Source organism: Bubalus bubalis, chromosome 8 (genome assembly GCF_019923935.1).
Source record: "Bubalus bubalis isolate 160015118507 breed Murrah chromosome 8, NDDB_SH_1, whole genome shotgun sequence".
NCBI classification, from domain to species: Eukaryota; Metazoa; Chordata; class Mammalia; order Artiodactyla; family Bovidae; genus Bubalus; species Bubalus bubalis.
The window spans coordinates 11,644,806-11,781,607 of record NC_059164.1 but is presented as its reverse complement, the minus strand read 5'-3'; the positions used below and the strand labels follow the sequence as shown (position 1 = coordinate 11,781,607).

At 38.5% G+C, this 136,802-nt stretch overlaps 2 protein-coding genes and 2 non-coding genes across 10 annotated transcripts; 1 reads left to right on the top strand and 3 right to left on the bottom strand.

Moving 5' to 3' along the window:
* Positions 1-33,274: 33,274 nt before the first annotated feature.
* LOC112586737 lies at positions 33,275-33,378 on the bottom strand. Its single transcript, XR_003111223.1, has one exon. It is a non-coding gene; the product is annotated as a U6 spliceosomal RNA (small nuclear RNA).
* A 2,769-nt stretch (positions 33,379-36,147) lies between these two features.
* Positions 36,148-36,219, bottom strand: TRNAP-GGG. The gene has a single exon. It is a non-coding gene; the product is annotated as a tRNA-Pro (tRNA).
* Positions 36,220-50,072: 13,853 nt separating this feature from the next.
* Positions 50,073-62,788, bottom strand: PEG10 (paternally expressed 10). Of its 4 annotated transcripts, none has more exon segments than NM_001291319.3 (3): positions 50,073-54,030; positions 54,056-56,350; positions 62,520-62,788. In NM_001291319.3, coding segments are annotated over 2 exon segments (1,218 nt in total). In that variant the 5' UTR covers positions 62,525-62,788; the 3' UTR covers positions 50,073-54,030; positions 54,056-55,137.
* A 146-nt stretch (positions 62,789-62,934) lies between these two features.
* On the top strand, positions 62,935-135,615 carry SGCE (sarcoglycan epsilon). Of its 4 annotated transcripts, none has more exons than XM_025290862.2 (12): positions 62,935-63,144; positions 79,848-79,955; positions 89,404-89,526; positions 91,146-91,303; positions 100,550-100,622; positions 105,685-105,883; positions 116,906-117,068; positions 119,440-119,651; positions 120,581-120,607; positions 121,339-121,527; positions 132,539-132,582; positions 133,449-133,531. In XM_025290862.2, the coding sequence occupies exons 1-12, from the start codon at positions 63,036-63,038 to the stop codon at positions 133,514-133,516; spliced, it is 1,473 nt and encodes a 490-aa protein (XP_025146647.1). In that variant the 5' UTR covers positions 62,935-63,035; the 3' UTR covers positions 133,517-133,531. The 4 variants fall into 4 exon arrangements, with proteins under 4 accessions (XP_025146647.1, XP_045022284.1, XP_044802376.1 ...); XM_044946441.1 differs by lacking the exon at positions 133,449-133,531 and adding an exon at positions 135,416-135,615 and having other exon boundaries at positions 62,938-63,144; XM_025290863.2 differs by lacking the exon at positions 79,848-79,955 and having other exon boundaries at positions 62,940-63,144.
* The last annotated feature ends 1,187 nt before the right edge of the window (positions 135,616-136,802 follow it).

Here is a 136,802-nt window from a genome sequence, read left to right as displayed (position 1 = left end):
AGTGTATTTTGTTTATCTCACAAGGCACATTTCCCTTTTCAGAACAAAAGTAATTTATATGAGACCTATATTTTAAATGCGAGATTTATTTGAACCTACAACAGGACAAGCTAATGTCCTTTACTCAATAAAGTTGAAAACCCAACTCCACAATGTATTGTTTCTGCAAAGAATTTTTATTAAAAAATATTGCAATAAAAGATTACAGAATAGCATATTGAAGAGCATATGGAGAAGTTTTTGCCTGAGGGAGTAAAAACATTAAATGACTTTGAATCATTTTATCAAAAAAAGTTGCAAACCAAGTGAGTGAAAAGCGAAGTCACTTAGTATGTCCGACTCTTTGCACCCCCATGGACTGTAGCCTACCAGGCTCCTCCATCCATGGGATTTTCCAGGCAAGAGTACTGGAGTGGGTTGCCATTTCCTTCTCCAAAGAATGAATAATAAATAACAACTCAGTATAATTGACCTTGTTGTTGTTGTTCAGTCGCTCAGTTGTGTCCGGTTCTTTGCAACTCTGTGGACTGTGGCACGCCAGGCTTCCCTGTCCTTCACCATCTCCTGGAACTTGCTCAAACTCACTAGAAAGTCTAAATTGACCTTTTTAGACTGCTAAGAGTTTATACGTACAGTCCAAACCAAGTGGACTTTTCATACTTCAGCGTATACCTTAAAAATATAACTTTATTTTTTAAGATCAGCTTTAGATTTACAAAAAAGACGATAGTGCTTTACAGAATGCTTTACCGTCGCACCCAGTTCTCCTTATTGACCTTGTATCAGTGTGATACCAGGTGGCGCTAGAGGTAAAGAATCCACCTGCTAAAGCAGGAGACGCACGAGGCACGGGTTTGATCCCTGGAACAGAAAGATCCCCTGGAGCAAGGCACAGCAACCCACTCCAGCATTCTTGCCTGTAAAATTCCAAGGACAGAGGAGCCTGGCAGGCTCTAGTTCATGGGGCTGCAAAGAGTCAGACATGACTGAGTGACTGAACACACACTTTAATGCTAACCTCAGTCAGCTGCCTTAGGAATTGTTTGCCAGGTTCCTACACTGTAAAGATGCTTTCCCCTCTCCTTTCCATACTGCATACTTTGGAAGCAGGTTGCTATGTACAGTCCTCATTACAAGAGTGGACTCTTTATTGCCTCCATATCTTGACAGCAGAGTATTTGCAAAAATTATTTGGAACTCTCTGCACAAGACATTTGTCTCTTCTGTCCTTTATTTGTTTACTCATTTAGTTCTATAAGAATGGACTTAGAGATATTTATTTTATACTTTGTGTTACAGCCCAGTACTGTTTGTTGTTGTTGTTTTGTTTTTTAGTTGCCCAGATTGTTGCAGCTTTGACCACCGGTCAATCTTTCATTTTGCTCGTGCATCCCTTTGACGTATCCCATCATGTGGGGTTTTGATTTTGCTTTTGCCACTTTCATATTTCTAGCATTATGATATGCTCCAGGATTATCTTATTTCCTGCCTCTGCACTAGAACCAGCCATTTCTCCCAGGAGCCCCGGTTCCCCATTGCCACTGGATTGTCACTGCTTCAAGCCCTCTTAGCTGACAGAACAAGAGATACATATGTGTCTATCAACCAATATACTCATTTCTCTCTATATAATCATCTTGTATTTATTTTAAACTAAACATGAGTTTACAATCAAATCTCAATCCTGATCCATTACCACAACAAATACTTTTTGTGTAGAAGAGAAATTTTGTTTTTCTTATAATGGAGTTACTCAATTCAAACCCTCTTTAAGTTGTAATTTTGAATTTGATTTCAACATTATCCTCTGTTTTGCTTTTTATAAAAAGTTATTAAAATAGATTCATTTAAATATATCAGCCTAGCATTTGGTTGATTAAAGTTGAATACCTATTAATCTTCTAGGTACACAATATTATTACTTAGTAATATCTACATATAAGGGCTTCCCTGGTAGCTCAGATGGTAAAGAATCTGCCTGCAATGCAGGAGACCGAGACTCAATCCTTGGGCTGGGAAGATCTCCTGGAGAAGGGAATGGCTACCCACACTAGTAGTCTTGCCTAGAGAATTCCATGGTCAGAGGAGCCTGGAGGGCTACAATCTACAGGGTCTCAAAGAGTCAGACACGACTGAGTGACCAACACTTTCACTTTTTTTTCATCTAAATATAATCATCAACTTTTTTTTCCCCAGTTTCAATGGATCTTTTTATTTATTTAAATCATCAACTTATGTCTTTTAGTTTGATTATTAAAAGAAAAAAGTTCTAAAGAGGTAGCTTGGCCTGATGATAAGTTCATTCTCTCATTAAGTCTTTATTTTTTTTTTAAATTTGCTTAGTGAAAAATAAATATGGAAAAAATCACAACAAACAAACAAACAAACAAAACCAGATAGTAATGAGTTAAGGGAAATATTAGAAAAATGCAAAATTAGAATGCATTGTACCTATGGTTCCTTCACTGTATTTTTGCTAGTTTTGAAAATCACTAATAAGTGATTAGTTTCTAGGGATTTAAGTATCAGATAGAAAGTGACACTAGACTTAAGTAACAGTTTAACTTAGAGATTCAGTAATTTTGTGATTGTAGGTACTTGATATGGCAATTCTAATCCAAACATGTATTATGCAAAAAGATCTATATCTTTGTTGTTGTTGTTGTTGAGCTGCCAAGGTCCTGCCCTTTGGGACCCCATGGACTGAAAGTACCACAGGGCTCCCTGTCCTTCATCATCCCTCGGAGTTTTCCCAAGTTCATCTACATTGAGTCAGTGATGCCATCCAACCATCTCATCCTCTGTCGTCCCCTTCTCCTCTTGCCTTCAATCTTTCCCAGCATCATGGTCTTTTCCAATGAGTTGGCTCTTCGCATCAGGTGGCCAAAGTATTGGAACTTCATCTTCAGAATCAGTCCTTCCAATGCATATTCAGAGTTGATTTCCTTTAGGATTGATTGATTTGATCTCCTTGCAGTCCAAAGGACTCTCTGAAATCAAGAAGTGTGATGCCTCCAGCTTTATTCTTTTCACTCAAGATCGCTTTGCTATTCAAGTCTTTTGTGGTTTCATACAAATTATAGGATTTTTTTTCTACTTCTGTTAAACATTATCATTGGAATTTTGATGGTCATTGCACTGAAATATGTGGATCAGAGTTCAGTCTTTGGATAGTATAGACATTTAAACTACATTGATTTTCCAATCCTTGAGAATGGAATATTTTTGCATTTGTTTGTATCTTCTTCACTTTATTTCATTAATATTACAGTTTTCAGTGTACTGCTCTTTTGCCTTCTTGTTTAAACTTATTCCTAAGTATTTTATTCTTTCTGAATAAGTGGGAGTTTTTTCTTGATTCCTCTCCGATAGTTTGTTGTTAGTGTACAGAAACACAAATAATTTTTGTATAGTGATTTTCAATCATGCAACTTTATTGGATTCATTTATTAACTCTAAAGATTTTTTGGCAATGTCTTTGGGTTTGTATATGTAGTACATGTCATCTGCAAATATATAGAGCTTTCCTTCTTTCGTTTCTGTTTTGATGACTTTTATTTCTTTTTGGGGGGCTTTTCAGGTGGCACTAGTGGTAAAGAACCTGCCTGCCAATGCAGGAGACATCAGAGATGCAGGTTCGATTCCTGGGTTGGGAAGATTCCCCTGGAGGAAGTCATGGCAACCCATTGCAGTATTCCTGCCTGGAGAATCCCATAAAGAGAGGAGCCTGGCGGGCTACAGTCCACAGGGTAACAAAGAGTTGGACACAACTGAAGTGACTTAGCATGTGTATACACATTTCTTTTTTTGCCTAATTGCCTTGGCTAGAATATCAGACACTATGATGAATAAAAGCGACTAGAGGGGATTTTCTTGTCTTGTTCTCAGTCTTAGAGGAAAACCTTTTAGCTTGTTATCACTGAATATGATGTTAGCTGTGGGTTTCTCATATGTGACCTTTATTGTGTTGAGGTACACCCACTTTGTTGAGAGTTTTTATTCATGAATCTATGTTGAAATTTGTCAGATGCTTTTTCTGCATCTATTGAGATGATCCTATGATTTTTATCCATCATTTCCTTAATGTGGTGTATCACATTGACTGGTATATGTTGAACCATTGTTGCATCTCTGCAACAAATATTACTTGATCATGGTGTATGAGGCTTTTCATTTTACTGTTGAATTCAGTTTGCTAATATTTTGTTGAGCATTTATGCAACTACATCCATTAGGAATATTGGCCTATAATTTTCTTTTTCTTCTAGCATCCTTGTCTGGCTTTGGTATCAGGGTAATGCTAGCTTCATAAAAATGAGTTTGGAAGTATTCACTCCTCTTCTGTTTTTCAGAAGAGTTTGTGGATTGATGTTAATTCTTCTTCTTTAAATGTTTGTTAGAATTTACCAGTGAAGCTGTCTGGTTCTGGACTTCCATTGCTGGGAGGTTTTTGTTACTTTTCAATCTCCTTACAAGTACCTGGTCTGTTCAGATTTTCTATTTCTTTATGTTTCAGCCTTGGTAGGTTGTATAATTCTAGAAATTTATCCATTTCTTCTAGATCGCCCAATTTGTTGCTGTATATTGTTCACAGTAGTCTTTTATGTATCCTCTCTATAATTTTATTCATCTGAATTTTCTCACTTTTTTGGGAGTAAGTCTAGCTGAAGGTTTCTATATTTTATTTATTTTTTCCAAAAACCAGCTTTTAATTTCATTGATTTTTTTTCTATTGTCTTTTAGTCTCTATTTCATTTATTTCCACTCTGATCTCAGTTATTTATTCCCCTCTTGCAATTTTGGCTTGTGTTTGGTCTAATGCTTTTAATTCTCTGAGGTATAAAAAAAAGGCTATTTTAGATCTTTCTTATTTCTTAATAAAGGAGTTTATCATTATAAACTAACTTTTAGAATTACTTTGCTGCTCCAGTAAATTTTGGTAAGTTGTGTTTCCATTTTTATTCATCTCAAGATAAGTTTTATTTTTCTTTTGATTTTAGACTTGACCCATCGATTGTCCAGTAGCATGTTGTTTGATCTCCATTTGTGAATTTTATAATTTTATTTTATAATTTATTTATTTTTAGTTTTATATATTTATTTCTAGTTTCATTATCATTCTGAAACAATAATGTCCTACTCTATGGTACAGGGAACTATATTCACTAATTTGTGATACACTATAAAAGAAAAGAATAAAAATTTTCAAAAGAATGTAAAGAAATAGTAAAGAGTATATAGAGAGTAAAGATCTACAAGTTCATACAAAGAAAGAGAGTAAAATGGTACTGAAAATCAGATGTTTGTGGTGGATAATATAGATTTATGTTTCAGAAACTAATGTAGTATTATTAGAACATTTACAAATCCAATGCGGTCCCACTCCCATAAGAAGATAGTTATCTGAAAGATAAAAGCAACAGTTGCTTTGCTGCAAGCTGCTGCATTAAAGCTAAAATGGGGGAAAACAAACAATAGAAGATCAGTGTGTTTGACATCTGATAGCATGTTCTGTCTTACCTGCAAATTACTTACTTACCAAGTCAAGATTATTCTCACCGAAGACCTTTGAGTAAAAGGTTGAAATTTCATGAGGCATTTCCTATATACACAATTAATTATATAAGCATGAATATACATGGAAATAAATGTAAAAACAGGAAACGGTTAATAGAGCTACAAAAAAAGCAGTATCATTTCAGTTCAGTTCAGTCGCTCAGTTGTGTCCAGCTCTTTGCAACCACATGGACTGCAGCACACCAGGATTCCCTGTCCATCACCAACTCCTGGAGCTTACTCAAACTCATGTCCATTGAGTCGGTGATGCCATCCAACCATATTATCCTCTGTCGTGCCCTTCTCCTCCCGCCTGCTATCTTTCCCAGCATCAGGGTCTTTTCAAATGAGTCAGTTCTTCGCATCAGGTGGCCAAAGTACTGGAGTTTCAGCTTCAGCATCGGTCCTTCCAGGACTGATCGATCTCCTTTAGGATGGACTGGTTGTATCTCCTTGCTGCCCAAGGGACTCACAAGAGTCTTCTCCATCACCATGGTTCAAAAGCATCATTTCTTCAGTGCTCAGCTTTCTTTGTGGTCCAACTCTCAAATCTATGCATGACTACTGTAAAAACCAAAGCTTTGACTAGATGGATCTTTGTTGGCAAAATAATGTCTCAGCTTTTTAATATGCTGTCTAGATTGGTCATAACTTTTCTTCCAAGGAGCAAGCATCTATTTCATGGCTGCTGTGACGGTGGTCTGCAGTGATTTTGGAGACCAAGAATAGAAAGGCTGTCACTGTTTCAATTGTTTCCCCCTCTATTTGCCATGAAGTGATGGGACTGGATGCCATGATCTTAGTTTTCTGAATGTTGAGTTTTAAGCCAACTTTTTCACTCTTCACTTTCACTTTCATCAAGAGGCTCTTTAGTTCTTTGCTTTCTGCCATAAGGGTGGAGTCATCTGCATATCTGAGGTTATTGATATTTCTCCTGGCAATCTTGATTCCAGCTTGTGTGCTTCATCCAGTCCAGCATTTCTCATGATGTACTCTTTATATAAGTTAAATAAGCAGGGTGACAATATGCAGCCTTGACGTACTCCTTTCCTAATTTGGAACCAGTCCTGTTGTTCCATGTCCAATTCTAACTGTTGCTTCTTGACCTGCATATGGATTTCTCAGGAGGCAGGTCAGGTGGTCTGGTATTCCCATCTCTTGAAGAATTTTCCACAATTTGTTGTGATCCTCACAGTCAAAGGCTTTGGTGTAGTCAATAAAGCAGAAGTAGATGTTTTTCTGGAACTCTCTTGCTTTTTCCAAATCCAGCGGATATTGGCAGTTTGATCTCTGATCCCTCTGCCTTTTCTAAGTCCGGCTTGAACATACTGTTGAAGCCTGGCTTGGAGAATTTTGAGCATTACTTTGCTGGCATGTGAGACGAGTGCAATAGTGCAGTAGTTTGAGCATTCTTTGGCATTGCCTTTCTTTGGGATTGGAATGAAAACTGACTCTTTCTAGTCCTGTGGCCACAGTTGGGTTTTCCAAATTTGCTGGCATATTGAGTACAGCACTTTCACAGCATCATCTTGCAGGATTTGAAATAGCTCAACTGGAATTCCATCACCTCCACTAGCTTTGTTCGTAGTGATGCTTCCTAAGGCCCACTTGACTTCACATTTCAGGATTTCTGGATCTAGGTGAGTGATCACACCATTGTGATTATCTGGGTCATGAAGATCTTTTTTTGTATAGTTCTGTGTATTCTTGCCACCTCTTAATATCTTCAGCTTCTGTTAGGTCCATACCATTTTTGTCCTTTATTTGCAGTTGCGTCTGTTATCATTTGTATCTGAAGCCGCAGTGACTGTGAAGATGGTGTCTACCAGGCGTTTGGATGCTCTTCCAAGAGGCACATGTCCAAGACATCCAGATGCGATCCTAGTGGAGGACTATAGAGCTGCTGCTATGATCTGTCCTGAATGTGGCCTGGTTGTAGGCCACCCAAGATGGATGGGTCATGGTGGAGGGTTCTGACAAAACATGGTCCACTGGAGAAGGGAATGGCAAACCACTTCAGTATTCTTGCCTTAAGAACCCCATGAACAGTATGAAAAGGCAAAATGATAGGATACTGAAAGAGGAACTCCCCAGGTCAGTAGGTGCCCAATATGCTACTGGAAATCAGTGGAGAATTAACTCCAAAAAGAATGAAGAGACTGAGCCAAAGCAAAAACAACACCCAGTTGTGGATGTGACTGGTGATGGAAGTAAAGTCCCATGCCGCAAAGAGCAATATTGCATAGGAACCTGGAATGTCAGGTCCATGAATCAAGGCAAATTGGAAGTGGTCAAAAGGGAGATGGCAAGAGTGAAATCGACATTTTAGGAATCAGTGAACTAAAATGGACTGGAATGGGTGAATTTAACTCAGATGACCATTATATCTACTACTGTGGGCAAGAATCCCTTAGAAGAAGTGGAATAGCCATCACAGTCAACAAAAGAGTCTGAAATGCAGTACTTGGATACAGTCTCAAAAACAACATAATGATCTCTGTTCATTTCCAAGGCAAACCATTCAATATCACGGTATTCCAAGCCTATGCTCCAACCAGTAATGCTGAAGAAACTGAACTTGAATGGTTCTGTGAAGACCTATAAGACCTTTTAGAACTAACACCCCAAAAAGATGTCCTTTTCATTATAGCAGACTGGAATGCAAAAGTAGGAAGTCAAGAAACACCTGGAGTAACAGGCAAACTTGGCCTTGGAGTACAAGTAGGGCAAAGACTAATAGAATTTTGCTAAGAGTATGCACTGGTCATAGTGTGTTCCAAACACCCTCTTCCAACAACACAATAGAAGACTACATATGGGCATCACCAGATGGTCAACACCAGAATCAGATTGATTATATTCTTTGCAGCCAAAGATGGAGAAGCTCTATACAGTCAGCAAAAGAAGACCAGGAGCTGACTGTGTCTCAGATCACGAACTCCTTATTGCTAAATTCAGACTTAAATTGAAGACAGTAGGGAAAACTACTAGACCATTCAGGTATGACCTAAACCAAATCCCTTATGATTATACAGTGGGAAGTGACAAATAGACTCAAGGGATTAGATCTGATAGACAGAGTACCTGAAGAACTATGGATGGAAATTTGTGACATTGTAGAGGAGGCATGGATCAAGACCATCCCCAAGAAAAAGAAATGCAAAAAGTCAAAATGGTTGTCTGAGAAGGCCTTACAAATAGCTGTGAAAAGAAGAGAAGCAAAAGGCAGAGGAAAAGGGAAAGATATACTCATTTGAATGCAGAGTTCCAAAGAATAGCAGGGAGAGATAATAAAGCCTTCCTCAGTGATCAGTGCAAAGAAATAGAGGAAAACAATAGAATGGGAAAGGCTAGAGATATCTTCAAGAAAAAAGAAGTATAATATGAAGGTTTATTTTAAAGGAAAGGATAAGAAAGACAGCTTTAAAGGATTCACATTTGGTAACTTTGGGATAGGTTGTATACCAAAATATATGGAGTAATTAGTTATAACCAATTTAATAACATAAGGATTTATGAGATAAAATATACCCACAGATGTAAAAAATAAAAGGGAAAGAATAAATAGCTTTCATCTAGTAAAATGGTGATAAATATAGAAGGAGCGGTTAAGTTAAAAATCAGCCAATCAGAGATGCTAAAATTTGTGGGCAGGAAAGATCAGGACTTTATCATAATCTGAAACTCTCTCTCCACAAATTACTTATGAATGACAAAGGAATAAACAATTACTCTAAAGTGAAGAAACCTGCAGATACCACCTTAACCAAGAGACCAAAACTAACATCATTTCTCCTTATATCATGCATGGAAAGTGCCACAACATCACTTGTGATATTTCCACCAAAATGCACTGCCTAAATCTTCTCATGAAGAAAAATCAGACAGTTATATTAAGGGACTTTCTCTAAAATAACAGCCCTCTTCATGGAAATAAAAGCAAAAATGAACAAATGGGACCTAATTAAGCTTAAAAGCTTTTGCACAACAAAGACAACTATAAGCAAAGTGAAGAGACAGCCTTCAGAATGGGAGAAAACAATAGCAAACAAAGCAACTGACAAAGAATTAATTTCAAAAATATACAAGCAGCTCATACAGCTCAATTCCAGAAAAATAAATGACCCAATCAAAAAATGGGCCAAAGAACTAAACAGACATTTCTCCAAAGAAGACATACAGATGGCTAACAAACACATGAAAAGATGCTCAACCTCGCTCATTATCAGAGAAATGCAAATCAAAACCACAATGAGATACCATCTCACGCCAGTCAGAATGGTTGCTATCAAAAAGTCTACAAACAGTAAATGCTGGAGAGGGTGTGGAGAAAAGGGAACCTTCTTACACTGTTGGTGGGAATGCAAACTAGTACAGCCACTATGGTGAACAGTGTGGAGATTCCTTAAAAAACTGGAAATAGAACTCCCAAACTACCCAGCAACCCCACTGCTGAGCATACACACCAAGGAAACCAGAACTGAAAGAGACACGTGTTCATCACACATTTTCATCACCCCAATGTTCATCACAGCACTGTTTACAATAGCCAGGACATGGAAGCAACCTAGATGTCCATCGGCAGACGAATGGATAAGAAAGCTGTGGTACATATACACAATGGAATATTATTCAGCCATTAAAAAGAATACATTTGAATCAGTTCTAATGAGGTGGATGAAACTGGAGCCTATTATACAGAGTGAAGTAAATCAGAAAGAAAAATGGCAATACAGTATATTAATGCATATATATGGAATTTAGAAAGATGGTAGTGATGACCCTCTATACGAGACCACAAAAAAGACAGAGATATAAAGAACAGACTTTTGGACTCTGTGGGAGAAGGCGAGGGTGGGATGATTTGAGAGAATAGCATTGAAACATGTATATTACCTTATGTGAAATAGATCGCCTGTCCAGGTTCAACGCATGAATCAGAGCACTCAGGGCTGGTGCACTGGGATGACCCTGAGGGGTGGGGAGGGAGGTGGAAGTGGGGTTCAGGATGGGGGACACATGTACACCCATGGATGATTCATGTCAACGTATGGCAAAAACCACCACAATATTGTAAAGTAATTAGCCTCCAATTAAAATAAATAAATTAATTTTTTAAAAAGAGTAAATAACAACAACAAAAATAACAGCCCTCTTCAAAACATTAGGTTCAAGAAAGAATTCTTCCAGACTAAAAATCCTAAAAAGATGTGATAACTAAAGTAATGCTATAAAGGACATTACTGAGGCATAAGTAAGTTTGAATATGAACTGTGGTTTCAACAATAATGTGTGTTCATGTGCTAAGTCACTTCACTTGTGTCTGACTCTTTGCGACCCTATGGACTGTAGCCCATCAGGCTCTGCTATCCATAGTACCGATTCTCTAGGCAAGAACACTGGAGTGGGTTGCTGTGCCAACAATAGTGTATCAGTGTCTAATTTCCTAATTTTGACAACTATACTATGGTTAAGTAAGAGAATATCCTTGTTCTCAGTAAATACACATGGAAGTATTTAAGGAAAAGTAGACATACCTTCAGCTTATTCCCAAATGGCTCAGAAAAAACGTAATGTGGTGTAGAATAGTTATAGCAGTACATATTATATTATATATATAATATACTCATATAAAATAATATAGCAAGCAGGCAAAATGCAAACAATTGGTGAATTTGGGCATATAGGTATGTCCTCCTACTCATTCGACTTTTATATAAGTTTGAAATTATATTAAAATAAAATTTTACCAAAGTTTTAAAAAGTGTTGATTTTAAAATAACCTCTACATACACTAATAAAAGTAATAGAAAGTAAATGCAAATAAACAAATTTAAGAATGAGAAAGCAGATATCTGCATAGTCCAGGGGATACTAAAAGGTAAAAGGAAAATACTAGCACAACTCTACCAATAAATTTGAAAATAATTCTCTGGAAATTATAGATTAAATGCTAAGTAGCAATAAGAATTATGCTGTTGAAGAATACTAAATAGAATGAAAAAACTTCATGTATATAAAATTTTAAAATATGGAACAGTTTGCAAATAGACTCTAGTATTACAAAAACAGATATAAAATCAGAATTAGAATAATATATATATAAACAGTCTGATAAAAGAAATGATCTTTTTATAAATGGGTTATGGATATTTTCTTTCTGGGGACTTTTCTGCATTTTCTAAACATTAGGCAACATGTGTTACTTTTTAAATATCTATTAAAGAAACCCCCACATTTTTATGAAATATCTATGAAAACACATTAGAAAAACATGTGCAATGGCTCTGGAAACTAAGGATTAGAATTCATCATATATCAGAAACTTGGAAGGGTTCATACTAATTACAAGCAGATGTTAAGGTTTAAACAAGTCTAATCATAGCCAATGCATGCTTGACCTTTTGCCCTGGAATAATGCAACAGGGATTGGATGCAGCCCATTGACAGGAAGAGGGTCAACAACCGGAAATTGGCTGGACATCACCTTCTCACTGTAGATACATTCTGAGGGAGGAAATTCTTGCCCCCAGTCTCCCCTCCTCATTAGCTTTATCTACATTCCGTTAGAATATCGAAGAGAGCCTGAGAATATTCGAGTGGATATTGTGCCTCCACAGTGCTCAGGCAGAGACCAGCAATCCCCAGCATCAGAAAAAAACAGAGAATGATAGAAGAGAGAGTTGGGACACAGCATTACAAAAATTGTTTCATTTTGGCATGCCATTAGAGAGAATTAGAAGTTTAAATATGGTCGATTCAAATAAACTGTAGAGTTATAGAATAAATTACCAAGGGAAACATAATTTTTAAACAGTCAATGCAAGAAGCCCCTAGGAAGTGAAACAAGGTTATAACAAAACATACAAAGGACAGTGTTTCAGGTTTAAAAAAAAAAACAAACAAACTTAAAAAAAAAAATAGGTTAGATAAAACAAAATAAACCTGAACAACTGATTTGGTTAAATTCCCTCATAAAAAGACAAACTTTAGATTGGTTTGACAAAATCTAGCCATAAACTGCTGCAAGAAACAAAGAATGAAAACAAAGGGATGGAGAAAGATACACTGCTGCTGCTAAGTCGCTTCAGTCGGGTCCGACTCTGTGCGACCCCATAGACGGAAGCCCACCAGCCTCCCCCATCCCTGGGATTCTCCAGGCAAGAACACTGGAGTGGGTTGCCATTTCCTTCTCCAATGCATAAAAGTGAAAAGTGAGAGATACATTAGGCAAACACAAATCAAAAATCAGAGGATGATATTACTAAGAACAGATGTAGTAGAATTTAAAAGTATTCTACAAAAGAGGGATGTTTATATGATAAAAATACAGAAAAATTGATATGATAATCACTGATATTTATCAAATAACTAAGAATACTCCTCATTTGAACAAAACATACATATATATGTATATGATATTTTGTATCTCTATCACTATATGTATTTATTATTTTATTTCACTCAAAACAACTGTAAAGAATTTCTTATAATTGGGCAGGAAGCTTGGAAGCTTCCAATAAGAAGCTTGGAAAAAATTTGAATAAAGAACACTAATAATACTCTTTCACTAAGATATAAAAAAATAAAATGAATAACAAGAAAAGACATAAACTTTTTCATAATTGAAAGCACACTTCAATATAATTCCAAGAAGAAATGTGATTTTAAAATGAAATGTAAAAGTCACCCAGAGAGGAAAAGAAAAGATAGCATTTTGGATAAAAACCTAAAAGAATGCAGCTACACCTCTGCTGGAACATGTGCTTCAAGTAGAAATCTTGATCCATACTCAATTTGGTAAACTGAGAGAAGACAACTAAAGGAATCACCAGAAGTCAACAGACCCCATCCACAGACTTGCTGCCTGTGCTGTGGTTTTATTGGAACATGCTGCTAAGTCACTTCAGTTGTGTCCGACTCTGTGCGACCCCATAGACGGCAGCCCACCAGGCTTCCCCGTCCCTGGGATTCTCCAGGCAAGAACACTGGAGTGGGTTGCCATTTCCTTCTCCAATGCGTGAAAGTGAAAAGTGAAAGGGAAGTCGCTCAGTTGTGTCCGACTCTACTATTCACCCACTATTATTCATTTTTTCCTAAAGAGTGTAGGTAATACAAAATGTATAAGACATAATTATTGAAAGAAGAAATTATTATTATTTATAGTTATTATGGATCTATACCAAGAAAATCAAAGTGGCTCAACTTTGTAAACTATGACAGCTAGTTTGAGAATTTAATAAACAGCTAACAAAAACATAAAAATTAATAGTTTTTATGATATAAATCAAAATGGAAAAATTTCCTGCATCCATAATAAATTATATGATATGCAGGAAAAAATTATGTGATTAAATTAATGAATTTGACAAAAAGAATGAGGTTTTGTAAAAAGAACTTTGAAAATTATCAAGTACTATAAACCAAATCTTGTTAAATAGAAAGACATCATTTTCCAGGATGAGAAGTCTTCATATCCATCCTCCTCAGAATTATATATAAATCGATTACAATTCCAATCAGAATTCCAAACATATTTAATCTTGATACAATAAAATAATTCTCAAGTTTATGTAAAGGAATAAATAAATGAAACTTGCCAAGAAGTTTGTGAAAAAAAAAAATATTGAAGTAGTTGTGCTATTAGATATGAAAATTTTCTTGAATCTGCATAGATGCTGGTATAGAAAGAGACAGATCAAAGGGTCTATACATTTTCCCATGTACATGTTAAATCTTAAAGGGTAGGGATAGAGATAGGTAGTATTAGAAGTTAGTTGAGGGGAGAAAGTTAGTGGGTAAAAGAATATATTATTCAATTATGATGTCAGGGCAACTGGTTGAACATTTAGAAAAGGTTTTATTTCCCCAGTCTCTCACATGGGAAGTGTTCATTGCAGATGGAATCAAGTTTTAAATGTTAAAAATTAAACCATAGAAATATTAGAAGCAAATGTAACAGAATAATTGTATAATATTGAAGAGGATGAAGTAACTAATAAGCAATACAGGAACCCCCAGAATATAAATAAACAAAAAGAACTGCTGATATAAAAATGAAATCATCTATCAATGAAACACTGTAAACAGAGCCATAGAATGGATGAAATGTATATATAAAATATTTAAAAATGAGAAAATGAGCAAAAATAAACAGGCAGGGTTGAGCGTATTGAATGTATAGATTCATGTCTTTTTAAATTGAGAAATTTGGGGCCACCATTGCTTGAAACATTGCGTATCCTTCAACTATGCCAATTCTCTCTCCCCTCTTCTTCCGGGCTTTCCATTCTGCATTTGTTCACATGCTTGACAGCGTGCCACAGTTCTCTTAAGCTCTGTTTATTTTCCTTCCTCCTTTTATTGTCTTTCTGCTCAGACTGCATAATTTCATTTGACTTATTGTTTAATTATCTGATGCTTTCTTTTGCCTCCTCAAATCTGCTAGTGAACCCCTCCAGAATTTTTCATTTCGGTTTTTGTATTTTTCACCTCCAGCTATACTATTTGGTCTTATATTTTTTATCTCCTTGCTGTTACTATCTTATTGAAATATCATTTTCCTGGTTTCCTTTCTTTGTAGTGCCAAATTCTTTTTTTTTTTTTTTTGCCACTTATTTATTTTTCAACTGAAGGATAACTGCTTTGTAGAATTTTGTTTTCTGTCAAACATCAATAAGAATCAGTCATAGGTACAACCATGTCCCCTCCCTCCCAAACCTTCCTCCCATCTGCCTCCCCATTCCACCCATCTAGATTGTCACAGAGCCCCTGTTTGAGTTCCCTGAGTCATACGGCAAATTCTCATCGGCTATCTATTTCACATATGGTATTATAAGTTTCCATGTTACTCTCTCCATGCATCTCGCCTTCTTTCTCCTTCCCTCCCCCTGTGTCTGTAGGTCTGCTCTCTGTGTCTGTTTCTCCATTGCTGCCCTGCAAATAAATTCAGCAGTATCATCTTTCTATATTCCATATATATGTGTCAGTATATGATATTTATATTTCTCTTTCAGACTTAACTCTGTAAAACACGTTCTAGGCTCATCCACATCATTAGAACTGACTCAAAGGCATTCCTTTTAATGGCTGAGTAATATTCCATTGTATGTATGTATGTGGTGCCAAATTCTAATCGCATATTTTGTAGTTTAGAATTTGGTACCACAATATCATGTACACTACATCCCAGGAATGCACGGTTGAGTCAATATTAGGACAGCTATTATTATATATTTTCATATTACAATATTTAAGAAGAAAAAAATGTGACATCCTTCCTTTAAGAGCTTACATTTTAAATGGTTAAAGTATAATTTTCATAAAATAAAATCATGCCTCAGGAAACTATCAAATGAACATGGGTTAAAGATTTTATTCAACTTATCAATCAATGAAGGAGCCAGTAAGATGGTAAAACTAGTCCAGAGGGCTTTTGAGGAGCCAGGAATGTAAATTTTAATCTAATAAAAGAATATTACTAGTAGATTTCTGAGGTAGATACTAAGCTGTTTCATATCTTACAGGACAATAAGTGATACAGGATAGAAGTTATTTATGTCTCTACTGAACAAAAAATCTGCATGTTAACCTCTGTCCCTACAGAGTCACATAATAGTACAGGCAATAGATGTTAAAGCAGCAAGCCCAGCACTGAGCTTAGAAATACCCAACACCCACTTTTACCTACTTCCAGTTTTTGGATTATTTTTCTATCACGTTGATGGAGATAATATGTTATCTTTATTGCAGGTGTGGCTGGTATTTCACTGAGTGTGACTTTGGTGAAAGTGAAAGTAAGACAAAGTGGCATGTTCGCTCAAAGGTTTTGACTCTGCAGTTCAGGATCAGTGGTTGTGTGCTCAGTCGTGTCCAACTCTTTTCAACTCCATGGACTGCACAGGCTCCTCTGTCCATAAGATTCTCCAGGCAAGAATACTGGAGTGGGTAACTTTGCCCTCCTCCAGGGGATCTTCCTGACCAAGGGATTGAACCCAGGTCTGCTCTCTGTGCATCTGTGCTAAGTCGCTTCAGTCATGTCTGACTCTTTGCGACCCTACAGACTGTAGCCTGCCAGGCTCCTCTGTCCATGGGATTCTCCAGGCAGGATTACTGGAGTGGGTTGCCATGCCCTCCTCCAGGGGATCTTCCCAACCCAGGGATCAAACCCGCATCTCCCGCAGCTCCTGCATTGGGTGGATTCTTTAACCACTGAGCCACCTGGGAAGCCCTTGGGATCAAGTTGCATCCTTTTTATCTTGGCTCTAGGTGTGATGGATGGTGCTTAGAAACTTTTATAACTAGAAACCAAAATTTCTCAAATAGGAACATTCTGAATGTAAGACTTGAAAGTAAATAAAGACAACCCAAGTGAGAATAAACAGAGGTTATTTATTCAGAGTTTGCAGTCTGAGTAAGGCAGTCTCCATCACTTGGCAGAGACTCAGAGGCCGACAGGGGCATGCAAAAGCATTATAGAGGAACCAAAGGGCTAACTAGAAATGGGGCATCCTGTGTAATTAGTTTGGTATAGATTACTTAGCTTTCCCTGGTTCCTTCCAAGTTGGAAGTTAGGGCAAAAATTAGGAAAGCTGGTAGTCGTCGGCCAAATTTTGATTCTCTGGGCCAACTGCAGCAGAAGTTGCGGGTCAGAATTGGATTGCACATGGGATCTGGCCGGCGTCCATCTGTGTGCCTCTCAGTCCACCTCCCCTCACTCTTCTCTCACTCCATCACTTGTGAGAGGCTGACCAGTTCAGGGGAGGCTAGAGACCCACATCTTCACCAGTTGGAGATTGTTCAGCTGTCTCCATAGTCAGGAACTGCAAACTCTTCAATTCATAAAGAAGTGTTCGAAACTCAAAAAAATGAGGCACCCAAGTGTCTGCAACATCCGGTTAAGTTAGGAATTCTCTCAACTGTCATTTTATAAGGACTGTAGGCTAAATTTGGATATTGTTAGTTTATTCGGAGAGTGTTTTTTCTCTTCTTAATTAGGTCATGCCCTAAATAATGAGTAATATTTTGGGAAAACTGTAATGTCTTTAGAAACTTGCCGTCTTTTTTCTGCTGTGACTGTAAATGGCATCGTTTTTCCACAGGCTTCCTTGTTCTCTGAACAAAGGATAACATCATCTATATGTTGTGTCAGAACTGAATCACAGGGGAAGTTTAGATCTTTTAAATCTTGACTGAGAACCTGTTCCTAAAATTTCATCTTTCTTTTCTGTTTGTATAAGTCAATTAGGGCCCAAACAATTTTTCCTGGAAATGTTTCAGGTAAGGCTTTTAGAATACTGTGGTCTCCTTTTTGAGCTTCTTTCTGACCCTCAGGTTGACTGTCAGAAGAGAGATCTTGGGGACTTCCCTAGACATCCAGGGGCTAGGACTTCATGCTCCCAATGCAGGGGGCCTAGGGTTCAATCCCTGATCAGGGAACTAGATGCCACATGCTCCGACTAAAACCTGGTACAGTCAAATACATTACTTTTTTTTGAAAAGCAGAAAGACATCTTGTAGGTTCCTTTCTGAGTTGGTTCAATCAACTTTTCCCATCTAGGATTTAGGTTTGAAGTTCTGACTACCATATGTACAAGCTGATAGAGGCCAGATAACCCTGGGTCATATGCATCTGAAATAAGTCTATATTCATCTATGAATAGTTGTTGGTCTTGTCTGTGTTGGGGAAATCCATAATTACAGCTTTATATCATCTTGGTTCAAAGGTTTAAATTCTATAGTTGTCTGCATGCCAGGCTCATGGGAGGAATGGATCTTTAGAAACAAGTGCTATTTTAGAGTCTTTGGGGGGTCGTCATTAGAAGAAAGAAGATCTGGACCAGGGGAAGAAGAAGGAGAGAGATCAGAGTTTAAGGGAAGGGATACAAAGAGGCAACTGAAGACCCTACCAGGGAAATAAGACTAGTTTGCTTTTGCTAAGTTCATTACATTGTTCATTGTTTTTGGTCAAAGACTCTTTTAAGTGAAGCAAATTTTGATTTAGGATTTCATTTAGAGGCTTCTTCATACCAATCAAAAAAAAACTGTTGCCCATCAGACCCCCACAAAATCTTATTTTCTTTCTTTTCCAAGGCACCTCTTGAGTGAACAATTTCATTCAAGTCAAATATTCTCCAGAGTGCCCCTGAAGGCCCAGATCATCCTTGGTGAAGTTATGTCATTTAGTAAGAGAGGCTCAGGAAAAGGATGGTAATGGGAGTATACAGGGGAAGATTCTTTCCGAGGACAGGGTTTAGGCTTAGATGACACCATGAGAGCTACTAATGTGATGTTTGTGGTCCTCACATATTGGGCTCTTAATTAGAAGGCTGCCTTCAAATGTAGACCCAATAATCTTCACACCTCCCCTCAAACTCTTCACCCCATAGGCAGGATTCCAGAGTGAACAGTCAGCCTAGATCAAAGCCAAGCTCTCAAGATAAAAAGTCAGGATGGGAGAAAACACTCATCAGGTTTCTGGTGACCCTTAGCAGAATTTGTTCAAATGGACGCCTGTTGGGTAAGAACAAATGCATGGGTCTGTGAAGTAGCCAAGCAGCCTTATGGAGCCTGGCAGTGGGAGTGTTAGTTACTCAGTAGTGCTCGACTCTTTGTGACCCCATGGACTGTAGCCCACCAGGCTCCTCTGTCCATGCATGGAATTCCGCAGGCAAGAATACTGGAGTGGGTTGCCATTCCCTTCTCCATGGGATCTCCCCAACCCAGGGATTGAACCCGGGTCTCCTGCATTGCAGGCAGATTCTTTTCCATTTGAGCTACAGGGAAGCCCAAAAGAGGGTATGTTTGAGTGGGACCCTGATGGACACCTAGCCTGTGTTTTCAACTGGGACTCTCTTTCTTATAACAAACAACACTTTCAGACAGCACAACACAAAACAGAAAGTGCACAACACTGGAAAAAAGGGTGAAGAAGAATGACCTGATTCCACCAAGGACACCAAACAAATGAGAACCGGTAACAAAGCCTGCCTAATAATCTGAGGATAAATAGCAGAGGAGCTCTGCAAAGAGTGCAATGTTCAGACCCAGTGCTGACTCACCGCCCATTGTTGACCCACTATTCTGGCGTGCCCTCCGTAGGCCATAAGCAGCAAGACACCTGGGGCGCCCTCGGGGGCGGTGAGGGGGGGGGTCTTGCCGGGGTCCAGCCCCGGCTGATCCAGGGTATTCGAAGCGGGGACGGCGTCGGCGACCTATTTAATTATTTATTCATCAAAGATATAAAGAGTAATAGAATGAGGATAGCTCAGTAGGAAAATTCAGTGGAGAAAAGAGGCTGAGTAGCTTGGTTTACGCGGGGGACCAATAAAACTTCAAGACAAGAAGCTTGCACCACTTACGTAGGCCACAGGCGTCCTTCCGTTCTCCCGAAGGAGAGGAGACACTGAGGCCTCCCCGGTCGGATCTTAGAAGCCCAGGCATAATTAGTAAGCATGGTGGGTTCCGCACTCCAGATGGAGACTCAGCCAGAGTGAGAGAGAGACATGGGGAGGCCAGTCTTTCGAGGAACTGATCCCAATTCTTTATTTTCCATGGTCTACTTTTATACACTGAGATATTATGCAAAAGTCACTTGGGGTCAGCAGTCCTGACTTTTATCAAAGTCAGGTGCTTCATACAAATGTATACAGAGGTCTTAGGGGTGTTACATCATCTTCTGGCCAGGGGGCCTGCTGACAATTTATGACCCTCTCCTTGTGACAGCGGTCAGTCAACCAGGACACTTATTTCTCCAGGGGTGATTATTCTTAAACAGATGTCACCCAAATAAAGTTACATTCCTATAGGGTGAGGGTATAGTGGGTTTTAGTTAAGGAAAGAATTTACTTAGCCTAAGGTCTAACGTGATTTATATCAAAGGTTAATACTTATTTCTTCTATATATTCATTAATGTGTGTAAGGGCAGGGGATATGGAGACTTAGCAACAAACATTGGCTCAACAAATGAAAAAAACCCTTCACCAATACAATTTCTAATCAGCCCATTATACTTATACTAATAGCTTTCTAACTTTTCTAAGGAACCTGTTTTTAGAAGGTTTAAAGCATCTCGTGCCTCTCACGGTTGGGAGGCTGTGAGCAATCACATGTGGCCGGACAAGCCTGTCAGGCAGGCTAGAGAACCTTCAGAGGAGTTTGTAGGTTGAAACACTCCTATCACGCCCAGGAATTATTATTAACTGGAGCTCTAAGTTAACTCCTTCTCCGAAAGAGGTGGTGGGGGACAGCCCCCCGTAAAGCCAGAGGTGTAGGTGAGAGCACAAAGTAGTAAAGTAGGCAGACTCTGGTTATGGGGGTAGATGCTCGAGGATTTCCAGGGGGACTCCAGAGGCTCGATCCCGCCTTTGCGTATGTCAAGCCTCCTTCCTCATGACCTTTGCCATGGGCGGAGTGCCTCACGCCGGCCCCCAACAGGGTCTCTTGTGTCTGGTTGAAGTCTGGGGTCTGTGACTGCATACAGAGTGCACAGTGTCTGCGTGGGACTTCCACCAGAACTGTGGAAATAAATGAGTACCACCCGAATTAGAATTTTAGGAGGTGATGTATTCAGAGCTTGCTACCAGTTGGGGCACTCAAATCCAATCACTTGCTTTTAGCAGTGACTCCAAGACAGGAAAGGAGGCTTGATGAGGGGAGAGTGGGAGGATAGGCCTCTGGGGGGAAGCCAGAAGCGGGCTCAGGAGAGGTGGGTCCTCCTCCATGACTGATTTGGGAATATAAATATATATAAATATATAAAAATATATTAGAAATATATACTGGGCCTCTGGTAGCTCAGATGGTAAAGAATCTGCCTGCAATGCAGGAGACTCTGGTTCAATCCCTGGGTTAAGAAGATCCCCTGGAGTAGGAAATGACAACCCATTCTAGTATTCTTGCCTGGGAGATCCCATGGACAGAGGAGCCTGGTGGGCTACAGTCCATGGGCTGGCAAAGAGTGAGGCACGACTGAGTGACTAAGTACACATACTTTGCTTTCTCTGGTTGGTCCTGAGCAACAAGGTGGGTCCCCCAATGAGAGGGAGCTGGCAGTCGCTGACCAAGTTGTGGTTCTTCCGGCTGATTGCTGTAGAGGCCTGGGGCGAAGCTGTACATGATACATCTTCTGGTCTTATCTACCAGTATTTTCAGGCTCTCCTTGAGGGCAGTGACTTTTCATTTTTTTAATCTGCAAAGTCTTCATCAAACTGATAGTTGGACCAAGTTCTGTGTTTAGTAAGAGGTATAATTTTGGATGGATTCCTCCAGCCCCTGTGTGACATCTTCCATGTGATGGTTGGTCTGAGGATTCCTTTGAAGGCAACTTCATTTTTACAGCCTACTTGGAGCCCTCATTTCCTTTCCTCTTTTCCTGCTGTGTGACTCAAGGCCTTGAAGTGACATATGGCTGCAGCATGTCACCCTGGGCTTACCTGTCTGTAAGTGTTCTGTGTTCCAAAAGGGCTGTTAGAAACTCTTTGAAATCCCAGGCTTTTTCTTTTGTTATTCATTTAAATTGTCAGTAACACTAACACTATCATCTACACACAGAGGGTGATCAATACATGATTCTGACTCATTTAAAACTGTGCCTCTGATTCACCAAAGCCCAGAGCTCTTTTAGAGAGAAACTGGCTCATTAAAATGGTATCACACCAGGTCATCCTTAATACCTTCCCCCCAAATTATTCAATGTACACGTTACTGAGTGAGGTGCTTTGCAGATTGCTTAAAAAGAAAGGAAAATCTATTCTTTGATTGTGAGAAAAATCTTTGAGAACCGGAGACAGAGTTTCAAACTGCTTTTGCACCTGAGCAGAATTATAAGTTTCTTTGTTCCTGCGAGGAAGAGAGAATTAAGCCTTGCTCATTATCAAGGCTCCTGGTAGTCTTAGCCCCACAGGTTCAGGCCGACCCTAGAACTCACAAATTGCCGGCTGGTGAGGCAATTAATGAATAAAGAACTGAGGAAAGGCTCTGAGGTGAAAAATTATCAAGAAGAGTTTGACATAATTTAAATAGTAAAACAGTCTGCACGTCCATTTTTCGCTGTGGTTCTCTGCAGTCATTGAGTTTGCCTCTATGTCTGCTCTCCCAGATACCTGACTTGCTCACACGTCAGTGGCGGTTTACAACTACTTGTTAGCTGCTACAACCCAGCTCTCATTCCCTTCTTTCCATTTCTTATTATTGTCTGCGTGAAAGTGAGGTTTTGTGTATGTGTGTGTGTTTAATTGCCCTCAAGGACAGCTTTTATGTGTAGAAAAGGCCATTTAGAGGTTTACTTAGGTTACTTTTTAAATGAATATTTTATTTACTTGGTTCTTTCTTAAGCTTTTAATGTACCTTTATAGTCTCTGAATTCTTTCTAAAAGTCTAGAACATTTTTACAGTTGTTTTTAAGCTGGATTTTAGAACCTTATTAAATTCCCTTAAACATCTCAGTTTATTACATTGCCTTTTATGTTTAGCATTTTACATTAAAATGTTCAGTTTTCTTTTTGGCAAAACAATTGTCTAGCTTAAGTACAGCCTTCCTGGCTACTTAACTCTTCTTAATCTCATTCAGTTATCTTAAATTTTTAAAGAATGTACATAAACTTAGTAAGAACTGAATTTAATACCACAAACCTAAATCAATTACACAAGTACATTTTAGCAAATGGAATTACAAGGGTATTAATACAAATAAATAAGAAAATACAGAGGCAAATAGGGCTTGCCTGGTGGCTCAGTCAGTAAAGAATCTGCCTGCAATGCAGGAGACCTGGGTTCAATCCCTGGGTTGGGAAGATCCCCTAGAGGAGGGAATGGCAACTCACTCCAGTATACTTGCCTGGGAAACCCCATGGGCAGAGGAGCCTGGCAGGCTCACAAGTACATGGGGTCACAAGGGTCAGACAAAACTTAGTAACTAAGCCACCACAGAGGCAAACGTGCAAGATTCCTCAGTGCAAAATATTGACACTATGGATTTTATTATCTTAAGATTTTTATATATACTCCTGATTCTTCCTGGGCAAAAAGATGCTTAATCACTAAAGATATAATATGTCATACCAAGAACATTTAGAGATGGTTTCTGAGTAAGGTAGGCATCTAGAATAATTCTCTCCCCCTGCCTTTTTTTCTTTTTGTAAAAAAAAAATGCATAGCATGAAGTTTACCATCTTTGCCATTTGTACCATATGTTTACATTTCAGTAATGTTGAGTATATTAATTTTGTTGGGCAACCAATCTCCAGAAGTTTTCATTTGGAAAAACCTGAAACTCTATATCCATTAAACAACAACAACAACAACAACATCTCCCCATTTCTCCCTTCCCTGCAGATCCTGGCAACCACCCTTCTGCTTTTTCTTTCCATGAATTTGGCCACTCCAGATGCCTCATATACGGGGCATCTTACAGTGTTTGTCTCTTTCTGTTTGGCTATCTCACTTAGCCTAATACTCTCCGATTCATCCTTATGGTAGTGTATCAGAGTTTTCTTCCTATTTAAGCAAAATTCTAGAATGATCTTTAAAAAATATTATTTGGCGGTGCCAGGTCTTAGATGCAGCCTATGAGATTATTAGTTGTGGCGTGCAAGCTCTTAGTGTGGCATGTGGGATCTAGTTCCCCCACCAGGGATCGAACCCAGGCTCCCTGCATTGGAAGCGTGGAGTCTTAGCCCCTGGACCACCAGGGAAGTCCCTAGCATGATTCTTAATGACAATGGTGTGGGGGCTCAAACTAAGTCTTAGTTATAATCACTGTACCTTTCAAAAGGGGATGGAGAAATTTCACATAGTTTACAGATTTAAGCCTCAAATAAGTCACAGTTTTTTAAATAAAGGCATAAATTGCTGATTCTCTCCACAATTAAGGTTTTCCCACTAGGATGCCTCTTAGATTTTACTGCCCCTAACTTCATAAAACATGTTTATTTCTCAAAACAATATTTTAGGCTGGTGTTTATATGGGATCAAATGTATATTTTCATTCCCAAACCTCAATGCAATATTTTTTAAATCAAAATGATGAGAGGGATAATTTTGACTCGTGATCCAAATACAATTGACAGAATGACAGAATCAGAGTAGAAGCCTTGACAAGCATAACATAATGCCAATAAAAAATCTTTTTTATTGTGATTCTTATGATGCCCACAGTGTTAAAAAAAAAAGGCATAGCAGCATTATTGCACACAACACATTTAATTATAATAATTTCACATCCTAATGTTAGAGTCTGTTACTCATATGCAACTGTTTTCTGTATTTTAAGACACTCGTTGGAGGCACTGAGTTGATGGTTAACATATTAAATGTGTTCCTGTTTAAAATAATTGGGACACAGGCTTCTGGTAACAATTTTGTGTGTAAGTGCTGATTGTCAGGAACAGTTTACTGACATTAATCAGAAGATGCCTACTTTTGTCTTCCAAAAGGAGTGTGGGGCCCCCACTGATTGTTGCTTCTTGCTTCATCATATTATTTGGCTTTTCACTTCTTTGTGCCCTGACATACTTAAATAGCTTCCTGTTTATCTTCAAAAGACCTTGGACATGACCATATCTGCATTCTTTTCATATTCTTTCTATCTTCTAGGGCTCAAATTGTTATACATGTTAGAAACTATCTAATTACCCTCCAGGCATCCCCATAGCTTTTTTAGTTTTTGCACTTTTGACTTTTAAAATCTTCCTCTTGACACTTGGACACGAAGTGTGGTCGTTTTCCTTTGGTATCTGTATTGTCTATTTCTGTCTCCCTCTTAATCTGACTCGTTGAATTAAAAAGCTCTTTTGGATGGTTTCTGGAAATGTTTCTAATATCGAGCAATATTAAAATTTAGGTTTTAATTCTCTGTTTTAATAAATCCAAGCAGTAACATATGTATCTCAGGCTACTTCACTTCATTACAATAGATGAAAACATTTTTACTGTAAGCCAAAACAATGAAGCAGTTGTATTACAAAGTGACCAGTGGTCGTATCACAGTGGACAGATTCTGTCATCTGTAATCTTATTTTTTATTTTACTGGTCATGTTAGAATGAAAATGTCTGACTTGTTTGCTTTACAAAAGGGCCATAAAGTCAAACTGTTAGTTTTTCTCAACCTAGATTTTTATGGAAATAATTGCAAAATATTAACGTCAGAAAAAATTGTTACTATCCTTAGAAGTTTGATGAATACTTGCTAGCTATAAATGGGAGCAGATTAAGGAAGGAGAGCCCAGTGTGCCCAGGAAGCTGGAAAGAATCTGAGATCTAAACCCTGTCAAAACTTCTAACTCTAACCTATTAACAACTGGGCTTCCCAGGTGGCACTAGTGGTAAAGAACCTGCCTGTCAGTGCAGGAGACGCAAGAGATGAGGGTTGGATCCGTGAGTTGGGACAATCCCACGGAGAAAGGAATGGCTACCCACTCCAGTATTCTCCAGTTGCAAAGAGTTGGACACAGCTGAAGCAACCGAGCACAGCAACTTAGCAGGCATGCATGCTATTAACAACTAGTAACTTATTTGCAAGAAAATGGAAAAAAGAAACATTACCAGATCAATGAAAAGATAATACCACTCTAAAGAAAGGGTATATTTTGAAAAAAGAAAAGAAAAGTATTCCTATGAAAGATATTTACTAATTTTTATAAGGGAAATCATCTGAAAGCAACAATACTTTCCACATATGCCACTAGGCAAGCCATAGTAGGGCTCACAGAACAGAAAGGTTCTGAGAACTCAGACCACCTATGCTATCATGACACAACCATTTGTTCTAGAGAACTCTGGCCTATGGCATGCATAGATGCTCAGTCACCAAGTCACGTCTGGCTCTTTGCAACTGTAGCCTGCCAGGCTCCTCTGTCCATGAAAATTTCCAAGCAAGACTACTGGAGTTGGTAGCCATTTCCTACCCCAGGGGATCTTCCTGACCCAGGGATCGAACCCATGTCTTGTATCCCCTGCGTTGGCAGGCAGATTCTTTACCACTGTGCCATCTGGGAAGCTCATGCCCCAAGGAGATAAGACTGTAAATCAGTACATTTTACTGTTTGTTCTGTGAATTTCTGCAAACCAATTTTGTTCAGGTATATACTTTGCTCATTTGGATAACTGCTAAGTCACTTCAGTCATGTCCGACTCTGTGCGACCCCATAGACGGCAGCCCACCAGGCTCCCCCATCCCTGGGATTCTCCAGGCAAGAACACTGGAGTGGGTTGCCATTTCCTTCTCCAATGCATGAAAGTGAGAAGTGAAAGTGAAGTCGCTCAGTCGTGTCCAACCCTCAGCGATCCCATGGACTGCAGCCTACCAGGCTCCTTCATCCATGGGGTTTTCCAGGCAAGAGTACTGGAGTGGGGTGCCATTGCCTTCTCTGCATTTGGATAAACAGTTCTACTATTGAGATAATACTAGCTAGCTGGTTTGGGCAAAGAGCTTCATTATCCTTCAGCAGTTTAGTTATCAAAACACCTTGCTATGTCCACCAATTCCAAATTATTGTGTCAAAACTATCACAAAGATAAATTGCTATGAAAGACTTGCTCTAAACCTTGTAAGACCAGCTTCTTAAACCCTATAAATATTACTTCTTGAAATCTTCCTTCTCATATAAGATCATGGGGGTGCCCCGCCTTGTGACAGCAACTCGAATAACCTTAGCGTCACTAGATCAATAGATTTCTCTGCTGTTCTTTTGGTGAACTGACAGCCCTGGACACACAAGAAGATCTGATCAACACCAGCTGGCTGACACAGCCCAAGATCCTCAGCTCTGAAACCACATGGATCCTTGAGGCTTCTTGAACATCCTATTCAGGGATCTCTTCCTCTGCAGTGGCCAAGTAGGTCCTGCATTGGTGCTCAGGTCCAGTAGATTTATGTGAAACTCTCTAAAGCCGAGTTTATTTTGTTTCCTCTGTGTGTGTGTGTGTGTGGGTGTGACTCTTTGCGACCCCGTGGACTGTAACCCACCAGGCTCCTCTCTCCATGGGATTCTCCTGGCAAGAATACTGGAGTGGATTGCCATTTCCTTCTCCAGGGGAATCTTCCCAACCCAGGGATTGAACCCGGGTCTCCTGCATTGCAGGCAGATGCTTTATCTTCTGAGCCACCAGGGAAGCCCTGGTGTTTGTTTCCTGGGAATAAGAGAATTCCTCCTGGGAATCCCTTGTCTATCTGGCCCAGTTTGAAAACTCACACTTGAAGGGAAACCTAGCTAGTTATTCATAGCACAGCATTAAGGTTCTTTTTATGTTCTTGTCACTTTTTTGTTGTAAGGCTACCAGAGAAAACTTAGAGGGGGGACGGACTAGCATAGGTTTAGCAGTTTGTCCCTCAGTCCATCCCCTAGAGCTGACAAGTGCAGAACACCTTCTCAGACCCACATCCTTATAGGACCGTTTGTGCCTTGCGCCACCAATCCAAACCCCATAAAGCTGGTTCTCTATCTGGCCTTTGTTTCATCACTTAATTTCATTTCTTTTGCTTGGAGATGGAAATATGAAGGCTGTGAGGCTTGCTAATTGGCCAGATTCTCACCAAGTGTTGTGGTTTTCATGAGGTCGCATTGACACTCTGAGGCACGCATGTACTGCTTTCATTTTCATTCACGTGTATATTTCTCTCAGTAACCTATTTCACCAAGGAGGATTTAGAATTACTCTGGCAATGTCAGGAAATTCCTGACATGAATAAGATGCAAATGGGAAGAAAATCTTGGGAGGAGATTTTCTGACTTAAGTATCCAAATAAGAGGTAACTTAAAAAAAAAAAATTGAGTTATAATTGTTTTACAGTATTACATTGGTTTTAAGTGTACAACATAGTGATTTGATATGTTTGTAGTTTATACTCCATTTAAGGTTATTATAAAATATTGGCTATATTCCCCGTGCACATCCTTGTATCTTGTTTATTTCATACCTAGTAGTTTTTAACCTCTTAATTTTTTTTTTCCTCTATCTTGCCTCTCCCCCAGCCCTTTCCCACTGGTAAACGCTAGTTTGTTTATGGTATCTGTAAATCTATTTATGTTTTGTCATATTCATTCATTTGTTTTATTTTTTAGATTCTACATATAAGTGATATATCAAAATAATCATTACTTTTTAATAGAACTAGGACAAATGACACTAAAATTTGTTTGCAACCACAAAAGACCTCAAATAACCAAAGCAATCTTGAAGAAAAAGAACAAAGCCAGAATATCAATCTCCCTGACTTCAGACTATACTATAAAGCCGCAGTAATCAAAACAGCATGGTATTGGCACCAAAACAGACAAATAGATTAATGGAGCAGAATAGAAATCCCAGAAATAAATCCATGCACATGTGGTCAATTAATTTATGACAAAGGAAGCAACAATATACAATGGATAAAAGATGGTCTCTAAGTAGTTTGGGGAAGACTGGACAGCTACATGTAAAAGAGATTACTTTTTAACATAAGAGATCCACCCTCTTAAGTTTTCCCACTTTGGTGATTACTGAGTGTGTGCATGCTAAGTCACTTCAGTTGTGTCCAACTCTTTGCAACACCATGGACTGTAGCCTACCAGGCTCCTCTGTCCATGGGATGCTCCAGGCAAGAATACTGGAGTGGGTTGCCACGCCCTCCTCCAAGGGATCTTCTGAGTACCAGTGTTTTTAATCATAAGGTTTTGCTAAAAACCTTAGTTATTATTCAGATAAACTGTAATGCTTTATTAATCTTGTGTGTATTTTTGTATAAATAGAGTTTCCTTCATCTGACCCCTTTCCCTTCCTTGCAGAGGTTAGATAATTAGTCTTTTATTGATAATTCTATATCCGTCTTAAGCTGACTTTCTCTTATTTCTTCCTTCCTTTTCTTTTCCCCTTCTCTTTGGAAATTTGGAAGTTAATTTGTTCATGAACTTTGCTCAGTCATGATGTGTAAATTCTATAGTATCTAATGCAGATATAATGTTTAAAGTTTCCAAAATATAATGGGGATGGAGGAAATATTATATTGTTTGTGCTTCTTTTGTATTTTTTCCTTGCCAAGAGTGAAACTCAAAAGAAAAGTTAACTGTGATTTTAAGCAATGCATGTGGTTCCCAGCTAGAAAGAAAAACTCAACACTGAGAAGTTCTGGCAAAATTTCACAGTCATTAAAATTTTTGAGATTATTACAGAGATTTACTTATATATAAAAACCAGGAAGATATTCGTCTTAAAAAGATAATTCTTTGGACAAATTAGAGTATTTTAATTGTAGCTTAAAATCAACATAATGTCTTCTTGCTAATTTTATCAACTTGTAAAATGTTTAGCGAAAGATTTTAGTTAAATACAAGATGAGTTTAATTTTTCATGATTTAAATGTCTAAGATTTCCTACATCAGTTCCATGATCCAGTAAGTTATCTTTGTTTCCACAAGTATTTTTAGGATTAAAAAAAATACTAAAGTATGTTTAAATGAACATTAATCTTTTAAATTCTTATTATGTGGCCTAAAATGTCAACAGTGCCAAACTAAAGAAACCCTAGTTTAAACCAAAATTATAAATCTAGTCTGATTTGTCCAAAATTTTATCTTCATAATGTAGATTTTATTTTATTTTATTTAGATTTTAGATTCTTATATAAAAATGCTTCCAAACTAAGTTTCTTTAGAAATGCATTTTTTAAAGACTAACCTATATAAAATATTAAAATTTAGTTTATTTAACTTCTAGAAATTCTGGGAATATTATATGTATTTACTAACTTATTAACTTATATAAAACAATCAGAACAGAACTCTGCTTTTGTAAGATTTTGGAGTCCAATTTACTAATACCCTCTGGAGATAGGAAAATATTTGAAATCACCCTGAAGGAGCTAAAGACTTTCTCAGTCACAAAAACCACAGAAAAAGTTTGCAGTTCTACTTCTCCAACCTCAGCTACGGGTAAATGTAAACACAGAGCACAAAAACTCCCCAGTTCTTTTTCCTTTCCAATGGACACAGAAATATTTTCTTAGCTGATATGGGTTCACAAACAGTCAAAAAGGAAAACAAACCAAATTCTCTGTTATCTCTCACCTGACAAAGAACAGATCTCCATCACCCTTACAGAGATTACTAAATGTCAGGACAGTTCAAAGAGATTATCAGAAATTGTTGCAATCAATCAGGAAGCATTGATCAGCCACACACAAATCAAATTATGTACACATCAGATGCTCAACTGACTATGCAAGCGAGATGACCTATTAGACCATTTGTCCCTCCAGTTGACTGTGGAAAGCAACTTAGCCCAAACACTCAGTTAGACAAAGCATAGCCCAACTCACACACTTAACCCAGAAAGAAAACAAAAATCAGGGGAGGGGAAAGAAAGGAAAAAGCTGGAGACAGTGAGTCAACTAAGGTTAAGTTTCTACAGTTGATTGGGAATCCCTGCAGGGGTCAAGGAAAGACATGCCTCAGCTTAAGGACACATTAAGTTCAGTTCTTGCACAATGCTATTCTGCTGAACCCGCAGGTTAGGCCGCTTGGGTATCTCAGTGGATGATCGATCATCATGTTGAAGTACAGTTTTCAAATAATTGAAACAAAGCTCTCTTATCAATACAGAATGAACACGTATTTTGCTTATTTTTTAAAAAGTGAAGAGACTATCAAGTACTGTGAAGGGTTGGAGATTTTACCCTAGTTACAAACTGAAAGGCTGCCTGCCAAGGATTCATGGTTGCCAGCAGAAGACACAAGACGTTTGGGTTAGAGGCAAGAAGAAATGTATTACTCACAGCACAGCAAGCTGTATGAACATAAGCATATTTGGTGCCAGTTTTTCAAACCACAGTTTCTGCACAATGAGATGAAGAAGGCCTGGTGGCACCTGCATGTGGGTGCCTTTCAGGAGAGAAACTCTGAGCTTAGGTAGTGCATGCTACCTGCCTGACTCCCATCCGACTCAGAAGGAGCACCTAACTCTACGTTCCAAGACTCAGCAAACCCGCACATTTCTCTGGACACAAATACTGTGTCCAAGGCTGTTGCTATACAAACATTCTTTAAAAGATAATCCTGTACAAAGGCAGTTAGTACCCCTGCTCATAAAACACACAGAAATGTGAGAAACCCATGGAGAATTCTCTCCTAACATTAGCAAGTAAGATGGTAAAGCTAATTCAAAAACATTTTGAGGAATTATTTATAGGCACCAATATTAGAGTAAGGTTTTAGGTGAGATGCAAAACTTGTTACTTCACAGGAAAAAAATGAACAACAACAACAAAAAAACCCAATATAATTCTGGAAGTTAACTTTTCTATCACATAGAAATCTACAAAACCACATGAATTTTACATTGTCTGAGCTCTAGTCAAATAGGAAAGAGAATGGTAAAATATAGGTGAAAGTGCCAGTTTCATTTTCTTAAAAATAATACTCAGATGTTTTGTGTGTGCGTGTGTGTGTGTGCTTTTTTTAAAATAATATAAATTTATTTATTCTAATTGGAGGCTAAATACTTTACAATATTGTAGTGGTTTTTGCCATACATTGACATGAATCCTCCACAGGTGTTCCCCATCCTGAATCCCCCTCCCACCTCCCTCCCCTTCCCATCCCTCTGGGTCATCCCAGTGCGCCAGCCCCGAGCACCTTGTATCATGCATTGAACCTGGACTGGCGATTCATTTCACATATGATATTTTACATGTTTCAATGCCATTCTCCCAAATCATCCCACCCTTGCCCCCTCCCACAGAGTCCAAAAGACTGTTCTATACATCTGTGTCTCTTTTGCTGTCTCACATACAGGGTTATCGTTACCATCTTTCTAATGATCCACTATACTCTCTTGGCTTTATTTCTAAGTTTTATATGATTATTCATAAGCTGTGAACATGATACACTTGGTCATAATTTTATGTCTTTTGCATGGATACTAAGAATGTCCTTTCTCTACCTTTACTGTTTGTATGGTGAACAGCATCCTTCATAATCTTACCTAAGCTATTTGCTAACACTAAGTTTGCTAAGACTACTATCCATAGTTTTCTTGGTAATGTTCAAGGTATAAGTTCTTAGTAATCTGTGCTGACTTTATTATGTCCTTGATTATTAAAAAAATTCATTTCTTCAGAACAGCTAAATTTCCTTACTATTTTGTTACCTTCTATTTTTATTGTAAAATATAGTTTTTACTTTGATTTATGTATACTCATCCCTGCTCACAGGTAATTGTGCTCCTGTCTCAATCAGATGACCAAATCCTCTTGATAACTTTTATTTTGCTTCCTCAAGATTATTAAAGAATTACTGATCCTAAATTAAAAAAACTAAAAATTTAGGATGTCTTTTTGTGTGTGTGTCAGAATATATGTAACATAAAATTTACCATCTTAATCACTTTTAAGTATACAGTTCAATAGCATCAAGTACAAAAAGTCACTTCACATTATTGTGCAACTATGACCACCATCTGTCACCAGAACATTTTCATCTTCCCCAACTGGAACTCTATACCCACTAAACAATATCTCCCATCCCTTCCTCCTTCCAGTCTTTGGCAACCAACATTCTACTTTCTGTCCTCTGAGTTTAACTACCTTAAGTGGGTTTTCTCCCAAGTGTCTTTTTAGTATTAGCTGTGATGTTTAGGTCTCTGATTCACTTTAAGTTAATCTTTTGTATATGGTGTAAGGTAAGAGTTCAACTTGATTACTTTGCATGTGAATGGTCAATTTTTCTGGCAACATTTGCTGAAAAATTATGGAACACTTTACAGATTTAAATGTCATACTTGTTATGGGGCCATGCTAATCTCTGTATCATTCCAGTTTTAGTTTAGATGCTGCCAAAATGAGCATTAGATGTCTTTCAAAATTAAAATTATCTATGGCATTTCTCAAAGAGCCGCTGGAAAATCACAATGATTTATACATTTATCTTATAAAAAGAGAAATGCCAGAAATATTTTAGGTTACTTTGATATACTTTATATTAATAGTCCTGAACTAACTCATCACCGTATAAGGAATTCATGAGAATTATCAAATGAATAGGTAATTCATATAAAATATTCTGAGACTGTACATTGTGCAGAAAAAATTGACAGAGTCAGGATGTTTGTTAATGCCTTCATTGTCCACAATGGAATCTAATCCTAAAATATTATATATTAAAATTTTTTAATCTATTGTACTCTAATGGAAAAGTTTACTGTTTCAATTTTGATAGAGTTTGTCACTGTAATAAATCAATCTCATAAATTTAATCATACTCAGAAGTAGGCAGTTCTGCTTCCTCAGGGGTTATAATAAAAAAGCTATTTTTTAATCAAATCCAGGGGCTATAGTACTCTTAAATAGTTCTTCAAAAGAAGGACTTAAAAAATTTATGTTAAAAGGAGAAAACATAATGTGTTAGCCATGTGCTGTAAAAATATCAATAATTACTATATCCCAAGGTTATTATTTTATTTTGGAAAGATCTCCAGAAATTGCCTGAAAACACAGCCTTGGACTTATAATTTAAAAAAAGTAACAAATCAGTTGATTTTTTGAAGATTATGTTAAAATTGCAAAGTCATTTTTGCTTTTTTTGATGTATAACATTTCATTACACATTCATATATCTTTAAACATCTATTCAGTCCCAAAATAAAACTTATTTCATATTAAATATTATTTTAAGTATAGTAAGCATTGTCTTACATAATTAATGCAAGAAAATTAAGCACCTGTGTCTCTTAATCAATAGGAAAGGGTCTAAATTTATCCTTATGTATTTTAAAAATTATCAGATATTGACATTTTAAATATTTTGAGTATTAAAATTATTATTTAAAATGAATATTGTATTATATTTGCCAACAAAGTCCATCTAGTCAAGGCTATGGTTTTTCCAGTGGTCATGTATGGATGTGAGAGTTGGACTGTGAAGAAAGCTGAGTGCCAGAGAATTGATGCTTTTGAACTGTGGTGCTGGAGAAGACTCTTGAGAGTCCCTTGGACTGCAAGGAGATCCAACCAGTCCATCCTAAAGGAGATCAGTCCTGGGTGTTCATTGGAAGGACTGATGCTGAAGCTGAAACTCCAATACTTTGGCCACCTCATGTGAAGAGTTGACTTACTGGAAAAGATCCTGATGCTGGGAGGGATTGGGGGCAGGAGGAGAAGGGGACGACAGAGGATGAGATGGTTGGATGGCATCACTGACTCGATGGACGTGAGTCTGGGTGAACTGCAGGGAGGCCTGGCGTGTTGCGATTCATGGGGTCGCAAAGAGTCAGACACGACTGAGCGACTGAACTGAACTGATATTGTATTTTTGTTGATGTGCAAAATAAAATATTTGTAAAAATTATTGAATTTACTTTTTTATTGTATAGCATACAAAATGGAAATGATTTTTAACATTTGGAGAGTTCATAAGACAGAAAATGTTGGGCTATCTACTTTATAGAAAATTTTCTTAATAAAATCTAATAATACATCTTGTTGTTTAGTCACTAAGTCAAGTCTAACTCTTTTGCAATCCCATTGACTGTAACCCACCAGGCTCCTCTGTCCATGGGATTTCCCAGGCCAGAATACTGGAATAGGTTGCCATTCCCTTCTTCAGGGGATCTTTCCACCCCAGGAATTGAAGCTGCATCTCCTGCATTGGCAGGCAGATTCTTTACCACTGAGCCATGAGAGAAACCCAGTAATACATCTATGTTAGTGCAAAAAATAGCCCACAATTTTATAATAAAATAATTCTCAATAAAAAGAATAGATATAAACACACATTCTAGTTGTGCCTCGACATTCATAAGATTTATATCACTTCATGGCAGAAAGATGGGGAAACTGTGGAAACAGTGACAGACTTTATTTTTGGGGGCTCCAAAATCACTGCAGATGGGGATTGCAGCCATGAAATTAAAAGATGTTTACTCCTTGGAAGGAAAGTTATGACCAACCTAGACAGCATATTAAAAAGCAGAGACATTACTTTGTCAACAAAGGTCTGTCTAGTCAAGGCTATGGTTTTTCCAGTGGTCATGTATTGATGTGAGAGTTGGACTGTGAAGAAGGCTGAGCGCCAGAGAATTGATGCTTCTGAACTGTGGTGTTGGAGAAGACTCTTAAGAGTCCCTTGGACTGCAAGGAGATCCAACCAGTCCATCCCAAAGGAGATCAGTCTTGAATAGTCATTGGTAGGACTGATGTGGAAGCTGAAACTCCAATACACTGGCCACCTGATGCAAAGAGCTGACTCATTGGAAAAGACCCTGATGCTGGGAAAGACTGAGGGCAGGAGGAGAAGAGGATGACAGAGGATGAGATGGTTGGATGGCATCACCGACTCGATGGACATGGGTTTGGGTGGACTCAGGGAGTTTGTGATGGACATGGAGGCCTGGTGTGCTGCGATTCAAGGGGTCGCAGAGTCGGACACGACTGAGTGACTGAACTGAACTGAACTGAATTAGTGGTAAAGTGAAGTGAAAGTGAAAGTGAACGTGAAGTCGCTCCGTCGTGTCCGACTGTTTGCGACCCCATGGACTGTAGCCTACCAGGCTCCTCCCTCCATGGGATTCTCCAGGCAAGAGTACTGGAGTGGGTTGCCTTTTCCTTCTCCAGGGGATCTTCCCAACCCAGGGATCGAACCCAGGTCTCCTGCATCCCAGGCAGACACTTTAACCTCTGAGCCACCAGGGAAGCCCCAGAGTACCATTTAAAACATGTTGTAGCTACTTGTCCGGTCAAGTCACTCAAGATGTTCTCTTGACTAGGGGTTGAACCTGGGGCCACAACAGTGAACACATCTAACCATTGCACTGGACCACCAGGGAACTCCCGAGGTGGCTGTTCTCTTGCTCTCTGTACATGCCCTGTTCAACCAATGCCTGCTTCACCTACACCCTACTCACCCAGCTGATTTTCCTACATACTTGCCCCAGGCCCTGGCTAATGATTTCTAGCTTTACATTGGAACTCTTCACTATGCTTGTCAAAGGCTTGTTTCCTTGATAACCTATGAGCCCATCTGATTTCACTTCCTCCCCTGGTAGATAACCTCCCTCTGCCCCCGGCAGCAAACACTGCTGCCAAGTCCTGCTGTCTGCACATGGCGGGGTTTCCCTCCAGGACCTTACTTCAGATGAAGATTCCCCTGTCCATTAAACCACTGATGTCCCTGTGACTGCCTTTGGGCTCATTCTTGGGCAAGGCCTTGGAGGCCTCAGGGTGCGGCACAACAAATAGAGAATCAGCCAGGAGACCCAGGAAACTCCTAAGAGCCACCAGATGTTGGGAAATAAAGATGGGGGTGGGAAGTTGCAGGGACCTAGCATGTGGGGCCCGAACGTTGCAGGTGTAACCCTGGCATGGCCACCCACTGGTGTGTGGGGCCCTTTGGTAACTGTCCTTGATGAATGGGGGCCACCGAGAGAGTACCGAGAAATCATAGACCCTCCTAAGGTTACTGTGGGGATGTTTGGCTGCCATTTCTACAGGAAAGAAAGAGACAATAGGTGGTGGCCACAGCTGCAGGCTAGCAACTGCTTTCTGTTTAAGAAAGGCCACAGTTAACAGTCGAGGTATCAGTTAACTTGCATGCTGATTCCTGTTCCTCTGAAAGTGAGGCATATGAATGTGAGTGAATGATACGTAGTATTGCTATGTCTTTCAACTGAATTGGCTTATTTAGAACCTAGAAAAAAAAAAAATCTCTGAAAATGGCCAAGGTGGGAATTGTTTTTATCATTTTAAAGCTGGACTTTGCATATACCATCAGAGGAAGTTAGTGTTCTAGAAGGAATTGGTATTTCTGTTCTTGTGCTTTTGAGATATAAATCATCTACTTGGGCTCTCAGAAACTTTACTCCTATGTGATCTCTAAGAGTGAAGAGGAAAGAAGGAGACCTTTTAAAACTGTTTAGAAATAATAATGCTTTGGGAATGTCTGTCTAAAGCAGTCTTCAGATTTTAGTAACTTGCAACCGTTGTTGTTTAGTCACCAAGTCATGTCTGACTCTTTGTGACCACATGGACTGCAGCACGCTGGGCTTCCCTGTCCTTCACTATCTCCTGGAGTTTGCTCAGATTCATGTCCACTGAGTCAGTGATGCTATCTAACCGTCTCATCCTCTGCTGCCCACTTCTTTTTCTTTCAATCTTTCCCAGCTTCAGGGTCTTTCCTAACTAAACTAAATTGAAGAGAATTTGTTGACTATCTGGATAGTCATTTCAAATCGGATAAATAAAGGAACATTAATTGCTGGGTGGGTCTACGTTTACCTACTTTTAGGTACACCTTCTTAGGAGAGGAAAACTAAAGCATACATTTTCCTGTTAGTAAAGCAAACAGTTCACAATTACTTGCTTCTGGCTTTTTGCCAGAGACTAAGAGTTTGTTGTTGTTATTATCGCTGCTGCTGTTTTTCCAACTTAATTGAGATATAAATGACATATAACATTGTGTACAATTAAGGTGAACTTGTTGATTGGATATGTTTATATATTGAAAATGATTACCATCTTAGCTAACTCTTCATCGTGTTACATAATTAGCAATTTCTTTTTGTGGTGTATACATTTAAGATCTATTCTCTTGGAAACACTAAGTATATGAAGCAGTGTTATTAACTATAATTGCTGTGTTGTACATGGGATGCCCAGACTTAGTCTTACAATGGAAGGTATGTGCCTTTCAAGTGACTATTAATTTTTAAAAATTTATTTTATTGAGTATAGTTAATCTACAATGCTGTGTTAATTTTTGCTTTAGATCTAAATCGCTTTTTGCTCTAAATCACTTTAGAGCAAAGTGATTCACGTATGCATACATATTCTTTTTCATATTCTTTTATGATTTATTACAGGATATTGAATGTAGTTTCCTATGCTATGCAGTAGGACCTTGTTGTTTATCCATTCTGACAGTTTTCTTCTGTTAATCCCAAACTCCCTTCTTCCATCCCTGGACCTCCCTCCACCTTGGCGACCGAAAGTCTTTTCTCTCTGTCTGAGAGTCTGTTTCTTTTTCATGGATAAGTTCATGTGTGTCATATTTTAGATTCCACATGCAAGTGATATCGCACAGTATTTGTCTTTCTATTTCTGGTTTACTTCACTTGGTATGAGGATATCTAGATTTATCTGTGTTGCTGCAAATGGCATTATTTCATTCTTTTTTATGGCTGAGTAGTATTCCACTGTGTGTGTATATATACATGCAGACACACACACCACATCTTTATCCATTGATGAACATTTAGGCTGTTTCCAAGTCTTGCCTATTGTAAATAGTTCTGCTATGAACATAGGGCTGCATGTATCTTTTCCAATTATAATTTAGTCTGGGTATATGCCCAGGAGTAGGATTGCTGGATCATACAGCAACTCCTTCCATACAGTAACTCCTTTTTAAGGAACTTCCATATTGATCTTGCTAGTGGCGGCACCAATTCACATTCCTACCAACAGTATAGGGGAGGGTTTCCCTTCTCTCCACACCCTCTCCAGCATTTATTATGCCATTCAGACTAATGTGAGGTGGCACCTCATTGTAGTTTTGAGTTGCATTTCTCTAATAGTTAGCAATGTTGAGCATCTTTTCACGTGCCTATTGGCCATCTGTATGTCTTCTTTGGAGAAATGTCTAGGTATTCTGCCCATTTTTTTGTTTTGTTTGTTTGTTACTGAGATATATCAGCTGTTTGAATATTTTTGGAAATTAATACCTTGTCCTTCACATTATTTGCAAATATTTTCTCCCAGTCCATAGGTTATCTTTTCATTTTATTTATGGTTTCCTTTGCTGTGCAAAATATAAGTTTGATTAGATTCCATTTGTCTATTTTTGCTTTTACTTTTATTGCCTTGGGAGACTGACCTAAGAAAACATTGGTATGATTTATGTCAGAGAATGTTTTGCCTATGTGCTCTTTTAGGAGTTTTATGGTTTCAAGTCCTGTATTTAAGTCTTCAAGATATTTTCAGTTTATTTTTGTATGTGGTGTAAGAATGTGTGCTAACTTCTTTGATTTACATGTGGCTATTCAGCTTTCCCAATACCACTAGCTGCAGAAACTGACTTTCCCCTGTTGTTTATTCTTGCCTCCTTTGTCAAGGATTAATTCCCCTATACCATGTCACATTACTGACCTTCCTATGTACTTGCCCCCGGTCCCAGCTAATGACTTCTAGCTTTATTTTATTTTATATATTTTTTTTTTGCAGCATTGTGCAGGGTGTAGGCCAACACTGCTCAGTTTTTAAGTTTTACTGAACTTTAGAATTCTTTGTTTTAGAAGAGTATTTGGACATCTTATTCACTTTATAGAGCATCTAGATTAAAGAGGCATTCTAAGCAATGTTTACATAGTAGCAGTTTGGCAGCTGAAAATAAAAAATATATATAGCCTTTGTAGTTTCAGCTTAAGGATAAATTACCTTTCTTTTGTTTCCAGCCTCTGGTCCTCAGAAGTTCAAATATTTTGCTAATGGCAAATTCACTATGCTTGGGACTTTCAGGGATGTAAAGCCTCCTATTCTTTGAGACTTGTAGGCAAGTGCTGGGATGGCTTCTGGGCCTTTGAAAGAGTATTATTTTTATCATTTTGTGTGTGCAAAGAAACTGCAGGAAAAACAGGGTTGAGAATACTTTCGGCACCCTCATCTTAGCTAATTGTTCAGCATCTCTCCAGCTTCAGAATTTATTTGTGAGGAAAGCTCTTTATCTACCTACCCCTACATGTGATTTCTAGATTCCCAGCAGTGTCTTCAAGTGACATACTGAGGATCAAAGACTTACATAGCATATTTTTTCAGTCTTAAATTAGTATGTTTAGACTCCATGTGTGAATTCTGGGCTACAGTTTATGCTGTTTATGTTGCCACAAGAATATGAAAGAATAGAGATTGATGTGGGTGCTAACCAGAAGAAATATCTCAAGAACAACAAGAACGACGACAGAACAATTTTGGACAAAGAGTATTTTTAGGAGCATTTTTTAGAGGAAGAAGAGCTTAAAGCATTTAATATTCAGACTAGAAAAGAAAGTTTTACATATTGATAATGCCCCCCTCTCCATCCCCTATTACCAACAGTCAAACCCTTTCCTATTATCAAGCCTAAGAAATAGGAAACAGCTGAATGGATTATCGTCAATTTGAATATCTGATGGTACAAGATCTAGGTGATAAACAAAATTTATTGCAATGAAAGCCTTCAATAATCTCAACTATGTTAAAAACATGCTTAAGAAAAAATACTGGAAGAACATAGATCACTTACTAGAGTGAGTTAGGAGAATGAGTTTATGGGTTTTGTTCACCTTTGTAACTTACTCTGCTATCCAAATTTTGTGTAATAAATCACTTCAATTCTTAACTAAAAATAAAGGAAACTTAAACCTATAAAACCCTCAAGGATGCCCTTTTGAAGCTTTAGGTTGAAGAGAAGGGAAAGATGTACACACATAAGGTAATATAAATCATTTTAATTAATTTTTTTCACTAACCACCATACTGCTATGTCAAAAGAATAAACATTTTCCTACATCAGTAATACAGAAAATATTGTTCCTGTATTGGGAATACACTTGTAGAAGAGTTATGGAGCACCTGGCCGAAAAAGTAGCCAACTTTATGACAGAAAGTTCTGTATTCCCCCCGGTAAATGCATGTTTATTATCCTGGCTTTGGCCACAGCAGCTAAACGCTTCTTTTAAAGTTTCCAAGTTACTAACTCCCCGGTTTCCATGGTAACCATTTTTTTTGGTGGTGGTGGTGGCGGGGGGAAGTAGTATTCATATATGTAGAAATTGCAAAATGAAAAATGAAGTTTCTTCCAGAAAAGAGTCCCACAGCACAAGGCTGGGAGGTGAGCGATCTGTGTTGGAATGGATCTTAAAATGAATTGCCACTTCTGGTTCCCTTGTAAGGATCATAATGTATTGTTCTACAGCTGAACTAAAGGAAGATGTGAAAATGAGGAGAAACAATCGATATGGGATTTAATTTCAAAAACAGGGAAAATGCTGCTTAAAACGGAGCACCGATGGAGTAGAGGTGAAGAGCTGTGAAAGTCATTCCGTCACAATGTCTCTTTTGTGTGCCCCTAGAAAGGCATGCATAGGTTACACGGAGAGAATCCCTTGACTACGGTAACAGAATCTTTCCCCAGGGCAACAGGAAATAGGAAGGGAACATTTTTCTGCAGGTCTGAGATGGAGTTAATAGGTGAAGTTTTTGGTAAACAGCTAGTCTTCTCCAGGCTGTGACTCCTCCTTCTCCAAGGACACCTTCCCTTCTGCTCTTTTTCCTCCCTTATTCTATCAAGTGAAAGTCACTCAGTTGTGTCTCACTCTTTGCTACCACATGGACTATACAGTCCATGGAATTCTCTAGGCCAGAATACTGGAGTGGGTAACCTTTCCCTTCTTGAGGGGACCTTCCCAACCTAGGGATCGAACCCAGGTCTCCCGCATTGCAGGCAGATTCTTTACCAGCTGAGCCATAAGGGAAGCCCTATTCTATCAAAGCTTACTCTTAACAATCTGATATAAATGTTCTTAAAATGTAAATACTTGACTATGGGTCATTATGTTAGCTATTTACTCACGATAATAAATATGCTGTAACCCATGAATGATGCTCTAAGGGAGGCATTTAAAGCATAAACAGAGATTAGAGAGAGAGACTCCTTTAGTGAGTTCTCCATTCCTATAGCTGCCTTCTTATAAAGTCATAAAGTTAATCCTATCCAGACAGATTTATATACTTTTTTCTATTTTTATTTGTGGTAAAAAAAAACACATAATATTTGCCATATTAGCTTTTATTTTAACTGTACAGTTCACTAAGGTTAAATACATTCACTTTGTTGTGAAATGCCTCTACAGAACATTTTCATTAAGTAACAATTCCCCCATTTCTCCCACCATTCCAGCCCCTGGTAACAACTCTTCTACTGTTCAGTAAGTTTGGCTACTATAGATAACACATATAAGTGTACTCATATAACTCATATAAGTCAATCATAAAGGAAATCAGTCCTGAAAATTCATTGGAAGAACTGATGCTGAAGCTAAAATGCCAATACTTTGGCCACCTAACGTGAAGAACTGACTCATTGGAAAAGACCCTGATGCTGGGAAAGGTTGAAGGCAGGAGCAGAAGGGGATGACAGAGGATGAGATGGTTGGATGGCATCACCAATTTGATGGACATGAGTTTGAGTAAGCTCTGGGAATTGGTGATGGACAGGGAGGCCTGGCATGCTGCAGTCCATGGGGTCACAAAGAGTCAGACAGCCTGAGTGACTGAACTGAACTGAATAAGTCTAATAGTACAGTGTTTGACTTTTTGTGACTGGCTGATTTCACTTAGCATGATGTCCTCAAGATTCATGTATGTTGTAGCCTGTGACATGCTCTCCTTCCTTTTCAAAACTGAATCATATTCCTTTCTATATATACCACATACTTTTGGATTGCTTTCAACTCTCAACTATTGTCAATCATGCTACTATAAACATGGGTGTATAAATATTTCTTCAAGATTCTGCTTTCCATTCTTTTGGGTATATACCCAGCTGCGGGCTTGCTAATTCTATCTTCAATATTTTGAGGCCACTGTTTTCCATAACATATACAACATTTTGCATTTCCACCTACAGTGCATCAGGGTTCCAATTTTGCCAACACTTGTTATTTTCTGTTTTCTTTTTTTTTTAAATAGTACTTGTTTTAACAAGTGTGAAATACTATCTCATGGTGGTTTTGAAGATACTACAAGTTTAATACTACTTTTTTTTCACTAGATCATCCAATTTATAAATGTTACCTATAGCTTCTCAAAATTAATATATCATATAGCTACAAATGTTACTGTACTTGTCATTGTATTGCCAACAGTGATACAAAATAGGGATTTCCCAGGACTCACAGGAAAGTAGTGATAAACTGGGAGTTGAACTGATCACTATATAATAGCTCAGCTATTTACTTAACTTCTGGAAAAACACATAAACTCCTAGCTTCCATGTTCTATTATTATTTTTAGGTACAAAAATGTATATTCTTTATTACCTACTAATAATATAGATGCCACCAAATTTTTGTAAGGAATGTACATTGATCCACATTGTATATTTCTACGTTAATGTGAAAAGGACTCTTTACAAGCTACTTAAATGATAACAAGGAGGAAATTATTTCTGATTAATAATAATCATATAATACAACTCAATAAACAGTTAAGGGATACAGAAAACATTTTTTATTTTAAAAGATGTTATCGTGGGACTTTCCTGGTGGTCCAGTGGCTAAGACTCCATCCTGATGCAGGGAACCTGGGTTCAATCCCTGGTCCAGGGAACTAGATCCCAAATGCTGCAACTAAGAGTTAGCATGCCACAACTAAAAATCCCACAAGCCACAACTAAGATCCAGGAAAGTCAAATAAATAAATATTTTTTTAAAAAGATGTATTTGCCAGGTTAGACCTTAGAAGAGATTTCATCTTCTAATGCTAGTAACACATTATTTCTTCTGCATAATAAATGTTATCGTTAAATAAATAGTTAACACTGACTCTTTTGTTACACATTCCTAACAAAATTATAGTTCTTTTAAGGTGTGCTGACAGGGCTAATTTCTAATCTTAGTTTTTACAACTTTGTTCTTCCTTTATACAATACTGCCAAATAGTACTAAGCAATCTACGAACTTCCAGCAGCAAAATGTCTATTTCACACTGACTCTCAGGAGTCATCTCAATAATAATGTTACTTTGAAGGTCAGCAGCTGGCAGGAAAAAGTAGAAAAGAAATAACGCATGAAGTTTTAAACTTCACAAAAAGATCTCTGTGCAACCAGAATATATAAGACTGTTAATGCTTTAGATTTTCCATACCTAAAATTTACTGCTCAAAAATGTAATTACTTTTTTTATGTAGCGGTGGGTATGGTATAACATTTGTCTAGCAAACTGAAAGAAAACAAACGTCCCCCTTTTAATTACATGTGTGTTTGTTGTAGAAATACATTTAGAAACAAAAATAATGTCAGTCAAAATTTCACCTTCCAAAATAACCATAATAAATGGTTATTCCTCATATAAAAATCTATTTATGTTAATGGACATAGATGTGATTCAGAAAAGAACTAAGAAAAAAATTTCTCTGGAGTACTGAAATGACTGTACAAACATCAAACTGTATAAAAATCAAATAATACTTTGCATTTTAAAAGTAATAAAGATGTTCATGTCCATTTTTCTTGGCACAAGCACAAATTCCAAAAATACTGATAAAAAGCTGAATTTTCAATCAGACCAATGCCTATTTAGTCTAAGTTAGCCTGTTCATTCTGATTTTACCCATTGGTTTATTTACCCATTGTGAAGTGGAAAAAAAAAATGTGCCCTTCACACCAAGATGACAGACTTTATTTTCCTTCATCTCTAAGATCACCCTGAAAAACAGGAATGATACACGAAAAACAACAAATCTATTACAGCACTGGAAACAAAGCAGGATGTTCTAATGATACTGAAAACTTGAGGAATTTCTTAAAACTATAAAGTAGTTAGCAGGATGAATGCTAGAAAGCGCAAAGGAATGCAAAGTGTTGAGTCAGCAGGGTTGCTAATGGGAGCTGGCCACAGGCCAGTTGGGAAGCCAATTCATTAAAGAATTGTGCAATAGTTGGGACAGTCCCGACTTGCATGTTCTCTAGCCTACAGCTAACCCCAGTTAGAAGAGTTAAATAATGTGCAAATTCTACTTCATGGAAAATGAAAATCCACCATGACCTCCTGGGCTGGAGTAAGTCACAAATGTCAAATCTGATCCCCAGGTGGACACAAATGGACATGAAGAAAAGAACAAAGAACATGTAACTTCAGGTTTAAATTAACTGGACCACAGCAAACCTTTCCTTATTTCACCATTTCAGGAAGGTCAGCAGATTGTCTCACTTTTTATCTCTCGGTCCTTCAGGAAAGATGCCCGTTATTCCCAGATAAGAAGCACTTTTTAAGCTTTTTCCCATCACATTTGCAGAAGTTAATGCTCTTTTTTTGCCCGGATTCGGGGGGAGGGGGCATGTGGGCAGTAGAGAAGTTCTCAATAGGAGAACTCTGCTGTGCAATATATCCCTGTTGCTTATTTATTATCTCTTAAAACATTACTGATTGGGGGATTTTTGCAGAAACTAATGCCTATGGCTGGCCATTTGTTATTAAAGTGAATATTGAAATGTGTCCGGTCAATAACATTCAGGTAACAAAAGACATACATCTCTGGTCACTAAGTTGTTAATGCCCAGCTCCTATCTTGAACTTTCCCCTTTCCCACTGGGAACCACTCGTTTATTCTTTATATCTTTGAGTCTTTTTCTGTTTTTGTTATATTCATTAGTTTTACATTTTAGAATCCACATATACGTGACATCATTCAGTATTTGTCTTTTCTCTGACTGATTTCACTTAGCATAATACCCTGCAAGTCAATCCATGTCATTGCAAATGGCAAAATTTTATTTTACTTAATAACTGAGTTATATATATGTGTATATATATATACCACATCTTTATCCATTCATCTGTTGATGGACACATGGGCTACTTCCAAATCTTGGCAATTGTAAATAATGCTGCTATGAACATTGAGATGCATGTATCTACAAATAAGTGTTTCTGTTTTTTTCAGATATATACCCAGGAGTAGAATTACTGAGTCTCTGGTAGCTCTATTTTGAGTTTTTTTTTTTTAAGAAAATTCTATACTGTTTTCCACAGTGGCTGCATCAGTTTACCTTTGCACAAGAGTGTTCAAGGTTTCCTTTTTCTCAGAATTGGGCATTATTTCAGTGTTGTATTGACACAAAATTGGTAATTCGATATACAGATTCTGTGGTCCTAAAACTAGTGAAATACTTTTACCCTATTTGTGACTAGTCTTAAGAACTGCAGGCAGTGATTAAAATTGCGGTGGCAGTGCTCAGGTGATTCAAAGTTACAGAAATGAACAATACCTAGTCCCGAAGTTTGGTTAGGCTTAGAAGGTAAGATGCTGTGTTTTTTATTAGACTTATTCTAACATCAGGTTCCTTCAATAATGTTGAAACCTCTTAGAATAGAAAACATTTTTTTGTTATTTTTGAAAAGAATTTTATCCATTATAAACTTTCATGAGTGTCTGTCTCTAGGTAAAACTTGCACCTGTTTCATTCTTGGTTTGTGACATGGACTGCTGGAAAAGAACTAGTCAATGATACAAAGTTATATAACTGATCATTTTAATCCAGCTGCTGTCTTATGTTTGGACTATAAGACAATAGTAATAAGACAAAATAGTATAAGACAAAAAAATAATAATAAATGATCTTTCAGAGTAATAATTAATAATAGCTATTGTCTTAGATCAAAATGTTATTCTGTAAATTACCCTGAGTTCCAGGTAGCAAGATTTCTGATGTTTGTGTATCATCCATCTCTAGTGATTATCTGGGAATAGAATTAGGGAGGAGGTTTACTGTGTGCTGAAAAGGTTTCTTAGATTAATTTGGGAGGAAAAGAGCCATCTAGGTTCTCTTTCTCTTGTTGGTCCTTTCTAATTCTCATTTAAACACTAATAAAAACAAATACTTGAGAAATTTAGTGTATTCTAGAAAAAATATCTAATGCCACAAATTAAGCAAGATTCTTGCAGTAAATGATGGTTAAATTGTGCCTGGTCAAAAATAACTTGGTTAACTATGATGCCTAAAAAGTTGGACACCCTGGCTAGAGCATCCTTGGGTGCTTATCCTTCAAGCGCAGTAGGCATCTCAGTGCAAGGTCTGTGCCCAGATTGTGTCCCCCTAAGCTAGCTTAGTGTCTGGCACATTAAGAGAAATTCATACTTATTGACCACACCTTTATTTATTGATTTAAATGTTTATTATTCATCCACCTACATTCTTTATGTATACTCAAAGAAGCCAGAACACACATGAAACACACACACACTTATTTATTACTTATCCAACTAGATTCTTCTCTATATATATTCAAGGAAGTCAGAATACACACATATTTATTGTTTAAATGTTATTGTTATTTATTCATGTAAACTCTCCTCTACACATATTCAAGGACGCCAGAACACACACGCGTGCGCACACACACACACACACACACGTATTTAATTATTTATCCATGAAGATTTTTCTCTATAAATATATTCAAGGAAGCCAGAACACACACACACACCCCACATATATTTTTTATCCAGGTAGATTTTTCTCTACCTATATTCAGAAAGGAAGCAAGAACACATACACACACACATATATTTATTTAATTTTTATCCATAGAGATTTTTCTCTGTATATATTCAAGGAAGCCAGAACACACATGCACACACACACGTGCACACATTTATTAATTTATTATTTACCATCTCTATTCTTTATATATTTTTAAAGAAGCCCCAAAATGAGTAAAGGGTGGGGGCTGGGTATTTAATGTCTCTAGGAAAATAGTAGTTGCTTGGTAAATAAGCTAGTTATCACATAGTTTATAGGTGTATACCATGTATCTTTTCATTATGTTGAACAGTTCTTTGTGAATTCAAAACTACTGGTCTTAGTTGCGATGCTAATTTAATTCCATGAATAATTTTGTTTACCCTCTTCTGCCATTATGCACTTCTTCCTTTCTGTAGTTCCTGATCTATCTGGATTTCACGAGTGTATTTTTTGAGGTATGGATCAAAAAGTTTTCCACATTAATACTTAATTGCTTTTATATGTTTTTATAATTGGTGTTAGGCTTCCCTGGTGGTTCAGAGGTTAAAGCGTCTGCCTGCAATGCGGGGGACCTAGGTTCGATCCCTGGGTCGGGAAGATGCCCTGGAGAAGGAAATGGCAATCCTCTCCAGTATTCTTGCCTGGAGAATCCCATGGACAGAGGAAGCTGGTGGGCTACAGTCCACGGGGTCGTGAAGAGTTGGACATGACTGAGCGACTTCACTCACTCACTCATAATTTGTGTATTTTCCCTTAAGTTTTGTTTAATCATGTGGTTTAGGAAGTGAGGTGGAGGTCAAAAAAGGGAGGAGTCTAGGTGCAACAAAACAGGAATGTATGGATACTCCCGTTTTTTTCAAAGTGGTGAAAATCCCATGGACGGAGGAGCCTGGTAGGCTGCAGTCCATGCGTTCGCGAAGAGTCGGACCCGACTGAGCGACTTCACTTTCATCCATTGGAGAAGGAAGTGGCAACCCACTCCAGTGTTTTTGCCTGGAGAATCCCAGGGACGGTGGAGCCTGATGGACTGCCGTCTATGGGGTCGCACAGAGTCGGACACGACTGAAGCGACTTAGCAGCAGCAGCAGCAGCAACAGCATATTGTTTAAATTAAGTAACGCCCACCCCCAAGTAAGCATTTGTGTCCCACCACCGATTTTTCAAATCCCGCCCACCACTCAGCGCACTGTCGAAGCCCATGAACTCTGGGCTAGATGAGTAACCATTCAGGATGCTGTGCTTCTACGGTGAAAGTTTTCAGGTTGTGTGTGTCCTTCCTTACCCCAGATCATTCCATTTCATCATCGTCTCCCATGTGTACCCCCCAATAAACGATTGCATTTAGGTCATTATCCCATCAATGAACCCAGTAACCCTTCAAAACTTGCCCATCACTGAATCCTTTTTTTCAGGGTTTCTTTTTCTAAGGAATGGCAAAAGCTGGCAGTTATTCTTTCTTTCAGTTTTATTGAGATTAATTGATACATATAAGGTGAGCAGCTTTAATAGTTTGACAACATGTATTTTGTGAAATGATTATCATACCTTTAGCTCAGGTTTTCTATATGCAACCTATTATCCTACAACTGTTATGAAATTCGATGAGTGCCTCCTCAACCTTATTTGTCACTTTAGATGATTTTCATGCTCTGTTATTGTTTTAGTGTTATTTGGTGTTAAAAACATCTGTCTGCTAATTTCCCTTCATGTCATACCTGAGTACATTTGGTATGTCTTCTCTTTTATCCTTAAGTTTTTAATAATTTTCTATTAATAAATCCCAGGTATTCCAAGTTTGTTGTTGTCCTTCAGTCACCAAGTCGTATCCCACTCTGTGACCCCATGGTAAATTCATATAAAAAGTTATACATGTCAATAGAATCTCTATTAATTGTGTGGCCTTAATTTAAGTTTTTCAGCTTAGGAAGTTTTTTATATTATGTCCATAGAGTTGCTATTAATCGTGGGGCTTTATTTTATACATTAAAGGTTTGCCCTGGGAATGATTTCATCGATTTCTTGGAATATTCTGGGTAAATAATGGACACTGTGTTGCTCGATTGATATATAGCACCCCCACCCTTCCCACCCGTCTTCCCATCCCCAGCCCCATCCTCTAGACTCCCCTACCCTCCTCACTCCGCCTTCTTCCTTCACCGTCTCTTCTGTTCTCTCTCCACCCCTCCTTTCCTCTTCCTCCCCCTTCCCCATCCTCCCCCAACCCCATCCACTTGATGTCCAGTGTACGCTGAAATGATCAAGACACAGTTTGCACTTAACCACTAAATCTTTATTGAATTTTTATTATAACATCAGTTGATACATTAGCAAACAGAGAGAAATACAGAGTAAATAGCAATAAATGGGCAAGGGTAGGGAGGTGGCACAGGGGCAGGCGGGAAGTGCAGAGTTAGGAAGAAGGGGCAGGGGTAAGAAGAAGGGCCACTGACAGGGGCATAACCAACGGTTCTTATTCATCACTTTTCTGTAACTTCCATGAATCTTTACCATCTATAGTTATCAATATCACTCCAGCAACAATTTCTCAAAGGGCATCTATCTATCTTAACTCTCTAAAGACTGCTTACAATCTCAATCCCCGGAGTTAATCCTCAGGGCAAAGAGCCTCTGTTAGATTATTTTTATCCAATCATCCCTGAACTTTCTCCCACTAGTTTCTATCCGTGTCCAACAGCCCCCAAAAGGTTGATCTCCCTGCAGTTCCCTTCAAGTTTATCTGAAATCTTTAGGGGTAGCAATTATAGAGGAAAGAATCACAAGGAGGTTTACTTATAGCGGTATCTAATAGTATCATGCTTTTTAACTAATCCCACCCACTTAAGATTACTTAATAGTCCCCCCCTAAAATACTTATGATTATATATATCCCCAAGTAAATCGTTACACAAAGAAATAAAAAACAAGCAAAGTTTCCACAGACCACTTTGATAGCTTTCTACAATCTGAAACAACAAAGAACTCTCAATCCTAACTGATGTGCCTTCTTTCTTTAAGATGAAAGCGTGGCATGGTTCCCATCAGGCTCTTCATCTCTGCAGGTGGTTCTCTTCATTTCTGCCCAGGTCTTTCCAGCAGAGTGTTCTCTGTTGCCAGTCTTGGAATTCTGATGTTAGATGTCTGTGGTGGATGATGACTGGATCAATTCAGGAGTCCAAAAGGTACCTGCAAACTTAAACAGAAATCCTGACTGCACTATGGAGGTGTGCCCCTCTTATTTTGTCCACCTGAAGTTCACTGTGCTAACTCACATGATTTATTCCAACTAACTCTCCATTTTCCAGTATCTAATACAAGTACCTCATTGCTCAAACTAAACTGACCCTTCAGAAATGTATATAAACTTCCTCCACTTCAACAATCTAGCATGGTGACCTTAGCTAGTTCACTCCAGGTCTGCCTAAAAATGGGAGCTTATATCTTCTTCCTTCATTTTTTAACTAACACTGACAATTTGGGCCAAAAGTCAATCAATTTTGTCATTGTTTCAAAAGGCAGACTGTTGGCTTTGCTAGTAACTTTGATGTTTTCTTTATCATCTTTGTCTTTATTTTGCTCCCTTTCCACATTCTTTAGAGATTAATTTGCTTTCTCCTTTCTTACGAATAAAGGCATCTTGTTGGAAAATGCCAAAAAATTTTAAAGTAGTCAATTAAAACAAAGTTGATGAAAACACATGAGCTAAAGGAAACTTAATAAATTCTGACTCTACAGAATAAGTTTGAGATTACTTATCTTGAACACCTACGCATATAGATAGTATATATAGCTATAGGGCATAGTACACACTGCCAAACAGATTTTCACAAGCCCCACAAAACAACCAAAGGTGTGTCAGGGAGTTCCTCTGTGATTTGTTAACCCACACCACCATGCTCCCTCATGATGGTTGTCGTCACATCTCCAGACTTCCGCTTGCAGCGATGGCAATGTCCGTGTGCACATGCTGGGGCTGCAGACAATAGCCCATTTCTAGGCCCCCTGCAGCTTGAAGATCAATTGACAACTGTAAATTTGACACAAAGCAACTTGAATTCAAATGTATGAAGGATGGATTGATTGAGGTAAACTGACATGATGCTTCAAAAAGTCCAGAAGCACAAATGCACCATTTAAAAAGAAATTAACCTAAAACACATGAGTGACTGACAAGCTTTCAGATTCCATTGGAAAAAAAAGAAAAGTTGTTTTGGATTAAATAGCCAATTAGGTATTTTCTTTGAATTTATGTCTCATTTTGTTTGATTTTTAAAGGCCCAATCAAAAAAAAAAATTTAAACTATAGATGATGTTAAAATAGAAGTTTGAAGATGAACAGGATGAACTATTATACAAGTACTCCAGTCTGAGGAGCCTCTTATTCACAGTGTTGTAAGAGAAGTTCACAGTAAAGAACTATTTTACACTACCTTACGTATCAATTTTAACTGATTTAAGGAGAGCTGGATAGTAATTCAATGGAAATAACTTTGAAAGCAGAGTCACTACTTTAAAACACTGTTAAAGGACACTATCAACCTACAGCTAAAACTTTTAAGTATTTAAACATGCAAGGGTAAGGGTGAGTGATAATGAATATGTGAAGGGTAATGCTGATGAAAAGTGAAACTTCACCACTGGACTCCTCTTCATGACTATTTGAAACATACACCATATCGTTTGCTACTGCTCAAACTGTTGGAGACTGTGTTGAAACACATGCTCCCAGAAGCCTGCCTCTTTCTTCTCCATGCCCTGGCGGCAAAATGGAGTCTCAGCAACCAGGCAGGAAGGCTGTCAAATCCTGCAGCAGGGTAAGTGGCAGTAGTAAACACAGAGAGAGGTTAGATAATCAGTTCAAGGTAGTAGCAAGGGACCAGGCTAAAGGAAGTCAGGCAGTCCCAGGTTAGCACAAAGCATCCAGGAGACACCAGCCGATGTCACTGGATCGAAGACAACTCTTGTGTTGTCTGTTGCTTTGGGTTGCTTTCTGAGGCCTTTCATTCATTGGCAGCTTATCGCTCCATCCCCTACAGGATGGTAAAATACACTCCCCCTCCCTTAGCATCCTAGTGCTATAGTCTAGTGAGGGGACTGGTAATGAAATGCCCAGGTGCATATGGAGGCAGAGACAAGGACAGATGCTCCCAAGACTTCAGGTGGCACCCTTCCAGCCAGTGAACAATGCTCGTGAAAATTCTTTCTGAAGTTCCAGGTCAAGGTGGTACCATTAAACGTGAGTCTCTCGTTTAAGACTTGGGTACAGGGATTTAGGAGTCCTTATTAGCTACTCGTTAGCCCTCATACATGACTGAGAGGTGATCACATTTCACAAATATCTAACCACCTGGAGCCACCAACAGTCTCTGGTTACCAGACTTTTTGTTTTGTGTGAAAGCCATTGCTGGCATGGTGATGGTAAGGTGTTGTGACAAAGTCAGAGTTATTGGGTACATATGATTTGCACCAGGATGTGAAGGCACACTCAAACATGCACAGATCCCTCTGAGAGCACTTCCTCCTGAGGCCTGAGGTGTTCTGTTGAAGGGGTTTTGCCTGCTCCCCAGAGAACCGGTCGAGTTGCTGCTCCTTGAGTCATGGAAATGGAGTTTGAAGATGGTGAAGTTTCAAAGGGTGCAGCCAGAAGATCACGGAAGCCGTTGGCACTGCACCAGTAATTGTGGCTTCCTTAATAAGGCCTCACTCCTCCAAGGCTGTAAGGTACCTCAACTGCAAGGAAAGTCATGTCCTCCTCCTCACCTCCCCCTCCATAAAGAAAACAGCGTTTCCTGTGTTTGCATCAGCTTCTCAGTAACTCTTAAGTGAGGAATCTGACAGCCCATAATTCAGATGGTGACAGAGGTTTCAGCAGGTAAAACCCAAGTTTCCAGGGTTTGCTGGGAAGTAAACTTGTTACGAATTTTAATTAGGTTGGCAGTTACGGTGGAAAACCAGAGATAATTTGTTGGTAAATATTTTGTTGCTCCCACCAAACAGTGGAGGTCAGTGGGTGCTTTGAGATGGGTGTCAGTCCAGGGTGGCCCTGACCTTCTGTAACCATTTCAGAGGAAAGCCTGTGCTCAGGTTGGTCTGAAGGTGCAGCGGCCCAATGTAGCACACAGTCACTGATGAGAAGCTGAACAGGAGTTCATTTTGAGGGCGGAGATCCTGAAGGGCAGGATGCCTATTCACAGGGCGCTGTAAGACGGAGGCGGGGGCGGCGGCGGGGGTGGCGGCGGCGGCGGCTGCGGCGGCGGGTACTGGGGCACTGGCGGCTGGCGGTACCAATGAGGATTCCAGGTGATCATCACGGGGACATAGAGGGATCGCCCGTGTCCATCTCGCCCCACGGGGTACCAGGCGAATCCTACCGGGTAGGTCGGGTACGCATAGGCGGGGTAGGTCGGATATCCTGGAATTTGAGGTACGTATTCAGTGTACGTCGCCAGGTGAGCTTGGTCATCTAAATTTGGAATTGTGAGTCGAGGATACTGATTCTGGATGGTGACACCGTTGGGACCCCGGCAGTCGTAAGAAACTTGCAGCTTCCACCCTCTTTTCACTTGGAGGACTTGGGCTCCGTTCGGCGCGATGGTGGGAGTGATCAGCCCATCCTTCACGTGTCTGGCGACGAAATCTCGCAGGGCTGCCATTTCAGATTCCGACAGTGAGTACACATGCCCGCTGGGAATACTGTGAGCTCCGGGGATCATTTCTATGTTAGGGTCCACCAGACGGTGGTCTGGGTAGACGTTCTCATCCACTGGGGTGTACACATTCTGCACGTAGTAGTATCTCACAGGCTGGTAAACTCTGTACCCCTCTACCGGGTAATAGAACGCTGGTTGTGCTGGTGGTGGGAGAGGTGGTGGTATCGGAGAATACATCCGGCAGTGGTATCTGCAATATTCGGAATCGAAGACGATCGATCGGGTGCTCCACGTGATGTTGGGATCGTGTGTGCTCAGCCAGCGCACCCCCAGGACAATGGGGAAGAATGGAGACTGAGTCACATCGAAGGACAGCACCTCGCGGTGATCTCCCAAGTCGACGATCAGGTCGTGTGTTTCGTGGACCACGGGGCCCGATGCTATGGGACGTCCATCAATTGCTTCTACAAGTATGGGCCAGTCCTTGATTCTCAGAGGAATGCCGTTCTGGGCCACGTACTCGTGATCAATGAAATTGCCAGAAGCGCCAGAATCGATCATGGCTCGGACGAACAGGCTGTGTCGGCCCGGGAGATGAATCTGGAGCATCACTTGCAAGTGTGGAGATGACGCAGCATCATCTTGGGGGGACCTTATTAATTCCGGCCCGGTCGCTGAAGGTCCCTCTACAGCGGGGCCGGGGAGTTTCCCGCCGGCGAAGCCTTCGAGGCCTTGGCAGGACAGTTGTCAGCGTAGTGGCCTCCATTCCCACAGTAGAGGCACAGGTTCAGCTTGCGACGTCTCTCTTTCTCTTCCTGCGTCAGGCGCATGCGGGCGCCCCCCACGGGCTCGGTCGGGTCTACCTGGTGGTTATGGTGATTGTTGACGTGCGGCGCCACCAGCGCGCGTGGCGGGGAGCGAGGCTTGCGGGTGGCGGCAGCCCGGGCCAGCCTTCTCTCAATGTGGATGCACTGGCCGATGAGCGCGGACAGCGACTTGGCCACTTCGAGGCCCGCCAGCTCCGCCTGGATGTGGTCGCTGAGGCCCTCGTGGTACTGGTCGATCAGGGCGGGCTCGTTCCAATCCAGGTCCTGCGCGATCATCTGGAAAGCATTAGAGTAGTCGACCACTGACCCCATGCCCTGGCGCAGACGTCTGATCTTGCGTTTGGCGGCCTCACGCCGCTGGGGATCTTCAAAGACATGCTTCATTTCGGTCATGAAGGCTGGGTAGTTGTGCATGAGATAGTGAGAACGCTCCAGTTTGGCCGAGGCCCAGCGGGCGGCGCGGCCCGTCATCATGCTGGTCACGAAGCAGACGCGCACGCGATCGACAGAGAAATCGCGGGTGCTCTTCTCCATGAAGAGCTGGCACTGGGACATGAAGGGAACCAGCATGTCTGGGTTGCCGTCGAACTTCTCGGGAAGGTCTTCTGGGCACTCCTCCTCGATAGGGGTGGCTGGGGCGGCAGCAGCCGCTGCACCGCACAGCTCAATGTCGTCCTCTTCCTCCTCGGGGGTGGGCTCCACTTGCTCCCGGAGGGTGGTGTTCTCCTCGGTGAGTTTCTGCACCTGGTTCTGCAGGTTGTTGTTCTCCTCGGACTGCTTCATGACCTTCTCTCTGAGGTTGTTGATCTCTTCGGAGAGATCCTCCCGCCGGCGTTCTCCCAGGTTCGGGTTGTACTGGCCCCTCTGGCTGCTGCAGGGGGAGTTGGAGGGGGAGGAAGGATCGTTGGGGGGAGGAGGAGGCGGAGGTGGTGGGCAGTCGGGCCCCAGGGTGATGGTTGGGGTGGGAGGAGACCTCCCGCGCGTAGTAGCTTCACTCCTGTGGCAATGGAGGCCTGTGTCCTGGCCTCCGCGTCCACCTTTTCGCCTTCTGGTTTTCAGAAGCTTTTTGTTTCTGTAAGTGAAGATAAAAGCATAAATTCAACACATACATTCAAAGCACCACAATACGATGTATCTGCTAAAGTACTTTAAATACATGAGTATTTAAAGTATATCTTTATTCCCCTTGTTTACATCAATAGTTAATAAACAGACCAAAGCCCCACAAAAAAGATGTGAATCAATTAGGACTGTGGACAATGAAAAGCATCCTCCTCTTTGATGTCCAAATGATCCTTTCCTCCTCAAGAATCACCTGTTCATCATAATTTAACAATATGCAACTCTTATAAGCAGCATGGTTACCTTTACTGACTAATAACGTAGAGACACTCCAAATAAGAAACTTTATAAGCAGAGCAAGAAACCTTCAAGGCAAAGATGCCAAAAAATTATGTAAAATAAAGCCAAAATGATAACTACTTGTTACTGGAAAAAAACAGCTGCTATTCCAGCCAATAGAGAACCAAGAAAAAGAAAGGGGGGGGGATAAAATCACAATGACTGTATTCATCAACCCATCAAGGGGGGGCCCTTTGGCCCACTGTCCCTACCCTGATCCACCTTTATAGAGAAGGTAACTATGAATGGTTATCAAAACAAACAACAACTGCCACAAAGCCAACAGAGAACTGTCTAAATTTCTTTTCAAACCCTAATTAGATTTCCCCTTTGGGACAGAAATGGTACTGAGCAGCAACCTGTATATACTGGTTTCTCTCCTTATTATGCAGTCAACCAACAGTTATTGATTGATGCCTCTTAGGAGTAGCTAGGCTATAAAATAGAACATTCAAAGAATCCCAGTAATAGTGTCCCTCAAACTTACAATGAGGGTTTAATTAGATAATGCAAGGAAAGCACACAGTGCATATTCAACAACTGTTAGCTGATATTAATAAAGTTATTAATAAAAACAGAAACTTTAACTTTCTATATAATGAGGCTGAGATTAAAACAGGGAGAGGCTGCAACTATGGCAACCTGGGTCCCATATCCCACCTAAAGATACTCAGTTTTTTAAAAAAAAGACTGTGTCCATAGGGGTGAATGACTGTGTGAGGGGGAAGAGAGGAGGGAACTTAATGCCCTAATTATGGGTAGGGTGACAATAAATTACACATATATAAATCAGCACACAAGGGCACGTGTACTTCCTGGAAATAGGGTTAAATTCACTTAGAGTAATTATTTTAACACATCAATGATTTTAAAAATGGGCATTGAGTGTTCATATTTGGAAAACTAAGAAAGTGCTCAAAACTTTAAAAATGGAATATATAAAGCCGGTAGACTGCCTATTCATTACATTTTAACTTGGCAGTCCTTGCTACCTGTTCCTTTCTGACCCACCAAGACAAAAACAGACAGCAAATTAATTATGCAAAATAAAGCCACAAAAGTAAACATGCTATTTCGAGGAGTTAGGTGAAAAACTGCTAATATTTCATCAATCGGGTATGGGCGGGGCGGGAAGGTGATGGTAATTAAACATGGTGCCTGGCTACAGAGAAATACCCCTTCCTCCTCCTCTTTCTGAGACCCCTCCAAGTTCTTTAGCCCCTCCCCTGCCCCAGCCCCACCACCCACAGCCATTTCCCCTTATGCCCTGGGCTGTTTGTTCGGCCTCTTCAAGGAGGCTATGCAGCAAGCAGAGTTCTTAAGGGACAGAATTACTGTGCCATTTTAATATTTTTAAACTGTTACTTAATTACTTTAATAACTTAGACTACAGAAACAATTAACAGTTGACATTCAAGATAAGACATTCAAGTTTAGAAAAAATGAGATGTAATTAACACATCATAGCCTGTGACATTGTTTCATGTCCAATTGCTTAAAGACGATTACATTGGTGACAATCAGAATATGAGATCACCAAATAATGCCATTTTTATTAATTAAATGAAGTGTTTTAATGCCCCATTAAAAAGCAACTAATAAGCACAGGTCATTGTGTCATGTCATGATGACTGAGGTGCCAGTTCTGTCATCAAAACACTAATACTTTCAAAAGTTAGAGACAAGACTTTGGAAAAGGCATTTTACAGCACGGCCTGGAGCAGGTCAGAAAGGTTAACCACCTATATGTCAATCACAGTCACTGGGGTGGGCTTTATTGAGGCCCAGGTCTGATGGTTTTCACATCTGCAAAAAAAGGACAGGAAAAAATAACAATACATTAGGAAATCAGTAAACAATCACTGAATTGTTTATGGAAACAGAAGATCAGTAAGACCTTAAAATTCAAATGCTTTTGGGGACAGGAAGGTAATAGAAATGTGAAAAGAGACTGGACAACAGGGAGGGGCTACAGCTATATCACTTGGGGATGAATACCTCCCCCCGCCCCTACAAACTCTTTTAACTCTTGTATGATTTTTAAATCCAGTGCCAGTCAAACATTCAGGGCCTTATTTGACCTGTGAGATCACTAGTTTGAGGTCCCTAACTTTTACCAGGTATCAGGCTTAAGGCTCCCACCCCTAGGGTTTGTAATTTTGGGGTGGGACTCTTAAGTCCTAAAAGGGTCAACTGCCCAGAACAGAGTTGTTTAACCATTAAAACTGATAGGGTAGTGGGCAAGCAAGTTAAGAGCTGAAGTAAAGTTTACAAATGTTTAAACAGCAACTGGAGCACCAGATGACAGGCAACAGGGGCACTGTGACTTGATTTGAATGACAAGACTATGGCTGCTTAAATGCCTCCTTAGTAGGGACTGGATTGCAGAGGCAGGTTCAAGAGGCCCCATTCCTAAAATAAAACCGCAAAGAACACACAGCATATAGCTAAGCCACCTGGGACAGATGCCACCTTTACACATGAAAAACAGTTCAGTATCACTCTATTTAAGAAGTAAATACATTTGATTAATCTTTGGCTCTTCACAATGATTTTTGAAACTTTCTATTCCCCCCACCCTACCCTCCCTCAATGCCCCCACCAAAGACACCAAAGCACAACAGTAGCAAAAAAACCATCACACGTTAACCATCACACTAGTAAATGATACTTCACCAAACAATGCTTAATTGTTTTACATTTGCAAATGTCCACATTTCTTTTTGAGAACTGTACAGTTGATGAAATGCAAATTCTAATAATATGCACATTTTAAAAACCATTGTTTTGAACGTCTTTATAATGCAGACACAGAATTTCCAAAGAGAAGAGGGGTTAGGGCAGCAAGGTGGGTAAATGGAACCTGGTGATTTGAAGCTGTAATTATGATATGTTATCCATATATCCATAGACTATATACTTGTTGGAGGCAGTGTGTGTGTAGGGGGGTGACTGGTGGGGACTGACAAATTTGGGGAGCCAATGCTTCCAAATGCCCCTGTAACAGTCCTGGTTCATGGTCTACAACATATGGAACCAGGTTTTAAAATTTCTTCATTTACTTAGAAACATAAATATCTAACTGGCAGTAAACTATAAATTTGTTTTATACAGATATTTTAAAATGCCAGCTAAAACCGTCAATCTGTATTTTGTAATGTAACCACTTTCTTACATTACACAAATTTTAAATATGACAATTATGTACCATTAACTAATCCACTTGCCCCAAATTTAAATAATTAGCTTTGCTTTTTAGTTTATAAAAAAGCTAATTATTTTTAGTGTTTTGAATTAATTTAGGTGTTTTGAATTATAATTACAGCTTACATTATTCAAACTTAAAAATGCAATTTTTGTGTGTGTAAGATCCTGTTAAATGTGAGCAAGATAAAACAAGCAGCGTCTTGGACAACCCAGGACAGCAAAAACACCACAGGAAAGAGCCCGGAACAAAAAACCAGAAAACACCTGCACACACGGAGGAAGACACTGAATAAACCATTTTACTCTGATCATTTAATGAACGCCAACAATATGCCAGACCCAATTAATAATATGTAGGCAAGTCAGCCAGGGCTAATGCCCTAGAGATTCCAAGAAAAAAATCCAGAAACACACATCATCCTCCTTTAGAGGCCAAGCCAGTAGCACCAACAAAGTGACTTAAAACTCCTGTGAAACAAAGTTCAAGTTCTTTATTTTGTATTCACCAAAGCATCTGATTCCATTGGGTCCCACCACAAAGGTCCACTAGTGTGTCCAAAATACTTTAAAAAGTTTACTTTAAAGAAATTAAATTTTTATTAAGATTTTAAAAAACCTCAAAACTTAAAAATGTTATTTTATTTTTCATTTGTAGTAAAAACATTTAGCTAGACTGCCTTTAGAGGCGCCAGCCATGTCAGTTTGGAAGCACCCCCTCATATAACCCACTATCAGGAATTTAAATTGTGGGTTTATGTTATTTAATATATACAAAGTGCTTATAAAACGTGGCTTTTTAATGCCATGTATAATTGTTATTGTTGTTAACTGTCCTTATATATTATTATTATATTTATTAGACACCAGTGGATAAAAGGCAAAACCTGCGCAGAAGAGAAACCACAGCAGAGAAACCGCAGGAGGGCGGGGCTGTGCAGCCAGGCTCAGGCAGCGAAGGTGCGCAGGCGCAAAAGACGGTGGGGGGGGGGGGGTGGAACGTGATGAGATGGTTGGGGGCTCGCACTGCGCAGGCACAGGCGCCCTCTGGAGAGGCGGGGCCATAGGCCAGCTCAGAAGAAGCAGGCTCTGGGTGGGGCCAAGTTTTGAAAGGCGGGGTCTGGACGAGTTACCTCAGAGGAGGCAGGCTCAGAGAGAGGCGGGGTCTGGAGGTGCCACCTAAGGGAGGGGGGGTTCAGGGGAAGGTGGGGTTTAGGGAAGCCGCCTCAGAGGAGGCGGGCTCGGGGGAGGCGGGATCTAGAAGGCGCGCTCTGGGAAGGCGCGCCACAGAGGAGGCGCGCTCGGAGCAGGCGCTGGGCGGCGCTAAGCCTGCTCTGAGCAGATACTGCAGAGAAGGCGCGCTAGGATGGGCGGGGCGGGTCTAAGACGGGCTGCGTGCCTCTCCCAGGATCCCCCCTCCCCAAACCCCTCCCACCAGCTTCCACCAGCCAGATTCACTTCATGCAACAAGAGCAATCACCCCCAGATCCAGTCCCCCACCACCACCCCACGCCTCCCAATACTAAGCACACCAACAGTTTCCACAAACTGTTGCTGGATGCCAATTCGCGCCACCACGACAACTACACCACCACTCAATCAAGTGCAACTAAGCAAGGCAGCCCCGCCACCACCAAAAGATTGCCTTTTACGCTACAGTCAGAGCCCCTCCACTCCACTGCCATAGCAGGAATGGTGTGGGCAGAATGTTAAACACTAATTTTTGCCCAGGGCTCCATTTTGTCTAACAGCACCATCATGCAGAGAACCGTCCTGGAGAAAAACATAGTGGGAGCCATTCCAAAGGTGTGTGAGAGACAAAGGGTGGGGTTCCTCTAAGAACAGAGTGATCTTACTCTTCAGCTCCTGTCCGCTTCAACTGGTTTCTTTGTAGCGCAAAACAGTACAGCTGGTCTATTTCTGTCGCTGTTATTCCTCTGTAGCGCATTTTAGGTATACATCGTTCCACAGCTCGTGTACCTCTGCGGTTCCTGAGTCTCGTAGCGCAACGAAGCGCTGTTGTAGTGCTATCGTATCATTTTTGTAGCGCTAATCTTCCACAGCTCACATTTTGTAGCGCATTTAAAGCGCAAATCACTCATCAGTCTGTGGTTCATAAATCGCGGCAATTCATAAATCGCGGCAGTTCATACTGGTTTCAGTGCAAAAGAAGCGCCCATCAGTTTATAGCGCATTGACGCGCCCATCGCTTTGTAGCGCATTGATGCGCCCATCAGTCTGTAGCGCATTGAAGCGCCTAGCGGGTCTGTGGCGCATTTGAAGCGCTTATCGGTTTGTAGCGCATTTGAAGCGCTCATCAGTTTGTAGCGCATCTGAAGCGCCAATTAGTTTGTAGAGGATATCACTTTGCAGCACATCTGCAAATTGGTCTGTAGCTCATGTCCGTCTGCAGCTCATGTCTGTCCGCAGCTCATATCTGTCTACCACCCGTATCTAGACTTAGGTACTAGAAATCAAAGCCCTGAAGGCTTGGATTCTCCACACAGTTTTGGGGTGCAGCCAGTGAAGGCGTGACAAGGTGTGTGTGGAGACATTCGAGGCGCTATTCCATCTCCCGTAGCTCTCGATAAGAACGGGGAATGAACGTGATCTTAAAGAAAAAGAAACATCCTCACCGCATACTCACCACGCGAGGACTCCTCTGCGAAGGCTGGAAAGACGGGGTCCCACACCTGTGCCAGGCGTGGGCGCCGCTGGCTGCTCGGCAGCCCGGAGTGGCTCCGGACGCGAGCCCGCTCAGCGGACCTTCCTCGAGGTTCGGTGGTCCGTCTCCGCTGGTCTCCTCAGGTCGTAGTCAGGTTTCTTCGACACACACCAACCGAAGTTGAAGCGCGTGTACCGGGAGCGCCGACCCGGAGCCTTATATAGGCTGTACCGAGGAGGGGGGCGCCAAATCCCAGCGTGCTCCGCGGGTTAGGGGGAGGGTGGAGGGGGAGCGGGGGCGGAGGGGATGGGGGGATGGGGGAGATGGGGGTGGGGGCGACGGCCCCGCTACACTGGCCCGCCACTAGAGGGAGTTCGGGATTAAGGAGGGGGGTGCAGGATGCTGATGCTGAACTGGCCGAGCTGGGAGGAAAGAAGAAAGGGAGGGGAGGGGAGAATCGAGGACGGCCGGCCTAGCCAGGCCAAGAATGCAATTGCCCTGGTGGTGGGAGCTGGGAGACCCTTGTGCTTGGACGGGACAGGGTCGGGGGACACGCAGGATGAGCCCCGCGACCACTGGCACCTTCTTGCTGACAGGTTAGTGGCCCGCGCGCGACGGGAGGTCCTGGGACCAACAGGCCGCTGCTTCCCCACCCCCCTTCCCGGGTTTGGGGTACCTGGGTGCATTTTCTGGGCATGAGCCCCTCGTGCTGCGGAGTCCCCAGTGCACGCTTCCTCCGAGATGCCCCGCACCCCACTTCTGGAACCCTGTGCTTCCCTTGCCAGGCTTGACCCCTGGCCTTTTTTCTCTGCGCCCCGGGGCCCCTCCCTGCCCAGCAGCGCCGAAATTCCATCTCCAGTTTCCGTTCCCATTGCCCCCCACCCATCCCCAGCAGTCTGGGTGATGAACCTCCTCGGATCCCTGCCTCAGAGGCTGGGGGTCGTCGACCATCTGGGGGTTGGGGGCTTACCTTGCAAATGGGGCTCTGTGGCCCAGAGGCGAGCCCTAGGAAATGGGTGTCGAGCTGTGCCCAGCTCTACCAACACACCACATCTTTTTTTCCCCCTTTTCTTGAATCCGATCTGGAGGGAACATAAAAATATGCATCTGACACGCCTAATTCTCCTTTCTGTCTAAGCGAATTTCTCGGCAACGGAAATCGCATTTTTCTTAGGTTTTGAGGAGCAGGGAAACGGAATCGTGAAATGCTAGGAGCTAAACAGGGCATTGAGGTCAGGGTTAACCTCGGCTGGGGGCCAGAGACGCTGAAAACACAACGGTTTGCCCCACCAAGTACACTATTTCGAGAAAGCGAAAACAATTAAAAACAGCTGTGGATGCCTCCAGTGTATTTGGCGGGCTTCGGAGACTCCCAGCTACGGCCTTTTGGTGATGATTACGAGGTTTACGCAGAGACATGGATCTCCCTGCAACGTTACGTTTTTCTAAATTTTGTAGGGTGAATGAATACCTTTAGTCACGGTAACCGCAAGTTTAATCCTTTGAAGCGCATTGCCAAGATTTGGCCACAAATATTTGTGTATGTTTATAAACGTATATATTTTACGTTAGAGAAAATTGCAATGAGTTACGAGACTAAAATACTGATGAGGAAGGAACTGAAATAAAAAGCCTTAACATGGATTTCAATTTAGGAAAGTGTTAGGCACTAAGAAAAGGGACAATCTGTTGATAATCTTAGTAAAAGAACTTTAAGTTAAAATGAAAAACCAATTGTCTACAACTGCGTGAGGTTCCTGAGACACAGATGAGACACAGATGAGATGTGTATTTAAAGGCTAAAATAGCAGATTTGAGTAACATTGCTACATATTAATTTGTACATAGAAGATAGATAAGAATTTGACCCGTTGTAGATGACAGAATGGTAGAGATCTCGGTTAAAGCCAGCCTTTCTAAGAGTAAACAAAACTCTAGCACATTTATTGAAACTCTGCTTTTTAATCAGAAATAAAATATTGACCATCAGATATATGAATAAATGAAGTGCAAATTTCCAACACTGAAAGATATCTTCCAAGGAAGTTGGGTGAATATAATTACAGTGTTTAGAAGTGCCTTAGTGTCTTTCCATGCTTAGGATGTTCACTCTTCCCTGCAATGTTGAATGCTTTCAGGATTTCTTATGTTTTCTAGAATACTGTTCTGGTGACCGCCAGACCTTCAAATTCTTCCTACTTTTTTAAATCCAGGAAAGTTACTTAATCTAGTTGTTTGGTAATTGATAGACATTCTTTTTGTAAACAATGAGATTAAAAAACAGGATAGGTGATAGAAAAAACTCAAGTTTAAAAATCAAAAAAGTTTGAACAAGTTTGAACCTATTCAAATTTTTATTTCAGAATGTTAGACAGGACTTTTTTGGGGGGGGTAGGGTGGAGGAAAAAAACCCAGCTTTAGTGTTTATCTTTATCATAATAAAAGTAATTCCTATTCATTGTACAAAATTTAGGGGGAAAAACTCCAGAAAACTGGGGGAAAAAAAAAACACCTCAAAAAGAAAATCAGGATCACCTGTAACCTCTTTATCCTGTGACAACCCCAGTAAACATTATGGACTCTACTTTCTCTATATACAGGTGCCTAAATAATGTATATTTTTCATAGAGTTGCACGTGTATAATTTCTAAAAATTAAAAATGGGATCAAGTTAATTTCCTCCATTTTTGTCTCTTCAAGGAGCCTTAGCTATCTAAATAACATTAAATTTTCAGAATCTTTTTTAAAATGGAAATAATAGTGATTACTTTTTCTAATTGAAATTTAGATGAACAGTAGTACAAAAATATTTAAAACCAAAGAACTGAGAGTTTCCTCTGATCTCACTATTCTAACACACACATAGTAATCTGGTATATATCCTTGTGTTTTTTATTCTCTATATATGAAAAAGTTTTTACTTTGCTTAGAAATAGATTTTTCTAAGGAAAAAAGCAACAATAGATAAGTAGCTTTGAGAAAAAAATTTAATCTAAAGCAGCAAAACAATATTAAACATAAAAACAAAAATACAATGTTAATAGGTAAATACTTGAGATGACATTTTCATGTTACCTAAAGCACAGAACAACATTAAAAATCACCCCCACATAAATACATAAGAATTTAAAACACTCTTTTGATATTTGATGTCATAAGTGAATTTTGGATTTTCTCAGATAGTTCCCAGTGTTATCTGTTTCTTACCCGTCTTGCACAAGATTACACGCATAGCAAAAAGAGATGCTAATATGCATTATTTACTTTATCAGATACTACTGGGCATTGTATGGGAACATTTTAATCCATTTTAATGAGAATTTCCTGTGGATCTATGAAGCTGTTGATTAACTACCTGTGTTTAACTTCAAGTGTAGTAGGAAAATTGTATTTCAAATCCAAGTGGGATGTTCACTTGTCAAATAATAGCTTTCTAATTGGATATTTTACTTATTTAAGACAATTTGCCATGTATCTGTGAAGCTGTTGATTTACCTTTTATATTTAGCTTAATGTCTAGAGTAGGAAAAATGTACTTCATAAAAAGTGGAATTGTCACTTGCCAAACAATAACTGGACTTTCTAGTTAGACATTTTATCTGATTTAGATGACAGTTTGCTTTGGATCTGTGAATCTGCTGATTTACTACATGCATTTGACTTAACTTTTAGTTTGGTAGGAAGAATTTATTTCTCAGCAAAGTAAAATTTTCAGTTGTCAATAATTAATTGGACTTAATACTTGATCATTTTATCCATTTATTATAAAGAGTTTGCCATAAAAACTGTTGATCGACCTCATCTATTTACTTTAAATTGTAGTGTGGTAGGCAAATTGTTTTTCTAAGCAAAGTGGAATTTTCACTTGTCTCTCGGACATTGAAAATTAGCAAGGGACAGCACCAGAAAAAACTGATGAGAAAGATAGCGCATATCCAGTTTCTAGCACTGGTTTTAACTGATGAAAACCAGGCTTGAAATAAAATGTTGAAGCAGTGAAGAAACCTTGACATGTTAAAAAATTCTCCGTCAGTTATTCAGATGGGTCGGGGTTTTAAGAAGTGCAGTATTTATGGATCGCATTTTCTCTAAAATAACCAGACACTTTGTTTTTTCTTCTTTTTTACTAAGCGTCCATGCTTACTCTGTCTGGTCCCTTTTCTTTTAACTTACTGTTACCTCAGTTCTAAACACCCAAGGGTAGATTCTGTTGTTGATCTTATTACCCACTCTTGGTGTAAAAAAGGACTCTACGTGAATAGATAACATATGTTTACATGTCCGCTACAGATCCCTGGGCTGGAGCTCTGTGAAGTCCAGAGCTTCACGGAAATATTAACATGATGCTTTTTGTTTCTTTCTGTCCTTTCCAGCTTCTCCAACAGAGACGTGACAGAAAGACCGGCAGACACGGGCAGGCAGGCAGGCAGAGAGACATGGACAGATAGACACACGGGCACACACGCACATGCAAGACATCAAGGCTTTTTCTCAACTTTAGGATGCAGTTCTTCAGTTTGCTGCCTCCCTGATTTCTAGAAATAGTAAGCCATAAGCAGCACTGCAGAATTGAAAAACGGAAGCTAGTGTTTCTGAAGATCAACAAGTCTTTTCAAGTGACTGGTTTTCCCGATTGGGGTTTTCAGGATGGTAGAATCAGATAGAGGCTCAATGCTCTTAAAGTTGTTTCACATGGATGGCTTCTGAACAGCTTCCACGCACATTTCTGTCTGAGCAAAATTCCGGGGACTTCAGGTTTTCAAACAGTGTAACTATAGTAAAGGCCGTATTGAATAAAAAAGAGTAGAGTCTCCACAGTCTGACACGAGAACAAACATTTGCACTGATGTGCCTTCCTTTCTAGTCTTTGTTCCATGTGCATATGTATTTTCACCTGACTCTTAGTTTTTGTGTGTGTAGATTTTTTACACTTTGCTTTGAAAGATAAATGAATCTTGCTTTCAGCTAAGCATTTGTCAGGGCTTTTCGGAGGCTCTCGTATGTAAGATGCTGTATAGACAAGCAGGATGGCTTTGTGAGCCTGGGGCAATCCGTGTTGGTTACTGGGTTTGGGTCTGAGAGTGGTCCTAGGTAAAGGATCGCAAGCCTTCGCCCTGGGTCTTCTCTTTTTCAACATTTTTATGGAGAGCTTTGATGAAGTTCTAAGATGCTTGCTTTAAAATCCATCGTTGACTTCAAAAGTCTATTACAAATAGATAACAGAATTCAGAGTTAATATGGTTTAAGTAGGCTGCTATTTAGAAATATATTTTGTAGCAGTAAATGCCTCATAATTCATTGGCCTGTATAAAGGAAGGAGATGACTTTATATGGTAGCAGTTTTTGAGGAGAAGGACAGTTAATATGAACCAGTGGCATGGTGGCTGCAAAATTTAAAAAAAAAAAATCAAATTTAGATTCTAGTAATAGTACAGTGTCCATACGTCACAAAAATTAATAGTAGCCTGCTCTAATTAACCACATCTGTGGTATTGTGTCCATTTCTGGCTGTCACATTTAAAGAGAGACATTGACAAATTAGACAACTTCCAGAACAATCCGTGGGGATGGTGAGAGGTCTGGCAATCTTATCATAGGAGGTATCCTCAGAGGGTCTGGAAACGTTTAGCTTAAAGACTAAAAGTAGACATAAACTCTCTTCTGTTTGCTTCAGAAAGCAGAACCAGCTGTAGTGGGTGAAAGATAGAGATGGGTTTCAACTTGAGACCTTTCTAACAGTGAAGCTCAAGAAGGGAATCAACTTAGCACCTTTCTTGGTCTCTTTATTTTCAAGTGCCAGAAATATTTATCTTTCTTGCAATGAATATTTAATTTGAGGCCATGATAACATTTTAGTGCAGGACAGCAGAGACACAGTGGTGTCGCAGTGTAAACATTTTATTTTTTCTGATCAACTGTCTAAAAGAAAGAGTAGTCCTGTGGGTTGCAGGTTGATTTCTTACAACTTGCAAACAGCTGCAACTGGACATTTTAACGCATGCTTTCCTCCCTTCTCATTTCATTTCAAACGTGAAAATCTGAGAACTAAAGTGGCTTTCAGTTGCTTCCTGAAATTGTTCCTTCCCTGGTGTTTCTCGCTGCGGGTGTCCGGGGGGCGCCCTGGGTTAAGGGGGAGCAGACTGCTGCCAGCCGCTGGTACAGGACAGCTGAGCCCTACGCTGCTAGAGCCTCTTACCCAGGGGAAATGTGAGGCCATTCTTCTTCCTTCTGCAGTCCCCTCTTCTATGTCCTTGTAATACATAACAGTTACAATTTTTAGCTTTTCACTCGCAAAGAAAACCTTTCAATCAAAAGTAGGCCGCTGACCTTGTGCTCTTTTAACTCCCTTTGAAGTGAGCCTGGTTCGTCACTGCCCTAGGAGCACCGGCTTCATGTCTCAAACATGTCTTGGGGCAGATTTTCTTTCCACCTGCCTATGGGTTGTTTATTTTGATTACTATCTCCAACTGTGAAAATGTGATTGATTGCTCAAAGTTCCTTAGTGGAGTAGGCACACAGGAACTCAGTTCTAAGAAGTGGTAAGCCCAACACGTCTCACTCCGCAGTGACGATTTTTATGCCTGTGAGTGACCCTTGAAAACTAAGGGGATTCTGATGACAAATGTGAAGAAAGACGACACCATTCTTCAGGCATCTTTTAAAATCAACGTTGTCATGCTTCTTTGACTCCTGTCCCTTCTCCCCACGCCCAGAACTTTCTCCTCCACTCAGATTGTGAGTTCAGAGATATGGTCACTCGAACCCTGAATATGTGAAGTGTATTTTTAATGTTAAACATGTTCTCTTCTTATTTTCTCTATCTTTTATAAAAGTGTAATGCACTTTTGTGGGCTTGTAGTAATGTACTGGGCAGCTTGCGACGGCTGATGGCCCGGCTCCCAGTTGTTGAAGATGCCACAGGCGTTCCTGAGCTGAGCTCATATTTCCGAGAGAGAAATGCTCAAAGCCTGAGTGCCTGGCTTGTCAACGCTCGTGCACCTGATCTGCAGGCGGCTACTTGCAATTCCTTGAATGCAGTACTTGCTCCTGCTGCTGGGTTTGGGAAGTAAATAATCCCGTGTTTAAATTTTAAAACTTCAGGAAGTTACCTTAGGAAATAAGCAGGTTGCTACGAAACATGTACTGCTGGTATACTTGTTAATGTTATATTCTTGCCAAACTCAATGTTAGAAAAGTGCTGTTTTCTTCTTGGGTCACTTTGGTAAGAATCTTACGTTTTATGTCTTCATCTGAGAATTCCTATGCAGTGTCTATGCAATAGTATTTAAATGTGTTTCATCACTTTAAAAGCACTCATCTTTAGCATGTCTCATTTTCTAGTTAATTGCCTTGGACTAATCAGTTTTTTTAGACTAGCTCTTTGGCATTCTGTACCACGGATATTGCCCCGGCTTGTGTTGTGACACAGAAGGCAGACATTTCTCTTTTCTGACAAATGAAGCCTCTCATTTCAAAAATGTTTAGGAGTTAGGCAGCTCCAGTGTAAATTCTTTCCCATTCTTTAGCTTTCCACTCATTCATTTGGTCACCACTTTGATTCTTATGGAGATTTGGAGTTCACTGTCAATTTGAAAGAAGGGATCACAGTTAATTTTGCTATAGCAGTTCAAGTGAAATATTTTAGTTCTCTGGGATTTCTTCAGCAATAGGCATAGAAGTAAAAGTTGATTTTTTTTTTTTTTTTTACCTTGGAATGCAGAGGGAGAGCAAAATTAGCTCCAAGGTTTTTCATTTTTCTTTTCTCCTTAGCAAATTGGCGCTCCTCGCTGTGCAGAAAAATGACAGTGGCTTTTCTCTCCTCTGAAAGAGTTAATCGATGTAGCACTTTACCATCTTTCATCTTCTGTAGTTACAGGGCTGATTCTAATCAAAGGCCAGTACTGCAGAAGTAGAAGCAGAACAGGTTGCTACATGTGCTTATCAAGATTTGAGATATACATTATTTTTGTCTAGCCATTGACACTATAGGAGTTTAGCTTACAAAGATACTCCTTTGGGTGATGAAAAATAAAAGGATAAGGATGTTTATATTGATGGTAGTCAATGAAAAATTAGAAAAAATAGTGGCTCCTCTTACTAACTAGTACTTTTTTTATTCAGTTATTTTTTGAGTGTTGACTGGTTTTGAGACTGTGTTAAATGCTGTGGAATACTCGGTCCTAGATTAGGGAACTTTTAAACTAGGGTGTTGACAAAGATTAATCAATCACACATATCAATGTGCCCTTAGAACTATGGTAAGTGTTACAAATACTAATAGAATTTCTAAGCAGGGGATTTGGCCAGTCAGGGGGATTAAGGAAGGCTTATCTGAGAAGGTACTCAGACCTGAAGGATGAGTAGATGTGAGTGAGGTGAAGAGGAAAGGTATATTGGAGGTCAAAAGAAGAGCTCTGTAGAGGCTCTGTAGCAGGGTGCCCTAGCAAACAGAAGGTGCTCTAGAAAGTCCTGTGAGGTTGGTGCCCGGGTAGAAGGGGAAGCACAGTATGAAGAGGCTGGATGCGGGGCCAGGGAGCAAATTTTGCTGGACCCGTTAGACTGCCTTAAAGAGTGTAATCTTCATCCTAAAATCTAAAGCCTACCTCTTTGGAGGGCTCTAAGCAGGACTTGATCAAATTTGCGTTTCAAAAAGAGCACTTTGCATTGTGATAAAAGGATTGGAGGGGTCAGAATAGAAGCAGTAGTTCCAAGTCTACTTAGTAATCCAGAGCAGAGAGGAATAGATGACCTCCCTTGCTAGAGTAGTGGTGGGGAGATGAAGTTTGGAAGAACATGTTGAGGGGTAAACAGCAATAGGAGTGGGTCAGGGGTTGAATTTTGGGTGGAGGGTTACCAGAGACGATTTCTCTAGGAAAAAAAAAATCAAGGATGATTTCCAGATTTCTGTTGTATTCACGAGAATGAGTGGTGACGCCATTCTCAGGATAAGGAATGCCGGAAGAGACCAGACTTTAAGGGAAAGATTGGGAGCTTGAGGTGATGATAAATAAATTATAATTGAGCCACAAAGGGTAAAGCTATGCAGTCTTACAATGTGGTATCATGTAAATGTGTCCAAGATACATGCTAGGGAAAAAAAGTGTGATTACATCATGGATGGAAAAGCATGGTATGTGTGTGTTTATATGTGTTTGTGTACAAACATCCATTTATATGTGCATAGAATATAGAATGATGTGAGGACTGTTGAGAGGGGATACCCTTAGCAGTGGCGTTGGAGGGACAGCAATAGATATGTAGGAAGGAACTTTTATATTTCATACCCTCCTGGTTATACTCTTTGGATGTATTACAGTGAAAATGTGTGGCTTCTATAATAAAGAAAAATAATGACAGTTCAAATAAGCACTCATTATTACTGTATTACTATATTTTTTTTATTTTGGATAGAATTTTTTCCTACAGTTTTACTTCCTGAGCCCAGTCACTCTTACTGCTTTGCCTTTTAAACCTTTCCCACTAGATTGCACTGTTAGGCTAGATTTCAGTCTGCATCGTGTTTTGTATTCTGCCTTTCATTAATTTTAATAATTTTGAAACAGTCCAACATTTTGCAGATGGGGACATTAAATTGTTATGCATATAACTATTGCATGTTTTATGTATCCCATTTTCAAAGATCTCAGTGGATCTCAAGGATCTCCTTCTTCATCTAGTATTTTTGAGATAGAATATAGATAGTACTGTATCCCGTCAGTGAAAATCCAGTATGTGCCTTGCTTGGGCTCTTAAACCACAAAGAGAAGTGGATAACCCTCCCTTCTCCACAAACTAGTCTATCAAACCAATGCTTTTTCTTTGATTGGATGTTTCCGTTTTTCTCTGGTTTTGATATGTGATGCAAAGTTGAATCTTGTGCCCATGCAGTTTTTGCTTTTGTGGCATTATTTCCTCAGAATAAATACCTAAGAGTTTATGACAGTCAGATAGTACAGATGTCAATATAACTTACTTCTCATTCCACCTGGCTTTCCTCCGAAGGGTTAAACTGCAGCTCTCCACCAGTTTGCCTTGGCAGATACTGGGAATGAAGACTTGCTACCATGCCATCTTCTTAGCCCTGTGGAGCCTGGAATGGTTGGAACCCCTGGGCGTTTGTCTCGGCTGGAGAGCAGCCTCCAGCGTTTATTCCGCTCCGCCATACAAATATCATTTTTTCATGTGTCTCCTGACTGTGAAGGAGGAAAAAAAAAGAAAAAAGAATTCTGTATTCTGTAATGCCAACTGCAGTGACAATGGTTTTTTATTTGAATGTCTGTTTTTTAAAAAAACAAAACATTTAAAGAAATCTAAAATTTCCTTCATATTAAGTGAAGTTTAAGTGTAATAACAACTCAGTTTTTTGAGAATGTCGTCGTGCGCTAGGCACTCTTGTCAGGGTTTTGTGTATATTCACGATGTCTCTATGAGGTGAGCACTGTTTGGTTTTTACCAGTTGAGGAAACTGAGGTTCAGAGACTTTGAATAACTTGCCCAGTGGACAGAAACTGGGATTTTGAACCCAGGTGCTCTGTCTCCAGAGATGCTGATTTTAAACACTAAACACCAGCCTTTCTGTGTTCTTAATTTTTATTTCACTCTGAAGCCTAAAATCTTACCAAGCTTATGCTAAAATTATGACATTCTAATAACTTTACATTATATTAAATAATTGTTTATGTTCTGCCCTGCCAGGCTCTGTGTTTGAACAAAGTTTAGAGGCTTCTTATTCTGGCATTCTCGGTTTAAATTCTTGCTGTTATACTTCTCTTAGGAATATTTTTCCTTGACTCCCTTGGAGGTTGGGGTAGACAGTTCTCAGCAAAGCCATTTTTCTCTCCGTAGGTTCCAGCTAACCTTTTAACTTTCTTCTTTTAATGAATTGTTTGTGTCTGTACCTAACACACAGGATTAATTTCCATGGGCATTTCCTTGTTGCTAGTTATTTCTAATCTAGCAGTCAGGGAAAACTTATTTTGCTCTAGAAAGAAAAATAAGTTGAAGAGGACTTACTGGTAATAATAATACTATCTCAAATTACATAAAATATATAGTTCACAAATTGCTTCCTCATTTAACCATTTGGGGATAGTATTGATGAGTAGATGATGGAGTCTTTGCAGTCAGCCAAGAAAGGGGTTCAAAATCCAACTCGGCCTCTTACTAGACATATGATCTGGGATTAAGTCATATAATTTCCTAGGAGTTCTTATTCTTATTTTAAAATGGAACTAATAATACCTATTTTACATAGCTGATGATGTAGGGATTGAAATAGTTATATAGAAAACCTTTAGTACCTTGCACTTAGCATATAAAACTTGGTAGCCAGTGATAATGTCAGCTAACGTTTTTTAGAGAGGAAAATATAAAAACAGGATTTCAGTATAAGAGACAGTTTACAAAATATTAAGGACAGTTGCATGAAAAAGGGAAGGGAAAACAGAAGGCAAAAGAGAGACATAATGATATGGGGGATGGTGAGAGAGGGGAAGAGATGAGGGGGGCATGAGCTGTGTATCCCATCTATGCTCCCCTTTGTGTTCTCGTCTGTGTCCCCTTTGAGTGAAATAGGAAAAGAGTCTGATGAAACAGTGGGCAGAGAAAGACTTGACAGTTCGGTTTTAAGGTAAGTATGTTAACGAGATTACATTTCATTTGGCGTATCCTGCTATTTACTTGAACAGTGATGTCGGACTAAGTTACTATTTATTATTTCTATCCCTTGACATTTTGATTAGATCATCAGCAATCAGTCACTATTCACAACTCTTCAATGGCTTTTATTAAATAGCAAACCCCACCTCCCTAAGTCAGCAAATTATTCAGGTTTGGGAAAGAGTAGTGTTTCTTCAGACAGTGTTTACCCCCGGCCAGATGAGATGTAGTCACGCTGCTACAAGACTCCAGATGAATCGTGGAACCTTAAGACAAACTTTAAGTATTGGATGGTTTCTAGGGAATTTAAGGTCCTGCCAGCCACCATTGGATTCATTCAGGCTTTGAGGAATTTTGAGAGGGAGCATTGAAGAATTGGTTAAATTGTATACCATGCTTTGTTAGCTAATTGTGTGACTGTCTTAGTTTGGGCTTTGTAAACACAAGATTCATTTTATTCTTTGCTTTTGTGTTTATGAATTAGAGCAAAACTCACATCCAGGTACAACGGTAGCTCATGAACCCAATGAGCACAGTGGAGTTCCTTTCAGGATTTCTGAGGATGGTCCACTATCTTTGGAAAAAGTCCAAAAACCAGTCTATACAGGCTGACATTTTTCTTTTTAAACACTAGATTTAATCTTGAAATGTAATGTATAGAATAAATGTTTTAAAAATTTGAGCCATTTTTTCCCATCCTAACAAAGGAAATTTGTTCTCATAGAAAAAAATGGGGTGATCTTTTTCAATGAAAATCAAAGTTATTAAAATACTAGCTTTTTTCCACCAGTAAATATTCTTCATTTCTTAATGTACAGATTGTAATAATTTTCTTTTTTTTAATTTAAATAATCTTTTAGTCAATAAAGAATACATTTCAAAAAGTCTTTTTTTATTAAGCATAAATGAACTAAAGGGGAAATTCAAGATCTAAGGAAGAAGACCGTAGTCACCATTATAGAGATTATAATAATTTTCTACACAAGAAGTTAGTTGGGTTGATCCATGATCTTGAATGCATAACGAAAAATAGATATTTCAGTATTACTGAGATTCTTCCCTCAAGGCATGGGACTTGAATCTTTAAGCAGACATGTTATCCATTGTGTTGTGTCTTGCCTTTATTGATGCTGTCTGGTAAGCAGAGGCGTAAGAAGTTGTCTTTTTATTGAGATTTATTGGACTGTGGTCTTACGTGGTCAAAGTAGGACTTTAGATGGATCAATATAAACTTTAAAAAAATGAACATGCTCAAAGCAATGCCAGCCTTAAAATAGAGCTTTATTTTTAAGATGTGTTTGAACTATTTTGTGCTGTGCTCAGTTGCTTAATCATGTCCGACTCCTTGCAATCTCATGAACCATAGCCTGCCAGGCTCTCCTGTCCATGGGATTCTCCAGGCAAGAATACTGAAATGGGTTGCCATTTCCTCCTCCAAGGGATCTTTCCTACCCAGGGGTTGAACCGGTGAATCCTGCATATCCAGAATTGGCTGGAGGGTTCTTTACCACTGAGCCACCTGGGAAGCCCTTTAAAATATATTACCCTGCCTCTAATTTTTAACAATTGAAGCACCAATCAGATTTGAATTTTGAAATTTGTCTGTAAAAGTGAAGTAGACTGCACTTACACAGGACCTGGAAAGTATGAGCCATGGTGTGTGGGTTCACCCAGCAAGGGTGTACAGTGGCATTAAATCTTACGGGTTTAGTGAGGTTCTGAAAGCCACAGAGTGTAAGACCAAAAAAATTCCATAAACTTAAGTTACCCTAGTCAATCCTTTAAGCTACTATAAAGTACATATGTGTAGTTTTGTGTGTATAACTGAAAAATTACTCTTAGGCACAGCATGGTCTGAGAACCACTGGACTAGAATAAAGAAAGGAACAAAAGGGGTACTGTGTGGACACCCACCCCATACTTTTTTTATGGTAACTTCCCAGTCGATGAAGAAGTCTGGAACTCGGACAGTGCCTGCTTGCTTGCAGGATTTACTCCATTCTGCTTTCACTTTTCACTTTCATGCATTGGAGAAGGAAATGGCAACCCACTCCAGTGTTCTTGCCTGGAGAATCCCAGGGACGGGGGAGCCTGGTGGGCTGCCATCTATGGGGTTGCACAGAGTTGGACACGACTGAAGCGACTTAGCAGCAGCTATAGGATCAAGTGTCTGTAACCTTCAGACATGCTAATACATTCTCTTGGTTTTGTAAGGATTGAACTAGACAATCTACATGAAAGCACCTAGCTTGGGACTAAATGATGCGATAGATTTAAATGTAGGTGGTGTTTGTCAGGTCCACATAGATACTTTGTTCTTTGAAGAGTTATGTAGGTGAATTTGGCCACCTGCTTTGCGTCTGTGTAGGTTGAGATTTCTCACTGCCCAGCAGTGACTTACGTGTTCTTGCAAATTGGCTACACGACTGAAGTGACTTAGCAGCAGCAGCATGGGCCAGCTGGAGTTAAGAGAGAGTGACGGTTTAAGTGATAAGGTTACCCCTACATCTGGCACCTTTGACGTACTTGGTTGAATATCTCATATACTCTTGGGTTCTGTAAAGCTTCTGTTGGTCTTCTAGAGTTCGTATTTGTGTGTGAGAATCACCTGATGAAATTGTGTCACCCATCTCAGCTGGACTCTCCATGGTGGAATCGTGAATATGTGTTTTAAAATTCTTTGTTATACATTTGATAGGGTGTGTGAGAATATGTATTTTTAGAGAGCTGCCCAGATGATTCTTATGTAACCAGCAGGTTGCCTTTGGAACCCAGCAATTAGGAAAAATTGGGGGGTGGGGTATTTTGCCACAAGAGACCATGAACACTTCTGACCCTATTTCATGTTAAATTCCTTGGGAAATGACTACGGTATTCTTCATCTAGATTTAAAAGGACATAACTTCAGTTTTTAGGTGAAAAAACCATTTATTAGGCGAATCAGCCATGAGATTGAGCTTTTAGAAGATAGAAAATTAGTATACTTACATTTGCATGATTTAAAAATTCAATACCAACCAAGTCATTTACTCACTTGGGATGCTAAGGCCTTTGCTTTCCACTCCCAGGTATCACTGAAATGATCACCTGGGGTTTTGTTCAGTTGTTTATTTTTAATAACTTGGGTTTTGAATTGTATTCTCTTTTCATTTTGGAAGGGGACTTGGTATGTTTTGTAATTTAAAGTTCAGAATTTTAATTTAAAGTTCAAAATTCAGTTGAAAAGAAAATAAACTTTTCATCTCTGATTCGCTAGAGTGAGGAGCCCTTTCACCATTAGGTGTTCTGTACCCCCAACAAATATCTGTGTTCACTTGTCCTTACTCTCTGGTTCATAAAGTATTTTCTTTACTTATATATGCTTGGTCGCACCTGTTCTAATTTTTCTGGGATTGTGTCTTGTCATTTATGCTCCTTTTCCTTACACCTTGTCTCTCTCTCTCTCCCTGTGTCTTTTCCTCAGCTTATAAACACAGTCTGTCTCCCCACACTAAGAGGACCAGCCTTTCTACCTTGCTGCTCTTCAGTCTGCCATATCATTTTATTTCTTTGCTTCCCTATTCTGGCAAGTATTCCTAAAAGATTCACTGCATCTGTTGCATCTACATCTTGGTCTTTTGCTTCTGGTTTTTACTCTTATCACTTTATTGGAGCTCCACTTTAAGGAGTCACCGCTGACGTCTCCCTTTTCACATCTAGCCGTCATCTTTTCTACGCTCTCATCCTTTCTGACCTTTTCACAGTAAGTGAGGTTGTTGATCACACTCCTTTTTGGCATCTCTTCCGTTAACATGAATGTGACACTTCAAGCTCAGTTGTCCAGCCTCTCTGACTGCTTTGTCTCTTCCGTCTTTGCTGAATCATCGTGGGTTTTGGCTACGTGAATATATTTATTAACATGTTCCTCTGCCTTTTTTGTCCCTTTCACTTTTTGTGGATCCCTTCTTGCTGTGTATTTCAGCTCCAGAAGCTAGGGCGGAGGTACGGGGTGCACCCAGGGGGATTTGGGGACTGAGCTAAACCCAGAGGGAACATATCTGAGATGGCTAGAGGGAAAAAGAATGAGATGGTGACCCAATGTTGTAGTTAGGGAAATGGTACCCAAATATCAAGTCTGGAGGATAAGAATGAAGGATGGGAGAGTAAGCAATAAGACTGGCAGTTTGGATAATTGGGAATAGGATAGGCAAGTAAGCCAAGAACGTTAATGTATATCTTCTCCAGATCATTTTGTACCTGACAGTCTAACACAGGTTACCTGAGGGCATGATCTCTTTAAGGAATTACACTGGGGCTTTGGCTTCAGCAATCATTTCTCTGGTGATGAACTTCAAATCTTTATCTGAAGCCTGCATTAGGTTCTCTTATGAACCAGAGCTCTATTTCCATCTTCCTCTTAGCTGGTTTCACCTAGATATCCAATTGGTACCCCAAATTTCACATACCCCAAATTAAAGTTATCATCTTTCTCCAGAAATGAACTCCTTTGGGGGCTTCCCTCGTGGCTCAGATGGTAAAGAATCTGCCTCCAATGCAGGAGACCCTGGGTTGGGAAGATCCCCTGGAGAAGGGAATGGCAACCCACTCTAGTATTCTTGCCTGGAGAATTCCATGGACAGAGGAGCCTGGCAGGGTACAGTCCACAGGGTCGCAAAAGTGTCGGAAACGAAGAGACTTGCACTCACTCAGTCAATATAGTACTGTTCTGTGTCATTCTGGGTCAAACATTCAAAGCCATCATTGATTCTTTTTTTTACCCACGTCTAGCAATTTGGAAAGGATTGTCAGTATTATCTCCCATGATGTCTTATAACTGGCCCCACCTTTACTCTTCCTTTCTTCAACCTCTGATTTATGTTGATTGCTCCTTTACATTCCAGAGACAGCCCCTGTTTAGTGTCCCCTGCTCCGATTCTCTGTTCATTGCTGCTGGTGTAATGTTTCCAAAACTCAACTATAGATTTAAAAGACACGTTAAAGTTATCGTAATGTTCCTCACCAGGGAAAATTGTTTTCCCTCCAGTAGCACTTACGGTTTCTACCACTGTGTGTATATGTGTAATTGCTATACATATACAGTATACGATATATTTCTATACGTGCATATATATTGCATATATATATATTTATATTACATCTCTCTTGTGCACTCACCCAGTCATGTCCGACTCTTGGTGGCCCCATGAACTGTAGCCTGTCAGACGTCTCTGTGGAATTTTCCAGGCAAGAATACTGGAGTGGGTTATCATTTCCTACTCCCAAGGGATCATCCTGCTGCAAATATTGAAACTGCGTCTCTCACGCCTCCTGCATTGCAGGTGGATTCTCCACCAATGTACCACTTGGGAAGGGGTTATATAATATATATATATATATTTCTATATATGACATATGTATTTCTGTACATGAAGCATCAGTCCCTATAGACTGTAAGCTCCTTGGAGGGCAGGAACTGCATCTTTACCTTGTATCCCCACATATTCCCTGTATTGACATGCAACAAATATTTATTGAATGGAATTCAGTAGCTTGCAGGGCTGGAAGGAATCTGATCCCAGTTAATAAGTAATAGGTAATCTGTGATAGTCATTTTATTTTGACATTAATTTCTTTTTTTGTGCATTTGTTTCATTCTGAAAAGCTTTTTTATTAAGCTGTGCTGATGGCATAAATGGAACAGTTAAATGGAAGACCAAACAGGCCAACAGTTTTATTATCAGCAGAAAAATGACTGCTGGGAAGAAAGATGGTGAGTTTAGGTTATAATCTGAATCCCTTTTGGGGAGCTGGTAAATGTCCGCTTCCAATAGTCCTTTTGCTTTTTTAGTCATGTGTGGATTTTTTTTTTTTTGATAAATCAATCTGAAAAAAAAATGTATATTCCTAATCTTCTAAACCTTATAATCGTCTGTGTTCTTAATCCGTTATTCTCCAGGTTTATTTTTTTCCTTTGCTGTAGTTTTGCCTTTTTTTAAAGCTAAAAATAATACTTTGTTTTTAACCTATCCAGTCACTAGCTTGCCACTTATACAATTTATTGCAATGCAGTTATTATAACAATTTACTTGTAACATTGAAAAACATTAAGAAGTATGTTTGATATAAATCTCTTAAAAACAGTATTTGCATAACCTTAGAAAAATGGTCAAAAGTCATAAAATATTTTGGCTAATTATCAATGATTTTTTGAATGATTTTTGTTGCAAAACCAAATTAGTATATTTTGCTATTAAATAATTAGATGTCATTTGTTTTCTATTGCAAAGATGTCCTGACCCTGGAATGATTGACTGTCCTTCTAAATTTTTCTTCCCTATCTTTAATGTGTCCATTAGCAATATGTCAGGACCTTTGAAATAATGCATTTCATCAGGGAGAAAAAGACTTACTTAACAACGGAAAGATTAGTTGTTTTAAAAATATCAATTATCATCTTGAGCTTTCACTTAATATTTCTGGATTATTTGTCTTTACAATCCCTCTTAACCACATTCCTCCCATTCCCTCACCTCCACCCCCAAATTTCTACTCTATGTGGTCAGGAACAGTAGCAGAACAGTAGGTTGGTTTCTATAACTTTGGGATAATCAAACTATCTATTAAAAAATAGCAATTTAAAAATACTTTGAAAAGAACAGGAATTTTTTGTGATAAAATGGACTTACTGCCATATAAGACTTTCTTGGTATTTATAGGAGTGATTCCTGGCTTACCTCATTTTCTTCTTACATTTCTGAGTTGGGGTCACTAACTTTTTTCTAGATAGCATCAAATTATTCCTCAGCTGAGGTCTTCTACTCCCAGATCGATTTCACAGTAGGACCAAGGCTCCCAGGATCTCTTCTGCTCTTTTGTTTTTGAAACAAACCCATAAACACCTTTGCATGTTTAAGGAATTTTCATCTCTAATATCTAAAAGAAAGCAGTTTTGTGACAGTAACTTCTCATGGAGAGTTCGCAAAAATTTGTTTTAAAAAGCAGTAGATGCACTTGTTCTAGGATCTAAGCGATTTGTCCCATAGCCATTTCCCCACACCCTCCTTAGATATTCTCAAGGAATTTTCTCTATTTCCTTCAAGGTATTCATTTCTGAATACTTGATCTGCGTGCGTGTGGGCTAAGTCGCTTCGGTCGTGTCCAACTCTTTGCAACCCTATGGACTGCAGCCTGCCAGGCTCCTCTGTCCTTGGGATTCTCCAGGCAAGAATACTAGAGTGGATTGGCATGCCGTCCTCCAGGGGATCTTCCTGACCCAGGGATCGAACCCACATCTCTTACGTCTCCTGCACTGGCAGGCAGGTTCTTTACCACTGCGGCTGCTGCTGCTAAGTCACTTCAGTCATGTCCAACTCTGTGTGACCCTATAGACGGCAGCCCGCCAGGCTCCCCCGTCCCTGGGATTCTCCAGGCAAGAACACTGGAGTGGGTTGCCATTTCCTTCTCCAGTGCATGAAAGTGAAAAGTGAGAGTGACTAGCAGCACCTTATCTGGTTGTTCCTTAATCAAGCTGAGGGCCTTCAGCTTCTTCCGCACATCCACTCTTCCTGTTATCTAATCTTTCTAGTTATGGCCCCAGATTTGGCATCGTATTTCTATTCTGTCATCTTCCAAGGATTTGGGATCTGCCCTGATTACTGCTGCTTCACATGAAATCACCAAAACCCTTCCTCTGGACTTCACACTATTTTGCACTTACCTGCAGCCTTCTTTTTCCTTTTCTTTGGTTTCCTCTTTTTAACTTTGATCTCTAGACTTTCTGTCCTCTTTTCAGCATGTCACTCCATTCCTATTTGATTTTCTATTGATACTCTCTCACCAGCTGTTAAGCTCAGTTGAATCCTCTGCTATGGTGGTATTCTTAGTGAAATATACTATTCCAAGGCTTTTACTGTCACATTTTTCAGAATCTCCAAGAGATCCTTATCTCTTCCTGCTCCAAGCTTCATGCTCCCACTGGCCCTCACAATGATTTTCTCCTTGGAACCTGAGCCAGAACTATAGTTCTCAAAATAGAAATGGTCAGTACATCTTGAATCTGCCGAGGCAACCAGTTCAGTTTTCCATGTTCTCTTATTTGCCCAGTTTCTCTTGAACTCACTCTTTAGCTTTTTCTCCCTTCCTGGTCTCCTCCTCTAATTTAAATCCTATTATTATAGTTCTGCATTATTAAAATATCTACATGCAGCAAGCACTGAGTTTACTGTAGTGGGGTATAATAATGGACGGCCACCAAGTGTATTACCTTATGTTATCAAAATCAACAAAATGCATAACTACTCCCAGTTCAAATTCGGGCTTTTCCTCTTTCTAGTCCTGTAGACTTGAACCTGTCCCTCAGTCTCTCTGGGTTCAATGTTGTTGACTCTAAAATTGGAGGACTGAACTTGTTTTTATGGATGGTAACTCTGGTATTAACTAGCAGGAATCCTGGGTTGAGTAGAATGCTGAGGCCATATCCAAATAGGAAGTGATGCAATGACCTGTCCATTAGTAGAGAACAGTGTTTGGCACATCCCGACAGGATGATATATAAAGCCCTTTTCAATTGCAGTGTTCTATGTGACCAAGTTTATTGATTACCAATTAAAAATGGTTTGCAACCACTTTCCAACTGACATTTATGAAAAAAATAACAACAACAGAACAAACACATGTGATCTTTCAATGGAAAAATCAAGATATTTAACTCCATGTCGAAAAATGGTTTTAGTAAGTGGCTTTGGTTGGGGAGGAAAAATCTTGGGAAGAAACCTTTCCGCTTTTTTGTAGAAAAAAGATCCAGGTAGTAGTTTCTTTTCTACCTCATGTAAAGAAAAGTGGTCCTATCTCTTAAGGGAATGACGTTTGAAAAGGCAATTTAATGCCTTCCCGGTGATGAATTCTATCGCCCAAGTGTGGACTATCTGGGACTGAAATAAAAACAATAGCTGACCACTGCTGAATGAATGGTCTTCAGGACTTTGATGTTGAGTAAACTCAAGGGGTGAAGGGCAGACTGCCGAGAAAAGCTTTTGATTCTAAGCCAAGATTTATAAGGCTGGACTGATAAAACACACAGTAACTTTTAAAGAAGAAAAAAAAAAAAGCAAAACAGGTTGTATACCAGCTGGATATTAATGCCTTTCAAAATATTTTTCTATAGACATTATCTGCTTTAATAATTAAATTTCAATTAGACTATAGAGATAACACATTGAAAAATAAATTAGGGAGAAAACCATATTTATATCAGTCTCTGAAAACCCTAAAATGAGTTCTCTTGATGCAGAGATAGCAAAATGGAATTCATCTCTTACAATCATTCTGATTAATCGGTAGAAGCTTATTGGAGTGCTGTGTATACAGGGCTCTGAGCCTCATAAAGAGCTTTTAGATATTAAAACTATAAAAGAGAAGGCTGCGGCTGCTGCTAAGTCACTTCAGTCATGTCCGGCTCTGTGCGACCCCATAGACGGCAGCCCACCAGGCTCCCCCGTCCCTGGGATTCCCCAGGCAAGAACACTGGAGTGGGTAAAGAGAAGGCAAAGGTTATTTTTTCTGTCAGCACTTAAAACTTCTCAATTATCAGCGAAACTCATACAGTAAAATAGGTTTTCAGTGATTGTATTTTTTGTGTAACTTTCTTTTTTAATAATAATCCAATTCTTCACTTTAGCAGAGAAGTGTCTCTTCTATAAATAGGATTTTGAGGAATTGGGAAATTTAGTTGCTTCGGCAAAAGTTTATTTGAGAAGCTGTACCAGGTAAGTGGCTATTCAGTATTATCTTTTATCTTAAACATATTTAAAAGTCGTCTTCATCATTTTTATCCAAAATTTTTTTCAAATAATACTTACTATTAAAGCAGTACTGTGAGCATCTGAAAAACATTCAGTCTTATTTAACTAATTTGCACTCGGTTAAGGCACCCTTGTCACGCTTCCCAGTGAGTAGCTTACAAGAGAGGCAAATTAACAAAATTGAAATGCTCTTGTAAACAGGCTTCAATTTCTTATTAATAAATTACTTATTTTAGTGTGTTATAGTCTTAGACTGATTTAGCTATTGCTAAGGGTAATAGATCACTTAATCAATAGTTCTCTTTGTTTAAATTGTGCAGTGTATTTCCCACCCAGCAAATATGTAAGAAAGTATTTTATAGAGCACATTAAATCCATTCATTTTGATTTGACAGTTTGTTTATGTAACATATGGATTAAATAAAGGCTTTCTGTGGTACACTTTTTTTTTTATCTGAATACATTTAATATGTAGAGTTTATGCTGCCATGTCCTCAAATCATGGCTGGCTCCCAATTATAGTAAGATCATCTTTTCAGAATATACTGTGTCAATGAAGAATCGGGAAATATGCCACAAAAGGGTCTCTGGGTTGCCAAAAGAGATGTGGCAGATGCAGGCTTCTTTTTTTTCAGCTCTAGCAGAGCCTTGTGAGTGATACGACAGTACAAATTTGTTCTTACTTTAACATGCAATCCCACCTCATTTGGTAGTCTGGTTTCTAAGCCTGCAGCGGATTAATAGCTGCAAATTAGAAGGCCCAGAGAAGCAGTTAGAGGAAACATTACTGACAGCAATGAGAAATGACAGCTGACAGCTTGTCTACAGATGAGAAAACAGAAAATCTATAAAACGCACAACCTCAAATGCATTAGCAGACGGCTACCTGCTAAGCACTAGCATGATCGGTAAATGTCAAGGCAACCAAACGGCCCGTAAGGGCGTCATTGTATACTAGAGCGGAGTGCAATAATTAATGTGCTAAATGATGATCTTATACCCATAATGAAAAAGGATCGACCACCGAGTACTTTAGAAAACTCAGCTCTCTAAAATGTTTCCTTCCTTGGGGTTCCTGGTAAACTGAGATTTTACCGTATTCTCTTAAACCACAAAAAAAATTAGAAGATGATAATGTAAGTGGACCTTTGAAAGTGATTAATTTGTTGATAAGCATTCTATGAGAGAGAGATCAACATAATATCTGCCTAATAAAGGTCACCTCGATGTGAATACTGACAATCCTTTATGACTTTTTAAATATTTCAGAGGAAAGGAGGCTTTAAGATTTCAATCTAGCTGAGACTTGGTCCCACACTCAGCAGCCAGTTTATCTTTATAGTCATCTCCTCCTTCTTGATGCAGACAAAGGGCTCTTAAGTGTTCTCTGGACGTTTTTGTGGAGAGTGGACTTTATATATGTCTGTGCACATGTATATGCCATTGAAAAATCATTTTGATAATTGTGAGTGTCCTGCTCTAGATCCGTTGGCACTGTATCACCACAGTCCTTTCAGATTTGATGTTTGGTTAACTCATGCAGATTTGCGTTTGTTTTTAAGTAATTGTAAATAAGCACACACATGTGCACCCTTCTATTTTCATCTCAGTGTTGCTCCCATGGGGAGAAAATTTCAAATGGACTATTAATAAAGAAAGACAGGATGCTATTTAGCTAGCATGAGGTCCCACTTTATTGCTCCTGCCATCACGGTCTGTTATTTGGTTCTTGGCTCTCTGTGTTCACATAATATACATTGTTGAAAATGGTCTGTAGTTTCTATGCCTTATGACGAAAGCATACAGAGAATATAGTTTTATGGAAGGATTTTGCTGGCATGTTAACAAGGGATTTTGGAGCTGCATCAGGACGGTGAAATATTACCCCAACCACTTGTGCCCACATATTCTTTTGCTCTTCTTAACTCAGATATGTAGTTTTTCCTGTAAAAAATTCTGTTACTTATGACTACCTGTTTTCAATTTTTAATCTTTGCACATCTAGCTACGCTTGTGGTTTGAAGATGATGTTTTTGACCCCCTGTGAGTTGGACTTTTGGTTTAATTGTTTTGACCATTAATGGTGATGGATTTGTATGGATTTAGCAACAGACTGGTTTCCTGTTTCATTTGTATCCAATGGCATGTGCTTGCAGAGGTGATGGATTTGCAGCCCTAGACGATTGCAGAGCCATGCGATACACAGAGCAGCCAGACCCTGTGACCTCAGCTTGATTAGCACGACACAGTATGCTTGTGTATTTCAGAGAGACTGTTCAGCGTATTTCAGGGACATGTCTTTCAGAGATTCTTCAAGTGTTTAAATTTGATTTTCAAAACTTCCTTTGAGAGAAAACAGTATGCTCCAAACTTACTGTTTGTGAGGACTACCTAAACATCTGTGAGTGCAACATGTGTTCACTGTTAAGGAACAGCCTTGGTTGGTGTTAGTGCAGACTTGCTCAGTATTGTTTGTATAGCCCATGTTTAGAATAGGAGCTCATCACTTTGAATTCTCTGTGTCATTTGTTGTTTTTGAAAGGAAGCTAGGTGTAAATACTGCCCCAATAGCCTCTATTGAAGAGCTGTTTGTTTTCCAAGTAACAAATGGGAAAGGTAAGGTAAAGGGCACTTCTCTAAAATGTTGTGTGGGTGCCCATCATTTAAACTGATGCTACAGAAAGGAAGTATTATTTTCACAAAACATAGTGGCTTAGTCATTTTCCATTTCTAGGTGATGAATGTGCTGTACATCTGTATCATGTTTTCCTCCAAGTGAATGGCATACTATACTTAGAGCGAAGCAGAGTCGCCAGGGTAACTGACCAGCAAGTATGCAGTTCAGCAGATTGCAGAAAGGCACTTGAGTACACATGAATAAAGAAATGTGCATGTCATCTTAAAACCCAGGAGGGCCATGGTAGATTGTGGTTTGGCTCTGTAGATCATAGAAAAAAATTTTTGTGTGTGAAAGCAGAAAGTGAGATGTTCTATACTAGTCCTTGAAGTGAGATGATAAGCAGTGACAGGCTCCTTTTATGGTTCCGTTTCAGGCCCAGCCGCAAGCCATATAGGAAAAAGAATCAGTTCAGTATTATTTAATATGAACAACCTTTCTTTTTGATTTAGAAGCTAGCATTTGCTACCTTATGGCAGCAGAAACTAAGGGAGACTGTTAGTAGTTTATAATGTAAATGAAGAATGGTAACCCATAAACTGCTACACACATATAGGAATTAATGTAAGCTACAAAACTGAAATTGAAGTTAAGCATTATATATATTTAGTACACCAACATAAGAACTGTTTCCCTGTACCTTTTGCTATGTATTAGATTGTATTAATCCATTCAGTAGGCATTTATACAATTATTCACATATGCCAGACACCTCCGAGGTACCCAGAAAAACAAAGGTAAAGTTCAGTGCTGGACTTCAACATGTTTTTAATCTCTAGAAAGAATGAAGTGGATAAACTCTGAAGAGATTCTTTAAATTATGTAAAGCATTCCTGTGCTTAGGATGTAAGATTGTGATCTAGAATTTAAACACCCTTCTGTATAGCATGAAGTAACTTCTCAGCAGGAGTTTACAGCTCTTTGTAATTTGGTTCTTCTTCCCAGTTTTCCTCTCCCTACCAGGATCTAGCATCAGTGGCTTAATTCCCTTTCTCAAAAGGACCCCACAGGCTCCCACGATTGTATCTTGCATGTTTGACCACCGAAATTGTCCATCTCTGAGTTTCAGAATCTTGCTGGTGCTCAAAAAGCCATATTGAATTCTACTTTTTCCATAAACCTTTAGCAGATCTTTCCAGCTTCCATTGCTCCTCACATCTTTCCAGGTCTTGCCACAGCAGTTTGTCTCTCTGTGAGTCATACCTAGTTAGGTGAGTGTCATTGTCCCAACCGGAAGGGGAACTCACAGAAGACAGGGATTGGGTTTCCTTCATCTTCACAGTCTCCATAGTACCTAGCACTCCGGGGACACTGGAATATTGATTGGTGAAAAAGCTCCAGTTCTCATCCCCACTATATTTCTACGGTGTATTTGTTCATTCTTTTTTTTTTTTTTTTTGGAATGAGACCATATTCACAGGTGAGTTAATTGCTCTTGGTGCTTAAAACCATGGGAATGCTTCCTAGTGCTGGTACAAAACAGGTCTGGAAGCAAGTCTCCCTACAGACCTAGTTAACACCTATTTGCTGCCTCCCTCCCTCAGTTACTTTAGCTTTTGAAGTTGTGTTTTCCGTAGTAAAGCTATGGATACATGAAGCTACCAGCCAAATGTTTTAGTTCAGTTCCTCATTTTTGGCAGCCATCCATGGAACTGCAGGGGCAAGTTTTCACAGATACAGCAATGTTTTTTGTGAGTTCCTATTTTTATGCTGAAAAATTACTGTCAGTCATTTTACTCTTCAGAGCTTTTAGTTAGTTGTGAGCCTGGAGTGAGCAGCCTTGGGTTCTTAAGGTTAATTACTACATTTACAAATCCATCAGGGACTAAGAGAAAGAACTTGCCTGATAGGGTTTATCTGTTTAAAAATTGCAGCCACTAGCCAAACAAGAAGATAGAAAACCAAAAGAGATTGGAGAGGTGACAAGGGTAATGGCAGTAATGTGTTGGTGGAGATGATGATATCAGAGGGAAAGAAATGATAAGTTGAAACTAATCAAACCAATTTAGTCATTTGAATGTACTCACATCATGTGTCTTCAGGAACCAGTAAATCATAAAATCTGCCCCATTTCACTTAAAGAAGTGATTTGCCCTGAATTTTATTATGTAATTGTTATTGCTTATTTAGGAGATAGCATAATAGACTAGCTTACATGTATGAATTATTAAATGTCAAGATCAGGTAAAGTGGAATAAATCATTTCTAGGAGAGATATGAGAACTAATACTCAAAGAGTACTCAACGCCTTTTTGTAAGTATTTCTGAAAGTCACCTTATATTTATCAATGGTATTTATGCTTTGTCTGGCAAACAGTTAATACAGTGGAGATTCTTACCATTTAAAACTTGCTCTTTATACTTTTCTTTGAAAAAAGGTAAAATGAAAAAGATACTGTAGCAATGATATAGTTGACCACTTCTCATGATGTATTTCATTGGTAATAATCTCCATAAAAATTACCAAAGAGATGTTGTGGTTGTCTTTATTATTTAATAACAATTTAAAAAATTAATTGTGCCTAAATCTGCTGACATAGTGCTTGAAAAGTCTGTAAACACACCAAGTTGAGAGTTGTTCCATGTTTTGTCCTAAAACAAATTTTAACTATCTTGCATGTTGCTTCATTTTTCTCAGAAATGCCTCTATAGTGAAACCCGGTTTGACAGTGTAAGTGAATCTGCAAAAGCAGACCTCATTATTTGTCTTTCTGTCTCTTCTCTTGCCTTTTTGTTTGCAGTGTACACTATTTTCTCCAAGGTACACTCCGATCGGAATGTCTACCCCTCTGCAGGCGTCCTCTTTGTTCATGTTTTGGAAAGAGAGTATTTTAAGGGGGAATTTCCACCTTACCCCAAACCTGGTATGTTCTTGGTGGGGGGAAAAAAAGAGGTTAATTTATTAAATTTTTTTCTTTTTATTCAGTGTGCATAATCCAGATAATGTTTAATCAGATATTTCTGACATTATTTGACATGGTCAGGATATATGATAAATTGATTGTTATAGGATATTTCCCATTGTAAGATTCAACATTTAATTACAGAAAATAATTCATTTTTGAATTTTGAAGAAAGCATATTTCTGATTGTCTAGTCTTGAGTTTTATACCTCTGACAAATCATCTACCTATATTCTCATAGAAATAATTATAGCTATAAAATTATGGTTTTCCACATTAAGACTTATAGTCTTACCTAGGACATTGACTTTTGGAAAATTATACACATATCATAGAAGAGAATGAAATAATGGTAAAAGAAAATTCTCAAAAAAACTTTTACAATATGAAATAATTTTATATAACTTCATGATAATATAATGGAGATTAATTTTTCTTCAAAGTAATACCAATTACAAAGCCTTATTTAATCATCTATTTGTTTAAATTACGTTCTGTTCAATTGTCATAAATGCCATCCAGTTAATGAAGATATAGAAAGAATAGCAAGAGAAAATATATTCTTATTATGACTCTTACTTAAGTAACAAAAATGAGTTTTCTGAAAAGTATGGCATAAATATTATTTTTGTAGATGATATGATGAGTAGTATATCTGAAAATACTCATTTAGTTAAGCATGTTTTCACCAGTATGCAAGAAAAAAGGCAATCTTTTCATCAATTATTTATAAAATGTTTTCTCATGAGGCATTGTACTTTTGCAAAACTGTATAGCTAAACCTTTTAAGCAGCAGAAGAAAACATATAGTTTCATATAGTTAAGAGCATAGTTTCTGGGGTCAACCAGGATTAAATTCTTGTTTCCCCACTTAATTTGACTATGAGGAGTTAACATGGAAAATGACATATTTCATCAGTAAAACTACGACTGTAATAGTACTACTTTTATTGGTCTGTTTGGAATCAGATGAAGTAATAGTGCCTGTAGAGGCCAGACACAGCATGAGGCTTGGCACATGCTAATAAAATGATGCTGTTATTATTGTTTAGTATTAATAAATGTCATGTTATTGAAGTTCTTTTAGATTTGGATTTTTCAACTCATCCTCCAGTGTTTTGGAATTACATTATTTTTGTTTTCATGATACTTTTATAATTTTGAGATATCCCTTAAGATTAAGTTGATAGTGTTCAGAGTTTAATGAAAGAAAGATTTCTCAAAAGAATGAGCATATGAACCTGATTTTCCTGAAAGTTAGTTGTCTGATTGATAGAACTTCTCTGCTGCCATGTGACCCCACGCCCCTCCAAAAAAAAATTAAAGGAAAAGATAGTTTGAAAAAAATTGCATGAATATGCTCTTCATTGCATCAGATTTCTAGACAAACTAAGCCACCAAAATGATTTTCTTCTTTATATGAGGTCCTAATGTAAATTCTCAGATGGATTTCTTTGGGTTTTATTTAATTTGCTACAAATGTTAAGAAAAAACTTTTTAGACAGACATATTTTTGTTGAAACTATCAAAGCAGCATGTGAAAATAACTTTTATATCTCACTTCTGTGTTTCTTACCTAGGTGAGATTAGTAATGATCCCATAACATTTAACACAAATTTAATGGGTTACCCAGACCGTCCTGGATGGCTTCGATATATCCAAAGAACACCATATAGCGATGGAGTCCTTTATGGGTCTCCAACAGCCGAAAATGTGGGGAAACCAACAGTCATTGAGGTAATTTACTTAGAGCAAAATTATATTCTTGTTTATTTGTAATTTGAGTTTCAAATGCAATTAAAGTTATGTGGCAGTGGTTTTCAGTATTTTATGTATGAAAACATATGAGATAACATTTGGAAATATACCATTTCTTTCTGTTCATCTACAGAGTTTTCTGTTTCAGCTTTTATATATAAAAAGGGCAGTCTAAATTAGTGAAAAAAATTAAAAGACATTTAAAATAAATAGATTCCTATGAATTCTATTTAAGAAGATGAATCCACTTATTTCCTCCAGATTTTAAATTCAGATTTCATGTTCATTCAAATACAAGCATTTAAACAGATGTCTTTTGAGCCCCTACCATGTACTGAGCATTATGATAGGTGTTCATGGTAGAAAAATGAATAGTAGCCATCCCCTGCCATGTCTTACAGTTCTGGGGTTGAAGCACTGGAATGGAAACTCAGACTTAGCCAACACTGACATAACTGTTATAATAAGAAGGTACTGTCTGATGCAGAGTTGTAAGAGGGTAAATAGAAATTCACTAAGTAGAAGGAAGGCTATTTTAGGAAGAAGGCACAGCACATCAAAATCTTAGAGGCATAAACAAAACCACATGGTCTTAGAGAACTTTAGGGGTAGTTAGAGGACAGCATGCACTCCAGAGGCCAAATGATGGGAACAGAGGTGTTGATGCTGATACAGGCAGATCTTGGAGGGCTCTGTAAGCCATGCAGATATGTTTGACCTTGACTTTGGGAGTTATGGTGGTGCTATAATTAATCAGATTTTTATCAGTACCTGACATCATACCTGGAAGATATTAGAAATTAAAACAATAAGGACTTCCCTGGCAATCCAGTGGTTAAATCCAGTAGTTGCTGCTGCTGCTGCTAAGTTGCTTCAGTTGTGTCCGACTCTGTGTGATCCCATAGACGGCAGCCCACCAGGCTCCTCCGTCCCTGGGAGTCTCCAGGCAAGAACACTGGAGTGGGTTGCCATTAAGGCTCCACATTTTCTCTGCAGGGGACATGGGTTGGATCCTTGGTCAGGGAACTAAGATTCCACATGCCATGTGGCATGGCCAAAATAAAAAAAGATATTAAGACAATAAAAACAATGATGACATCAAACCTTTAATGGGAATTAATTTTTTTTAATAAATGGATATAAATGCTAAAAGGTTTCACTCTTTACTATACCTAACAAAATCAGAATTACACTGGCAATTAATAGCAAGAGAGTTCTACAGTTTTAGGCCTCGATGCCTCTAAGATCTTAAATTGGAATTTTAAAAAAAATTGTTGTTTTTAATTGAAGGATAATTGCTTTACAATATTGTGTTGGTTTCCTCTGGATATCAGTGTGAATGAGCCATAGGTATACCTATGTCCCCTCCCTCTTGAACTTAACTCTCCAATTCTGTAAAGACTTACTGGTAGTGACCAGGGCACCAGCATCGGAACTGCTTGTGGAATTGCCAGGGGTTTGCACAGGTCATGGGTGGCATGTTTTCTACCACCAGAAATTTGTAGTAATTTTACAAATTCTGAGGAGGCTACACGCTTTGCGTTTTTCTCCAAAGTTTTAATCAGCCATGGGCTGTGGATATGAACTTCCATATTGACTGAGAGAAGGTGTTTCTTCATCTGAACTGAAGTTTGTATTAACATGACTTTTCAATGATGTCTGTCTATAAATCTGCTTTCTTAAGGCAGTGTTGATATAGAATATATGTAGATATAGGAAAGTTATTTGGAGTTATTGTCAAAATAATTTTTAAAATATGTAGTAAAGTTATAAAAGAAATATATAAATGGAAGTCACCACGTTGCTAGATTCAAAAAGAAAAACACAGTTACCTGGATAGATTCAAAGAAAGCATTGACTAAAATTCAACACTTCTTCTTGGTAAGAGAAAAGAAACTCTGAGCAAACTAGGAAAGCAAGTGAGCTTCCTTAACCTAATAGGTTATATATGGAAACTAATAGCAAACATCATTTTTTAATGGGAAAACACTAGGAGAATTCCATTTAAATTCAGGGACAAAACAAGGATAGCTCCCTTTATCACATCTATTACAGAATATTTTAGAAGTCCTAACCAGTGCAGTAAATAAAGAAATTTATAAGTGTTTGAAAGGAAGAAATGGAATAGTCAATGATATAAAGAGTCTGTAGGCTATTAAAATCTTAAGAAAGCCTGGCAGTAAGTTATAGGATTGATATAAAAAACTTAATCATTTTGATATTTGGCAAAACTAATACAGTTATGTAAAGTTTAAAAATAAAATAAAATTAAAAAAAAACTTAATCATATTTATTTATTAAATAAGTATTGAGAAAAATGCAAGTTTTTAAAAGATACCATTTTTAGCAATAAAATTCTAATGTACTTGAAATAAATCTAACAAAAGGTATATATGGGAAAAATTATAAAATTTTATTGATTTTAAATAGTGCCTGAATAAATAAAAAGCTATCCTATCATTCAAGGATAGGAAGACTCAAAATCATGAAAGCATTGATTTCTCCCTAATTGATCTATAGATTCAGTGCAGTTCAAAAAAAAAAATCTCAATAGGTTATTTCACAAAACTTGACAACTAAAATTGTCTAAGTCTAAAATTGATAAATTAATGACCAAGAAAAATCAAGACTTTTAAAGACTTTCCTTTTAAAGAGGAAAAAAAAAAAGGGAGTAAAATTTCTTTCCTTTCCAGATATCAAGATTTATTGTGAATCTGTAGTAACCAATCATAAGTTTGTATTGATACACGAATAGAGAAATTAACCAATGAATAAAGTAGGGAGCCCAGAGACAGGTCCATGTACTTAAAGAACAACAGTACATATCTAAAGAAATGGTACCACATATCACAGATTAGGAAAAAGGAAGCCTATTGACTGAAACTCAGCCGCATGACAAACATAAAATTAGATTCTTACTTCCCAAGAAATACAAAATTCATGTCTAGGTATATTGAAGATTTAGCAAATTTTTAAGCTATTATATAAAAATGTAGATTTATCTCTGGGCTTTCTGTTTTGTTCCACTGATCTGTATTTCTGTCTTTGTGCCAGTACTATACTGTCTTTATGACTGCAGCTTTATAATATAGTCAGAAGTCAGGAAGGTTGATTCACCCAGAGATAAATCCATGCACCTATGGACACCTTACCTTTGACAAAGGAGGCAAAAATATACAATGGAGGAAAGACAGTCTCTTTAACAAGTGGGAAAATTGGTCAACCACCTGTAAAAGAATGAAACTAGAATACTTTCTAACACCATACACAAAAATAAACTCAAAATGGATTAAAGATCTAAATGTGGGACCTAATTAACCTTAAAAGCTTCTGCACATCAAAGGAAACTATTAGCAAGGTGAAAAGACACCCTTCAGAATGGGAGAAAATAATAGCAAATGAAGCAACTGACAAACAACTAATCTCGAGAATATACAAGCAACTCCTACAGCTCAACTCCAGAAAAATAAATGACCCAATCAAAAATGGGCCAAAGAACTAAATAGACATTTCTCCAAAGAAGACATACAGATGGCTAACAAACACATGAAAAGATGCTCAACATCACTCATTATCAGAGAAATGCAAATCAAAACCACTATGAGGTACCATTTCACACCAGTCAGAATGGCTGCGATCCAAAAGTCTACAAGTAATAAATGCTGGAGAGGGTGTGGAGAAAAGGGAACCCTCTTCCACTGTTGGTGGGAATGCAAACTAGTACAGCCACTATGGAGAACAGTGTGGAGATTCCTTAAAAAACTGGAAATAGACCTGCCTTATGATCCAGCAATCCCACTGCTGGGCATACACACTGAGGAATCCAGAAGGGAAAGAGACACGAGTACCCCAGTGTTCATCGCAGCACTGTTTATAATAGCCAGGACATGGAAGCAACCTAGATGTCCATCAGCAGATGAATGGATAAGAAAGCTGTGGTACATATACACAATGGAGTATTACTCAGCCATTAAAAAGAATACATTTGAATCAGTTCTAATGAGGTGGATGAAACTGGAGCCTATTATCCAGAGTGAAGCAAGCCAGAAAGAAAAACACCAATACAGTATACTAACGCATATATATGGAATTTAGAAAGATGGTAACAATAACCCTGTGTACGAGACAGCAAAAGAGACACTGATGTATAGAACAGTCTTATGGACTCTGTGGGAGAGGGAGAGGGTGGGAAGATTTGGGAGAATGGCATTGAAACATGTAAAATATCATGTATGAAATGAGTTGCCAGTCCAGGTTCGATGCACGATACTGGATGCTTGGGGCTGGTGCACTGGGACTACCCAGAGGGATGGAATGGGGAGGGAGGAGGGAGGAGGGTTCAGGATGGGGAACACATGTATACCTGTGGCGGATTCATTTTTATATTTGGCAAAACTAATACAGTTATGTAAAGTTTAAAAATAAAATAAAATTTAAATTAAAAAAAATAAAAAAAAATAAATAAAAAATAAAATAGCACAACTACTGTTAAAAAAAAAAAAAAAAAAAAAAGATCTAAATGTAAGACCAGAAACTATAGAACTCTTGGAGGAAAACATAGGCAGAACACTCTCTGACATAAATGACAGCAAGATCCTCTATGACCCACCTCCCAGAGTAATGGAAATAAAGACAAAAATAAACACATGATACAAGCTTTTGCACAATGAAAGAAACTATAAGCAAGAATAAAAGGCAGCCTTTAGAATGGGAGAAAGTAATAGCAAATGAAACAACTGACAAAGAATTACTCTCCAATATACAAGCAGCTCAATACCAGAAAAATAAACAACCCAATCAAAAAGTGGACCAAAGAACTAAACAGATGTTTCTCCAAAGAAGACATACAGATGGCAAACAAACACATGAAAAGATGCTCAACATCACTCAAAACCACAATGAGGTACCATCTCACACCAGTCAGAATGGTTGCCATCAAAAAGTCTACAAACAGTAAATTCTGGAGAGGGTGTGGAGAAAAGGGAACCCCCTTACAATGTTGATAGGAGTACAAAGTGATACAGCCACTATGGAGAACAGTGTGGAGATACCTTAAAAAACTGGAAATAGAGCTGTCATATGACCCAGCAATCCCACTGCAGGGCATGGGCATACACACCGAGGAAACCAGAATTGAAACAGACACATGTTTCCAAATGTCATTGCAGCACCATTTACAATAGCCAGGACATGGAAGCCACCTGGATTTCCATTGGCAGACGAATGGATAAGAAAGCTGTGTATCAGATCAGTCGCTCAGTTGTGTCCGACTCTTTGCGACCCCATGAATCGCAGCACGCCAGGCCTCCCTGTCCATCACCAACTCCCGGGGTTCACCCAGACTCATGTCTATCGAGTCAGTGATGCCATCCAGCCATCTCATCCTCTGTCGTCCCCTTCTCCTCCTGCCCCCAATCCCTCCCAGCATCAGAGTCTTTTCCAACGAGTCAACTCTTCGCATGAGGGGGCCAAAGTACTGGAGTTTCAGCTTCAGCATCATTCCTTCCAAAGAAATCCCAGGGCTGATCTCCTTCAGAATGGACTGGTTGGATCTCCTTGCAGTCCAAGGGACTCTCAAGAGTCTTCTCCAACACCACAGTTCAAAAGCATCAATTCTTCGGCGCTCAGCCTTCTTCACAGTCCAACTCTCACATCCATACATGACCACTGGAAAAACCATAGCCTTGACTAGACGAACCTTTGTTAGCAAAGTAATGTCTCTGCTTTTGAAGCTGTGTATACACAATGGAATATTACTCAGCCATTAAAAAGAACACATTTGAGTCAGTTCTAATAAGATGGATGAAACTGGAGTCTATTATACAGAGTGAAGTAAGTCAGAAAGAGAAACACCAATACAGTGTATTAATGCATATATATGGAATTTAGAAAGATGGTAATGATGACTCTATATGCAAGACAGCAAAAGAGACACAGATGTAAAGAATAGACTCTTGGACTCTGTGGGAGAAGGCAAGGGTGGGATGATTTGAGAGAATAGCATTGAAACGTGTATTACTATGTGTGAAATAGATGGCCAGTGCAAGTTCGATGCATGAAGCAGGGCGCTCAAAGCCGGTGCTCTGGGACAACCCAGAGGCATGGGGTGGGAGGGCTTTTCAAGATGGGGGGACACATGTATACCTGTGGCTGATTCACATTAATGTGTGGCAAAAACCACCACAATATTGTAAAATGATTAGTCTCCAATTAAATTAATTTAAGAAATGTAGAGGAGTATCTTTCTGAATTTGGGGGTAGGAAAGGATATCTTAAATAAAACCTAAATATTTTTTACTTAAGAGAAATACTTGATCAAGTTACCATAGTAAACTTGTGAACTTCCATTCATGAGAAGAAAACTTTAAAGAAAAGACAACCCACAAACTGGAAGATAATATTTGAAATATATATAACTGACTAATAAGAAGTATGTAAACTATGAAAAAGGACACCTACAATTTCAGTAAGAAAAAGACATGAATGGACATTTTTACCAAAGAGAAGACATAAATGCCATTTAAGTAAAGAAGTTTACTCTCATCACTATAAGGAGGAATATTCAAATTAAGACTGCAGTGAGAATTTTACCCTCAGTAAAGTTCTTTGGCAGTGGATGTGGGAATTGAACTAATCACTTTTACATAGCTGAATATTGTGGTACCCTATGATCTAGCCATTCCACTTCTACATATGAACTTAAATACTTGCAGGGAATTCCCTGGCGTTCCAGTGATTAGGACTTGGTGCTTTTACTGCTGTGGCCTGGGGTTTAATCACTGGTCGAGGAACTAGGATCCTGCAAGCCATGTGGTGTGACTAAAATATAAAAAAAAGAAATATTTGCAAATGTCCAGCACCCAAAGGCATGCACAGTCATGTTCCTTGAGCAATGTTTGCATAGTAAAACATTGGAAACCCACAAACCAACCGAGACCCAGAAGTCCATCAACAGGAGAGTAGATAAATAATTCCTGGAATTATTATTTCACATAGTGAACACTTACAGCAAGAATGAAGTTAGACTTGCCTGGCAGCATGAATAAATGCTTTACACATAATGCTGGAAAAAACCCCACACCTCTGAAGACTAGTTTATGATCTTTATAGAGTTCAAAAGCTATCAAAGTGAACAATGTATTTTAAACATACATGCATGTATAATAAAACTATATTTAAAACTAATGGGATGATAAACACAAAATCCAAAATGGTTTCTCTGGTGGGAGAAAGGCAAGCAGCTAGGACAGAAGAGAAACACGTGTGTTGAGCCATGATTCACAGGGGTTCATTATACCCTACTACCAAAATATAAGGTTATGAATGAGTATCAAATAATATCTTTAAAAATGATGAAAACAGCATATATTTCATCTAACACAAGTAGTGTTTTATCTGTAAATAACTCATATCCATCTATAAAAACATTTTTAGCATTTTAAAATATTCTTTTAATAATATAGTGAAAAGATTTTGCATATCTTAAATTTAGTCACTTACATCCATAATTTATTCAGTAGATATTTATTAAGCATCTAAAATAAATCAGCCACTGTTTTAGAAATAAGGGATCCAAAAGTGTACACATGTGCTTATCTCTTAGCTATGAAGGGCTTCACATCATGATAAGTAGACTTTGATAGATGATATTATAGTATTTAAATATCTCATTAGAAATGATAGAAGAATTGAATTCTGTTATAGCTTTTAAAATTAAGCATTAAATATAAATCTGGATAATAAAATCCTTCCTCCTGATTTATGAAAATGTTCTTCACTCTCTTATGTCGCCTATGATTTTAAAAAACTTATTAGAATTAAGAAATGTACAATAATGAACTTTCTGATAATTATGGGAAGGCTAGCCAGAAGAATATTACAGTTAATTTGAAAACGTTTAACTTTTTCTCCCTGATCATTAGCTTTAAGATGTTATAGCAAATAATATTTAGTATTTTTTTCCGTTGAGAACATGATTAAAATTTTGCAGAGTAAACTTTTAAACTCATGAGCATTCCCAAATGTCTTTTGCTTCTTTGCAAACAATAATGCCCCATTTATTTAACGACTAGTCTTAATTTTAGTGTTTGGTTGCAAACCTCATGGATCATGTGTCCCAGCAGAGAGCAGCAAAGAAGTCACTGAATCCAAAAGAAATCTGACAGATTGTGGAGAGAGAACTTCTTTTATCTTTGTGGAATAATACACTTTTCAGAATATGTACTTTTAAATATTGTTAAAGTTTTAAAATTTTTAATTTCCAAATTCTGATTTTCACTGTTGTCTCAAAGGATACTTCTGATGAGGGTATATATTTAAAGCTCATATATGATGCTTAAAATCTTTGATACTGGTTCTGAGTGTGCAAGATATTTCTGTTGTCTTACTTTTTTATCTCAGTGTCAACTATGGCTGCGATTACTGCCAGGACAGTGCTGGGATGCTAAGACGATCATTTGTTGTGTTTTGGTTTTTGAGGTACCGCAGGCCTGTCTGAGTGATTTCATATCTGTTATAAAGTTAATTATTCTTAGATTTTTGAAGCCACATCCTGCTGTTGGCCTTTGCTTTGTTGTTTGCAGTGGCTGTTTCTGAGTTGACTTTGATGTAAGTTCATTGACTCCACAAACATTTACCAATATTTTTTTGTGAAGGAATTGATTTGTGGTTTTGAGCATGTGCCATCAGACTGTGATCCTTACTGCTGTGCTCCATCGTGAGATATGATTTCCAAAGGGGTCCTGACATCTCCTGACTGGTTGGTGTGCAGTTTAGTACTAAATGCAGAGAACACAGAGATATGCTTGTTTTAAAGTGCACTTTCTGGTATGATCCTTAAGTTCCATTCAAAAGTACAGAAATAGATTTTGTATGTTTTTTTTTTTTTTCCAAGTTTAGAATGGCTCTGGTAAGTAATTCATAATAGTTAATCCATTTACTAATGATGCATCTGCATTGCCACTGGCACTTAACAGTCTTCTATAAAAGGGTTTTTCTGATTTTAACTTGTTGTTTTAGCATGTTTAATAGACCTGACTAATTATCTATTTCCCATAATATTGCTAAAAGCTCTGATTCTTGTTGTTCAGAGAAGGAATATTTTGCAAGTATATAGACAAATAATGAAAATGGAAAGAACGACAATTTGTTTTCGTTTAGCCCTTAATGAATTTCATTTTTCAAATAACATTTCACTTCTTTAATATGACTTTCTTTTTCTAATAGATAACAGCCTATAATAGGCGTACCTTTGAGACCGCAAGGCACAATTTGATAATTAATATAATGTCAGCAGAAGGTAGGTATGGGAAAATACGTTATTGATTGTTTCCTTATTTGCAACAAGTATTTCACTTATGTTTTATAGGTATGTAAAATCTAGTTCAGGATTTTAAAGCTCCACATACCTACCATACCTAATGAAATAGTAAAATGTAGAAAAGAAAACAAGCAATAACATTCATGACAAAATATCATGACTTGTTTTGGTGCTGAAAACCTCAGGACAGGGAGCCAAATATAGAGGCCACTTATTTCTCTAGGCCTTGGTTGAATCATCTGTTCAGCGGGACTAATACCATTCCTCTTGTAACTCTGAGGTAAGGAAGCGATCATTTAAGGCTCAAAATGTGCTTGACGTAAGGCTGGTCATAGAATTCATCATTGGTATGATTTTATTTTAAAACCTATCATAGCTTGTAGTCTAGTTGTGTTGATGATAAAGAAATGTCAATGGAAATAAACCATCATTTGGGTCATCATTTGGGTCACAGTCTCCTTTCTAAATAGCTAATCATTTAGCTGGAGTAATTGTTGGAGTCCATCAGCAATTTAGAATTACACATGCTCAAATTGTTAAGTGATACCTTAGGATTTAGAAGGTTAGGGACACAAGAGTTACTCCGACACCTAGCATATTCTGATGCTGTTTTGGCATTCAGTTGGGAAAGACATACCCCTAAAAACTTTGTGGTTAAAATTTATAAATCATGGGATGCTATACCAGATATCATTTGTGAGGGTGATGGGAGAAGAACTGATACAATATTCCCCCCACCCAATCCCAGCACAGAAAAACAATTCTGTATCCTGGATAGGAAAATTCTTATTTCTTTTTTCTGCTGCTGCTGCTGCTGCTAAGTCACTTCAGTCGTGTCCAACTCTGTGCGACCCCATAGACAGCAGCCCGCCAGGCTCCCCTGTCCCTGGGATTCTCCAGGCAAGAACACTGGAGTGGGTTGCTATTTCCTTCTCCAATGCATGAAAGTGAAAAGTGAAAGTGAAGTCGCTGAGTCACGTCAGACTCTTTGCGACCCCATGGACTGCAGCCCACCAGGCTCCTCCGTCCATGGGATTTTCCAGGCAAGAGTACTGGAGTGGGGTGCCATTGCCTTCTCCGTCTGTTTTCTAGTACAACACATTTTATCAGGGCCTACTAATTTGGAATTCATAGTAATTCAGTAAAGGCTGTGTTTAAAGTTATCTTTACACTCTATGAAAGAAAGTAATTTCAATAGAAATGAAAATGTAATACAATACATAATTGAGGAGAATGCTTGATGATTTTGAACCCCTTAACATGAGTTTTTCCTTTTGGCATTTTAGCTGTATTAATTGCAGACAACAAATGTGCTAGTTTAAAATTTAAAATGACCGTTCCTAGCTGCTCAGTTGGTAAAGAATCTGCCTGCAATGCAGTAGATCTGGGTTCGATCCCTGGGTTGGGAAGATCCCCTGGAGAAGGAAATGGCAAACCACTCCAGTACTCTTGCCTGGGGAATTCCATGGACAGAGGAGCCGGGCAGGTTAGAGTCCATGGGACTGCAAAGAGCTGGACACGACCGTGTGACTTTCACTGTTACTTTCATATATGAGAAGAAAGTCCAAGTGCCCATTCCTTTGGCCAGGACAGAAGATTCTCCGTCCACTTTTCCACTGCCCAGGGGCTTTTGTAATTTTGTACCCAATTGTAATTGGGTACTTGCTGTCCAAGCTGTCTATGTAAAATTGGAATATCTTTAATGAGAAGAATGGTTGTGACGTTCCTTTTCCTTGGGAATCTATCAGTTTAGTTATATTACAGTGGACTTGGACCACTAACCTCACGAGTATGTTCTCAGAAGGACTCAGAAATCTTTTGCAAGGTATTTTGAATCCCTACGAGCAAAGAGTTGGACACGACTTAGCGACTGAACCACAACAACAAATTGAAAAATAACCTGGCCTATGGTTTGAACTGCTTTCTTTTCAAGTCTGGTCTCAGTCTAGTCGACACAATATATCCTAACAGGTGATGCTGACGTGTGGGAACCATATTCAAGCAGATACTAATGGAAGACTGCTAGTCAACTATAGGATTGAAAGTTGGCCTGAGGGGCTATTTATCTAAGTTAGGGTTGGGAGAGGACGAATATCTGGGTTTAGAAAGCCTCCTTTTATAGATTATTAGATTGCATTAGATAGTAAGAGTGAGGGGAGGAGGAGAATGAGGGGACAGAGAATGAGATGGTTGGATGGCCTCACAGACCCAATGGACATGAATTTGAGGAAACTCCAGGAGATAGAGGAGCACAGAGGAGCGTGGTGTGCCTGCCATTCATGGGGTCACAAGGAGTTGGCCACGACTGAGTGAACAGCAGCAGTGGCCAAACCTCTGAAAACCAGTGCAGTCATTTTTCCTTGCTCTTTTTGCTGGAATGCATGTGGTCATTAGGGTATGCATCTGTGGGCGACCTATATGTGGGCTGTTGCCCCCAGATAAGGTGAGGAAAAGCAGTAACGGGAGCTGAGCGTCAGGATAACCATACTCAGTTCTGTCTCCTGTCTGGGAGCTGCCTCCTGCTCTGGGAGGTCTAATGGGAAATGAGTCGTGTGGAATCGCACAGTGTGAAGCCCAAGGAGAATGTAGAGTGATTCTCTGAATCAGGTTTTACTGCCACCACTCTGTTGGCCTTCTGTTCCCTTGGCCTCCGTGATGTCCAATTATAGCAGGTGCGGGATTTCCCCAAAGTTAGAAAGCTCTGGTGACTCCTCTCTAGGAGACTTGGCAAGAGCACTTGGCTTGGGTAGACGGCAGGCAGCTTACACTGCCTGGAGCCACGGAAGGGTGTGGCAGCTGCCAGCCTCTTTAGGAGCCATGGAAGGTCACAGGCATTAGGGAAGGCCAGGGAGCAGCTCTCCAAGGAGGAGCCTCGATGATAAACAGGAAAAAGGTTTGCATGCTTTTTTTGACAAGTGGATTTAAAAACACCGAATGAAGTGAATAGATGATAGAATTCTAGCCTACTCAACAAACTATACTTGGTATTATTTATAAATATTATTTATTGCCAAGAAACTGTTCTTCCTGACATTTTTCTGCATGACTGTTTCTCAGTATGGGGTGGGGGTGGGGGAAATGTAACATGATTAAGGTACTGTTTATCTATATAAAACAGGAAACGTATCTGTATAAAACAGGAAACTTATCTACATCAAAGAGAATAAACAGCATATTTTAGAAGATTACAGATGGGCTATACATCAAACAAATCTAACAAAATCATAAGCAGAATAAATTACAGTGTAGGAGAAGGATGAAAAGCCGTCTGTGATTAGGGCTTTGAAAAACTTAATCTTTAGAGACACTACACTCCAGAAAACTCTCCTGAAAGCTCTAGAGCCAGAATATCTCCTGACTTCAGCTCTGGCGTCAAATGTCCTTTAATATTAAAGAGGCTTCATAATAAATGAGGTCATCGAGGTTTTAGTTATTGTATAATTTTAATTTTTGGTTTATTAAATAAGAATGGACAGATAGTACATGAGTTATAGTAAGTCAGAGGGGAAAAGACCCTGGTGCTGGGAAAGATTGAGGGCAAGAGAAAGGGTCAACAGGATGAGATGGTTGGATGGCATCACTGACTCAATGGACATGAGTTTGAGTAAACTCTGGGAGTTGGTGATGGACAGGAAAGCCTGGCGTGCTGCAGTTCATAGGGTCACAGAGTTGGACACAACTGTGCCACTGAACAACAACAATACATAATGTAATTATTATTGGGGACTTTAAATCTGTGGATAGTCCAGAAATTTTCACAGCAGAATCCAAATAAGTAATGTGTGCATATTATTATAATAATTGCTAAAGCTTAATATTTTCTAAGTTCTTACATTGGGAGCTCTAGTGAGCACTTTATATACACAGTCTCTTTTAGCTCAGGTAAAAATCATGTGAGGTAAGTTCATATGATCTAAAAATTAGCTTCCTCTTCTGAAAGTATGGAGAAAAATACAAGTACCTACTCACTTTCTGATTGTGAGTATTAAATATGGTAATTCACCTGTTTTCTTTGAAAGTAGCTTTTATTATTACAGAAATATTACTAAACAAAAAGAAAGCTATTCTTTGTCTTAATAGAACAGCCAGAATATAGGAAATGACATTTTATAATTCAAGACTAACATTTGAGAAACTGAAATCAATTATATTTATTTCAAGTTTCTTATATCCAGAGTCTGAATTGGACATTGGGTTGGTTTAAAATATTCTTTTTGTCATCTTTAGAGGGAAATTATTGATGAGACATTGAGGAGGAAAAAAGCTAGGTAAATGTCTAACAATGTGAGATATGGAATTTCAAGAGAAACTTTACGATTTCTCTAGAATATCTAATTATGGAGTGATCCAAAGGATGAAATAGTTATGATTTCAAAGTACTTATTGAAAATGCAGTCAGTATTTATTTTAGTTAAATGTAATGTTTTAGCATGCTCTAAAAAGATCAGTGATACTGCAAATTAAAAATGCGGTTTTCCGTATCCTATATAAGCAACCCACAAATAAGTCCCGGTATTTTGTCATATCTTCTCTATTTGAAAGGATACTGTTCTGTGTCTCAGCTTCCTCCTCTGTTCAAATAGAAATAGCACTGCCTAGGGTTGTAATGATTAAACAACATGAAAAAGATCTGTCAACTTTAAGACACTACAAACACAAAATATTTTTCTCAGTTCTGGAAATGCTGCTTCTACCTGGGTACGTTGGCCAGGTGAGGAGGCTGGCGGGCCACTGGCAAGTTAGAGACAGATACAAGATTTGGCATTTTTCCTTTTCTTTCTTTGTTTCTTTTTCCTATAATTGCAAACTGCTCTGGTGTCCCTTGGATTTGATTACATCATAGATAAAATTCTGGGTCAAATGTATGTGGTGTTTTTAGATAAGATACAGCCTCTGTTACACGGAAAGCCTTTGAAGTCAGGAATAATATTGTTCCCCAAAGCCAGGACTGTGACATGTCAACAAATCTCAAGTTGTTTTGTTTCCCGTTCAAAAGACTCCCTCATTAAAGGTGTGCATACCCTTTTCCCACCAAAATTAGACTTCCCGTTACCCTATCAAGCAGAATTCTTCATCAAAAATATGAATGTAGAAGAAATGCTGGCCAGCGAGGTTCTTGGAGACTTCCTGGGGGCCGTGAAAAATGTGTGGCAGCCCGAGCGCCTGAACGCCATAAACATCACGTCAGCCCTCGACCGGGGCGGCCGGGTCCCACTGCCCATCAACGACATGAAGGAGGGGTAAGCGGACTTCATCTCATCGCTTTAAGTGTGGATTTTTAAATGTGGCGATATTACCAAACTTAGTGTAGATGGAAGAGGGCCTGTGGCATTTTTCTTTTTAATAAGCGATAGGTATTGCAGAGATGTGGAAAAAAAATAGCAATTTTCTGTATTGACAAAGAGGTTACGTTAATGGTCCTTTATATCTGATATTCCAGGTCCTTTGAAAGCTAATTGTAGATCAGGACTTGCATCATAAATTACAGTGCTAAGTCTTTTTTGTACCTTCTGTAGAGAAGCTGATTATTTAGGGCCCCGAGTTTCAAAGGAAATTGATGCCCCAGTTATCAGCTGCAGAAGGACATACAGATTGCTGTAACTTTATTCTAGGAAACTATTTCTTCGCCTTTAACATTCTTTCCACCATGTGGCGATGATTGATGGCTGGGGTGGATTTGAAACCCATTCCTAAAGCCTGGCCTTGTCACTCACAAGCTGGGTGACATTGGGCAAACTGCTGCACCCCTCTGGGCTTCAGCTTTCTCGTCTGCTCCAATGGGAACAACCTTGGGGTTGTGGTGAGGATTAAAGAGAGAATGCATTTGAAAGGGACTTGTCTATTCTCAAGTCTTACAGATATAGAATGTGACTTACACCCTTGTAGGGGTTGTAAAACACTTATACCTGAGCACGATGACAGATTGAATGCCCACATTGATGAAATTTTACTGTTTAATTTCTAATCTGCAAGTTGAGGCAGATCTGCTTTTTTAAAAAAAACTAAATCCTATAAAAGTACGAGATACAGAATAAATCACATTGTGCATAACATATGCTTTTCCATCTTCTCTTTTATCCATATTTTTGGTAACATTTATACAGAGGACATCTGGAATTAACCAGAATGTCTGGATTAATAAGAATCAAATGTAAGGGCAACTTCAAAGGAGAACTTTGTTGGAAATAAGGGAAGAAATCCCAAATAGACACAGATAAGGTAGAGCAAGTAGTGAGAAAGGGGATGGAAGCATAAGCAATGACCTGTAAAGTCCAACTCACAAATTTCAGAATTCAGTTGTATCTCGTATGGTACAATAATGGATTTTTGAAGTCAGTCAAGCATACCTGCAAGTGTTCGGAGAAAAACAGTTGCTTTATTTCTTGCCTGTCTGCTCATTGGCTTTCTCTTTGAAAACAGAATTCTGGCCTTAACATTTTACTTCAGAGGTTACAACCTGGATCTTTTTCCCAGTGAGTAATTAAAGTAGAACCATAGGAGGAGATGAACAGGAGTATCTCCCACATTCTCCAAATGTGGAGTCTATTAAAGAAATGTTTGTTGATTTGGCTCTATTGAGTCTTAGCTGTGTCATGTAGGATGTGTGGTTGCTGTGCACAGGCTAGCTGTGGTGCTGGGCTTAGTAGTTGGAGTGCATGGACTTAGTTTCCCCATGGCATATGGAATCTTGGTTCTCCCACCAGGGATCGAACCCACGTCCCCTGCATTGCAAGGTAAATTCTTAACCAGTGAACTGCCAGGGAAGTCCCTGGAGTCTTCAACAGTTTCTTAAAGTAATGTGTTCCACAGCGATTGTTAAAACAATGACTAAAAGATGCTGGAGGAAGCAACAGGAAAACCAGTCATTGGAAGAGTCCACCATAGTTGTGTTTCCTTCTGGCCTCACCCCTTCCCTAATCAGTAGTGTAGGCCCCACCCACAGAGGCACTTTTAGCCACCACTAGACTAAATTAAGGGCTTTCCTGGTGGCTCAGATGGTAAAGAATCTGCCTGCAATGCGGGAGACCTGGGTTCGCTCCCTAGGTCAGGAAGATCCCCTGGAGGAGGGCATGGCACCCACTCCAGCATTCTTGCCTAGAGAATCTCCCTGGACGGGGAGTCTGGTGGGCTCCAGTCCATGCAGTCACAAAGAGTTGGACGTGACTGAGTGGCTAAGCACAGCACAGAGACTAAATTGAGCTAACACCTCTCTAAACCAAACTCTGACTTAAAACGGTACTGTTCAAATGTGTCTAGCTTGAGAATTGCCAGTAGAGTTTATTAAAAATATATCTAGGTTCCTGGCCTCTGATCCCCCCTAGAGATTCTGGATCTTTTGAGTCTAGGGCTGGGCCTGAGCATGTGAGTCTAAATTAAGAACAGAATTTCTTGTTCTACAAGTACTTGTTGGGAATCTAGTCATTAGCTGATGACCCCCAGCACCTGCTAGCAGGAGGCATGTGTTGTCAGTCCCGTGGCATTTATTTGGACCCTGTTGTCTCAGATCCCTTCCCAACTAGAAATGCTTTCCATGAGTTTTAATTTAATGTTAAGCTGCAACCTTTACAAAGTATTCATATGGTAAGTCATTTAAAATAGAATTTCTATAAATTGTACCCAATGCCAACTTTATAACTCCAGTGTACCTATATGAGCACCAATGGAGTAGGATCCTACTTGAGTATAATTGCATAAGAAAAATTTGTCCCTGGAAATCATTTTGCATGTTTTCTTTGGTTGTTATGTAATGTCAAGGTAACAAAAATACGTTTGTTTTTTTTACCCTATTTGCCTTAAATTTAGAATAAATTCAGTGCTTAACTCACCTCTTGTGCCTTTCTTCCTTTTTAATGGTGAATATCATGATTCTTAATTCATTTGTTGAACTTTTAGGGGGGCTTTCCCTGGTGGCTCAGCAGTAAAGAATTCACCTGCAGTGCAGGAGATGTGGGTTCAATTCCTGGTCAGGAAAATTCCCTGGAGAAGGAAATGGCAATGTACTCTGGTATTCTTGCCTGAGAAATCCCATGGACAGAGGTGCCTGGTGGGCTGCAGTCCATGTGGTCATAAAAGAATCGGATGTGACTTAGCGACTGAATAACAACATCATGATTCCTAATCCACTTATTAAAATTTTTGCCTCTGTACTTTCTTTTGAAAGTAACATGGCCTATAAATGTCATTAAAAATGAAATACTGGAAAGATCAAGGATATGGTCAGAGATGCAAAGGAATTGCATCACTTTATTTTCTAAAATTGTATTTAAAAATATACTTCAGAAGTATTAAACACCTACTAACTGTGTTCTGCTTTATTCTTTGAGTGAGTTTCAGTCCGTGATTTAAAAAAATCTTAAATTATTTCCTATTCTGATGCATGGCAGCCACAATTTACTAACTGAAAAGTTTTCCACATTAGTCAAACTCGCAGCAGATGGCCAAGAGGACTCTCAGTAGTAGACCCTCGGAGTAAGCCTCCAGCCCTTCCACAGCCCACAGTGCATTAAATATCAGTCACCAGGAGTCCCTGCTACAGCGCCCAAGCTCCTCGTCCTTCTCGATGTGCATTTTCCCACCCTCATTTCTGCAGACCTCACTGACAGCTTTTAAACTTCTAAATCTAACAGAAACCAATGGTAAAGATTTCCTTCAGAGTGAATAAGCTCCTGCAAAGGAAAGCTGAACCTCCTGAAAAGATTCCCTTTCACTTTCCAGACCCATAACCCCAGGGCAACTGTGCTCTGTCTCTGGGTGTGGTCTCAGGGCTGCTTTTGCTCTTGACATTGAGCCAGAGACTAAGGACTCGTGGATGCATTTAGCCTGGGATAAAGCTGGTGGAAAGAGGAGCAGGTTCATATTTCAGTCTGAACATGGCGTAGCTGCCAACTCAGGGTGAGTGATGTGGTGTAAATGGTGGTTATGAAGGGAATGATGGGGTGTGAGGATTAAAGAATATACTCACTTTTCATAAGAGATTGTCAAACCTACCACTGTTTCCTCTGGTTACCAAAGCCTGTGGATCTAGCCTCAGTCAGCAACAGAGAATCCTAGTTTATTCTCTAGACAATCTCACAGAGTGCACACTCTAATTGATTGTCTGCTTTTTGCCCTGTGAAGGGCTCAGAGAGAAGTTACACTTGGAGAAGAAAATGTAAGTCAGAGGCTGCCAAAGACTCATCTGATCCAAGGCCGTGGTCCTGGGCAGTCTATAGTGCTCTGCTCAGTCAGTCCCCATCGTTGGTGATTTATAAGATAGCCCTTTATTCTTAAATAATGTGCCTCCTGTATTTTTGATGCAACTATTCTTTATTTTAGGGAATGATGATATGAGATTGGACTTTTTGAGCCTTTAATAACAAAATTGGAAGCCAATATAAGCCCATTTTTATAAATATAAAAATAAGTCAATTAAAAAAAATCCATGCAACTCTGTATCTATATGTCTATAACTATATGTCTTTAATTTCTATTCTTCTAAGTTCTAGGCATAGATTTATTTTCTTTCTTCCATTGTTTAGCATTTAGTAAATGCTTTTTATGGGGGAATAATGTATTACTCTCTAGGGTACAGTTATTTAAAGAGTACAGTTGAAACATATACATTACCATATGTAAAATAGGTAGCCAGTGGGAATTTGCTGTCTGATGCAGGGAACTCAAAACCAGTGCTCTGTAACAACCTAGAGGGATGGGATGGGGAGGGAGGGGACATATGTACACCTATGGCTGATTCATGTTGATGTATGGCAGAAACCATCACAAGATTATAAAGTAATTATCCTCCAATTAAAAATAAAATTAAATTTAAAAAATAAAGAGTATAGTCTATGCTCACATCTCTTAGGGACCAGAAAGTAATCAGATAATTAGAAAACAGTGTTGTATGTATTGTAGTTAAGGTATTCATGGAGATGACTCCTCCCCCACTTCTGGTCCATGTCAGAGGGTTCATAGAGGAGATGAGATTTAAAATACGAGTACAAATTAGCCATCCTAAAGGAAACCAGTCATGAATGTTCGTTGGAAGGACTGATGCTGAAGCTGAAACTCTAATACTTTGGCCACCTGATGTGAAGAACTGACTCATTTGAAAAGACCCTGATGCTGGGAAAGATTGAAGGCGGGAGGAAAAGGGGAAGACAGAGGATGAGATGGTTGGATGGCATCACTGACTCAATGGACATGAGTTTAGGTGAACTCTGGGAGTTGGTGATGGACAGGTAAGCCTGGTGTGCTGCAGTCCATGGGGTCGCCAAGAGTCGGACACGACTGAGTGACTGAACTGAACTGAAATGAACAAATTAGCCAGCTCAAAAAATGATAAAGGGAGAGTTTGGGGAGAGGGAGCAGCTTGAGCAAGAGCCATTAGGTGGGAAGAAGCCAGGTAGATTTGGAAAGTTGCTTTGTGTGTGCAAATGGGGGACAGGGACCCACAAATAATAATGACCAAAGAGGTAAAGACCAGACCATGTTAAGACCTCGTACTCCAGGAAGAACTGTTTGGATTTTATCTTGTGTAGCACTAGGGACATTGCAAACAATCGTGTATGTTAACATTTTCATTTTAGCAAGTAGGCCTGCTGAGCCCCCCTGATTGCAAGGAAATCAGGGCTAAAAGAGTAGATCAAACCCAAATGCCTCCTTTCTTCAAGCAAGAAAATCCTCCCACAAAATCCCCCAGAAAGGTCTGAGTCTTGGGTGTCAGTTGATAAGATCATTCTTCCCTTCTTGGGTAAAGAGGAGTGACAAACAGTAGTAGAAGTAGAGTCTAGAAATGACCTTTATTCTTTATTTTTTGTTCTGAATTAGATGCTGTATTTAGTTTTATGTCTTCTTTGTTTTTCATCTTATTTTTTAACTGACTGATATGCACAGAACAGAGAAGTGAACAGAGGCAAGAATCAACATGTATTTTTAAGAGTTACCAGGTAGCATGTAACGTACCTGGACACTTTCTTCTCTAAACCGTCCTCTGTCTCTTATATACATAAAATCACGAATAAAATACATTCATCATTTGGACAACTAGGTAAGCAATATAATCATTGGATCTGTTTATCTGACTGTTGCTGGAAAAGCAGGAGAGTTTTGACATACTTTTTCTACCTGTAACATGGTTCTGCACTTTGTATGCGTGAAGACCATAGTAAATGGGTTTTACTTCAAGGGAAATTGAGTTGTTCAAATTGGAAGAAAAAGATTCTTCAGAGGAGCAAGATTTATTTCGAGTACTCAATTCCTAAGATTGTGAGTCACCATGTTTTGTTAACATTTGCTTGAGAGCCTTGTACTTGATAATACACTGCCATGCCATCTGTTTACATATGTTTGAAAGTTTGAAAGCATGGCTAAGATCATAAATGTAAAGATCATCCTCATTTCTCTTCATAAAAATTTTTAATTTCTGCCTACCAAAAAGCTAGCCTGTCAAAATAGCTGTAAATCAAAAACCGCGTATCAAAGATCTAGGAAAAGAGCAGATTATTAAAAATATATTTTAGCATGTATAGCATGAAATTATAATTATTACACATGGCCTCATACAAATTTATCTTTTAAAAAGCCAAGATGTTAAAACTTACTGGCTGTACAAAAAAAAACAAAAAACAATGAATACCTATTTTTTAAACTACAAGTCTAATCCAATATCTACTTCTCTGGAGTAGTCTGTTTGCAATTTTTAAATTAACTTGTTTATTTTTCCAGTTTTGTTATAATTGATGATGTAACATTGGATAAGTTTAAGGTGCACAGCATGAAGATTTGGTAGAAGTATATGTTATGAAGTGATCACCACAATAACTTCAGATAACATCCATTACCTCACAGTTAGTTTTTATTTTCTTGTGATGAGAACTTGTAAGAACCACTTTCTTAGCAACTTTCAAATATACAAATGCTTCTGTTTCTAAACCGGTATCGTTCCTGCTGCAGATAGACGCCCTGAGGACAGGGAGGGAGACTGAGTTCCAGGCGCATAGCCAGGGCGCTGCTGCTTCACGCCCTTGACTAGAACTGGGGTGCTGGCTGTGGGAAGGGACAGAGTGGACAGGTGTGTGCGAGAGCTCTTTCAGGGCAAATGTCAGAGACAGATGATAGGGAAAAGGACGGGAGTCAGTGATGCTGGGGCTTGAGCATCTGCCCTTGCCAATCACTGAGAGAGAAGAAGATGGAAGGGGTGACAGGTGGAGGTGGGATAGGGTGATGATGAGCTCAGTTCGGAACATACTAACTTTGTGAAGCTGCTGGATCGTCCAAGTGGAGATGAAAGTAATTTGGCAGTGTGTGTCAACTGTCATAAAAATGTTTCCACTTCTAGGCATCTCTTTTAAGATAGTAATGTTAAAGAATATGCACAGAGATCATCTTTACAGTATTATTTATAACATCAAAACATTAGAAGCAACTTATGTGGCCAGCTCTGAAATAATTATGAATAAATTCATGTGCACTTAAAAATTATATTCCTATAAAAATGTAATTGCGATGACTATAAAATATGGAAAAATGCTTATGAGGAAAATGCTTATGATGCATTAAGTAAAAAAGTGGGATACAAAATTATAGTTTGGAGATGATTGCAATTAGGTTAAAATATATGCACTTGAAAAGTATTCTGCAAGGTACATTGGAAATGAAAATCATGATCTTGGTAATAGAAATTAATTGTTTTTATATCCCAAGTTTTATGTAATGTTTTTATATTGCTTTTATAATTTGAGGGAAAAAAAACATTTCAGAGCACCCAAAACTGATGCTTATGCCTATTTATGTTATCTTGAGTGAATTAATTTAAAATCTTACTAATTATAAATGCAAATCAATGTTATATAAAAGCAAGAGGACTTTTAACAATTTTTGAAATATTTAATTTCTGTATTTACAAATATATTTCATAGTTATCAAGGAAAAATATGGTCTTTGCAAGGCAGTTAATAAGAGGATAGAAATTGGCTTTATATGAAGCTTAAGAGTAACCAGTTGTTCTAAATGGAATGTATTTCTCTTTTAAAATTTTTATTGCAGAGTAGTTGAATTAGAATGTTGTGTTAGTTTCAGGTATGTAGCAAAGTGAGTCAGTTATATATATATGCATATCTGCTGTTTTTCAGATTCTTGTTCCGCATAGGTCATTACAGAGTACTGGGTAGAGTGTCCTGTTCTATGCAGTAGATCCTTATTAGTTATCTATTTTTTATGTAGTAGAGTGTATATGTCAATTCCAGTCTCCCAATTTATGCCTTCTCCCGCTCTTCACTTTCCCACCAGTAACTATAAGTTTGTGTTCTACATCTGTAACTTTATTTATGTTTTATTAGTAAGTTCATTTGTACTATTTTTTAGATTCTGTGTATAAGTGATACCATATCATGTTTGTCTTTGTCTGACTTCATTCGAGTTTGACAGTCTCCAGGTCCCACCCATGTTGCTGCAGATGACATTTTGTTCTTTTTTATGAATGAGCGATATTCCTATAAATGGAATCTATTTCTACTCACTAATCATGTGAATTCTTTACCAGTGGTTTCTTCTACTTTTTCTGAACTTATAAATTTTTAACTTGACATAAAGCACAACCAGCTGAATCTGTGTAAGTGTGCTCTGGGACACAGCTGTTAATTAAGGGTGTGGCTTCATAGTCACATAACTTTGAATTTTTGTGCCATGCTTTTATTTCATTTCATTAAAAAACAGCTTTATTGAGACATATTTTACATATTATACAATTCACCTGTTTAAAGTATATACAACTCAATATATTTTAGTTTATTAACAAAGTTGTACAATCATTACCACAGTCAATTTTAGAGCATTTTTATCCTTCTGACACTCCCTTCTCACATCCATTAGCAGTCACCACCACCACAACCCCCAGCCCTAGGCAACCACAATTTATTTACCTGCTGTCTCTATGAATTTGCCTATTCTGGACATTTCATATCAACGGAATCATACAATATGTGGTCCTTTGGGACCAACGTCTTTCACTTAGCATATTGTTTTCAAGGGTCATCCATGTTGTAGTATGTACAGTACTTCATTGCTTTTTATGGCTGAGTAATATTATATGGAGGGCATCCCTGGTGGCTCAGAGGTTAAAGCATCTGCCTCCAATGCGGGAGACCACGGTTCGATCCCTGGGTCGGGAAGATATCCTGGAGAAGGAAATGGTAACCCACTCCAGTATTCTTGCCTGGAGAATCCCATGGACGTAGAAGCCTGGTAGGCTATAGTCCACGGGGTCGCAAAGAGTCGGACACGACTGAGCGATATTATATGGATATTTTACTTTTTATCCATTTGATGGTTGATGAGTACTTGAATTGTTTCTGCTTACTGACTATTATGAAGAATGTGGCTATGAACTTTTATGTACAAGGTTTTTGATAGATGTGTTTAAATTTCTCTTAGGGTATGTACTTAGGAATGGAATGGCTACATCATATAGTAACTCTGTATTTAATCTTTTGAGGAACTCCCAGGGTGTTTTCCAAAGTGGTTGCACCATTTTACATCCCCACCAGTATAGTAGAGAGTTCTAATTTCTCTACATCCTGGGCAGCACTTCCTATCATCTGTATCTTTCATTATAGCCATTCTAATGGATGTAAAGTGATATCTCATTGTGGTTTTGATGCCTATTTTGCTGCTGATAATGATATTGAATGTTTTTTCGTGCACTTGTTGGACATTTGTATATCTTCTTTGGAGACATATATATTCAGATTCTTTGTCATTTTAAAATTGGGTTATTTGTCATTTTGTTATGGAGTTGTTAGAGTCTTCTATATGTTATAGGTGTAAGTCCTTTATTACATATATGATTTGTAAATATTTTCTTTCATTCTGTGGGTTGCCTTTTCACTTTTTTCATGATGCCCTTTGAAGCACAAGGTTTTAAATTTTGATAAAATGCAATTTATTTTTTTCCTGTGATTGCTGGAACTTTCTGTGTCATAACTAAGAAACTACTGCCTAATCCAAGGCCATTAAGATTTGTTCCTGCTTTCTTCTCAGAGTTTAATTGTTTTGGCTCTTACATTAAGCTTTTGATTTTTTTTTTTTTTTGAGTCAGTTTTTTATATGGTGTGAGGTAGGGGTCCAGTTTCTTGCTTTTGCATGTGGATAGCCAATTGTTCTAAAGTACCATAAAGACTGTTTTTTCCCTCATTGAATTGTCTTGGCACCTGTGACAAAATCAATTTGCTAAAGATTTTATTTTTGGATTCTGAATTCTAGTCCATTGATCTACATGCCAAGCCTTATGATAGTAACACATTCTCTTTATTCCTATTGCTTTGTAGTCAGTTTTGAAATTGGTAATTGTGAGTCTTCCAACTGTGTTTTTCTTCTTCAAGAATTTTGTGTGCGTGTGGGTCACTTGAATTTTCATATGAATTTTAGGATCAGTTTGTCAATTTCTGTAAAAAAGATGGCAGGAATTTTGATGGGTTTATTCCATTTTATAAGTAATTATGGCACTGTCATTAAGAAAAGAAATAATATTTATTTAGAGTAATTTTCTGGTTTTCCCTTTTCTTTTGAAAAGACCTTTGAAATTCCTAGCTGCTCAAGCTGCTCCAAGATTACTTAAACACTATTATCTGTCTTCTCTTTTATTGTGAAACTCTTATTGGTCAATTAAATTGAGTTCCCCTAGTTGCCAAGATACATATCAAGAAAATAAATTTTGTTCGCCTAATTTGTGTTTACCAAACAGGAGTTTTTCTCTTACATCAGCTTCTTAGATAAAGATTTAGAGACCTTGTATAGAGGCACCTACCAGTAGGGACTCTGTGCCATAGAAAAGCCTAAAAGATAGAGCTGTTAGAAAGAATAGATCTGCCTGCAGTTCCACACCTCAGGATGTAATATCACAATCTTATTAAAATGAAATTAGATGAAGAATTATTACTGATAATTATCTTAGTGATAATATTATTTAAACAATTTAAGAATATTTTGAATGGAGTCTATCAAATCTAATCAAAATATGATACAGGGTGAAAAAATTTTTAGGAAGTAACAGAGTCAAGAGAGTGTCTATACACCAAAACACTCAGTAAATATTGGTTGAATAAAGGAAAGAATGGAAAGAAGCCCCTACATGAATCACTGCTTTAAAAGCCCAGGCCTCTACCTTAGGGATGATTCTAGATAATCCCTCAATTCAAAAGGATAAATCCTGCTTTCAGGGTAGATTTATTTCAGTGTTTTCCAATTTTCTTAAAGGATAACCTGAGAATTTCACATTTTTGCAGTGTTTATGTCATGGTTGGTGCTGACGTCCCGTTTTCTTCTTGTTTACGAGAAGTTGAAAATCCACAGAATCAATTGAGATGCAGTCAAGAAATGGAGCCTGTAATAACATGTGACAAAAAATTCCGTACTCAATTTTACATTGACTGGTGCAAAATTTCATTGGTGAGTTTTTATTTTGTTTTTTGCAACTGTAGCTAGAAGTGATGTGGCCAAAAATAGCATTTGACTAAAACCTGAACTGCTTTTAGGAACAAATCCTGGGTTTACTTTGTTAACTGCAGTTGACTTCCCTTGACTTTTAAGGCTTTGGTGAGACTGTTGACAGTGCCTCCATTTAAGAAATGTGCCTCCACTTTTATACTCAGTCTACTCTTGATTAGTTGTTGGGGCCGAATTAGCTTGGCAGGTGGTCTGAATGATCCCCCGGACATCCAGGTGGCTACTAAGTCAAGTTTTGGAGTCTGTGTAACATGGGCGGGAAGCCTCAAATATGCTGCCTTGTCCCACTTTAGAAGACGAGACTGGAGTGCAATGATAAATCTGAAACTAAAGCAAAAGTTTGCTATGATTCAGTGTCCTGGAAACTCATTGTCATGAAAGATCAAGGAATAAAAGGAAAAGAAGAGGAAAGTTAGAATCTTACCCAGAACCCCTTAAATATTATTTTTCCAAATCACTTTTTAATTAGCATGCTCAAAGACTTAGGAACATGTGAGTAAGATTTCATATGTATGTCAGATACATATGATATTGTACATATAATTTCTATTATATTTTTGATCCTCCTTTCTGGAAGCTAGGAATGTTGGTTTACTTCTTTAGTGACCTTTAGATTTAACTTCAGTCCACTCTTAATGATTGGTGGGGAGTTAGGTCTAAGTTTAAAGTTGACATTTGAACAAAGTTATTGACACACAAACACACCTGTCACGTGATATCTTAGCAAACCAGCTGCAGGCGCCTGTCCCAGATCCGGGACGGGGACACCCTGCTCACACTGAAGCACTTAGCACCCGTGGCCTGTGCCCCAGCATCCTCTTTCCACGTCACATGTGCCTTAGGAAGATAATGCTCTTTCTCTGTTTTCTCAAACTCAGTAAAAGTATTCAGATGCTGTGTGGTTTACGTGTTCTACTCAATGAATGTTGAATTTGCAAAGCTCAATGTTTTGGCCATGTGCTAATCGTAAAAGCGCACAAAAGATGGAGTGGCTGCATTCGTAACTTAAATAGATGCCTCTCACCAGAGCAGCAGACAGAGAGCCCTGGTGATGCCATTTCACCTGTGCTTGAGCTGTACACTATTCATGGTTAGGAAAATTATCTAATTTCTAAAGGTTTAAAAATGACATGCTTTGAAGACTGCATTTTCTGTGGTGAGACTGCATAAAAAGAAACGTTGGGAATTTTTGTTTTTTTCTTTTGCATGTATGTGTGTATTGGTTACATCTTACCACAGAAGATTTCAAGACGCTTAAATAAGAGTCAGATAAATAAGCATAATAGAGCAAATATAAAAGAACTGGAAAATCAGGACCTGCACTTTACCAAAACATAAAGCCTAAGGTCATGTTTGACAATAAGCCTCCTAATGTCCCTGGTAAAATGAGGAAGTTAATTTGTTAATTTGTTAATTTGTTATTTAGTTCTCATTCTTAAAGGAGGCAGAGCATCAATTCCTTGGCAAAAGATAAAGTTTTTACTAGTACTATATCAGTAGCAAAATTCTTCAAGTGGTGTTTAAGGGCGAGGATACTGAAAAATGCTGCAGATAATTCTCCCCAATATTTTTTAAGGCAGGGAACAAATGTAGTAACAAATTTCACACGGCTCTTTTATTGTGTCCTTCAATAAAACCCTTAGCATAATTAAATGCAGCTCAGTGACAGCAATTCAGTTAATGTGGAGGTAAATTAATATAGTACAAGTGTTATACATTTTTTGTGCCTGGGATAGAATTTAATGAAGCAATAGCATTGAATGTTCCTTAAATTATTTTTAAGGAAAATAGTTTATTTTTCCTAAAAATGACTTCTGTCTGCTGGATGGCAGAGGATCAAAGTCGTAGGCATTTAGAAACTGTCTCTCTCCCTCTCTTTTTTGACTCTCTTTCACTAACCTTAGAAACCATACCTGCATACTGGTTATCAGTCAGTTGACAGTTTGTTGACATCTGCACTAGAGATCTGTCACTAGGAAACAAGAAGTATGCATAGTCATGTGGAGGATTTTTGCTTTGGGGGAAGTAAAGTGAAAAAGAACAATCATACACGTGTACTCATTTTTTGTGTACGTATATATGTATGTATATATGTTGTAGGAAGGACCTAGAAAGGCCAGTATAAACTTTTAACTTGTTAACTTTCATTTATTACTTCTTCCTAGTTTCCATAAATAATTGCAAGTTCAAGGTGATAAAGTAATCAGGAAAGGTTGCCTTTTAGAAATTAGTCTATCTTGGTATGTCTAGATCTTAAGCTGTCATAATATTTGCAACTATTAATTTCATGTGTAATTATCTTCTTTTGTATCAGGTTGATAAAACAAAGCAAGTGTCCACCTATCAGGAAGTGATTCGTGGAGAAGGGATTTTGCCTGATGGTGGAGAGTACAAACCCCCTTCTGATTCTTTGAAAAGCAGAGACTATTACACGGATTTCCTAATTACACTGGCTGTGCCCTCGGCAGTAGCATTGGTCCTTTTTCTAATACTTGCTTATATTATGTGCTGCCGACGGGAAGGAGTGTGAGTACTTTAAAACACTAATAAAAAATTATAGAACTTCTAAGATAATATATAAGATTCCATTAAAACCCAAGTTTCATTTAGTTCATAAAACACCTTGTAAATGAAATTTTGTTCAAGTCAAACTACAGTACTTTATTCCTTTCAAATGAATTAAAATAGTTCTGAGTCTGGTAAACTAGAGGTTGTAATTATTATATTCAAAAATGATTAAGGCTAAATGTAAACTCATACTGCCAAAACAGTCCCAAGGATAATTGAGGCTAGCTATTTTGGTTATGTAAGCCGTCCTGTGTAAGCAGAGACTGTGGAACCTATTGACATGGTAATTGCACTTTAAATAAATTGTCTCAGTCTCAGTTTGATCAGAAATGATGGTTAGATTTCTTCTTGCAGTTTTTCTGGATGTCAAGCAAGGCAGTACAACCTAAATGTTTAAAAGTACCTATGTAGATATATATAAACCTAGGAGTAAATTAATGAAAATAAAATGATAATTTGAGCAATGAGTCTTCACTTCATGAATAGTTAGTGCTTTCAGGACATCTGTGTCAATTAAAATAACCTCCCGAGATTATCTGGAAGTCAGGGTGACAAAGCAAATGATAAAATATTAATAAAGCAGCAAGTAACAAATTCTTCCATTTTTTCATGTAGCCTGATTTCATTATGTCATAGAATTTATTTCCAAGAGCTCGATGCTTAATCTCCATTTTTTCCCATTTTTTCCTGTGTTTCTCATCAGTATTCCATTTCTGTGTGTGTACTCATCCAAGTAATGTCATAAACCTGCTGGCAAATGCTGCCTGGTTGCATTTAATAGTAACAATGTCAGCATTTCCACCTCATGCGAGATCCGTGCGCATATAGTCTTAATGTTCCAAATTTCAATGCTATTATTTAATTCATAAATTTTGTTTTGTTTCTAGGGAAAAGAGAAACATGCAAACACCAGAGTAAGTGTCTTCTTTCCTGTTATTTTCTTTGTCATTTCTTTCTCATGTCTCAGTTGCTCATCACGCGCCATACATGTGTCATGCTTTTTTTTCATTCATCATCTTTCATAGTTTATTTCATACATGTGAAAGCTGCTTTCTAAATAGAGAAATTTAGGAGGGGTAGAGAATAAAAAAGATGTGAAAACTAAGATTATATAGGTAAAAATTAAACCTAAAATATTTCAGGTTCAGAATATTAACTTGCCATTTATATTATGTGATTTCCCAATCTGCATTTCTATAAACCAGAGAACAGATGAAAAGACCTTTCATACACGTATTCCTGAATCTACAGTAATAACCTACCATAAAATGAAACTTATGTGAGTATGTATAAATGCCCCATCAGAAGCAACAGTATAAAAGCTATGGTAGTTTTATCTTAATCATAGAGATTAAATAGAATAGTAGTTTGCTACCTAGGGCTGTAATATTAACACAGTGCTTTATAGCTTAGTTTAACAAGAAATAACATTTTTTTAAAAGTTAGTTTCTAATTTTCAGTTTTGTTATGTTAAAAGTATGTGAAACTTATCTTTTTCTGAAATAACTTGTAGAATGCCCAAAGTGCGATAATGTCTTCTTATTTAAAAAAAAAAAAAAAAGATTTTGTAACTTTTTCAAACTGATAATCTGTGGAGCTAATATGTGATTTTAAATCTGTGTTGTTTTATTTCTTTTTGACCTAGCATCCAACTGGTCCATCATAGTGCTATTCAGAAATCTACCAAAGAACTCCGTGACATGTCCAAGAATAGAGAGATAGCATGGCCCCTGTCCACACTTCCTGTCTTTCACCCTGTGACTGGAGAAATCATACCCCCTCTACACACAGACAATTATGAGAGCACCAATATGCCGTTGATGCAAACGCAGCAGTAAGTGTCCACTTGGAACCGTCATTATTAATGCATGAATGTATCTGCTTAATGTCTTTCAAGACCAGAGCGCTTCATTATAGTTGCATTTGTTTGTTTGTTTATAACTGGAGGAGAAAAGTACCCAAAGAACACTGATAGTGTAGATCCTAGCCCCACGGCACATACATAAAATTACTTTGAGGAAATTTTTTTTTTTTCCTTCACTAATCTAAACAAGATGACATTCACCTTAATGTTAGCACAACGAATGAACTCACATATGCTTGCTCAAAGATGAGTTAATTGTGAAAAGAGAGGCATATCCTAAAGCATAGCAAATTGATTATTTTTTAAAGCTATTATTAGAATTATTTGGTTCTGTTAACCTGTTGTTTAATGTTATTACCAGAGAGCTATTTAATCTAAATTTTTTGCCTCAGGGTTTTTAAGGTTTTGGGTTTTTTAAAAAATGATTTGCTTATATATCAAAATGAGTAGTTCCAATTTTGACTGTAAAGACACGTTAGTACAGACCTTCTCTGTCGTGCTAGAAGGACTGTGGTCAGAAAGCTTGGAGGACACCTTTGTAAGGGGTAGGTGTAGAGGAAATTAGTTGAGGAGATTGCCCATTTGTTCCTGAGAACCCATGATATATCTAGAAACTCTGTTTTAGTGTAAAGAAATTGTAGGTGAAAGTGTCATTTATTTTGAAGAACATGACTCTTACTTTTTTAAACATATGTTAAAATGGGTTAAATTCAGTTTCCCTAAGGAAGTCACAGTTTGCTTTTAAGAGTCTTCTCTTTTTCAGTTGACTTTTGTAAATAGAATGAATATATCTATCCCTCCCACCCCCAAACACACAGACATACATACATACAGAGATACTCACACATAGCTATTAGGATAGGATATAAAAGTAACCTCTTACTGGTTAGAGATTTATTTGAACAGCATATTGGGTACATTTTTACTTTGCAAATGCTTGTTTTACAGCCATGTAAATGACATGTGGTAATTTGAAGATTAAACAGTAATTAAAATAGTGATTAATATGAGTAGTATAGACAGACTATAAATTTATCAAAAGACTTTGACAATCTAAAAGTATTATGAAAGCATGCCTAGCTAGCTCAGTCAGTAGAGCATGAAACTCTTAAAAGTATTATGAATATTTTCCTGAAGTCCTCTAGCAGTATGCTCTTACTGTTGAATAGGCCAAGGTATGTATTTGTGTGTACGTGTGTGTATGTGTGTGTCTGTGAGTAACTGATTCAATCTATTAGCAGTAGGGAAAATGGCATATATTTAAAAGTTTGAGTTTTGGAAACAATATTCTAGCATTGATATAAATATTAAAGTTTCACAAAATCGAGTTGTACTGAACGGAACTGATGGATTTTTATGTCCTCAAATGGTTAGTGGGGTCACTGTGAAACCTCTTTCTCAGGATTATTAGAAGCCGTTGAGAAAAATTAGGAAATTCAAGAATGTTGAATATTACAGTATCCAAGAATATTGTAATAGTTCACAATTTTGCAATCTCTCCTGTCTTTCTTAGATGACAGGAGAAATTATGAACAGCTTTATTGTTCATTTTCAAACTGAAAAGAATTGAAGAATTCTTTAAAGTTTCCATTTCTCACATTCTTTCCCTAAGAATGCTAGTAAATGTCAATACCTGTTCTTCAAAGGTTGATATATATCTTCAAAAAAGAAGCAGTCACATAAATTTGAGAAACAGGACTTCTTGTTTTTTGGTTTAAACTGGGGGCATTCTCAGAGCCTTTAGTGTGTTGATATGCCCTGTGAATCCATGGGAAAGGATCAGAAGAGGTAAAGAACGAAGTTTGGGAATCTTCTACTGACAAAATAACAATGCTGTCAAATTTTAGAAGAGAAGAATATTCATTACAATGAATAGGGGAAATTGAATGTGATTTTACAATAAGTCAGTAAAACTTTAAGGGAGGATAAAAGGCTGGGTCATTTTTTAGATGTGCTTAATAACTATATATGTTGAGAAGAAGGATAACTCCTTAAGCTTTATTTTGATTCTCTGTGACTAGGATTTGACATTGTTACTACTAATACCCAAGTAAAACAAAATTTCCTATCTAGTTTATAAACAAATGCATCTTCCTGGTCCTTCCATAACTCCATCAAGACTGTCATTATGTTGATCAGATCTCTCTATTTGCAAATGCAGTAGATTATTTTATTGAACTTGCAACAATTTGACCATATATGTATTTTTAAGTCCAGAAAACCTTTATATTATTCATATTTCTGCTAATGGAAAAAGTCCATTAACGAGCACTTCTATATAAACAGGGTACATAGATAATTGATGATGTTCACAATGATTATTCTGAGCTACTGCAAGATCATCAAGTGCGTCTGACTCATCAGAGGAAAATTAAATTACATTCGATGTAGTTTCGGTGTTGAGTGTATATTATCTTTCTTTTATTCTTGGAAATGGATAATATGTGCATGGTCTCTATGGTAACTCTCTATAAGCCAGAATATGTGATTAACCTCATTTTCCAACCATGCCAGAAAATAGGGAATTTATTGTATCGGGTTCATCACAATTGTCCTTTATGCGAATTCAGTTTTTGCTCCTAACCTGTTTTTGAAGGTTTGTTTCAGCTCAGGTACACACATACATAAATATTTTGGTCGTTTGGATCAAACTGAATTCTCAGTGTTAAAATGAGATATTATATTTGATGGGGCATTACAGAACTTGATAACCAGGTATATTCTTGGATAGAGCTGCCTGGTATTTATTAAACTCTTTCTAAAAGGGCATGAGTTTCATCTTCACATAGGCGTACTGACTGTACTGAATTTATTGTTCATAATGTGGATAGCTACATCATTTTGTATTTATTCTTCAGATTTAACATCAGAAATATTTAGGCATAAGATAGGGTTGCACGTTTATGTTGACTTCTAAGCAAGGCTCAAGAACATTCAGAGCTTTTCTTCAGAGCTGCATAGAAGCCTGTTTGGGTCTTTTAAAGAAGTCAGTCTAATGTATAGCAAACCTTGTAACACTGCGGTCTAGAGAAAGCTGTGTAATGGGACGCTGCCACTGTTATTCATCAATTACTCAACCTTCTTTTTGGTAGAATGCTTCACATGACTCCAGACTGGCCCCTTAAATTAGATAGTAAAAAATGTTTAATCATTGGCAGATAATAAAATTGAGATATGGATAAGAGACTTTAAATTAGGTCAAAACCAGGATTAGATTATTTGCCAGTCTTGATATCAAGTCAGCAATAGATGCTGTGATCATTGACCTCTAGGATTTCTGATTCAGGCTACAGGCAGGGTGATTGAACAGATAGTAGAAAGGGTAACTGGAGCAGGTCCGGAGACACGGGACTTGCTAGAAAGGAAGTTATTTTCTGTTCCTTCTCCTTTTCAGATTAGACAGACAGCACAGACGAGCTTAAAATTATTACATGTATAGAAATATAAAGCATATTTATTTGATATTTGCTAATGTCTTTATTGTTTGTGTGTGTGCTTAGCTGTGTCTGACTCTTTTGCCATCCCGTGGGCTGTAGCTCACCATACTCCTCTGTTCATGGAATCTTCCAGGCAAAAAATACTGGAGTGGTTTGCCGTTTTCTTCTCCAGGGGATCTTCCCGACCCAGGAATCAAACCCACATCTCTTGTGTCTCCTGCATTGGCAGGCAGACTTTTTTTTTACCACTTGCATCACCTAGGAAGCCCCAATGTCTTTATTGGTTAATAAACTTTAATTCTGGAATGATTTAAAAGGTACAGAAAAGTTGCAAAGATAATACAGAGTTCACAGAGGTGCCCCACCACAGTTCTCCCGTTGTTAACATCTTACTGTCCCATAATACATGTGTCACAACTAAGAAACCAACATCACATGCATGCTATGTCACTTCAGTCATGTCCACCCCTTAGTAGCCCACAGGCTCCTCTGTCCATAGAATTCTCCAGGCAAGAATACTGGAGTGGATTGTCATGCCCTCCTCCAGGGCATCTTCCTGACCCTGGGATTCAACCTGCATCTCCTATGTATCCTGCATCGGCACTCAGATTCTTTACCACTAGCACCAACTGGGAAGCCCAAGAAACCAACATTTCTGCTTTACTATTAACCAGACTTCAGACTGTTCCCCTCCCCCCCAGATTTCACTAGTTTTTCCCTCAATGAGCTTTTTCTTCTCCAAGATTCTGTCTAGGACAGAATAATCGGCATATCTCTTTAGTCTCTTCTGCTCTAGGCAGTGTCTTAGACTTTCCTTGTTTCTCATGACCTTGACAGTCTTGAGGAGCACTGGTCAGGTCTTCTGTAAAATGTCCCCCACCCTGAAGTATAGTCAGACTTCTTACATCTGTGCTTAACTGCTTGTCTTTGTAGCTTAGTGGATATGTGACTGTTAATAGGAAGAATTTTTTCCACTAAAAGCAGTTTCCTGACTTACTACAATTTATTGCTAGAAAGCACACTCTCAAGTAATTCTTAAAAGTCAGTTTGCTTTAGGGACTTCGCTGGTGGTCCATGGTTAAGACTCCCCCTTCCAGTGCAAGGGGTGCAGGTTTGATGCCTGGTTGGGAAGCTAAGATCCCACATGCCTCTTGGCCAGAAAAACCAAAGCATAAAACAGAAGCAATGTTGTGGCAAATTCAATAAAGACTTTAAAAATTGTGCACATAAAAAAAAACAACTTAAAAATAAGAGTAAATTCTCTTTGCCCAAAGAATCATTTTTGTGATTAGATGTTATGTTTCTTACCAAAGACATAATATCAAAAATATAATATAGTTTTAACTGATGTGTGAGGAACCTGCCTGCCTACGCAGGAGACATAAGAGACGCAGGTTCGATCCCTGGGTCAGGAAGATCCCCGGAAGGAGGGCATGGCAACCCACTCCAGTATTCTCGCCTGGAGAATTCCTTGGACAGAGGAGCCTGGCAGACTACATACAGTCCATAGGGTTGCTAAGAGTCAGACACGACTGACGTGACTTAGCACACACGATGTATCTCATCAGATCAGATCAGTTGCTCAGCCGTGTCCGACTCTTTGCGACCCCATGAATCGCAGCACGCCAGGCCTCATAGGTAAGCTTTTATATTCATTTAAATTATGAGCTTCCCTGGTGACTCAGATGATAAAGAATCTGCCTGAAATGCAGGAGATCCGGTTTCAATCCCTAGGTCAGGAAGATCCCCTGGAGAAGGGAATGGCAACCCATTCCAATATTCTTGCCTGGGAAATCCCGTGGACAGAAGAGCCTGGCAGGCTACAGTCCATGGGGATCACAAAGAGTCAGACATGACTGAGCGACTAACACACAGTATTTTAAATTAAGAAAGTCAGATTCCAAGGCATAGAATTTTAGGTCCTAAAAGGACTATTGAGAGATAATCTAGCCTGGTTATTCCCAAACCAAGTTTGAGGCCATACTCCCCTGTGAGGCTTTAACAATACAGATCCCAGGGCCCTGCTTCTAGGGTGTATTATGGTGGAGCAGGAAAAATAAAATTGGGAATCCCAGCTTTTAAATATTTGAAGTGCTTCTGTTTTAGGATTCAGGTTTTCTGGCATTTCTGCTGAGGGTGGTGGGAGGGGAACAGTTTCTCCTAATTCCCCTTGAGGGGTCTGTGCGAAAGAACATGTGGCAGTCTAGACTGTTGGGCTTCGTGAGTTTATTATGCCCATCAACCTCTCTGCTTTCACACTCCCTTAAATTGCAGAAGGGGATGGTGTGGAGAAGTGAGAGGTGAGTGATGACTAGAAAATGATGTCTTAATGGGACGGAGAAATGGTAAACCTTGAAAGGATAAAAACCACCCAGGAAATTGTACTCACTTTGCAATTTTATGGACAGCATTGACCAGAGGCTCCCCAATATTCAATTTTCTAAAAAATGATTTATTCTTAAATTTATAATATATCATGCAGTCTTTTTTGGGGTAGATCTGCCTCCTCATTATCTTTTTCTTATACCAACATCAATATCAGTTGATTTTTCCTTCATGGGAGGCATCTTCAATGAAGAGTTTATGTAAGGAATGATAAGGGAAGGTAATCCAGACATTTCCCAGGAAGATTTTACTTGGCTATACCAAAATTTTCCTTATTCATTATGCTAAACATAACACCTAATCCAGGGTGATTGGGTCTCCCTCAAAACAGGAAGTAGGTTGTGTTTAATCTTTTACAAATTAACAGTATAAAAGTAGAATTAAGTCTTCTAATTATAGATATTTAGTAACTAATCATTTTGCTTTTACCTGAAGTATTTTTCCATTTGTCTTCCCTTGGGTACTAGTGAGAACCAACTTCATGGTAAAATTCCATAAATAAAAAATTAGGTTTCAATAAAAGTTATTATCAGTTGAAGAGACTTTCTGGAGATGAAGATAATAATTTCTTGTTGACAAGAAGTGTCAAGCAGCCAAGGATATGTCAGAGCCATTGACTTTTTAAAAAATTCAGCAAGGATACACTAAAAGCAATAAGTATATCTCTCTGATGGGTTTTGGTTCTAGTGATTTTGACTCCATTTTATTTTATTTATTTATTTATTTTTTTTGCTTTCTATTATTTTATTTTTTTTAATTTTATTTTATTTTTAAATTTTACATAATTGTATTAGTTTTGCCAAATATCAAAATGAATCACAACATCAAGGTTGAATCCTGTCATTTTTTTTTTCTACCTGTGATACTTTGATCAAGTTATTTAGCTTCTCTGGGCCTAAAATTTCTCATTAATAAAACAGGCCTTATGAAAATAGCCACTTCATAATAGTATTCTGAGGATTAAAAGCATTAACATAAGTAAAAGATCATCACAGTCCACCGTACTTATTAAGAATTCAATTATTTTTAACTATTGCTTATCTGCTTTTGATAATAATTTAGGAAATTCTGTTTAAGGAGTGTAATTGACTCCATTTTAAACTTGTGGTAGACTTGCTTTTGACTTTATAAAAGTAGGAGGGAAAAACCTAAAATAAACAAATATCACCTTTCTTCTTTATATTGCATGTATATTCTACATCGATTTTAACTAAAATTAGATCTTGAAATTTAAAATTGTGGTGATGTTTCCAATTTCTTTGTGTCCTTCCTTCCTTCTTTGAGCCAAATAATGACTTGATTCCTTAGTAAAAGTAGTCATAGGACCCAAATCAGCATTTCTGTAGAAAAGAATCTGTAGAAAATTTAAGGTTTGGTAATACCAGTTTTTGTTGATAATTGAGAAATGCCCCAAAGATGTTACTATTTTGTATTGTTAAATGAATCCATACTAATTCACAAGAGAAGTGTTTTGTGTTTCCCGTAACTAAACTAATGTCATTTGTTTTCAACTCTGGCACAGATTCTGTGGCTTTTATAGAAATCACTTAACCTTTCTTTGCTCTGGGTCTTCAAGCAAGTGGGAATATAATGAGTTGATAATCCTCAACCTTACTCATAGAATAACTCTACGGGGTATCCAAGAACATCAAATTACCTTAAAATGGTTATACAAATAATAAATGATTGTGTACTCCCCCTAAATCACTTATTTGTTAATTTGCAAGTTATTACCTTTGCTATCTTAAAGGATAGAGTTTGTGCAATAGCTAATTTACATAATTTTCTATTTAAATGCCTGTAATTAATGGTAGTAAAATAGAAAATAATTAATGCTAATAATTCAGAGAATTACAGTTTTTGTAAATCTTTTCTCTACATAATTCAGTTTACCCATAATAATCTTTCTGTTAGTCCTTTAATAACTCAATTATTCTAAATAGTCTTATGACTTTATAAAGGTCCTTTCTTTGAAGGATTATAGGACTTCTGTTTGAAGTCAGACCCCACTCTCCTGTCTAATTGCCTTTAGCAACCTGCTTTCACCAAAGATGAAAACGTTTCCATTTTCTTACTGCATTCTCTGATCAGCTATAGCAAAGTCAGTAGTGGGGCATTTTTTCAGTATGCCTTAAGCAGCACTCTTATGAGGTACCTTCCTTCAGCCTTTAAATGAAATACGTACTTCAAATATGCCCATCATAGGTATATTAACATTCATAGGCTCACATGTAGCCACAAGTTTGGACAACCACAAAATCAGTTATGTGTATACACCTTAGAGACAGAGGAGGTTGAATCTCCACAAATTTTTTGTTGAGCACCTTTTTGTACACACTGTGCTTATATATATGCAACTCATGTAAGTTTCCGTTGAAGTTGCAAGGAGCACATGTACATCGTTAACCAACTGGGACACATGCTGCAGATACTTTTAAATCTCTAACCAATGTAGCACACACAGTTGCTCATACTTCTCTGAATTTTTTGCTTAATTGTGTGTGGCACTTTCTCAACTAATCAGTTCTCTTCAAACCTAACCAAGCCCATAGCTATTTAGAAAGTTGTAGCAGAAGAGGGGGAAAAAATGATGGCTAGAGAAGAAATTACAGGGTATAGATCGACTCAGATCTATGATTTGAAAACTGTGTTCCACAGAAGGGTAAGAGGGCTGACCAGTGAGTGCGGTGGGAGTGGGCGGCAGCCACGTCATTCACAGCTTGATTTCTGAGTTTGGTTATCTTTATCTAGGGTTTTTGAGACTTTCTTTGTCCTATGTGGTGTCTCTGTTTTGTCAAAATGTATTGATTTAATCCATCAATAGGCTAAATAGAGCTAGAGATGATAGGAAATGAGGAAGTGTGTGTGTGTGTGTGTGTGTGTAAGGTATATTGTGTTTGTTTCCAATGTAGAATAGACCCAAAGTTAGTTGTACCTGAGATGTTAAAACAAAACTCTTGTTTCCTCTTGAAGGGCAAATATCCCCTTCCCAAATGCCAATGAAATTACATTTTTTACTTTGGTAGTAAAGATGTTTGTTCTTCCATCTTTAAATCTATAACTTAATGTCCTTTCCGTGATTTGTAAATTCATCTTTTTACTTTTGTGATCAAAAGCACTATAAATACATTTTGTGAAGTACTGAAAGAATAAACAAAGGAAAATACCCCTTGAGACCTCACAAGGATAAATAGGGCTGATAGGTAATATCAGAAAAAAAAAAAAAGAATGTGATTATTGAGATGAATTATAAAGTAACTTTTTCAAACTGAATTAAATTTGATTTTATTTCCTTAACCATATCTTTTAAATAGAATAGAAATAAAAAAAAAAAAAATCACTTGATGTCATTAACATTCCTATGGATTAGTTTAAGAGTTTAAACAATGTTTAACTAGCATGTCCTGTTTTCCAGTTTAGGCCCTTGTATTTGGAGCATAATATTTGCCTGGCTGAAATGATTCAGATCAGTGGTTTTCAAACTCTGTTTCTTGGAGGTTTCTTTAAAATGCCTTAGGGGCCAGCATGAGAGGTAAAGGAAACAAAGGAGACGGCATTCCTGGCTCCCTTGTTTCAACCCGGGCAACCTCACATTTATCTCTTTTGTACATCAAGTGTTCTGCTTAGGATTTCAATTAAAAGGAATTCCATTCCTGAAGAGAAACAAAAAAACCTTGAAAATCCCTGGCTTAATCTAAGCCCTATTGACTCCTAGAATTTCTCCTACACGGAATCTAAACTGTACATTTTTGTAAACTAGTTTTCATATCAAAATATGAAAATGAGTGGGTGAATGTGTGTCAGTGAACATGTACGTTACATTAATCTTTTTAAGTATCTTCATTTTTGTATGTGTTCATTCAAATGTTGTATGCTTACTGCTAGGGGTACTATACAAAATAGGAACATTCTCATTGTTAAGGCACTTTGGGGCAATTAAATATTAAGTGAGGAGAAGAACAATGACAACATGTGTATGAAAGCATGCTGAATGGTAACCTAATTGGGGAAGGAATGCTTGGAGAGGACAGAGGCATAGAAGAGGTGGTACTTGAGATGTTACTTTATAAATTGAAAGTAATAAGTTAAATATTTTAATTAACATTCCTTGTGGGATACTTTAAATTATGGGAGTAACAAGAGGCCACTCTAACAAATTTTGGGTTGAGTTTGCAAGGATAAATGAGGGCTAGTTGGCGGCAAGAGGTAACAGAGGCCATGGTGGTGGTTCCGTTTCCAGCAGTGCAGGGAGGGCTCCATATAGGAGCTAGGTATGTTGGGTTGGACTTCTGTACCACACTAAGAAACCTGAAACTTAATTCACAGGTAGGTATAAGGAAATAATGAAATGTGTTCATTTGAATGACATAGTCAGATTTGTGCCTTGGAGGATCGTCTGGCTGCAATGTGCATAGTAAATGATGCGGAAGCAAGAACGGGAATGAGGAAACAATTCAGATCAGTTGCAAAAACCCAAATGAGAAATGGTGATGGCTTCCACCAAGGCAGCAGTAGAGATGGGGAGATGTGAACAGATTCACAGGAGGCTGAGGAGACTCATGAAGGGTTCCCAAGTGATTGGATGTGGGGACTGAATGAGGGGGGAGAGTGAGTGAGGATTTCTGTACTTTTGACTTGTCCAGTTGGTGGATAGCCAGTGTCATTTCCTGGAAGTTGAACGGAGGAGCATGGACTTGGCACAGTGATTGAAGATGGTGATACATGTTCTGTGAGTGTGTACATGTGATCTAGACCTGGATCTGAAAGTGTACAGGTTATAGGCACGCAGCCAGGAGTCCCTGTGTTCACATCTTTATCTACCACTTCCTAGCTATGTAGCCTTGAACCTCAGCCTACTTCCTCATCTGTAAATTGGGAAAAATAATATTGATACCTACCTCCTTGTGTTCTTATGAGATAGAGTTTAACAGGTAGCAGAAACTCCTTGAATCTTATCAAATATTGTTATTATTCATCTTTCTCAGACCTTGGTTTCCTCATCCATAAACTTGTGAGGGTTGGGGGACCATGTTTGTGCTGGATTAGATGATTTCTGGGGTCCTTTCTAGCTATGAAGTTTTTCATTCTAATGTGTCTGCTCTCTGTTTACATGTGTGTGAATAAAAATAGTTTTACTAAAAAATGTTCATCATTTCTAGGAACTTGCCACATCAGACTCAGATTCCCCAACAGCAGACTACAGGTGAGTACTAAAAATAGTAAGTTGATGTTTATGAATGAAGCTAATAGATTAAAAGATTGTTTTAGTAGTAGATAATTTATGAAGCTTTAGCTCTACCAAGTAAGGCAAAACAGTCGTGTCATTCTTTAATCAGAGTTAGAACCTCAGGATAATAGCTTAGATTATTGCATAGATTGGCATCAGAGTGATAAACACAGCGTAAATGATCTTAAAGCAAAAGCATCCATGGAGGTCCTGTCTAATTAAGGAAGGCTGAATAAAATCCCCTTCCTTCAGCGAAGCTCCCTATTCTTCCCCTTGGTATGAAAGATTCTTAGCTTGGATGCTTCCAGGATTTGTCTCAGTAAGTGAGCAGCTTGAAACTGACTCTTACAAAAGAAAACCATTGTGGCTAATCAGTGAGGCTTCAGGGGGATAAAGGAGAAATGGTTGGCCTGGTTTTAATGCAGCTTTAAAAAGCTGTTATAACATGACCAATAACAAGATGGCGGACAATTCTCCCTGTTGCCCTAAGACTTGCTTTCTTTAAGTTTATTTCTTTCAAGTGTCCCTAAAAATTTTCCACAGCCAATTATTTCATTCATCTCTGTACCAAGTAGATAACTTATTCATGATTGTCTTCTAATTAGTGGTTGATTCCTAGTTCTAATTGCCAAGCAACCAGTAATGCCTTTGTAGCTCTTTTGGAAAAGCAAGAGAAGTTTTAAAACTGTAAGTTGGATGTGGAATTCTGAGTATGAATAGTGGTATTGTGGTGGGGAAGCTATTAAGTAAGTCTCGTTAAAACTTTAGGCACATATAGAAAATCTGTGCATATTTTCATTCAAAAAATTATCTTCTCTATTAATGCTTTCGGGGAATTTAAGGAGATTTTCGTTTGACAACTTTTCAAAGATTTGAGGCAAGTATAATGAAGTTGTTCATCAGATTTTAAGTATGAGATAACGTTTATATGAATTTTCCCCAGAGTTTTGATTGCTGTGTTTTAATTAAATGTTAACATGTTTCAACAAGACTGTTCAATATATTGATGCAGTGATTCTATTGTGTGAGCGTTCAGGTGATTGATGAAGGAACAAACTGCTATAAATGTGCCTAAAGAGCAAAGAATTAAATGAGTCCTTACTACCACTAATTTCATGACTTTTTTTCAAGAGATAAAATTTTAAAAGAGTATTTCTACAATGAAAATGCTAGAACTTCTTCCTCATAGGCTTCAATCTCTCCTAAGATGTCTTTCCTCTGTTTCTTAATTATTTCAGACAAGGAATGAAGGAAGACAATATCTAGAAAAATAGTAAATAGTTCTTTTGAATATATACAAAATCTAGATTTTACTTCTCTCCCCTCCCATTGGGGGAAATAAGGAAACCTAAGTATATGATGTTAGAGAGGTTTATTTAGTAGTTGTATAAATTTTTAGCAAGTAGACTTATTAGCTTGCTACGTTTTAGTAATAGGCACCATTTCCAAATAAAAAGACAATTTATGCCTGAGCAAGTGTTATAAGAACCAGTGAATTTCCCTAGGGGGATTTTAGGTTTTTCAGCCTAATTTTCTAAGTTATTTTTCTAAAACAGGTTTTGGGAAACAAGCATTTTGCTTGAGTCAGGAAAGCTTTCATCTCCTTTTTAGTTAACACTATAGCCTATTACCTTCTTGTTTTCTTATATTTTTCTGTTATTTGGGGTATATTATTGCACCATCTCTTCTTGGTTATTTTCGACTTGTTCTCGTTTTCAGTGAGTCCCCAAAGTACCTAAATGCTAAAGGGAGAGAAACCACCCTAGCATCTTATATAATTATGATAGATTGTTGTGTTTCTTCCTCTGATAAATGTAACACCAAATAGACTTGTGACTCCTGGAGAGAAGAGCTAAATGGGCACGTTACACTCCTTACTCCCTTTCTATTCATTTGAATGAAAAAATAAAGTTTGTTTCTCAATTTTATCCCATTCTGTGTGCACGTGCGTAGATTCAGTGCTATGGATGTGTCAAAATTTTCACGGGCACAACTTCCCTGTCCCTGCATCCCGGTTATCTTAGTATCACGAGGAGGCAACACCGTTTGTGCAGGGTTTACATAATTTGCTTTTTGCAAGTACCTCAAAGCATTATGTTGGTATCACAGTTTTCTTTATGAAGGTAATTTAAGCACAGTGTTTATCTCTTGGATATCAAGATATTTTATTTGAGCTTCCTCTATGGAATTTGCCAATGGAGAGTGTATTTTGAAGTTTGTTTTCTTTAGTTAGTTGTTTTCTCTTAAAAGATCATCAGAACTTTAAGAAATGAATTAACTGCTAGGGTTGTAATCCTGCACTTACGCGCTGGCTCAGATAATAGAGCAGTTAAGAGCTGACAGTAAGTAGTATTACCATTTAGACCAGCCGAAGCCATCAGTTCTGACGTCCCTTCAGATTCTCTCATTTTCTCTGTCCTTTCTACCCACATGATTTTTTCTAAAGAGCTGTGATTAAACGATGCAGTCATACATCCCACAGTCAGAACCCATTCTTTTTGTTTATTGTGGGAGGAATTTTCAGACCATACCTTTTGAGAAATATAAAACATTATAACTTTGACTCAAGAGTGAAAGTCGTTCAGTCATGTCCGACTCTTTGCAACCCCGTGGACTATACAGTCCATGGAATTCTCTAGGACAGAATACTGGAGTGGGTAGCCTTTTCCTTCTCCAGGAAGGAGAGGACTAATTTAGACTATAATTATGTTAAGAAGATAGAAAATTACACCTTGCCATAATTTGTTTTACTCAAAGTTTAAAAGTTGTCCATGTCTAACTCACACTCATTCATTCTTACATATTGCAGGTAAATGGTATTCCTGAAGAAAGAAAACTAACCGAAGCGATGAATTTGTAATCAGATAATATAGCACTTTTGCGTGTGTGAGTGCTCAGTCACTGAATTGTGTCCAACTCTTTGGGACCCCATGGAATGTAGCCCACCAGGTTCCTCTGTCCATGGGGTTTTCCAGGCAAGAATACTGGAGTGAGTTGCCATACCCTCCTCCAGGAAATCTTCCTGACCCAGGAATTGAACCCATATCTCCTGCATTGCAAGTGGATTCTTTAGCACTTAAGCCACCTGGGAAGTCTTAATATAGCACTTTTATTTTTTTCTCTCTTCCAATAATGCATGAGCTTTTCTGACATATGGTATGCATGTTGACAGTACTAAGTATATACCAAATAATATACAGTATAACATTCATTTTACTAATTTTTTTTGTACTTAAGGCATTTTTGACAATTTGTAAAACATTGATGACTTTATATTTGTTACGATAAAAAGTGATCTTTAAAATAAATATTATTAATGAAGCCTGATGTGTGGCAAAATTTACTTCAGAAACTATTTGATAGCCTCCTGTATAGTAGGAATCTTTTATTGCTAGGAACAGGTTCACTTATTTATTCTTTATTTAATGAGATTTTTATTAAGCACTTCCTGTAATATATAAATGTATGCTCTTGTGTTCCAAGTGAGTAACACATTTACTTAAATAGCATTGTGTCCTGTAAAGCTTATTCTTTTATATACTGCTTCTTGGAGTGTTTTAGGGTAAACGTGGTTCTTTGGATCTGACAGTTCAGATCTACAGTTCATGAAGGGCTGCCCAGACTGCATATTTACCCTGACTCTATAATCACATGTTTGGTTTTAGAAGCGTGCCAGGAGTTGTTGCTCAAAAAGAGAACAGTTGCCTGCTGATGATGACATGAATTAGCTCCAAAACCCCAGGATCTCCTGTGGTAACACTACTTTCAAGGCTTAGCAGAGTGTCTTTATAACATATTGGCCTGCTTCATGCATCGTGGACACTATCAGATCAGTGTGTCCATCAGACAAGCTCAGAGGCTGTCTGGGAAACCTTGTGGTCTAGACCATCTGGAAAATCTCCTCTTAATCTGCTCTGGGCAGATTTCTGTATTACCTATTAATTAATTGCTCAGAGGTGCACAAATGCTATGTAAATCTGATTCCAGAATCCAAAAAGATTCCCTATCAATGTTGTGTGCAACGACTTGTCTTCCACTTAGGGGGGCATACTCTATCATGTCCTTGACATTGAAACTTCTCCTCCCAAGCACACCTTCCTGGGACTTAACAGAGAATGTGGTGTTGGTGGTTTAGTCATGAATCATGTCTGATTCTTACAACTCTATATGGATGGCTACTCTGTCCATGGGATTTC

Excerpts from the sequence above, each read along its gene's own strand:
- SGCE (XM_025290862.2), top strand. The coding sequence starts at position 63,036 with ATGCAATTGCCCTGGTGGTGGGAGCTGGGAGACCCTTGTGCTTGGACG. Across the intron at positions 91,304-100,549 it reads GGAAACCAACAGTCATTGAG|ATAACAGCCTATAATAGGCG; the intron begins GTAATTTACTTA and ends TTTTTCTAATAG. Across the intron at positions 105,884-116,905 it reads ATCAACGACATGAAGGAGGG|TGTTTATGTCATGGTTGGTG; the intron begins GTAAGCGGACTT and ends ACATTTTTGCAG.